This window comes from Photinus pyralis, unplaced genomic scaffold (genome assembly GCF_008802855.1).
Source record: "Photinus pyralis isolate 1611_PpyrPB1 unplaced genomic scaffold, Ppyr1.3 Ppyr1.4_LG10, whole genome shotgun sequence".
NCBI classification, from domain to species: domain Eukaryota; kingdom Metazoa; phylum Arthropoda; class Insecta; order Coleoptera; family Lampyridae; genus Photinus; species Photinus pyralis.
The window spans coordinates 5,224,327-5,331,678 of NW_022170250.1; the positions used below are offsets into that span (position 1 = coordinate 5,224,327).

General features: G+C 37.9%; 4 protein-coding genes, 2 long non-coding RNA genes and 1 pseudogene across 10 annotated transcripts; 4 read left to right on the forward strand and 3 right to left on the reverse strand.

Moving 5' to 3' along the window:
* Positions 1–4,359: 4,359 nt before the first annotated feature.
* LOC116162489 lies at positions 4,360–4,952 on the reverse strand. 2 transcript variants are annotated; one of them, XR_004143548.1, is made up of 3 exons: positions 4,934–4,952; positions 4,636–4,767; positions 4,360–4,585 (listed from the first exon to the last, which is right to left on the reverse strand). It is a non-coding gene; the product is annotated as an uncharacterized LOC116162489 (long non-coding RNA). The 2 variants fall into 2 exon arrangements; XR_004143547.1 differs by lacking the exon at positions 4,934–4,952 and adding an exon at positions 4,815–4,829.
* A 27,789-nt stretch (positions 4,953–32,741) lies between these two features.
* On the reverse strand, positions 32,742–34,130 carry LOC116162210 (vitellin-degrading protease-like). The gene is made up of 4 exons (XM_031475765.1): positions 33,619–34,130; positions 33,397–33,565; positions 32,947–33,346; positions 32,742–32,891 (listed from the first exon to the last, which is right to left on the reverse strand). Exons 1-4 carry the CDS (start codon positions 33,647–33,649, stop codon positions 32,742–32,744), a joined length of 750 nt encoding a protein of 249 aa, XP_031331625.1. The 5' UTR covers positions 33,650–34,130.
* Positions 34,131–43,472: 9,342 nt separating this feature from the next.
* LOC116161759 (ABC transporter G family member 23-like) lies at positions 43,473–69,998 on the forward strand. 2 transcript variants are annotated; one of them, XM_031475221.1, is made up of 10 exons: positions 43,473–43,755; positions 67,209–67,403; positions 67,451–67,610; positions 67,656–68,012; positions 68,058–68,684; positions 68,731–68,908; positions 69,023–69,138; positions 69,187–69,257; positions 69,309–69,574; positions 69,619–69,998. In XM_031475221.1, the coding sequence occupies exons 2-10, from the start codon at positions 67,222–67,224 to the stop codon at positions 69,918–69,920; spliced, it is 2,259 nt and encodes a 752-aa protein (XP_031331081.1). In that variant the 5' UTR covers positions 43,473–43,755; positions 67,209–67,221; the 3' UTR covers positions 69,921–69,998. The 2 variants fall into 2 exon arrangements, with proteins under 2 accessions (XP_031331081.1, XP_031331082.1); XM_031475222.1 differs by lacking the exon at positions 43,473–43,755 and having other exon boundaries at positions 67,257–67,396.
* Positions 69,999–75,112: 5,114 nt separating this feature from the next.
* On the forward strand, positions 75,113–84,282 carry LOC116160878 (ABC transporter G family member 20-like). 3 transcript variants are annotated; one of them, XM_031474022.1, is made up of 8 exons: positions 75,113–75,313; positions 75,370–75,532; positions 75,582–75,938; positions 82,674–83,150; positions 83,201–83,378; positions 83,426–83,541; positions 83,588–83,924; positions 83,972–84,282. In XM_031474022.1, the coding sequence occupies exons 1-8, from the start codon at positions 75,147–75,149 to the stop codon at positions 84,268–84,270; spliced, it is 2,094 nt and encodes a 697-aa protein (XP_031329882.1). In that variant the 5' UTR covers positions 75,113–75,146; the 3' UTR covers positions 84,271–84,282. The 3 variants fall into 3 exon arrangements, with proteins under 3 accessions (XP_031329882.1, XP_031329884.1, XP_031329883.1); XM_031474024.1 differs by having other exon boundaries at positions 75,176–75,317; positions 75,370–75,536; XM_031474023.1 differs by having other exon boundaries at positions 75,176–75,317.
* A 5,782-nt stretch (positions 84,283–90,064) lies between these two features.
* LOC116161932 lies at positions 90,065–91,239 on the forward strand (annotated as a pseudogene).
* Positions 91,240–92,532: 1,293 nt separating this feature from the next.
* Positions 92,533–93,632, reverse strand: LOC116162122 (RE1-silencing transcription factor B-like). Its single transcript, XM_031475655.1, has 2 exons — positions 93,534–93,632; positions 92,533–93,483 (listed from the first exon to the last, which is right to left on the reverse strand). The coding sequence occupies exon 2, from the start codon at positions 93,479–93,481 to the stop codon at positions 92,579–92,581; it is 903 nt and encodes a 300-aa protein (XP_031331515.1). The 5' UTR covers positions 93,482–93,483; positions 93,534–93,632; the 3' UTR covers positions 92,533–92,578.
* Positions 93,633–94,559: 927 nt separating this feature from the next.
* On the forward strand, positions 94,560–95,537 carry LOC116161815. The gene is made up of 2 exons (XR_004143431.1): positions 94,560–94,974; positions 95,023–95,537. It is a non-coding gene; the product is annotated as an uncharacterized LOC116161815 (long non-coding RNA).
* Positions 95,538–107,352: the final 11,815 nt, after the last annotated feature.

Genomic DNA, 107,352 nt, shown 5'->3' on the forward strand with positions numbered 1-107,352 from the left:
AGCGAATCGTAACTCATTCAACGCACATAGATTCTAAACCGAAGGGTTTTGATTAGCACAATCTCGCCCCCGCAAGATAGATAACTCGATCCTAATTTCGGGGTTTCGAGCCTACAGTTAAAAGTCGAAGATAATCACGGAATTAGGTGTCGTAGCTCAAATGATCAAGCATTACACCAAAAACGTAAACAATTACAAACAATAAAGGATAACGGTATCAAACATGTGATTCTGCATTAAGGTTAAATCAAGTCAATTTCAAAAACAAAGATTGAAACTCACAAAAATATAAAATGCTGCATACAAAACACAAATACGATGTAAAGAAAAGCAAAGATTACTACCTGCATTAAATAACATCAAACTACCACGATTGATTCTTTTTCAAGATCGCCATTAAAAACAAGATGCCAAACGAAACCAACATTCGTGCTCTCCAGATGGCAGAGGTAGCTTTTCCCCTCCTAAGAATTGCGTAGTTGCCAACTCTCAAACTTGTGTGCTTCGCCGTAAGTTATATACAGTATATACATGGTGGAACCTCTCAAACTGCTTTCTTTTTTAACTCGACACAACTTTTTCCATAATTGGAACACACATTGAACTTCTCGCACAACTTTGGCTAACTTGTTTCTAACACACTTATTATTTAAAAACTGCGTCTTCGACAAAACAAATAGGGCTATAGAAAGTCAATTCTATATTGACCTATATGTATATCACGTGTTATCTTACTAATTTAGTGAGACAGAGGCGGTTTATTTTATTTATATGGCGTCTGGATTTTAGGGTTAGTGGAATGGAACCAAAAATAGACAATGGCATTTACACCTTAATAGTGCTATCAGACAGCAACTCGCGCAAGAAATCTTGCTCGAGTATTCCCGCCTTTAGAAGTACTCGCGAAGCGCTTCGTCTGGTGAACGCACCCAATGAAACTTGGGATGTCTCATTTTCAAAGTTCAAACAAGCACCGATAGTGTATCACCGATCAAACGACAAGTACCGTTGGTGTATCTAGAGACACCGCTAGAAAAAACGTTACGCCATGATCACTGTGGTTACTGTTCAACAATGTTAAATTTCCATGTCGGCAATATAAAACAATGTTAATGGTGTGGTGAATTAGCTTCATTTTTTTATTTGACGTCACTTTCCTTTCTGTACCCATTGAGTTCAGTTCAATTTGTTCTAATTTTGTGTAAGATTTGAGCCATTGTCCATTTTCAAAAAGGTAATGTACCTACTCAGTTTTAATTGAAATTACTTATTGTCACAGAATAAGACCTTCACAGAACAGAAACATAAATGGCGCTAAATTGTCACTGATTACAGCGTTTCCCGTGGTTGTACGGAGAACTATTTATCGCAGACTCAAATATTTTTTTGCAAAACCTGTAATTTTGCTCGTTACAGGAAATATTTTTACCGTCAATTTTATACGTACACATGGTTTTACACATGTCAATTTTGACTTTTGAAAGATTTAAAATAGGAACAAGTTATGTGACCGTAAAAAGTGTTGTGTGGCGAATTGTAACGATAAAATATCAAAAAGGCATCGTTTCCCATATTTTGAAACAGATTGTTTTGTGCTCGAAACGCGAAGAGGGTTGAAATGTGCTGTTATTTCTCTCCTATTTATGCAAGGTATTGAATTTATAAATTACCAACGGTATAGGCGCAAAAGGGTGTAGACCAGGGTGTAGACTTCAGTTTTATATTTATATAGACGTAGATACTTATATTGTAATTCCTTTTAGATAATGAATAAAAAATACGTTTTAGATAATTCAACAACTTCCACCCTCGCTTCTCAAGTAACAAGTAAGCACCAGGATCAAGTTAAGTAACATTTGTTGTCAAAAACTTGTGTGACAATTTGCTGAAACGGTTTTATTACCTCTTGGAACAAAAAATTTAGTTTTAAAGATATTTTTTAACAAAAATATGTAGTCCAAACAGCAATTAAAACCAAATATTTCGTACGACAAATCGTTATGTAAGGATCTTTCTGCATAGTGTTAACATCTACAAAGCGTAAGTTCCACTCACTTCTGAGTTTTATATGTAATTTGTAAACATGTAATTTAAGTTCTCTGATGTGTTAAATAATGTAATGTGATTGTATCTAAATACACTTTTTTGCGCGATCGGTCATTTCTGACTATTTACCATGGGTGTTTCCATGACAGTACGTAGAATTTACCAGTTGCTATGATTACGACGACGCCAAAATTACTTACCGATCTAAAAACAGAACAGCAAAAATACTTACCGACGCCTTTTAAAAAATCAACAGTCTTACATTACAGTCATTTAATCTTTAATTATTGTTAGGTACATTAATCGTACAATTTGTGCTGTTGTTTCCTATAGCAAGACGCTCATAAAGTCATAAAGGATGTGCAAAGCTAGTAAACTACATCAGACACATGCACATTTTTATGGAATTATTAATTTCAATTTTGACATTTAAACTGGTTGCCTAGTGATGTACACCATGCCACTTTGATCATTTCGATTTATTCTGCTCGTTCATTTCTTAGTGCATAGTTATATTGGTTGGATAATTTTAATTTCGATCGCGCAAAAAATGTTATAAGCACGTCGAACGTTAAGGGTTACCGTTCTCAGACAATAATTGGAGTCGTCGCTTCGCTCCTCCTCCAAACAATTGTCTTCGAACGGTAAAAATCCCTTACCGTTCTCCATACTTAATATACTATAATTTAACAACTGTGTATTCTTTATCGATATTTATGAATTGGATCGAATTGGGGAAATTACTTCATGGCTGGTCACCAGATGGCGCTGCTCTGATTTTGATGCTTTAGTTCACAGTACACCCACCAGGGTCCGCCAAAATACCATACAAATTTGTAACATTGCTGTTTCTATTCTGAGAAGGCCGTATTCTGTGCATTTGTTGTCAAAAACTTGTGTGACAATTTGCTGAAACGGTTTTATTACCTCTTGGAACAAAAAATTTAGTTCTAAAGATATTTTTTAACAAAAATATGTAGTCCAAACAGCATTAAAACCAAATATTTCGTACGACAAATCGTTATGTAAGGATCTTTCTTCAAAGTGTTAACATCTACAAACCGTAAGTTCCACTCACTTCTGAGTTTTATAATATGTAATTTGTAAATATGTAATTTAAGTTCTCTGTGTTAAATAATGTAATGTGATTGTATCTAAATACAATTTAATTTAACAACTGTGTATTCTTTATCGATATTTATGATTTATATCGAATTTGGGAAATTACTTCATGACTTTAGAAGCTGGTCACCAGATGGCGCTACTCTGATTTCGATGCTTTAGTTCACAGTACACCCACCAGGCTCCGCCAAAATACCATACAAATTACAGTTAATTATTAATTACCGTTACCGGACCCCTTTTGAGGGCCCGGCTTGTTGGTCTCCTCTGACGAGGAGCCCAGGAAGGTTCTGTCTGAAAGTTCCATACAATTCCCACGAGTAGTGCGGAATGCGGTCTCACCTGGGCAGAGCCGCTTGCCCAGGGCTTGGCTGCCAGCCCCTTCCCAAAGGAAAAGAGCCACCACTCGGAGGTCGCCCGGTATCCGAGGGGCACCGTTATCGACACTGCGCCCCAGTGCCACGCAGTCCTCGGCACGGTCGCTAACACCTGGACTTGGGAGGTTGGTCCGCGGCGACGACCTTCGTCGCTACCAGTCTGGGTTTTAGCCCCGACGAGCCACTTATAATCGTCACTACCCACACCGATGCACGAGTCACGTACGATCATTCAAGTGTCTGTATGGGCTTTCCCCTATCCGCCACCCGGGGACGCGCCCGATGGGTGCCTAACCACACGGGCCAGGTCACCCTTAGAGGAAGGGATACTCTTTTGGTGGCGCGGTATCTTGGCATTTTAGGTTGATCTGTATGTTGACCAATTTTCCAAAAACATCACCATCAAGGGAACGAACGAATCCTTTGCCCATTTCCGTTTCTGAAGTTTTTCAAAATTTCCAAACAGACACGGGAGATCGGGACAGGAATAAAATGAACGGGGACGGTAGTCAGATTTTAAGCTTTGAGCGGATCGGGAAACTAAGCAAAAGCGGAAATAAGAATAGGGGGATACAAACGAGAGGATATTCAAAAATTCAGAATCGAAAAACAATTAATATTGGAGACCAACACAAAACCGAAACGTGGAGCAATAAGTGAAGTGAAAAGAGAAATGGGGGAGGCTTGACGGAAGGACACGAGATGGAACTCAGGGATGGAAACATGCAGAAAAGGCAACAAGAACTGATATCGGAAATTGGAAAGGGAAATGAACGGAAAACAGGATACGGAAACCAAGTCAGCTTTGCTTCACTCATTTCCTATAAATTATATTTAAGTCTCTGATGTTACAATTTATTGAAATATGCACACAGTTCAATTAATATCCTTCGACATTTTTTAAAGAGGATTTCCGTTACAATAATCAGTGTAACAAGAATAACAGTTGCCAATGTCTCGACCACGGTTTCTCATTTCATCGCAAGCTGAACTTATCAGTTCAGCGTCGCACTTTCTGATATATTTTGTCACCCCGCTCACTACGGAAGAAGTAAATAATAGAAAAAGCAGTTATTAACTTTTCATTTACCAGTTTCTGCAAATGCAAGGCACACCCTCACGTGATTCGAAGGTGGGTTTGTACATGTAACGTTACGAACTCCCGATCCACTTCGGCAATTAGTGTCGCCCTCTGAGCTGTCGCATACGTAACAGTTCAGTGCTGAAATGAAACGTTTAGAAATTTCTGAAAAGGAAGTGTATACTCACATGCATTGACAACATCACAACATGAACTAAAAAGAGAGTAGCCAATAGTGTTTTGATATACATGGTAAAAATATAACTTGCTACCTACTCACTTGACGCACATATTTATACCTACTTACCCCCCCTAAAAGTAGGTAATTAATTTGAATTATCAGATGGCGGGATGGCGCCTCGTTCAGGTGTGGCGAAACAGTATCGTTATCAAAGGAAATTTTCTTGAGTGGTTTGTTTACTGCCGAATTTGATTGAATAACATGTTTTTTGTTCACCAATTTTATTACGTCACTACAGTCATTTGAAAACGTCCCTACTACCTGCTTATTAAAATCACCGCCTTCGTTGAAGAAGTCCATTCAGTGGCTTGTTGCTGAAGCAGAAAAAGTTGGTACCTGCAAAATTCAAATGGAAAATCCTATTATAACGAATATGAAAGGTTGTTGACGTGGATGAATAGGAAAAATCTTTTTCAAAGATAGTCTTAAGTGGATCGTTAATGCTGCCATATACACTGTGTTTTTTTTAAGACGGGCCATACGATAATGTAAAGGCGTTGAGTTATTTAAAATGGGCCATAGGGAAAATTTACATTGCATCAATTCTTTCAGTCATAGCTTCCTCGCGAATCATCTCTGCCACAGTACTGTAGAAATTGTATCTAAATCAATAAATTTATTCAAATGAGATATATAAATGTATAAAATTACAATCTGTGCTCGAATTGTTTTCCACCGGCAATCAAACAATACCCGATACTCGACATTGAATAGCTCGCATACCACTCAGCTACTGTGCCCACTGTGGCGCAATTTAATTTCCCTATGGCCCATTTTAAATAACTCAACGCCTGTACATTGTCGTATGGCCCATCTTAATACTGCGATTAGTAAGTGGAACAGATTTTGCAGCAGACCTACTCTAAACTACGTGGCCGTATGAATAAAAGTAAGCAAATGCTTATACTTGCAAAATTCAAAGTAAATACCTACTCGTAACTGCCCCTTTATACTGGTCTGTTTAGCATGGTTTAGCAGCGCTGTACTGCGTCCTTTCCTTTTGCTTAGAAGGGTTCCTAAGTCGCCCAGTGCGAAGGAGCACTTACGAGTATTTACTTTAAATTTTGCAAGTATAAGCATTTGCTTACTTTTATTCATACGGCCCAATATCCGCAGCTAATTTCTGTGTGGGAAGCATGATTGTATGATATCTCCGAGGATATCTCTAACGTCCGACAGGATTCGAAAGTTTCTTGGAAAGTTTGACCGATTTTCGTGGTTAAGGTGGCGTTTTTGAGGTTCTTCTGGGCGAAGATTACCAAAAAAGACCCACTTTTCCTACAATCGATATCCAAAGTAGGCATTTGCGCTCCTATTTGACAACGCAAACGTCATATTTTTCGAGGAATGTCAATTTGTCGCTTATAAGCGACAAAATAAAAAAAAACCCTCGCTCTCCCAATTATAAACTATAATACAAATATGCATTGCTTAGAGTATCCAATGACAACGAGTAAATGACATCTTTTATGTGGCGCGGCAAATGTCTCTTTCAATCGACGCAATATATCATTTTATTTTTCATTTGCCTATTATATGTCAATTATATCTGTCATATGAGATATATAAAGCAGTCTATGACGCCCGAGGGCATAATGAGAGGGAATAATGAGATGACAATCCATTATGCCCTCTCATTATGCCCTCAAACTGCCTGTCAAATATATTGACGGAGTTATGTAATAAAAAAAGATGCTACTTGATTCGTATGAAGCACTAACAATAATCATTACATTTGTATATTGGAAATGCATTATTTGGAACGATGAAAAATAAAATGTTGTATGCACCTCAGGCATTACTGGATATTTAACCCTCGGACGACTTACAATCCCTCGGGCCAGAGGCCCTCGGTCTCTGTCGCCCTCGGCATAAATATCGCCTTAATGCCCTTGATACATAAATAACTATTGCGCTCTTAATATACAAATAGTTATTTTTTTATGAATTTTGAATAAGTATTTTGAATAAAAAGGTCGGTGTAAACTAAGTGCAAAGATGAAACTTATTCATTGAATTCGGTTTTAACTAAAAATTGTTGATTATTGAAACGTATTTACAAGTAAAAAGTCATAAGTCATCAAATGGGAATGCCTCATCATCGCTCAGATCTCCTGTTGCAGTCGAGAACTCGAGATATAAAAAAATATTTAGTTAAGATCATTAAAAATAAAACTCTGACAGTCATATTTATAAAATAAGCATGTACAATTGTAGTTACATATATACTCGGCTCCGATTTTTGCAGTGTTCTTGACAGTTAGAACACTGTAGGGTGCAGGGAAGGCTGTTTCGCAAGCACGAACACCTTATGGTCTCACAAGTTCACTTGCAGCCGCATTTCCCTAGGATTGTGAGCTCCTTTCATATTTACACCTATTTGGTCCAGTTGGGTTCCCAGCCCACTTTGCCTCGTGTCCATCCCCAAGTTGACGGATGTGGAGGGCATTCAGTAGGATAGAAGCAGTGCCCCCACAACACATGACCTGCTTGATTGGGGACAGGAACTGCAGTAATTTATTTTTAGTACAAAATAAATATTTTCCCACATTAGTAGTGGATTTCTCCTGTGCTTCGGGGTCATAGAGAACGGTAGTAAATTCTTCTAAAGTTTTAATTGTTTTTTTCTGTTATTCCTCTTTGTGAATTGGAGAGTTCAAGTAAAGCTGGTGTCACGTCCGGGCGTTTCATCCAAGTCATAAACGCCTTCTTGTTTCCAATAGAATTGAAGCAGGGCGTTGTGCCACAACCTGTGTAACAATGAAAGCCCCATAGGGCTTGTGAATTTTCTTCTTCTTCTTCTTCTAATGCAATCAAATGGGTCGCTATATATCGACGCTAGGGCCCAACACCTGACAGATATCCTTCTTTCAGTCCGAGTACTTAAAAAAAAACAAAATATATATGACCATCAGAACGTCAGTATCTCAAGAGTGGACGAGGATGTTCTGGGCTCCATGCTCCACCATATGTTTCGCATGGAGGATGATTCGCCCGTCCGCCTCTTCTTGCGTAACTTGTATCCCATCAAAAGGGAAAGCGTTCTCAATCGTAGGAAAATGCGGCTGCAAGTCAACTTGTGAGACCATGAGGTGCTCATGCTTACGAAACAGCCTTCCCTGCACCCTACAGAGTTCTAACTGCCAAGAACACTGCAAAAATAGCAGCCAAGTATATGTACTGCGTACATGCTTATTATAAACATGATTGTCAGCGTTTTATTTTTAATGATTTTAACTAAATATTTTTTATAGCTCGACTGCAACAGGAGATCTGAGCGATGATGAGGCATTTCCCTTTGATGACTGATGACTTTTTACTTGTAAATACGTTTCAATAATCAACAATTTTTAGTTAAAAACAGGATTCAATGAATAATAAAAATCAAAGTGCACGCTGTAGTTGATTTGTCAAATTACAAGGTCTTACATGGTCAATTGATGTGGTGTTAAATTAGACGTTCGAGGTCATCCAAGGTCAGTGACCTCAACTGCGGTATCCAATTGCATTTTCAATGTCACCTAAGGTCAATGGCAATTCTGGTGTCAAAATACCCACATAGCAGACCTATATACACTGCATATACCATGTACATTCCACGTGGGATACTGTATATCCATAGAATGTGGAAAAGTATGTCGCAAATGTCCGATGTATGTGCATGGGATATAAGTTTGGCAGACTTCACATAATACATAGTATATACGGTTTGGATGTCTTGATGTATATACATCAGACATGCTATGTATATTGGTATACTGACAACTGGATATACCATGAATATTCCTGTGATATGCAAAGATGTTCAGTAGGATATTCTATGTATATTGTATACATTCAGAATGGATGTTCTATAGAGATTCCTCTAACATTCGGGAAGTTTACTAGCATCTATACCTACATAAATAAATTCTTTTCACGGAGTGGAGCTTTTTGTTTATTAAGTCTCCTAGTATACAATGGAAAATAATTTGTTTTATTTAACACTGTAGTCTTGAGTCATTTTGATCGTGTTCTTGTTCAACACTATAATAGCGCGAGTTCATAACAAATAGGTTGCTAACATACCTGTCATTCTTGTCCTTATAATAATTCCCATCCAATCTTTACACCTCGCACTAATACATATTTGCAACACATAATCCCATGTATATACATAGCACATCCAAAATGTATATTTATAGAATATCCATACTGGACATAAAATACATATGTCTATAATGAATATACATAGTATATACATAAGATGTACAGGATATTCCCTGTACATTATGGATTTAAAATGTATATACTTTAGATATCGAATGCTATGTGGGTATAATCTCAAGAACATCCAAGGTCAATGACGTCATTGTTATGTAGTGTCCAATTCCATTTTCTCGGTTATTCAAGAACAATGAACCCATTTCTGTGGTGTCAGGTTATATTTTCAATGTCGAAGGGCGTAGTGTCTAATTACATTCTGGAGGTAATCCAAGGGCAATGACCTAATTTTTTGTTTTGCACCACTCGACCTCACAAGGGCATTGCTGGACTGCCGAATTTGGAGATTTCATTCCGACTATTTGGATAAGTATAAGTAACCGCCATTATTTAAATGAGTTGCAGTGAATCCGCTCGATTGAGTTGGGCCTTGTCTCAAAAGAAGCGCTCAAAATAACATTCTTACCTGGCACGCCTCTTGCGCCCTCCTTGTTCCCTGCGTCTCCACTCTCAGATATCGTCACGCCGGTAAAGCGTCGCGCGGGTAGCGTCTCGAAATTCGCCGACTTTTCCGCTTCGTCATGATTTTAGGCAGCTCCTCGCGCGTCGCGTTGCAAAATTGCAGAACGATCCGCTCGGACACCTCCCAATTCCGCGGGAACATGCCGCCGAGCCGATCCTCGAACTCGATCAGATGCCGTTTGAGCCACGCGTACCGCTTGTCGATCTTGTCGAGCCACGCGGTGTCCTCAGTTTCGTTAAGGAGATGCATGTACTCCTGCAATTGAAGATTGATGAACCACTTGAGCAGGTCGGGTTTCACTTTCGGCTCGAGCGCCGAGACCACAAGACAAGCGGACGCCAGCTGCTTATTGTGTATGAAACTTTTCGCGTTCGCACCGGAGAACGCCTCCTTGAAATCGCGAGTGATCTGCTGCGCCAAATCTTGGTGGATCGACTTGACCTGGTCACTTAGACTCTTGATTTGCGGAATGTCCGTGTAGTTTTCAAAGTGGGTCATCACTTCGCTTATTGCTTGTAGAGGTAGCGCTATTTCGCCGTACTGTCGTTTTTCTGTAAGCGATTTAAGCGTATCCACTCCCCCCACCAGTATATGAAGGTGCTTCAGTGTGGTAATCGCCAAAGTTAAATTTCGTTTCGCACAATCGAGCTGTTTGATATCGTGCGTGATTTCTCGTACCATCTCCTCAGACTTCTCCGCTCGTCCCTTTATGTCCTTGATTTGCACGAATAGCTCACTGATAACCCGCTGCGCCTCGTCGAGAGCCTGTCGGCCGTCCTGGCTGCCCTCGAACGACTGTGCTCATTTCGTCGTCGATCGCCTGAATCTTCTCCTCCATTCGACTGACAGTTTCTTCAATATTTGAGAGTGACTGCTCTGTCGGAAATAAGCTATTAATGTAGTCGATTGTGTTGAAAGTGGGCTGACCATGAGGATCGTTACTCGGTAGAATCTACAACGCAACAATCAATCAAAGTTCGTTGATGTCCACAGTTACTTCTTCAATGGTTGTTTGGACGTCGATTAGAAAATTAAAAAGCAAGTCATTTGCGTCGTCCAACGCGTTTTCATCGTCAATTATTGTTAAATCCTTTTAATAACAAATTTACCACCCAATTCCAGATACATCTCGATTTGGTTTTACCATCGAAGAAGTGCAAAACGAAGATAACGACAATAGTAGAAGGTGACGAGAATTCTCAGCAAGAAGCAACGAAAACGGCTCGAGAAAGTCGTCGAGAAGAAGAAGAGGAAGACAGGCGTAAGTCGTCGCGCGGGCAGCTCGTTGGGTTGCGATATATTTGCCTTCACCAGAAGTATCTGTGGTTAAAGTTTCAACAAAATATATTAATAAATAAGGAAGTTGACATTGCGCGCTCTGCGCATGCGCAGTTTAATTGTGAAGATTTTCCTTGGCTCTGGTGGTAGGGCTATACGCTACCGAATGCAAAAAGAACGAACTAAATATCTTGAAAACTGTAGGAGTAGTTAAGGCCTCGGACAGACCGGACTGACAGAGAAAGTGGCTGCAACAGCGCACCCAACTTCGTTGGAAAATGCGCTAGAAAGAGAGGGCGAAATCGGACGGTGACGAGCGGCCCTTTAAGATTAACAGTATCGCCGGATCAAAACGTAAACGTATATTTCTCGCTCGAGAGGCACAGAGGGACGATCCCAATGCCATCGGGTTCGAATCCTCGGGCTCGGATTCTGAGAGTAGCGACGAGTCCTTGAAAAAAGTGAAAGTAGATGAAGTACTGCTTGAGGCAGAGGTCGTGAACGGTACAAATGCTCCGATCGAAGATCAGGCAGGTAAGGCACCTTTAATGGTTCAGAAGAGGTGCCGCTTAAAGAAGCTAAGGTGGTGGAACGTAAGCCGGCAGCATTCGTGCCGGTCAATCGTTGGCGGTTATACAAAATGCAAGACTGAAACTGCCTATACTCGCAGAGGAACAGGAAATTATGGAGCAGATCAATCAGAACTGTTTCGTGGTGCTTGCGGGTGAAACTGGTAAGCATTTATTAAAGGGATAAGATAAACAATTTTTGCGTATTTTGTATGAAAATCCGTCTGTCTGTCGGAAGGTTTAGGATCTCAGCACTGAGACAATGTAGAAAATTGAAAAATTGAGGATGTAGCAGGATTGAAGAGTTGAGGGGACATTTGAATTTTCTATTTTATGGCTCTTGAGGCGAAGTGATTCCCTTTTGTAAAACGGTTGATACCATGTGAACACGAGCACAATTTATAACATGTAGAGCGCGAACTTCACTAATAATTACTTCAGCGTCGATGTGGGAACTGAACTTAAACACGCTTCTATTTAAGCAAACGGAAAGTTTCTAGAAAGTTCACGAGATCTCGAAAATTCCTGCATACCTGCCAAGTCTGCAAATCACATATCTTGCAAAGAACGCATTACGTCTTCTTTTGTTTCTTATCCTCGGTGACTTATCTTTTACGGCGCATCGATGGCGGCTGTTGGCGCCCCGGCCTCTGGGGTAGGTACTGACTATAATAGAAACAATCATTTCAAATTAAAGTTGATACTATTGTTCTGATTCGTTCTTCTGCATTTCGTATAAAAAGAGAGAGATAAAATTATGTTAGAAAAATACAATAAAATGAATTTCTTATGGGAATACGAGATGCAAGTAGGTAATCAATTTAAGGAGTCGTCCTTCAGTTTTTCTTTCATTATTTACTAAAATGAACAAAATACATGATATTCAAGCAATTTGTTTCCTAAATTTAGCAGTAAACAAACCTCTACAGAGGAGTCCCTTTGATAACGGTAGGTACTGTTTCGACCCACTTGAACCACGCGTATCTGATAATCTCTTTTTCTATTTCGGTGTCACAATGATGATTTTCTACGTTTTAAATAAATATGTGTAGGTATCAAATGATAAGGTACAAAGTCGTATTTTCACCATTTATATCAAAACACTAATGGCCACCCTCTTCGTGGTACATGCTGTGAACGCAGATGAGTACCTACTTTCTTACACCAACCTTTTTTAAGGTAACCCAAAACGCTCCAACATTTCCGCACTGACATGTTAATAATAATGGATTATTTTTTCTGAATTTCTGAAAAGAACCCCGGTAAACCTTTGAGGGATTTTCTGAACACATCTTCGGCAAGATTTGTGCTGTGTCAGCGAGAGAAGTTCATCTGACTTTTGACGGATAGTTGCTCCTTCCATGAAGGATGCAGAATATGATCGTTGGGATCAAAATAAGGACAGCATACAATCCTACTCAATTTCTGGTCCCCAGTCAGAAGCAGCCTGCAAATTTCATAAAAGCACTTCGCAATGATAGTTTCAAAGCCTCTCTTATAGATTACACTTATACCGATCAGGGACAAAAAAGACCTATTGTCCTTTACTTGGCAGGAAAGTTGTGTTTGCCACATCTATAAGGTGCTACGAGTATAAATTTGTGGCAAGGGAAGATGTGGTAAAACCTGAATTGTGCTGCAGCCACTAAGAGGCAGATTCTCGAATCATTTACCATCTTGGTAAACTACCAACAAGTAGCGAAGTCATTAGGTATTAGCCCTTCCGATATGGATATTGCTGTTATTGCTTTGGGAAATGTAAGTAAAATTGACGCTACCATCTAGATATAGATGGAGGTATGTCTCTTTTCCAATAACACACAGAAATTCATAAATCTTCGGAAGATTTTCTTGAATTTGGGTGTTGATGTGCGTAACGCGTTACCGGGTTGCGTATTGCCAATGTATTGTACAGCACAGAGCAGTCCTTTTCGGCAGTGCTCAATGCTTTGGCGATGGTATACGCAATAGGTAGTCTGCCAATCCATCCTTCGCTACAGATCACACTATAATGACGTTACCTACTTAATGTATACGCAGTATTTTGTAGTGGATGCGGTCGGCTCTCTATCGTTCATTGTACATAATGTACAACTTGTGTAGGCTGTCATGTCTCTTTAATAGTCAAATACGAACTGGTTTATTCACATTGAACATTGATACAATATGTACATAGACATTACAATACTTTAGTGTATGATTGGTTGCATACACCACATCTCCCTTATTTATAAAGAACATAATCATTTAGAGCAGGTGGTAGTCTAATTTGTCTTTTGCTTCTCTCGTCACTTGCACTTACACTTGGTTTAGAATGATCGCTATCCTTATTACTAATTACATTTTGATGTGAATCTAAATTGTCATCATCAAATTCATATACAAAATTTGAATAATACTTATCCTTATTTTCTACATTATTTGTGTGACATTGTCTAATATAAAATCTATTTCTAATTAACACCTTACCATCTAATGTCTGCACTTTGTAAGTTGTATTACTAGGTTTGTCTACTATTTTACCCTTTTCCATAGGCTTTTGGGTTTTAATTGATACCAAACGGCTGTGCCGATTTTAAAATCTTGTCTCGGTCTTACACCTTTACTATCATATTGCTTTTTGTTGTACGATTGAGAATTACTAATTTTCTGATTAAGTTTTGTGTTGTTAATTAATTTTGGATTTAACTTTGAATCAATTATTAACAAGTTGTCTCTGAGGTATCGGGACATTAAAATTTGAGATGGTGTATAACAATTGTAAACAGGAGTGTTACGGAAAGCTATAATAATGCTAGATAAATATCTTCATTATTTTCAGTTGATTTCTTAATTAATTTTTTTATTGTTTGAATGGTTCTCTCCGTTTGTACATTTGACTGTTGGTGATGCGGAGAGGATGTTATTGATAAAAAATTCCACTGTTTACTAAAATTTTGAAATTCAATGCCTGTGAATTGTTTTGCACTGTCGGAAACGACTATTTTTGGGATTCCATGTCTTGCAAAAATTGCTTTTAATTTGTTAATTATGTTACTAGATGTTAAGTTTTTATGAAGATTCGAGATTTCTGGAAATTTTGAGTAGTAGTCTACCACAATTAGATAAATTTTACCAGATACTTCATATAAGTCAATGCCCACTTTTTGCCATGGTTTTTTAATTATTTCGTGTGAAATCATCGGTTCTCTTTTATTTGAGTTCGTGGTTGAGTTTTTTCTGACAAATTTTCTATGAATCTACCAACATGCGTGATAAAACCTAGGAATCTTTGTATGTCTTTTTTATTTTTAGGTTGAGGCATATTTTTTATAGCATCAATTTTTTCTTCATCTATCATTATCCCTTCACTCGAGAATTTATACCCTAAGTATTTAATTTCCCCTACTCCAAATCTACCGCGAATTAAAAAATTGAACCAGTTATGAAATGAGGCAACCATGATTCAGCTATTAAATATCTGAGGTCGCAGCATGTTTTAAAATCGAAAAATAGTGAAGTATTACCTTTGTAGTAAATAAATTGTGCTGCCACATCGTGTCGAGTAGGTGGTACTATCTACTTACACAATTGGTTTGTGTATACTCTTAGGGCCGGTATTTCCATCTCGGGATAAAGTCAAGTATAAGATATCTTCCAGGTAAACCGACAGTTAGCGTCTGTTACAAAAGCGAAAAGCGGACTGTAATTTTGATTAATCTTTTAGTGATAAAATAATAAAAAAATGACTTACCCCCAAATATTTTGTCTCTATGATCTTTACACAAATTAAAGGATCGGAAAGAAAGGATTTGTGTGAAATTGACGTATACAAGTATCACAATAATTAATACAAAATGAAATTGAACTTGATGCAGTTGGCGTGTGTATCGTTGAACGAATATTCGGCAAGTGAGTTTTAAAACTGCACTCTGCGCTGCACCTAGAGATAATAAAATAGGCAAAGCGATAAAATAAATTTTAAATTTTATATTTAACAGCGTCACTTCGGGTATATCGAACCTTGTTTAAATATTATCGGCAGGATAAGTTCTAGATAAAGTTATTGGGTAGATTATCTGCAGTTATCAACATAACCCCAGGATATTGCGTCAAATTTCTAGTAAACTGGTGACGTTTTAAAAATTTGCGAAATTACCAACCGTACCTATACTAAATAGGAAGAAAGAAATTGAAGTATGTAAGTAGAAGTACGCAAATAGGTACATATACTATGTTTTCTTGAAGGATATAAGTAACCTATTTTACATTCCAAATGGATCAAGATTTTCTTGACTTATTCGAATCCGATGACGAAGAATTATTTGAGGTGATCTATCGTCGACCTAATATGATAAGACCTCGAAATTAGCAGTTCTTTTCATTGTACGCGGTGCATTTACATCACGATTTTAGTTCATGTTCAGAGTACTTATTCTGTAATTTACGTTTGACAAGTATATTACAAGTCACTGAATTTCTTTCAAAAACAAAAGCATTCGTTCAAATTGTCAGGTAGTATAAGCTATCTTTCTCTAAAGGGCCCCACACACCTCGTTCTTTCTCGACGTTTTTACCCGACGGGTAAGACGGTTCGGTTAAAACTGTTGCAAAACCGAGGTTTGTGGACTAAAACCGTCGGTTTTACCCGTCGTTCCAAAATATCAAGTTGTGCTTGATTTTTGTCGGTTTTCGTTCCATCGTTTCGGGTAAACACGAGGTGTGTGGGCTAAACACGACGGTTTTATCAGTGGTGGCACATGCACATTTTAATGCACATTTGAGATAATGACTGACTTAAGGCAAGTCAATAAGCAATTCCTCACGGAATTTATTGAGTTATGCAGAAGTATTCCGTGTCTCTGGAAAATCAAAAGTGCAGCCGAATACAGCGACCGAACAAACAAGTTAAAAAGTAATCGTAAACGATTTACATAAAGCGCATTTCCACTTGCATTCATTTCCCATTTGTAAGATGCAACTTCTGTAAAAATCGTAAAAATCCGGCCACAAATATGAAAGATAGCGTTGCACATGGGCAATCCATTGTTGACGTGCTACTTCAATTTCAGTTTATGAGAAAAATTTCATTTCAATGCTTTTCTAAATAAGAAAGTTGGAACTGCGCATGCGCAAACCTAAATTTTAAAACTAATGTTAGATTTTCCTTTGTTCCAAGCGTATCAAATTTCACTTAAATAGTTCCATAGATAAAAAAGTTGGCACGGCGCATGCGCAAAATAAAATTTTGAAACTGGCGCTAGATTTTCCTTTATTTCAAGTGCCTATGTATCACATTTCATTTAAATTCTTTCATAAATAAAAAAGTTGGCACTGCGCATGCGCAAAACCAAATTTTGAAATTGGCGTTTGATTTTCCTTTATTCGAAGTGCTTATGTATCAAATTTCGTTTAAATTCTTCCATAAATAAAAAAGTTGGCACTGTGCATGCGCAAAACCAAATTTTGAAATTGGCGTTTGATTTTCCTTTATCCCAAGTGCCTATGTATCAAATTTCGTTTAAATTCTTCCATAAATAAAAAAGTTGGCACTCCGCATGCGCAAAACCAAATTTTGAAATTGGCGTTTGATTTTCCTTTATCCCAAGTGCCTATGTATCAAATTTCGTTTAAATTCTTCCATAAATAAAAAAGTTGCCACTGCGCATGCGCAAAACCAAATTTTGAAATTGGCGGTTGATTTTCCTTTATTCCAAGTGCCTATGTACCAAATTTCGTTTAAACACTTTTATAAGTAACAAAGTTTGCAATTCGGTTTATAAATGGTCGATGTGCGAAAAGGGCACTGTGAATTTTGAATCGATTCGATTCAACTTTTGGCATTGCGTATTATATGGCTAAAGCTATGCCCATATTGAATTTCATGCAATTTAGTTCATAACTAACGGAGATGTAAAAGCGATCGAACATTTCTAAACAAAGTTATCGTTCACACGGACAGATAGATGGACAGACAGACAAAGGAACAGACGGACAGACCAACAGGCAGACGACAGATAGCAATGCAAAATTATAAACGATCTCTAGGGTGTAAAATTATGGAACATGTAAAAAACGGTTTTTTGTTTTTTTTACAATAACTTTTTTTGTAAGCGGTACAGAAAAAATTCCTTCCTTGGTACAAGACTCGACACCATAACGAACCAAATAGCGAAAAAAGTAGAACAATAGCTCTTAAGATAAAAAACTAGTAGCGTCGCAAAGTTAGCGGACGGACGGACGGACGGACGGACGGACGGACAAAGTGGCCACAATAGCGCATTTTTTTTTTATTTTTGTGGAAATGCGCTAAAAACCTTAAGGCAAGTAACGAATGATTTATATAAAGTAGAAGTTTGCATTAGTAATCTTACATTCAGAGGGTACTTTGACACGGGTAGTACAATTAATGTGGCCAATATAAATGTGATACGCAAAACCCAGTTGCCTTTGACACCGTGCAATAAGATGCTTAAAGGTTTTGGAAGCAATTTAGTGGTTCCAAAAGGAATAGTCGAAACAGATATTCTTATAAGTGGCATAAAAATTTGCAGTCAATTAATTGTGGTAGACACAGATATGGGTGATGTAGATGTCATTATAGGGCAGCCAGTAATAAATGACCCAAATGTAATGCTAATTGTAAAACCTGAATCGGTTACGTTAAAACAAAATAACGTTAATGTCCGAAAAACTATTCCAATAAATAAAATTGATGAATCGCTTATTAAACAGGGACAGCTCGCAAAAGAATGTTACAAAAAACTATTAGAACTAATAAATTCCAAAGACACGTGTTTCGCTAAGGGTAGTTCCGACTTGGGAACTATAAAGGGAGCCGAGTTTAAAATTAACTTGACCTCAAATCAACCCATTTTTTTATAAACCTTATAAATTGTCGGAGTTGGAAAAATTAAGAATGCGTGAAAATATTGAAGCAGGAATTATTCAAGAGTCAAGTTCCCAATACGCGAGTCCGGCAATTTTGGTAAAGAAACCAATGGGCGATTACCGAGTTTGCATAGATTATCGCAAACTAAATTCCATTACCGTTAAAGATCGATATCCTTTGCCAAACATAGAGGAGCTCATCAATAGATTAGGCGGAAATAAGTACTTTTCCAGCATAGATATGAAACAGGGCTATTATCAAATTCCACTTGCAAAAGACTCGGTACATAAAACGGCATTTGTGACACCCGACGGTCAATACGAATTCCTCCGTTTACCTTTTGGTTTATGTAACGCCCCTTCGGTATTTCAAAGATGGGTAAATAATGTCTTGGGCAAACTGCGCTACAAAGAAGTGGTAGTGTATTTAGACGATATATTAATTCCATCGGTCACTATCGAAGACGGCATGCAAAAATTGGAAAATATTCTAACGCTCTGCGAAACAAATAATTTGAAATTAAATTTAGAAAAGTGTTTCTTTTTTAAGACAAAATTGAATTTTTAGGTTACGAAATTAGTGAAAATGAAATACGACCGAGTACAAAAAAGGTTAAAGCTATACAAAATTTTAAGACTCCAACAAATGTGCATGAAATACGACAGTTTTTGGGTCTTAGCTCATACTTTCGAAAATTCATTAAAAATCACGCAGAGATCGTATCACCATTAACTAAATTGTTACGAAAGGGAGTATACCGTGGAGCTGGGGTAAAAATCAGGACGACGTAGTTAATGTAATTAAAACAAAATTATCGAGCGAACCTGTCTTAGCAATTTATAACCCCAAAGAAAGAAAAGAATTACATACAGATGCTAGTTCGAAAGGTATTGCGGGAATCTTTTTTCAGTTTTCAAACAATACTTTGAAACCAGTAGCGTACTACAGCAGGGCTACCACCGTGGACGAATCATTTTATCATTCTTTCGAGCTAGAAACGCTAGCGGTAGTAGAGTCAATTAAAAGATTTAGGATTTACTTACATGGGTCACTGCATTTTAAAGTTGTAACGGACTGTAACGCTGTCAGAAGTACATTTGTAAAAAAGGACTTAGTTCCCAGAATAGCGCGTTGGTGGTTGTCGATTCAGGATTATGATTTAGAAATCGAACACCGCGCGGGTTCTAAAATGAGTCACGTTGATGCTTTAAGTAGAAACACATTGCCTGAAAATGTCCTTAGGCTGGATATTAACGATTGGGTTTTGGCCGTACAAATGCAGGACGATCAAATTCGTGTCATACGTGAAAAATTGATGTCAAATAAGGCCGACAAAGAACTTAAATCTTTGTACGTTCTAAAAAATGACAGAGTGCACAGAAAAATACATACTTAATGGGGAATTGCGCGTAGTAATTCCAAAAGTATGTAGGTTCAACATAATGAGAAAGTACCACGATGAAATTGGACATGTTGGATTAAAAAAATGCGAGGCTTTAATTAAAAGCAAATTTTGGTTTGCGAAAATGACGAGATTCATAAAGAAATACGTAAATGCTTGCTTGGATTGTGCGTATAAACGCGGTAACTATGGGAGAAAAGAGGGATTTTTACACCCAATAAATAAACCAGGCGAACCTCTTTTCTCCTGGCACGTTGATCATCTAGGACCTTTTTGCAAAACCAGTCAAAATTTTGCATATATTTTTATGATTGTTGATTCATTTTCGAAATTTGTTTTTGCAAGACCAACGAAAACGACCACTTCCAGCGCGAAGCGATTCGCTGTTTGAAGGACATAATTTAGTATGTTTGGCTCGCCAAAGCGAATTATAGCTGATCACGGTAAAGCATTTAAAAGCAAAACGTTTAAAGAATTCTGCGACGAGATGAAAATCAGGTTAATATTAAATGCAGTGGCGTCACCACGTGCGAATGGGCAAGTCGAGCGTTATAATCGTACTCTTTTAAATGGTCTTAATACAAGTATTACTGACGAACGCGAGTGGTACGAAAAACTACCCAACGTAGTATGGGGGATAAATAACACAATAAATGAAAGCACAGGATACACACCACATGTTTTAATGTTTGGGTTTGACAAAGATCGACACGGAAATTTGGACGATGGCGAATTAATTATTCAAAATCGTAGCCAAATTTCTCAAAATGCTAAAAGAAAAATGGATACTCAGAGCGATAGAATGAAAAGGCACTTCGATAAACGTCGAAAGAAAAGTACGAAGTATTTGGTAGGTGATTTAGTATTGTGGTGTGGATCAAAAAAAGGTTCGAAAGAAGCTGAACGTAAAACAGGTGTAAAGTATGGTGGCCCTTATAAAATAACAAGGGTGTTTGGAAATGATCGATATCAAATAGCAGCGTTAAAAGGTATGAAAGGGTATCAACGATACACAGCGCTCGTGGCAGCAGATGCACTACGAAAATTCCAATCTGGTACTGCAATTGAATCAGAATCTTCAGATTCTGATGTCAACAGTACTGATGAATTAGTTGATTTATTAGAAGGTTAAAAATATGAGTGTAGTTAGTAATTTAAAGATTTTAATGTGTTACTTGAGTTATTTAGAGTGTAAAGAAAGGGGTACTGGATCACCGTCCCTAAAAAAAAAAAAAAAAGAAGATGGGACTGGATCACCGTCCCCAAAAACAAAAAAAAGAAGAAGATGGGACTGGATCACCGTCCCCAAAAACAAAAAAAAAACAAAAAAAAGAAGATGGAACTGGATCACCGTCCCCAAAATAAAAAAAAAAAAGAGAAAGTGTAGTTAGTTAGTATTTGGAAGATACTAATTATGTGTTTAGTTAGTGAAAGGGGTACTGGATCGCCGTCCCCAGGGGTACTGGATCGCCGTCCTCTAAAACAAAAAAAAAACAAAAAAAAAGATGGGACTGGATCACCGTCCCCAAAAACCAAAACAAAGCAAAAATGAAATACTAATACAAACAATTTATGTTTTCAGCCACAAAAGAAGAAACAAAGAATAGTTGGAAAAATTCGCGAGGACGCGAATAATGTAGGATGGCCGAGTATTACTAGTCTGGGCCCCCCTAATATAAATAAGTATAGTTAGTATAGGTAATAAATAGCAGTTAAGAAACTAGAATGTAAGTAGTTAACAAAGGACCTATTCTCGTCTAGGCATTTTATATTTTTCGTCAAGGGTAATTTAATTAGAATACTGACATAAGGGATTATTTTCTGTCTTTGTTTTAACTAAATGTTCTATGAAAGAAGGAACATAAAAACCCGTCTGGGTAGCAGGATCGGAAGGGTGTGTATAAAACTATAAGTTAGTCTTAATTGTAACCACGAGAGAGTTGGACCGATTTTGTAGATCATAATAAATTGATTGAAGTGAACTTATTCGTATATTATTCCATAAGTGTAACAAAATGTAATTTTTTATTTTGTGAATTTCTAGGATTTTGAAAAACGGAAAATTATAAGTAATAGTATGAACATATGCAGTATTTTTTCTCTAACAAAAACTTCTTTAGACTTTTGCTCTAAAATAATTAGGGGAGCTAGTATGGTGACTATAAAGAAATTACCATTGAAATCCCTGCGCTGCGTCATGCTAGGCACCACCCTGTATAAGACTGTATAAGGATTCACTAGCATAAAATACCCCCAGCCAACAATTCCATACATTAACAGTGATTGAATTAACGAGAAATACAAAACATGCATCTGTTGAGTGAGTACGATATATCGTAAGTGTTTAATTTTAGATAAAACTGCCCTTCTCTTCACTGGTTAACAGGCCCTAAAATGTCCGCTAGATCCATTTTTTTAACATATTCATGTTTAAAACACGCGAGCGCTGAAAGTAATGCACCTACATCTGAAAAAAAGATTATGCTCTATATTCAATGTGGAATATCGGCGTAAATAACGAAAATACAAAAAAAGTGCATACCATCTTTTTTATACAAAATGTTATTATCTTTCTTTTTTATATGAAACTTGACTTCCTAGAATGCACGGTTACCGAAATATCAGCGAAAAAGTGATTTGGAGTACCTTTTTTCCAAGATGGCGGCTCGAGCACTAAGAGTTTCGGTCCCGACTTTTAGTATGTTCGAATACAAGCCCTAATATACCTCTATACCAATTTTCAGCTTTCTTTCAATTATTTCCGCTATTCGTAAAAATTTGATCTAATTTGACTGTACTATTAATTGTGACACATGGGCCGTGGTGGTAACCTGCTGTTTGTTGTCATCTCCGCACGTTAGTCGTTTCATGCGATATGTGTTGGCTGGTAATTGTTCAACAATTACGTACGGTCCCTTGTATTTTCCCTGCAATTTGGTACTATGGCCAGTCGCAACGGTGGCTGCTCTCACTACTACAATTTCACCGATGTCGTAGACTTGACCCACATGACGCCGCTTGTTGTACTGCTGCCTATATTTTTCTTGTGCCTTCAGGATGTCCCTTCGAGCTCTCTGCTGCAGTGCCGTCACCTCATCGTCACCATTACGATTTACTTCTCCCTCTGCTGCAGCATTCCCAAGAGTTGGAATGTACATACCCGTACAGCAATTTGTACGGTGCCTGCCTGGTAGTTTTATTGATAGATGTGTTTAGGTCCCATTGAACCCTCTTGATACAAAGGTCCCACTGGCTTTCGCTGCTCATCTCAGCTTATATGACGGGTATCAGAGTGCGATTGACTCGTTCTACTATTCCATTTGCTTGGGGGTGTCGGGGTGAAGTAAACGTTAGTTTTATGCCTCTATCTTGGCAGAACTTCTTGAAGGAGGTGGAAGTGAAACATGTCCCTCGATCACACACGAGATGCCGGGGGTTACCGAACTTAAGAGTAAAGTCTTCCATACTTCTAATCACAGCATTCGCTTTCGTACTTTTAATTGGATACAGATTGACAAATCTAGTGAAGGCATCTACGATGACAAATAGGTGTTCGTTTCCTCTAGACGTCCTTACAAAAGGGCCAATGTTGTCGACATGTATTCGCTGAAAAGGTCCAGTTGGTGGTGGGATGGGATTTAATAATCCTGCCATTTTTCCTCCTGGTATTTTGTTGACTAAACACTCCACATAGCTAGAAATATGTCTTCTAGTATAACGACGTATTCGGGGAAACCAATGATTTTCAAGTATTCGGTTGACTGTTCGATCTACGGAGAAATGGCCCGCCAAGTCGTGATTCTTAACAACCATACTCTTGCGCATCGAGTTAGGAACCACAAACAGCTTCCGCCTCTCTCCATTCACTTCTCGATTAATTGTTAATTTTCCATTCAACAGTTCATAGTCGGCAACCTTGTCCTTTTCTTCCTTTGACCTCCTGGCCTGTGGTTTTTCCAATATCTCGATTATCCCTCGTAGTTTGTCATCTTTCCGCTGGATCATGGTAATCTGTACACTCTCCGAAAATGTTAACAGCACCCTCAGCCGCTTTTCATAAATTCCATCTTCAGTATCCGATGCTTCCTCAATTGGAGCTCGACTTAGCGCATCGACATGAGCCATCCGTTCACCCTTTCGAAATTCAAACTCATAATTGTACTCTTGGAGCAAGTTGAACCACCTGGCTACATGGGGTTGCACACTCTTCTTGCTGTTTAGATATATTATCGCTTGGCAATCTGTACTTAACAATCTTAAAGTTTATGCTGATTAGCAAAGATCTAAGTCTCTCTACACTCCAAATAATAGCTAAAAGTTCTAATCTAGAAGAATGATATCTACTCTCACTCTCGGTTGTCTTTTTAGACACACAATACACGAGTCGTTTCACACCGTTACTGTCCGCTTGTAACAGCATTCCCGCGATACCGATCGCGCTAGCGTCTGTATGTAATTCGGTTTTAGCATTCCGATTTTATAAATGCAACACCAGCTGGTTAGTTAATAGTTATTTACCTAACAAGTTCGGTAAGTTAATTTTCCCGCATGAGCACTTTGTTTGCAGCACGACCGTAGGGAGCGCTGCATTTAGTGCGAATGCGGGAATAGTATATTGAAAGACAAGTGTTACAATGCGACCTATTGTAATACGACTATCTTGTGGCACGAGTGGCGACGCGAAGCGTAGCCATGAGTGTCCGTAAGATAGGAGTATTACAATAAAGCATTGTAACACGCGTTTTTCATACTACTTTTTCTATTTCGGTGCTTTAATTTAATTAAAAAAATCATTATCAGAAACTATAGGGAACATTAGAACTAACATGTTTTATGTTGGGAACACTTTTTATGCCGTTAAGTTTTAGGTTGGCAGCGTAGTAAGACTGACATTTTGAAGTTCAAACATGGAAGTACCCAACGAAGAAGAACGGCTCGCGACAGTAATCACTTGGCTGCTACGCACATGCGCAGAACGGTATTTCTTTATTCACATTTCTAAATTTAAATTTAAAGTTTTGTGCATTAATGGGAAGGTGTAATACGCATGTGCGTAGCAGCCAAGTGATTACTGTCGCGAGACGAACGGGCAACGAAGTACCTACTTGTACTAACTAGTAACTGCCAACTTAAGAGATGAGTTACCAAAAAAAACGACTATAATCACTGTCTTTGTACAACTGTTTTCCGAAAACAGTTGTACAAAATCATCATTGTGACACCGAAATAGAAAAAATTCTTTCCGAAAGAGTTAGGTACAATATTTTTTGTAACGAATTGCGTAAAAAAAGGTCAAAATTAATAGTTTTTTTAAATCATGAGTTGGTAACACAATCATGTTTGGTTGGTAACATAATTTTGTAACTACCATTGCACTGGTCACATTTAAAACTTCCACATCTTTGGTTAATACATATTTTGCCTTTGCAATGAGTGCTACTACTGGTCACGGCATTGCATCGTTTGCACTGAATATCCTTGGAAGTCTTCAATGTTAACAAATATGCTTTGAAAAGAGTGCTCTTATTGGTCGCGTAAGTGTACTGATCGTATTTAATATTCCCAGAAGACATGTGTGAAGAAATGTGTTCTCAAATTTGATTTATCTTGAGCTGCGTAAATACACTCGTTACATTTAAAATCCTTGGAAGCTTTGTGTGTGTTAATATGTGCTTTCTCAAACTGCATATGCGAATAGTTGCAGAATATCACTGGTCACATTTTAAGACGTTTTAACAATAAATTTTACTTTTTCTTGAGTTCCAATTCTGAAAAATAATTTGATTGCGTTATGATTTCTTGTTTATATATTTACGTAAAACTTAGTGTACGTCTGTTTCCGATTAATCGCACTAAATACCCTCAACCAACGGTTTAATTGATTTTACAGCAGATGACAGTTAACCATGACATGACGTTCGTTGACTTCAATAAGTACTACCAACCGAAGAACGCGCATAACCCCTTCTCTCCAGCGGAAACTAAAAAACACCGCGATGCGGGAAAGTCGTTTTCCCGTGCATCGAGGATGCTTGGAAACATTATCTTTCCATTCAATGAGTACAAAAACACTCTTTCAGTTTTTGAAAAGCTCCGCGACACTTATCATCAAACTTAAATTCAATGCCCGATTTTGTCAGTTCAATTAATGGTCTCGCGATCATTGCGTATCTTGTCACAAAACGCCCAAAGAACCCGGTCAACCCAAGAAAGCGTCGAACTTCATGCACGTTTCTTGGTTGCGGAAATTCCTCGACAGCACGCACCTTTCGCACCTTAGTCCGTTTTCGCAAATCAAATATCCCAAGTATTCGATTTGTTTTTTTCCCGAACTCACACTTATTTATATTTAATGTTAAACCCGCGCTTCGAAAACTAACCGAGTACGTTTTAACAGTTCGTCCCAATCTCTGGCGGGAATGATCACGTCGTCCAAATAGCAGCAGCACACCTTGTTTTTCAGCGGCCCTAGAACAACATTCATTAGTCGCACGAACTCATATGGAGCATTGGTTAGTCTAAAAATCATTCGACGAAATTCCCCCGTGGTGTCTGAAGTTATAAATGCAGTTTTCCTGGCAGCTTCTTCGGTTAGAGGGACTTGCAAGTATCCATTTGCAAGATCTAGGCTCGCAAAAATTTTATTCCCGGACAAATACTGGAACTGCTCGTCCAAACTTGGAATTGGATAATTTGATTTTATAGTCTGCGCATTCAACTTACGGTAATCGACCACCAATCTCGGATCTCCGTTCTTTTTTCGGACTAAAAGCACGGGCGAAGCATAAGGGCTTGTTGTTTCAGCAACCAACCCGCACATCTTCAGTTCATCCACTAATTTTTTGATGGTCTGTCTGTCTTCTTCATTCACTTTGTAGTGGTTGCACCTAACAGGTACGTTGGTATCTACGATATCCATAGTCGTGACTGTAGTACACCCTAACTCATCCAATGTAAGGGCAAAACAATTCCTAAATTGCATTACCAATTCGTAAAGATCGTTTCGCTGATCTACGGATATTTCTGGATCGACATTCAGCATGTCCTGGGTGATTGGCAGCTTACGAATTAATCGATGGTCTCTAATGTTACTACTCGGAATAATCTGCCCCCGCTTACAATGTATTTCTTTATCGCGGGCGTTATAGACCCTGAATATTTGCGCCTTTTTCCCCTCCGTTGTGGCACAACAAAACCCCACGGTTTTTCTCGCATATGGTGCTATGATATCTTCCATTGAGATCTTTAGGTTCGCCCTAGTAATACTTCTCACATCTAAATCCTTGAACGGCTCTGCAAACGCATATCCAAAAACAAATCGGTTGCCCTTCTTCACATACGCAATATGGTTTTGTTCACTAAAGTTTCTTCCGATGAGTAAATCAGTATGTTGGGCAGTATATGGGACAACATACAATTCCACTGCTTCTGCGCTGACATTATCGATGGTGATCTTTGCTTGAATTTTTCCTATCCAGTACAGTACTGGCTTGTCATTCCCAAATCCGTATAACGGCTGCACCTCGTCTATTACGTTCAAATTAAATTTTCGGACTACCCCTTGCTTCACCGTACATAGGTACCGAACTACCGGTATCAATGAACCCATTCACCACAATGTTGTCATTCAATACGATGCACCTTAGTAAGTTTTTCACCTGCATCCTTTGTCACGTCGGTACTTCGCTGCATATTCTTACTTATTACATTCACCCTTTTCCTGATAGTATTGTCTCGCTGAGAGCTTCGACCACCCACGTCGTTTTGTTGAGGACGAGAACGTGTATCTCGTTGTTTTCCCCTGTTGGGGCAACTGCTCGAATAATGACCAGGCTGCTGACACCCGAAGCAAACTAATTTTTCCCGTCTACATTGACTAGCTATATGCCCGCTCAATCCACAAGTGAAGCATCCCTTCGAAGTGCTCCGAACGTTACCACTGGCTCTTACTCGATACGACTCCAGCTCGTCTGGTCTAGTACCTTTCACACGTTCCATCACCAAAATATCTTTCAACAGGCTATCTAAGTCAAAATAGTGCTTTACACTAAGGTTTGATGCGATCGATTTTGAATATAATCCGCTCAGAACTTCCTCCTTAATCTCCGTCAACTGTAGCTGCAGTTTGTTACATAACCCAACCTTTATCATAAAAGTATGACATTACACTTTCCGTTCTTTGCTGCTTTCTAGTACGCATGCGGTCCCATCTCTCCGCTAAACCTTCAGTAACCACAAATCTTTGCTTGAATTGCAATTTAAATTCATCCCAAGTACGAATTAATTCAATTTTTGCCTCGAACCAATGAATTGCAGCCCCCTTTAAATGTGCTCGCGCCGTCTCCACAGTGTAATTATCTGGCCAGTTGTTTAACTTAGCACTTGTCTCAACTGCAAGTAACCATCGCTCTGCATTGGGGATATCGCGGTCACCATCAAAGGAGCTGATAACTCTTGATATATCCGGAATTACATGTACACTTGCAGCTGTATTTGCGATCGGTAGTCCCTGATTTGAGTCTGCATTTTGCGGTGTAAAACGTTCAATAATTTGGACGAACAATTCGTCACGTCGACGATTTTCGTTTATGAACATATCCATCATTCTTTGCATGCAAAATATATCAGAATTTGACATACCTGGTGGGCTAGGTTCCTTATCCATTTCGCACCCCTCTAAACTGCCTTCTGAAATGTTCGGCATTTTCTGTCCCTATGCTGACTAGCTTCGCTGGTTTGATGTGAAGCTGAATGCCCGATTTTCTTTCCTTTTAACAGTCGAAAAAATCTTAAAACGTTAATGTCACGCGCGAGACCGGAAAAAATACCACGCGGAGTCATAAGTAACAGGTTATACCGGCGTCAGGATTCACAATCCCACTTCTGAAGTGTAAACATAAAACAAAATGAACATGAATAACACAAACACATTCGTTGGACCTTTTGTTCAATCTTTAAAATAGCAACAGGTAAAAGTTAAACATATCACTGGAGACTCCCGTCGCCATTGTCCCCCACAGAATACCGCCTTCTTGGCTGTTCCTGTCAGCTGTGGTTGTGTCTCGTCTTACGCTATATCTCTGTGTTGCCAACACATGTTTTTTTGTTCAAATACCTAGCCCTTCTGCTCTCGCTCTGCAGTCGAAATCGCAAGTAAAATCTTTGACGTTCATTTGTCAATATTCTTATAATTCTTTGACGTGGTGAATTTAAAGGATACATAGGGGAATTTGCTTTATTTACAAAAAACTGTTTGTTACACGTTGCACGGATGTGTACCTATGTAGAACCTCGACTTCCGTGAAATAGGGCATGCAATGCTAGGCCGGTGTATTTAGGTTAGGGTGACTCGTAACATCGCGAATGTGTATGCTTTGTTGTATGAAACTCATGTTTTAGTTGATAGAGAATCAATAAAAAAGCCTTGGTTTGAACAATACGTATATTAAATACAAAACACAAAACCATCCTCCATGACGCTACATCCGTATATGCTTATTCCTTTGAGGGCGCCACCTTCTCACACGTGCTTGGCGTGCTCTGAAAGGTTGCCATTCCTCAGGCGCACAAAACATTAACTAAAAGTACATAATATAATACAACTCATATCTTCCTACCGTGAGAGGGAGCTCGGACGCTAGAATAGAAAGGTACTCTAGAGCTAAGGCACAAAAGGATCCAAGGGCCCTGGACCCTCCAACTTTAGGGACGAAGTGCTGTAACCAAGGCCGTCCTGCCCATTGGCGGCGACCCATCTCTTAACCATCTTCAGTTTTGTGTCGTTACGTGACCGATGTCAGGGGAGTGTTACGAAGCACAGGTAGTAGTTCCGGAAGTCTGGGGTTTATACTGTGATGTACCCATGTCGACAGCTCCCGCGCTAACGAAAGCGGGAAAAACACGAACTCAGAACACCGGTGTAGTAACACAAACCTCACACTCGACAATGGCCGGAACCCCTACGTTGTGGAAAGCCAGGTTGCACTCACTCGTACCCATACTAATTATCGGAAAGGCGGAACGCAAATAATACACTTAATTGAATTTGAAACACAAATAAAGTTTATTAAAGAACTGATCAAAAATGTAAAAATGAATCAAAAGACCGAAAGACATCCTACAAATTTAGACAGAATACATTTAAAGCCAAAAAGTGCCAGGTTCCCCTAGAACTCGTCGGACAAAAGAACCGTGCTAAAGAAAATTCCGACTCACTGTTCACAGAGGTGAAATCTAGAGGGAAAATCTGGAGAATGAGAGGTAACATTGGATAACGCTAAACACATTTTACAACACAGCTACAATAGTGTTATACAAAGAATAATCCAAGTAACTCTTGAATTGGACCGATCGATGGAAATCTGACGTTAATACAACACAAACTTGATAAGTTAAAGGCTGGCCATCACAAGTAGATTTAAAAAGCACCTTCAATCTTTTCTCATGTGTGAAAGAATACATTCCGAAGTCTCTTACATAAAGTGCATAAAATAAACATCGTTAATTAGCCAGACCTCCTCCAATCTAGCAGGTATCTAAGATCCTTGATACGGTAACCTTAGACTAAAGTTGTCGTTCGAGATACATGCCGCTAAGTATCTTTATCACTCCGGCATATACCTCTGCAAGGGCGAAAAGGTTAATTACACTCAAAAAAGGCTGATTCGTACACAAAGAATTGAAGTCGCTAATCAATCCAAATGGGTTCAAAACAAACAAATGAAAATTGATAGCTGGCCAACTTCAACAAATAAAAATAGGAACCACTTTTACATTGAAAGCAAATTACACCAAATTCAAGAATCACTTTACCCTGCATCACAAATAGCTGAAGGCAACATAAACTACAATATAAATCCATTACAACTAAGTACATTACCTTTCTGTTATACGGAGCAGCACCCTTGATCACCCAAAGCAAAGTGAACTCAAAGACAAAAATGAACCTGTGTGAACCCTAAAAAGCTAACTCGGCAAAAACTAAATCTATCCTCTATTTCCTCCCTATACAGACTACTATTCATATAATTGCTGACATCGAAGAATGAATACATTGTTGAATAATGAACCTATTGTTTTTCATGGGAATGCTATTGAATTGTGGCTCGGTATCTGGCAACGGTAGCTTGAACTGTGTCTCAATATACGGTAACGGAACTTCTTGTTTGAAATTTGAAAGCAGACATCTCAATACCAATGTCATTATGTGGAAACTGAGCATAATTGAGGGCTCCACGAGCACACTGTGTATTGTCATAACTGCCTATTGTTACGTCACAACGAATAGATCAGACATGTTTTTACGAACTTCACACCACTCTATTCGGTATATAATGATCAAGCGAAGACGCTGGCCCAAACCTAACGAATAACCAGGTTCACCACCCAATGACTAACTAAAAAGTGAGTTGCCTTCTAGCCGCGATTAAAGGGAAGTACATGACATGTTGTGACGAATACTCTACGCATACTGTTCAAACGTACCCTGCTACTTGAATTCATTGATTAATTAATGCAGTGTTACATGTTCTGCTTGGGTGGTTGATGTCTTAATTTGCTTGTGATTAGCATAGTTTGGGTTTCATTCAAGGCCAAGGTTTTTTCTCAAGTCGCGCTCTTTTTCTCCTTGGTAGTCGGCTTTTGCGAGAGTGCGGCACCTCTAGGTTTTGCTTGCTTTGCTTTTAATGTACCACATCCAAATTCCCGGGTTTTCAGAATAAGTTTATAATAAATAAACTCGCAGACATTACAGCGTTTTATTTGAGTGTTCCTGTCCGACTGGGTCCCGAGTCATTGTATTAGCTTCGTGTAACGTAAGGGGGCTCTACCTTAGACGATCCAATCACGTGCCATTCTTTTGTTTGAAATTTGAGCGGGAACCGTGTTTTGATACTGGGATTGCAACGTTGCCACTTTGCCGTGAAATCTGTCATCTTAACTTCGAGCCTGGGGTGGGTTAAGATCAGTACAAATGTATGTAACTTGAATGCAGATTGTAACCCTTTACTTATGTACTTACTGAACTCAATCACTTGTACCTCTTAATGTGTAAGCTTTGTTGGTATTGGCAATCATGTTTCATTGTCGGTAGGGCTGTATCTGTGCTGTACATACTTGCATGGGTACATATTTGTGTATTGTGCTTTTTAGTCACTCTCGATAATTTCATTGCATTTCATCATATTTGCTTATTTGGGACTGTGAGTAATCAAGAGGGCATCGATTTATTCAAGTTTATACGGGTTTTGGTGAACCTAACAGTAACATTTTCACTCGTTCCGAAACACAACAACTTTAGCCCACGTCTACAGGCACCCCACTGGGCCTGGGTAATCCTCCCGCTCTGCGAGGTATATTTAATATCTCTTAGTTTTATCTGATGTATGTGTTGTAATACCTGGGGAATGGCTCGATTCCATTTTGGTTACTCATAACGTGTTTGTAGTATTTACCCCGGTTTCGAAAGGGCTCAAAAGTGCGGTACATTGTATGTTAGCTGTAGGCTTTGTTTATTATAGGACTACTCCGAATTAGGTTTTCCTGCAGTTTTCCTAATTCATAAGGTAAATGCTAGAGTAGTATAGAACCACTTAAGACCATCTGTAGGGGCGCCGTATTGGTATTGGTATTAGCTTCAATATAATCTTAACCAGCTATTGCGTTTGGTGTCCCTTACCCATAAAACGCCCTCAGTGCCTGCTGAGAACCCAGTTATTACACAACGTAGGTGTCCTACATGACGATCACGATCTTAGTGCACTGGGAGTGGCCCCCGAGTGACAGATTCTCGCGCTCGCGGGAAACTTAAGCGAGAATATTCAAATAGGCAGCCATGTTAGTTTGGCATTCCCGCTACTACAGAATATGGTCAAATATTCCGGTGTGACTTGAAGTTGGCATTAGCCCGCCAAGATAGTAGGAGGCTAAGATCATTACAAGCATATCTCTACTTTTATATTATCATTTGAATATTGTTGCTGCTTAATAAAACAATGAACAAAAAATGCAGAAAAATGATTTATTTACTACTAAGCCATGCATCTATCAATATGTGACCGTATAGACACGTCAGAAATCTTTGTGTAAACTCCAGGAAGTCGAGGTCTCGCGCATCCGTAGCCCCACGATACTATTCCACTTAGAGCATTGTTGTACGCCAGAGGACCTCCAGAATCGCCCTAAATTCACTATCATTACACGACCTGCTCTAAACGCTACCGACTAAGAGATTACCTGACAAGAATCTCGCCCGCCCTGGGGATAACCAAAGCAGATCATGTGCGATGTAAACTTACGCGCACCGTACGCACTCGTACACGTGGCGTCGCTGAGATGGATGAGCTTCACCTCCTTGAGGCTATTCGACGAGGTGCCTCCTTCGTACATTGCTCCCCACCCGGTCACGATCCCGTACGCGCCCACCGGAACCTCTTGGTAAAGCGGCTGGAGCGGAATCGGCTGGGCTCTCGCGTTGAATTCTATTGGGTACGACAACGACAGCACCGCAACGTCATTGTCGATCAGCGTCGGGTTGTAATTGCTATGCTCGCACACCGACTGCACCGGTATCACCTGGCCACCGTAACCTCTATAGCTAGTGCCTGCCCGCACACTGAAGGCTTGGGCGTATTGCCTAAAAACTCCAATCAAGCGCCTCCACTTGTTAACTCACGATAAACATACCCGTTTGTGCAATGCGCGGCTGTTACGGCCTTAGTCGCCTTAATAATGGAGGCTCCGCACGAGTGGGTGCCATAATTCTGCAAGGAAAGCTGATACGGCCTGGCTTCAATAGTCGTATCGTATCCGCCGACGATCCTTCCATCCGAATCCGGCAAGACGGCAGCTTTGGCTAAATTTCAGCACAAATAACAAAACGGCCACCAATTTACGCGTCTAACTTACCGATGGCGATGACCAAGACGAGGCGCAGCATTTTCAGGTATGATCAGGCGCTCCACCTCGCCGCCACTCTTATATGGTTGTCCCAAACTGGCACAGTTTTTGGGGTTTTCTCCACGGATAGAGCGCACTTCACTTGATTTTTCTTTCGTCATCTTCAAGTGTCGCCTTTATCTTCTTGAGCTACTGGCCTACAAAAAATTGTGTCGCAACTTTTTTGATGGACTATTTGCTCCTGAGTTAGGCAAAGACCAAAAGGTTCTTCTGTGACGCATTGCCATTTTACCCACTTAGGAACAAAACGTAGAATTGCATAAGTTTCCACTAATCGCTCAAATAGTCTACGCTCTAAGTAATTTTCCCTTATTTCTTTAAATATCTCGATTGATACCATAGGAATAAACGTCAGTTTAGAAATGAATGTCCCTCCTTTATATTAAAAGTTTTGTGCGGAATCTAACTGCCAATAAATCCAGTGCAGGGCAATCTGCAATTTTGTCAAAGAAAAACGCAACAGATACGCCACTGGACATATTCTGGCAATTCTTCATAATTCAAATTGTACCGGGCGACCCAATAAGACTGTTCCTCGGCCATTTCTCGGGAACCATTCGTCGTATGACTTATTAGGGGTAAAAAAATTATTGGGTAAATCGGTCATGAAGAATCGCTGGAAATATTTGCAAGTTCTAAAAATGACCACCAGAGGGCGTAACTGTCATCTTAAATTTTAAGATTCCATTTTCTTTAAATTTCCCATAATAAACTAAACATTCTTTTTTCACTTTTTAAAGAGAACCAGTTTATCTATCATTTTCGTAAAAATAAAAACTCACTTATTTCAAAAACAACGACGGTGTGGGGCGGTCAAATGTTTTTGCAATAACCTGCTTTAACTTCTTAACCGTTTGACCGATTTTAACAGATTTGGTATCGTTGAAAAGAGCATTCCTTGGGCAACAAAGTATAGTCAATTTAGTTGAATCCTTCTCCACCAGGGGTGGACACAATGATCCAAATTCCAAAATCCTAAAAAAATTAAATGGAATGATATGAGTTTTTCTTTATGAAAAAGTAGCCAAATAACATCCAAAGAGGCCAGTGAAAACCATTTTTCAAAATCTCGTTCCTAACCTCAAATATAGGGAAAATGAGATTAATTAATTAATTAATAAAAATGCTTAAATTGTATCTTATTTGACGTATTTTCGGTATTTGTCGATGGCGCGAAAGATTGTTTGGAAAAGGACCCTAGACTTTTGGAAAATTAAACAAATGAAACACGATGCATTATAAAATAATAATAGCCGTAATTTGTAAATGATTCTGCTGTGTTTACATTCAGAAAGTGCAGTTTTTTGAATTTGTAATCTTTTCTAAAATTTCGATTTCTAGCCAACAAGCATTTAATATGCTGGCGGCGGTGGTTCGTGGTCGGTTCTGATAACCCAAATAGAAGCTGTGGGCAGCGATGGTCGCATTTTGAAAATACTCAAAATATATCGCCAGCTTCTTGGTTAAATCGGCATTTTAGAAAAGATTACAAATTCAAAAAACCGCACTTTCTGAATGTAAACACAGCAGAATCATTTACAAATTACGGCTGCTATTACTTTATAATGCATCGTGTTTCATTTGTTTAATTTTCCAAGGCCTACCTAAAAGTGTAGGGTGCTTTTCTTTCGCGCCATCGACAAATCCCGGAAATACGTAAAAAGTAAATTTAAGATACATTTCTATTAATCAATTAATCTCATTTTCCCAATATTTGAGGTTATAGGAACGAGATTTTGAAAAACGGTTTTCACTGGCCTCCTTGGATGTTATTTGGCTACTTTTTCATAAATAAAAAGTTATATCATTTCATTTGATTTTTTTGATTTTTTTAGGATTTTGGGTCATGTGTCAAAACTAGTCCCCTGGCGGAGAAGGATTCAACTAAATTAACTATATTTTGGTTGATTCACATTGCCCAAGGAATGCTCTTTTCAACCATACCAAATTTGTTAAAGTCGGTCAAACAGTTAAGAGGTTAAAGCAGGTTATTGCAAAAACCATTGAACGCTCCACACCATATTTGTTTTTGAAATAAATGAGTTTTTGTTTTTACGAAAATGATAGATAGATAACTGATTCTCTTTAAAACTGTAAAAAAAATTTTTTTAGTTCATTATGCGAAATTGAAAGAAAATGCAATTTTAAAATTTAATATGGCAGTTACGCCTTCTGTTGGTCATTTTTAGAACTTGAAAATATTTTCCAGCGAATCTTCATGACCGATTTACCCAATAATTTTTTTTACCCCTAAGTCATGACGAACGGTTCTCGAGATATGGCCGAGGAACAGTCTTATTGGGCCACCCGGTACAAGGGCGAAGTTTTGTTGGGGTTTTCGAGGCAAACTAAAAGGAGTAAGTCTTCAGGGCTACTGGGTATGGTTGACACCAAACCGATTTCAGAACTGACAGGGCATGTGAATAAGAACCATTTCGTCTGATGTGGTAGGAAGCGATTTAGTGAGTTTTTTAAATGGATGTGTCTCCTCTCTTCAAAAATGTTGCCTAACCCAGTAAACCTCGCAAGAACCTTCAAACGTTTTTTATTGAGATCCTTCGAGATTACTTTGTCGGGCTCTGTTACACAACAGCTTTACTTTTCCGCGTCTCCCGCTTGACCTTATAACGTGAGGTTAGTTCGGCGCTGTAAAACTCAAACCCCGCCGCATAAACGGCCAGCTAGCTCAGATTCTTAATTAAAAGAAGGGCTCGAGATGAGAATCTTCCACAGCGGTTTGTTCGTTTGGGCATATAACATAAGTTTTTGATCTTTGGTAGTCACTAGAAATGATTAGTTGAGCGCCACCCAATTTTGCACAAATTCTGACCTCTCCTGTATAGAAATTGGGAAAACACAAGAGAGCCAAATAATAAATTCACTACGAGCAATTCTGATTTATTAATCCTGGCAAAAACGGTGCAGGATCGGCAAATAAAATGTATCTTCAATACGACAATAACAAATACTTTAAATGACAAAAATAATCCCCAAATAAATTCATGAACACTTCCCTAATAATTACGTTACCAGACCCCTACAACAATGATCGAGCAAAAATGTAGTTAAAATTTCAATGATTCAAAGATTGAATTAAGTTAACCCGAATAACAACTCATATAGGCAACACTGGGTACAAGTAAATTAAAAATCTTACCTTGAATAACACATACGCTGTCTTCTCCGAAAAAGAGCTCTCCTTCGAAGTTCCAGTTCTGTAACACAAAAACAAACCCCAAGCTACAACGCTCGGAACGATTATATGAGCCGGAAGGGCCAAAAATAGCTTACTCGTAGCCGGCTCGTTTACCCATACGTTAAATACAGGTGCGTTGCTCTTGAAGAGAGTCACGACCTCAAACACTTGATGCGAACAAAATACAAAGCTCCGATCATAAATCGTCGGAAGGTTACACTAGATTAACGGTATTGAAGCAAATAAAAAAAAGGTTGTGTAAAAGATCGTATCTTCCGAAAATTCCACCATCAGCTGGTCGCTCCCGGTATCGTTTAGGTGTTAGCGCTTATCTACTCGGTGGTACGCCGGATAGCTGCCGGCAATCAACAGGTGTTCGTACTCCGGAATATTCGCAAGATGCAAATTCATTTACCTACAAGGATTCGTCTGTACAAGGATTGACCTACTACATGGATTGACCGGTACAAGAATTCGTCTACTACATGGATTGATCGGTACAAGAATTCATCTACTACATGGATTGATCGGTACAAGAATTCATCTACTACATGGACCCCCTAAAAGTAATGAAGATGTACAACTCCCTTAACGAGATTTTTAATAACATACCTGAAATCGTCAGGAGGGTAATGAAAAATACTTAAATCAATGAAATATGGAAATTATCCAAGAGGTTGTGAATATGTAGGTAGGGCGATGAACTTCCACCAGATATAGCCTCACAACGGAGAAAACGGCTTCTGAGTTACTCTACTCGACAACGCCAATAAACAGGTAAAATTGCCAGAGATTTTACGTGAATGATGGCAAATATTACCCACTGGTTTTAGAAGAATTCACAATGCCACGCTCTACAAGTACAACCTCGTTGGCTTTAAAACGGAAATGAAGTGAAAAAATTACGCGATTCTGCGCGAGGAAAGAAGCACGCGTACAAGTGACGCCATCTCACCTATATCCTGCCTAACGTAGCAAGCGGTAATTTTGAAATTTGAATATAAATAAACTAAACTGTTACAACCTTGAAAGGTTCCACCCTGTATATACAACTTACGACGATACATACATTTTTGAGAGTTGGCAACCATGCAATTTTTAGATGAATATTTCTTGTGCTTCAGCAATCATCAATGTTAAACATTAAACCAATTGAAGCGTATTTATGATCACAATTGCGTTATCCATAACCATAATAGAATTTACAGCTAAATTTCGGATAAGCTGCTTCTCTAACCAGTTTTCTATCCAAACTCATTAGATATTTAGGGATTCTAAAAAAATGTTTACATCAATTACCAGTAGTAAGGTTGGGCGCAGTTTTACATCTAAAAACATTTTAAGCGGATTACATGCCTTATAATATCGTAAATCCAAGCTATAAGCGTCTTTAAAAATCGAGTTTATATAAAACTGGAGCCGGAAAACGTAAAATAAGGCAAATACAAGAAGCAAAGTGTAAACTATTAACGTGAAGCCGTGACAATCACAGGTGATACTGTCAAAACAGTATAATTTAATTATAGCACGGGGTGTACCGCGTCGTTTTGGAGGCTTTCTATTGACCAGTTTGGAATTTAGCTCCAATATGGCGACCGGAACCAACGACCAATCAAAAACGAAATACCCTGTTATCGCCACTGTCTCTATAAAGTCACTGTACAACCTACAAGAAAAACGCCCTGAAAAATAAAGTTTTACGTATATGTATTAGACCCCATTCCACCTAAATGCGCATTTTCCCTACTGTGTAGTTTATATACAGTGTCGGTACGGTTGAATTAACTTGAATTTACGTGAATTATTTTGAATTAACGTGAATTAATTTGAATTAACATGAATTAATTTGAATTAAGGTGAAATAATTTGAATTAATGTGAATCAATTTCACTTAAACTGAATTCATTTGAATTAGCGTGAATTAATTAGAACTAACGAGAATTAATGTGACTTCACGTGAATTAATCTGAATTAACGTGAAATAATTTAAATTAATGTGAATCAATTTGAGTTAACACGAATTAATTTGAATTAGCGTGAATCAATTTGAATTTACCTGAATTAATTAGAACAAAGGAGAATTAATGTGAACTAACTTGAATTAACGTGAAATAATTTGAATGAATGTGCATCAATTTGAGTTAAAGTAAATTAATTTCAATTAGCGTGAATTATTTTGAAATAACGTGAAATGATTTGAATTAATGTGAATCAATTTCACTTAAACTGGATTAATTTGAATTAGCGTGAATTAATTAGTACTAACGAGAATTAATGTGACTTCACGTGAATTAATCTGAATTAACGTGAAATAATTTAAATTAATGTGAATCAATTTGAGTTAACACGAATTAATTTGAATTAGCGTGAATCAATTTGAATTTACCTGAATTAATTAGAACAAAGGAGAATTAATGTGAACTAACTTGAATTAACGTGAAATAATTTGAATGAATGTGCATCAATTTGAGTTAAAGTAAATTAATTTCAATTAGCGTGAATTATTTTGAAATAACGTGAAATGATTTGAATTAATGTGAATCAATTTCACTTAAACTGGATTAATTTGAATTAGCGTGAATTAATTAGTACTAACGAGAATTAATGTGACTTCACGTGAATTAATCTGAATTAACGTGAAATAATTTAAATTAATGTGAATCAATTTGAGTTAACACGAATTAATTTGAATTAGCGTGAATTAATTTGAATTAACGTGAAATAATTTGAATTAACGTGATTAAATTTGAGTTAAAGTAAAATAATTTCAATTAGCGTGAAATAATTTGAATTAATGTGAATCAATTTGAGTTGAAGTGAATTAATTTGAATTAGTGTGAAATAATTTGAAGTCAATTTGAGTTAAAGTGAATTAATTTCAATTAGCGTGAATTAACTTGAATTAACGCGAATTAACATGAATTTACGTAATTATGTTGAATTAAAGTGAATTAATCTGAATGTACCTGAATTATTTTGAATTAATTCGAATTTAAATTTTTGCTGTACACTGTTATGGTGACACCCTGTATTTAGATCGAGTATGTATAATTTCAGTTAGAATTTGTGAAGGCCAGTCCTCCCTCCAGGAAATAACTTCCCACTTGGGCGGGGCCAACCAATGTTAAATTTGTTCTAATAATTTATACGGTTTATTTTGAGCATGTGATAATCCACCCTTACGGTTAGGCAACACACCTTTACATCTAAAACAAAAATATGATATGCTCTGTATATAACCAATCGACCGTTTTGCGCAGATGCCGAATATTGGGGGATTTTCGTAACGAAGCCAGGGGAGAATGAAGAAGATGGCGACGGGGTCGACGGAAGGCATCACACGTTCCCGGTTTTCTTCTTGATTTTTTAGTTTGTGGTGTTTTGAAGGTGTAATTACAGGTAGTAACCATTTTATTCTTTCTTGTATGTACTTACTCTTAATCATTGAATTTCTTGTCACAATTTGATATTATTAACATTTTTCTGATTTTGCATAAACTGCGATATCTAAATATGGCGTACTCCATACTATTGTTTTTGAGTACAATCGTGTTTGTTAAACTATACAGGTGATTATGCCATTATTTTGTTTAATTAAGTATTTATTTCTGTATTCACGAGGAGTTAATTATCAGTGCGATGTTGCTCTGTTCGATTGACCCGTAACTATTCCGTGAGGGAAGTACCTAGTACAGTTTGATTGTTCGCTGTATCTGTTACTTTCTGATTCGTGGCGCGCTGCAGTGCTTGTGCGTTAGCTATACGAAGGGGGGCTCTCTTAGATGTTTCCATGTTGTGTGTGCGAGTGGTTCATTCTGTCTTCATGGAGTAGGTACCTAATACAGTTCGACCGTTCGCTGTATCTGTCGCCTACTCGTCTCGTGCGGATTGCCATTCTTAGCATCTTAGCAATGCGAGTAGGGGCCCTCTCATTCACATTTCCACTATTTAAAATATGTTCTATTTGAGCGATAATCGATTCGACATGAATACTTGCTATTGGCATTCTCACATGTACTTTTCGTGTTAAATAAAATTATGTTAACTGGAGGCTGGAGTAGAGCCACACCATTTACATGTTTCCTATGTACATGCAATTTATTATTTGACGAGTTGTCTTATCTCAATTAATCGTACAGGTATTTTGATGTTTTTTTGCACTGAATTGATTTATCATGTTTTCCACTGCATTTATGATGTCTTGTCTTAGACCATATAGTACATGGACTGCTAATTGTAACTAAAATATGGTCAAGGACATCGCCTGGGTATGTGAGTTTCAGGGTAAACGAGTCTGTCCGAAATTGTCCGATGGGACACGATTTGAGACTGTCAACCTATAAATTAACAAATGTCAATTAATTAATCGTCTAGATATGGCAAAAACAGCAAACCTGTTCTTATTTGTGGACGTACAGAAGACAATCAAGAGTATTTAAAGCTTCCCGTACTACGCGGTTACCATAAAAGCTACTCTTTACGCAATCCAAGTGGTGTTCATACGACTTTATTTTACCCTGAGATTCACATACCCACGACTACAGTGCCCTCTATCCGTGACCACCCATTTTGTATTGAAAGCATAGGGGTAATAGCAGTCCATGTACTATATGGTCTAAGTGTCTTGTGCATTTTGTTTTTATGAACTTGTTTAATTGCATGATTTGATTATCTCATTTTTATCATACAATTTGAGATGTTTTATTTATGTGTATTTTCTCTTGCATTTTATTGCTGTAGGTGATTTATTTAATGTATTTGTGCGGCCTATGCCAGGGTTTTTGTCCCGTAGAAGGTTTCCCTGGCATGGTCTTGTTGTGTGCGTAATATATTTATTTGTTCTTGTCATTTCTTACGCACAAAAGTTCTGTCTTTTATTTAATTCCCTTCCCGATTATGTCTCACGTCCCAACACATAAAAGAACCGATTACACAACGTAGGAGTTCATTCGTGCCATCCCTATCGAGCCGACTACCATCCAAATTCAAAAGTGCCGCGAAACGTCCATCGTTTCGGCTTGAAAGGTAGGTGGCTATGCTTGTAGATTTTTTTGCCAGAGTATAGGTATAGGTAACGTTTTCAGGGTCGGTTTGATGGACCCGTAGGAGCATTACAAGCAAGATCCAGTTTTACAATTAAATTTATCATGACGTAACATGACCGCAGCAATAATTATCTGCCATGGATTACTATGTACGTATAAATTGTTCATAAAGTATAATTTTACAACCCAGAATTATGTGACGACGCTGCTGATTGTGTATTTTTTTTTCAAACCAGTCCGGGGGGGGGGGGACTAATTTTATCTTTCATTGTATTCTAATTAAAGATCTCAACGAAAGGAACCGTTTTCTACAAACTACTGTCCTTTCTGTCGTCTTATCAAAGTAAGGGGTGGAGAGGGACGGGAAGGAGAGTAGAACTAGTTTTATCTTTCATGGTAGTCTAATGAAAGGTCTCAACGAAAGGAATTAATTTCTACCAACCATAGCTCTCCTCCGCGACCTCTTATCGTGTTCGGGTATATTCCCTTATACCTCAAGAACGGATTGTCGGAAGAAAGTACTCACAAAGGGCGATTGATACGTCTGCTAGAAATATATCCATTGGTGATGTCAAAACAAAAGTTATTTCGTTAAAAAAATGCGCTTATCTGCACAAGAGTTGTGCACAATTTATACTTGTTTTTTTTTTATATAGCAGCACTAACGATAAGCTTCGAGCACTAATACGTAGCACTAATTACTGTCGACACATTTTTGTCAAATTATTTCATGTGGGTGGGGCCAACTTCACATGAGTAAAATCCACCGGATAATCGCTGACAGTCGCCAGACAAGTATTCAAAAACAAATGACACCCATCATATAATTGAGATTATAGTGACGCGCCAATACGAATACGAAATGTAACTTATTGTGGATTTCAGTTGTCTCATCAGCTTCAAACGCCCATCTCGTTTTTTTGACATATTTCGGTTGTCGGCAGTAGCGTTGTCTATGACCCTTGTATCCGCATCGAAAGCATTTTATCTCATTAACATTAGTTACGATCGCTACGAAACGTGCTCTTTAGAAAACGTCCTTAGATATATGAACATTAATTCGGCAATGTTACCGAAATTACGCATTTTTGGCGCGTCTTGTACTTTACTGTCCTGTAGTGTACTTAGATCAATTCGATCCAATTTGCTCGCAAGCTTTTGATGAACATAACCCGCATATTATGTATTGCATGATGAGCTATTGAAAATTTCCCAAATATTTTCGCGTGTGGAAATGACTCTTGAGTCTGGTACCCAATTTTCACACCAAGTGCAGGGGAATCGCACATTCTGAAAGGAGCCTTCAGTCAGTGATCTCAAATGTAATTTATTCTAATAACTTCACAGGTGGTGACACGTTCTTCAATTAACTCATGACGTGACCTTCATCTACGCACAAATTTACCTCGATCTCACGCGAAGTGCACCTTGCACACGATGTCACAATTAACACCAGCCCGCAATTAAAAAAAAGAACTTCGCTTACGTCCAAATTCTAGAGGTCTGCGTACTCCGTTTCCAAAGTCTCTCGATTAGCATTAGTAGTCGACCGCAAACTTGTTTATGCTAACCAATTATTTATTTTAATTATAGATATTTAAACGAAAAATGCGCCAGTTATGCAAAGTTTTGTGATATTGAAAAAATTTAAACATTCACCTTGGTTTCGGCAAAGTATTAGACAGAATTTTGTGCGAGATCAGTTGTGTGCCTCTCATCGCGCTGTTTCCTTCGGATGAGTTGCTATTGATTTGTGAAATAATTCAGGAGTATCGATTGTGACAGAAACCTTGAGTGAGTTTTTTGTCAGAACACTTTAACCGTAATTTTGTGACAAGTTGCAAGGTAAGCTCCCTTAATAATTTCTTTTTGAAGATGCTCACTCTAATGGAATTACTTGCACAATATTAAGGGTAGTCTAGGTTTAAGGCACAATTTCTTTAAATTAAAATAATGGTCCTAAAATAGTGACCTGAAAAAATCACGATGAACGTTATTGGGTCCAGCGTTTTTAGAGATTTTAATGAATTTAATCTACTTAGTCATGAAAACAATGACGAGGCAAGGTTTTTGTTATTTTGCTAGCAGTTTGAATGTTGAAAATTGGCGATCTAAAACTTAAACACGCAATTTTTGACCAGGGAAGATAGGAGCCAATAAAGAAAAGATGGCGTTGGCAGATCGAAGAGTTTCAGTTATTGCAAAGGAAGAGTTTTGAAAAATTGGCACGAAGATTTGGGGATGAGTGAAGGTGATCATTTAATCAGCTGATCATTTCCGCGTATTCACAACTTAATTGGCTTTTACGCAGCGATAACGAACTTCTTATCGCAATGACCGGGGATAAAGTTTTACAATAATACAACGCATTTATTTTTAGACGTCTCTAACCTTTTGATACGTAATTTCTGAACAATAAGGTAAACAAAATACAAGGCGATTATGTAAACAAATTTTAACATCTAATTATTCTGATACCAAACGATATTGATTTCGAATTCAAATGCTATGATTAAAAAATACCCTAATCTAACAATGATACTTACAGTAAATTGTTGTTGGCTTACATTAAAAAAACTGCTGGGTGTCGCACTCACTCTGAATTCCCTGCGAATTTTTCTATGAGTTTGCAATACAAAAAAATCCACATGGAAATGTAAATCATAAAACTGTAGAAAATACTAAGATAACCGCAGAAGACAACGGAACTATAATCGTTAAATGAATCTCGAGCAAAAGTTGTAATGACAATTCGATTGTATCGAAAACCAGTATGTAATCAAACGTTATATCAAGGACTCGCCGAAAATTTAAAAAATGTTACAGGTCGTAGCAGCCTTTTCGAACTTAAGAAGAGTGCTTGATGTGATCAACAAACAACAACGCGGTTTAGTGAATAGTGCGCCACATAAAATATTGCGAAAAACGTCTGACATTCGGGATAAGAATCAATAATTCCATTTACGTTAACTAACCAAAATCAAAATTTTGAGTCGACCACGGATTGCTCGTACGGGGTGACCCAATAAGATTTCCTCGGCCATATCTCGAGAACCGTTCGTCATATGACTTAGGGGTAAAAAAATTATTGGGTAAATCGGTGATGAAGAATCGCTGGAAAATGTTTTCAAGTTCTAAAATTGACCAACAGAGGGCGTAACTAACTGCCATCTTAAATTTTAAAATTGCATTTTCTTTAAATTTCGCATAATAAAGTAAACATTTTTTTCACATTTTTAAAGAGAACCAGTTTATCTATCATTTTCATAAAAAGCAAAACTCTGTTATTTCAAAAACAAAGATGGCGTGGGGCGTTCAATTGTTTTTGCAACAACCTGCTTTAACTTCTTAACCGTTTGACCGATTGTAACAAATTTGGTGTCGTTGAAAAGAGCATTCCTTGGGCAATGAGAATCAACCATCTAAATTGAACCGTAGATGTGTTTTGTACTTGATTTAATTTATGGTGTTTTCTACTTACATTTATGAGGACTCTTGTTTCTCTTGTTGAGTGGCTCGACACCTGGTTTTTATTGTACGATTTATATTTGCATTTTGCTGTAGTTGATTTCTTATTGTATTTGTGTAGGTTGTGCCAGGTTTTTTGCCCATAAAAGGTTTTCCTGATATCGCCTTGTGTGCGTAATAAATTTATTTGTACTTATCTTTTCTTACGCACAAAATTCTGGATTTTATTCAATATACTCAATATACTCCCTCCTCCCAACATATAAAAGGTCTGTCAGTATACACAACGAAGAACACATTCGTAACCGCTCCTAGCCAGCTGCGTCCAAGATTCAAAAGTGCCGTAAAATGTCTGTTGCCAACCGTAAGTATGTGGTAAATCACGATTGCAGTGCCGTAGGGGCGCCATTTCACCGTAACGTTGAGAGGGTCTAGCGCTATGCGATGCAAGCCTCTGGTATATTACGTGAAAGTTTTGATTGCTAGTGTATGTACCGGGTGACCCAATAAGACTGTTCTTCGGCCATATCTCGGGAACCGTTCGTCGTATGACTTAGGGGTAAAAAAATTATTGGGTAAATCGGTTATGAAGAATAGCTGGAAAATATTTTCAAGTTCTAAAAATGACCACCAGAGGGCGTAACTGCCATCCGATTTTAACAAATTTGGTATGGTTGAAAAAACATTCCTTGGGCAATGAGAATCAGCCAAAATATAGTTAATTTAGTTGAATCCTTCTCCGCCAGGGGACTAGTTTTGACCCAAAATCCTAAAAAAATAAAAAAAAATCCAATGGAATAATATAACTTTTTCTTTATAAAGAGGTCAGTGAAGTTTTCAAAATCTGGTTCCTAACCTCAAATATTGGGAAAATGAGATTAATTAATTAATTAAAAATGCTTAAATTGTATCTTAAATTTACTTTTAACATATTTCCGTCGATGGCGCGAAAGAAAAGCACCCTACACTTCTAGGTAGGCCTTGTAAAATTAAACAAATGAAACACGATTAATTATAAAATAATAACAGCCGTAATTTGTAAATTATTCTGCTGTGTTTACATTCAGAAAGTGCAGTTTTTTGAATTTGTAATCTTTTCTGAAATGCCGATTTAACCAAGAAGCATTTAATATACTGGCGATATATTTTGAGTATTTAACCAAGAAGCATTTAATATACTGGCGATATATTTTGAGTATTTTCAAAATGCGACCATCGCTGACCACATCTTCTATTTGCGTTATCCGAATCGACCACGAACCATCGCCGCCAGCATATTAAATCGTGCTTGGTTAGAAATCGGCATTTAGAAAAGATTACAAATTCAAAAAACTGCACTTTCTGAATGTAAACACAGCAAAATAATTTACAAATTACGGCTGTTATTATTTTATAATACATCTTGTTTCATTTGTTTAATTTTCCAAGGCCTACCTAGAAGTGTAAGGTGCTTTTCTTTCGCGCAATCGACGGAAATATGTTAAAAGTAAATTTAGGATACAATTTAAGCATTTTTATTAATTAATTAATTAATCTCAGTTTCCCAATATTTGAGGTTAGGAACGAGATTTTGAAAAACGGTTTTCACTGGCCTCTTTGGACATTATTGGGTTACTTTTTCATAAAGAAAGCTTCCTTTTGATTTTTTTGATTTTTTTAGGATTTTGGGTCATAGTGTCAAAACTAGCTCCCTGGCGGAGAAGGATTCAACTAAATTAACTATATTTTGCTTGTTGCCCAACGATACAAAATTTTTCGGTCAAACGGTTAAGCAGTTAAAGCAGGTTATTGCAAAAACAATTGAACGCTCCACGCCATCTTTGTTTTTAAAGAACTTAGTTTTTGTTTTTACGAAAATGATGGATAAACTGGTTCTCTTTAAAAATGTGCAAAAAGAATGTTTAGTTTATTAGGCGAAATTTAAAGAAAATGCAATTTTAAAATTTAAGATGAGAGTTACGCCCTCTGGTGGTCATTTTTAGAACTTTTAGAAAATATTTTTCAGTAATTCAAGAGAATACACCAAGAAGCTTGACCAAAAAGCTCAATTTAACGTTACCGTTTCCTTTTTAAAACGTTCTTTCCTTCCGCTCTCCGAGCCAATTACTGTACGTGCGTCTTCGCTGGTACCTGTGTTTACTTACGGCGAAACAAACAACTACGTATTTACAACTTAATTGGCTTTTACGCAGCGATAACGAAGCCAATGCCTATTTAAAAACTATAGCGTTTTCTGGAATTGATGGTTTCCCTATGGCACAATTTAGTACCTCAAAGGGATGGTCTCTTAAAACTGGACGACAAAAAACCAAACCTGGATCTCCGGAAAGAATATTTCTTTTTATTAAAGAGCTCCTAGCGAGTTTATAATTTTGCGGTGTCTGTCCGTCCGTCCGTCCGTTAGCACGATAACTCATAAACGAATGGACCGATTATGATGAAATTTTGCAGATGGATTCTTTATCAAATTTGTAGATCGGAGTTCGTGAATTGGCTATGTAGACCAAAAATTAAAGTAGGCCCTTTTGACATCACCGTTAGTTATGAACCGAATTGCATGAAATTAAATATGCGCATAGCTTTAGCCATATAAAATGCAATTCCAAAAGTTGAGCCTAGTCGATCAGCATTCACAGTGCCCTTTGCGCATCTCGACCATTTACAGACCGAATTGCAAACTTTCTTATTTATGAAGGAATTTAAATGAAATTTGATACATAGCCACTTGGAATAAAATCAAATTTAACGCCAGTTTCAAAATTTCGTTTTGCGCATGCGCAGTCCCAACTTTCTTATTTATGGAGGGATTTAAATGAAATTTCATACATATACACTTTCAATAAAAGAAAACTAACATCAGGTTTAAAATTTGGTTTTCCACATGCTATATTTGTTTTATTTATTTATTTTTAATAATTAAATCACTGTAATATATAACTCTGGAATGTCAATGTTTAAATTTAAATATTAATTTTTAGTAAGTCGTAGTCAGAGAAAGAATTAATCACAAAACAGGCTTCTACCGAAAACAACGGAACTATAATCATTAAATGAATCTCATGCAAATTCGATTGTATCAAAAACCAGTATGTAATCAAACGTTATATTAAAGAGTCGGCGAAAATAAAAAAAATTACCTTTTGAACTACAGATCGCAGCGGCCTTTTCGAGCTCAAGAAGAGCGCTTCCTGTCAATCTGCAAAAGAGAACAACTCAAAAAAATATCTAAAATGTTTGTTATATAATATCCCTTGACGTTTCGATAATTGTAATTCACAATTCTAAGAATAAATCACTATTATTATTATTATTTAAAAAAAGGGGTAGTGAATAGTGTGGTACGTAAAATATTGCGAAAGCAATTCTTATGCTATTTTGACATTAAATTCAAGAAAACTACTTTACGATGCATACACAACTAAATTTCTATACAACAGCAATTCAATCTAATTCCATCTCCAAATGTTTTCTCCTAAATTTTCTAAAAACTTTCGAAATTTCCGTTGCACTTTTTAAATTTCCACATTTTCATCAACTACAAAATTATCATATATAATACCATAAGTAGTCGAAGTATTGTCGAATATTTTTGAGGTGCTGTCACGAATGCTAGTTACGCTGATTAATACCACGAGCGCTTGCGCGAGTGGTATTAAAAAGCGTAACTAGCATGAGTGGAGCAGCAGCTCAAAAATAATCTACAAATACTTCGACTACGAATGGTATTCGGAGGACTATTCAATGAATCAAAAGAAAAATTAAGCATAATTACCCACGCGAATGTATTTCCATGACAACAATAAACGTCAAAATAAATTATGGAAGTTGCTTTTCATTTTGCTATTGATTCTATTCGAACTTTTGTGCTCCAAGCTAATTCGTTATGAGTGATTAAATTAAAAGATGTGGTGATAAGTCGGTTGTCGAAATTGATTAATAAACTAAGAAGAATGTTCCAGTTAATACGACAAAATTTCGCGTCATTTCACTGGTGGAAGTTTGACAAATGTCATTGAATAATCGCATTGAATTGTCGCTGAAATACCACACGTGAAATTATCGCTGAAATACCACACGTGCAATTATCACTATAATTCGTTCCCATTGGCGCAGCAATTTGAAATCGAGACATTTCACTGGTTGAAATGTGACAAATGTTAGATGAATTGAATAGTCACAAAAATATGCACACATACTAAGATCTTCTCCAAAATTATTTTGAAGTCATTTCTTATACTCGTACATCGAGATACCAAACGCCTCAAACATTCCCAAAGATTTCGGTATAACGTTTCCGATATTCCGCGTGAATTTTGGACATTTTCATTCTCTGTGCGCATTTTTAAAATAACGTTCCAACATTCCAAACAATAAATTAAAAAAACTAAAATTTTACAATACATTCGAGAATTGCAAAAGTAGCTTCAAAATCTCCGGAATTTTTAAAACTTTTTTCAAATTTCCCACGCTTTACAAAATTTCGTACATCACATTTTTAAAATATCCCAAAATGTTTCCAAATATTCCAAAAGGCTTCTAACACATACTGCAATAGATAAGTTGCGCGTTAAGTTTCAAGTTTCTGCTACATGACAGGGCTGATTATCAACATACCCAAAACATGCGAAATTTCCAATTATTCCACTTACAGACCCTTACAATTCGTACGGGATCTTCGAAGCTCTTCAAGAGACAGATTTTAAATGCTCGCTTATTAGAGGCTTCAAAGGTCACTAAAAGTCTGATGGAGGCCACTGAAAAGAAAACGTTTGGTCACCCATGACTCTTGCTATAGACTTTTAAAGATTAATAATAAAGCTTCATAAACAATACATTTTGAAATTTTAAAATTTTGAAAATTTTAAGTTTAGAATTTTGAAATTTCAAATTTGAAGTTTTGAAACTGAAATGTTGGAATTTGGAAATTTTGCAATTTTGTAATTTTGAATTTTTTTCGTCTTAGTACGTAAATGTTTACGCTATTTCTCTACAGGATGTTACTCATTCGGGGGCTAGAGTTGCGTATTTCAAGATTGTTGAATCATTACCATATGACACTGTGATGATACCAAATAATGTAGAGTTATCAGGTTCTTCTTTTTTGCTCCATTCCGTTTTTACTGCACGTAATCGATTGCTGACGACGCAAAATAGCGCACAATTATCGCCTATTTACGGTCACTCCGTTCCAGAAGAAGTCGGCCAATTTTCCCGTTTGAAAAGTGGTATTTTCATTGAAATTACGGTATTTAAAGGTTAATGTTTTTCTCATATTTGAATACACTCGAGAGGAGAATTTCTTTTTGCGTTTGTGTTTTTAGTTGTTGAAGGTGAAAAAGAATTTAGAGAGCGTGCTCATAGTTCATACTTAATGTCGTTTATATGTCACATTTTTGTATCTTAATTTACTAAAATATGTTGTGTAGCAGCATTGAATAAAAATTAAGGTAGGAGTCAAAAGGGAGTGTGAAGATTTTCACACTCAGTTTTGGTGCGTGCGGTAGGTCAGTATAGAGAATTTGAAAGCATGAAAAAAAACTGGAGCAAATTATCTGTTTAAAAGAAATTCAGAGTAAATCCCCAGTCGACTGACCGACTGAACAGCCAAAGTGAATACGTATATAAGCGCTACTACAAAAAAGCGTTAAAAATTATTGATGTTTGAAATTGCGAGATAGATACACTTTTGTTTGGATTCTGTATCCCACTTTTTCTACTGATCTTTTTAAACTAATTAAAATGTACTAGTTTTAATGTAAATTATTCTTGTAGTAGAGTTCCTTTACCTAGTTCTTTGTTTCGCCGTTACAGGCCATCCGAGTCTTATTACAATAGTTCTTTGTTTCGCCGGCTGAGGTCGTGCAGAGTTTTCTTAATTTCTTTTCGACAGTAAAAATCCAATATATGGCGTCCGTGAGGAATCAAAAGGTTGAAACTCGCAAGTCACAAAAATTTTACTTTAGCAGCATCAGAAAGCTGAGAAAAAATCACTAAGGCTTTGTTAAAATTATTTTTTTAATCTTTGAAAATAAGTGAACGACGGCGCATTCTCGAAAATGACCTTTTCGGTTTTTTAATCATACCTTCGCTATTTGTAGAGCGAAACTTGGAATGGGAAAATTACTCAGCATAAAAGTCCGCATAACTTTGTTCATTTAATAAGCGACTTTATCTCTCTTACGGCTTACGAGATCGCCTTAATGAAAATGAAAAGGACTGGCCCTGTATTATTTTGAAAATAATGCGGCAAATTTTGGATATGTTGCCTTAAAATTTCCACAAAACTTTGTTGAGTATAATGTGCAGAACATTTTTGAAATGATTATTAAATTTTTTGAATGTTTTGACAGATTTACAAAGTTTCGGAGCCGTAAATTGCAAATCTCAAAGGGTACCTAAATAACCTGCAGCGGCGTATAGTTGAATAAAAAAATTTAGATAAAGGTCGCTCGGCACACCTTCAGCTGGGCAATTGTAAACACTACATATTTAAGTAGGTCTGACTGTCGGACTGATACATATATACATACAATATAGTAAACATAAAAATGTTTAACTATGTTAATTTAAGGCTCCCATGAAAGTGAATAATAAACAATTTATCATGTCAGAACCATTGACGCAGCACAATTCTAAAAATTAATATAAAACTAAACCGAATTGCCTTGACGAAATATTATTTATTACCACCAAAATTATACTGGCAAAAATTCATCTTCTAATAGAATAATTTATTACACGCGCAAATTACTGGTTCCTCTATTTTTTTAACCTTGGTATTGTACCTATAGATACCTTTTTTTTTCAGCAATTAATTGTGTCTAATTTTTAATTCTTCAATTTACTAAACACAGAAATGAGGCGGAACGGTGTCGATTGTACGCGGTAGGTACGTCAGGCGGCCTTGCTACTAGTATCGTAATTTGGTGGCTGACGAAATACCGTTCTAATTAAATTCTAATGCGATAATCGATGCCCCAGTTTGATCTGTGGAAATGAGACAATTATGTGACGAGTACTTCTGATATTGATTCAAGTTTTTGAATATAAAGTTCAAGTGCTCCAAAATTTCGTACGCGACCTGGTTTATAGTTTTCAAGCTTGTGCCCTGAAATACCTACTAAGTAGCTCCCCCAGCCAATAGGTAACCAGTTAAAAAGTAATCGTAAACGATTTACAAAAAGCGCATTTCCACTTGCATTCATCTCCCATTTGTAAGATGCAACTTCTGTTAAAATCGTAAAAATCCGGCCGCAAATATGAAAGATAGCGTTGCAAATGTGCAATCCATTTTTGACGTGCTACTTCAACTTCTGTTTATTCCTTTATTCCAAGTGCTTATGTATCAAATTTCATTCAAATACGTTTATAAATAAAAAAGTCGAGATGCGAAAAGGGCACCTGTGAATTTTGAATCCATTCGACTCAACTTTTGGCATTGCGTATTATATGGCTAAAGCTATGCCGATATTGAATTTCATGCAATTCAGTTCATAACTAACGGAGATGTATTTATAAGCGATCGGACATTTCTAAACAAAGTTATCGTTCACACGGACAGATAGAGGGACCGACAGACAAAGGAACAGACGGACAGACCAACAGACAGACGACAGACAGCAATACAAAATTATAAACGATATCTAGGATCGTTAATAAACGACAAGAGTGTAAAATTATGGAACATGTAAAAAACGGTTTTTTGGTTTTTTTACAACAACTTTTTTAGTAATAAACGCAGAAAAAATTCCTTGGTGCAAGCCTCGACACCATAGCATACCAAATAGCGAAAAAAGTAGAACAATAGCTCTTAAGATGAAGAACTAGTAGCGTCTCAACGAACGAGCGGACGGACGGACGGACGGACTAAGTTGCCACAATAGCGCATTTTTTTTACTTTTGTGGAAATGCGTTAAAAAGTGTAGTTGAGACAGTACGAATTTGAGTTTTAATATATAAAAGTAAGTTAGTCACAATGCCATACGAATGGTCGATTGTTTTTCATCACCATGTATATAACGGGCGATCAAAAATGAGTTGCTATCGAGACGCCTTTGGAAGTTCAAATTAAGGACGATTTCTCTTGTAAACATAAATTCCAAAAGTGACTCGACAGCAACTCATTTTTGATCGCATAGTATAAGGGGCCTATTCTGTAACGCGTAACGATGTCGTTACACAGCGGATATCGTTCGCAAAACGACTTTCTCTATTCAGTATGTCATATTCATATAACAGAGTGGTACGAAAGATCAAGTCGTTACCATTACGATATCGTTTGTTAACAACAATGAATAAAGAATACCAGGAAGGAGAACATCAACAATTTACGTGAGACCGCGATGCCTTTAGACTTAGATCATTCTAAGGCTTTAGACCCCTAAGTTAGTGTTAAAATCGTGTGAAGTTAGAAACGAAGAAAGACGCAAGTGCAAAGGTAGCGAGCAGATGGTCGCCATTTGTAAAGCGAGACAATTTTGGCGCTAAAATATCGCGTAAAATAAAAAAGCGTGTGGTGCTGTGATGATCTTAGCCTCCTACTATCTTGGTGGTTAACGCCAACTTCAAGTCATACGGGAATATTGGACCACATTCGGTAGTAGCGGGAATGCCAAACTAACATGGCTGCCTATTTGAATATTCTCGCTTACATTTCCCGCGAGAATCTGTCACTCTGGGGCCACTCCGAGTGCACTAAGATCGTGATCGTCATGTAGGACACCTATGTTGTGTAATAACTGGGTTCTCAGCAGGCACTGAGGGCGTTTTATGGGTAAGGAACACCAAAAGTGATAGTTGATTAAGTTTATATTGCAGCTAATACCAAAACGGTGCCCCTGCAGAGGGTCTTAAGTGGTTCTATACTACTCCGGCATTTACCTTATGAATTAGGAAAACTGCAGGAAAACCTAATTCGGAGTAGTCCTATAATGAACAACATCCAATGTACAGCACTTTTGAGCCCTCTCGAAACCGGGGTAACTACTACAAACACGCTATGAGTAACCAAAATGGGATCGAGCCATTCCCCAGGTATTACAACACATACATCGGACAAAACTAAAAAATGTCAAATATACCTCGCCGGGCGGGGGGAAGTACCCAAGACCAGTGGATTCCCTGTAGTCAAGGGCTAAAGTTGTTGGGTTCGGAACGAGTGAAAATGTTAGTGTTAGGTTCACCAAGGCCGTATAAACTTGAATAGCTCGATCCCCTCTAAACAAGCACACTTCCCTCTTGATTACTCACAGTCCCAAATAAATAAATATAATGAAATGCAATGGAACAATCGAGAGTGACTAAAAAGCACAATACACAAATTAAATATGTACACATGCAAGTATGTAAAGCACAGATACAGCCCTACCGACAATGAAACATGATTGCCAATACCAACAAAGGTTACACATTAAAGGTACAACCCACACAACACACAGACGTACATTAAACGTACATTGTATGTACATATGTGGACCTTATGTACCAACATAGTACGTACGCATATACACAGAATCTGTACAATGGACGTCCATTGTAAGTCCGAATGTCAACGATATGGACCGTTTAAGTACGTACACACCGTACGTCCTATGAACCTACATAATGTAGGTCCTATGGACGTCCATTCAAGGTACAATAGTTATATGCACCATTCGTCTTACTGTATTAGATTAACAAATCAAACAGCTACGTCAAAAATAATCTCTATTCAAAATCTAAACGTCCAAGATATAAAACGATGTAACAAAAAATTCATTTCCTTTCCTTTGCTCTTTTAAGCCATTTTGAAATTGCTTTCTCAAAAATGTCTTGGGAACTGTTTTTGAATAGTAGCATCCCAGCTTCTAAAAAGAAAAATGGTATTAATGAGATCTTATTTGCACCAATTAATTACATACCTATTACAAGTTTATTTAATGTTAATTTGTTATATATGTTGACAATATATATATCTGTCAGTTGTGTTCGACAATTTTATATTTATTTACGAGTATTATTGAACATTTTATTCTTTTAAGAAGACTTTTAGTGCCAAGAAAACGTTCTACAATATATTCCGTCTCAACAGAAGTTCTTCCACATGGTTTTGCTCTTCTTTATTACAAAAAGCAGGTAATGTCATCTATGTTAAAATTAAAATGTCAACAAGCTCATCAATTTTAAATGAAAGCTGTACAAATAATCAAGACTCGATTTATACTCAACTATCTCAAAGTGAAGCCAATATAACTACCACTTTTGTAGTATGCAGTCACTGTCCTCCAGGAACAAAAAAATATAAAGGAATCCGAGGACTCCGAGCACATTATAGACATGCACATAACCAATTTTTGTCTGAGTTGATGCAACAACCATCTCAAGAAAATGACCTCGATGCTTTTTCAGTTAAATTAGGAACGTACAAGCAAACTGTTCGAGTGTTGAAACGGATCCCTCAAGGTGCTCGTCACGTAGTCGCAGAAAAATTACATTGTTTTTTGAATGCATGCATCTTGAAAAATGACAAAAAATCTTGGGAAGATTTGATGACTTTCTCCTACATCGCTCTTCAGGTCCCAAAACGTACAACAAAGTTGAAGTCTCTGACCTCATTAGTTAAAAAAAATGTCACGTCTTTCAATGAAAGTACTGTAACAGCAACAATTATACCAAATAAGTCTAATATCGTTAAACGCGTGGAAGCCAAAGTTGCAGATGGTGATGTAAAAGGAGCTGTGAAACTACTTTCATCAACCGATTCACTTGCTAAACACGATGCAACCACCATTCAACAACTTCAAGATAAACATCCAGCTCCATCACGAAATCTTACTTTTCCTATGCCACCTTCCTCAGCTGAAACGTGCCTGATAGTGTCCGAAGAAGACGTTTCTAAAGCTATTAGATCATTTCCAAATGGATCAGCATCAGGAATTGATGGTTTAGCACCACAGGTTTTAAAGGATTTGATATCTTACGGAAATGGCGAATCCGGAAGGAAATTATTGTGTACTATAACAGAGCTATGCAATTTAATATTACGAGGAGATGTCAATGAATATATTCTGCCAATTCTCCACGGTGCCTCTTTGTGCGCGATAAATAAGAAAGGTGGAGGAATTCGTCCAATAGCTGTAGGAAATACACTTCGTCGTCTGTCAGCCAAGCTCGCATGTAAAGCAGTTCAGCAAAGAATTGGAGAATACTTTCGGCCTACACAGTTGGGGTTTGGCACAAAAGGAGGTTGCGAAGCTGCCGTTCACACTGTAAGAACGTTTCTAAAATCAAATCAACATACAAACAAAGTGCTTTTGAAAATTGATTTTAAGAACGCATTTAATTCGGTAGAACGCGACACAATGTTAGCTGCTATACAAGCTAAGACTTCGGAGCTATATCATTACCTCTGGCAGTGCTACGCTACTCCATCAAAACTATTTTTTGGGCCTGAAGTAATTAACAGTCAAGTTGGCTGTCAACAGGGTGATCCAATAGGACCCATGGCTTTTTCATTATCGATTCATCCCATTATAAACTCACTAATTTCAGAACTTAATGTTTGGTATCTTGATGATGGGACCTTAGCCGGAGATTCAGCATCAGTTCTTTCTGACTTTGCCCAGATAATTCATGAATCTAGAAAGATAGGACTTGAAATCAATCCTTCAAAATGTGAATTACATTTTATGTCTGATACCGACGAAGAAGTTTTAAAGAGGTTTCAATTATTATCTCCAGGAATCCGAAGTATCACGAAAGACAATCTTACACTATTAGGAGCCCCATTGACATCGGAAGCAGCAATGTGCTGTTTAAACACTAAACTAGCGGAAATGAAGATTTTGTTTGCCCGGTTACCTAGCTTGAATAGCTATCATATTGCTTTCTATCTACTGAGACACTGCTTTGCTATACCAAGATTAACATATCTTCTACGCACTACCCCGACGTGGAATTTTGAGGAAATCCTGCACTCTTTTGATACGGAAATCAGATCAACTCTAGAAACTTTACTAAACACAACTTTATCAGAGCAAAAATGGATTTTAGTGTATAATAGTATAGATTATTATTATGTAAAAAGTATCAAGTTACTTGTGTCTTGATGTTGTCATAATAATGTAATGACTTGCAGAAATAAATTATATTTAATTACAATACTTACAAGTAATACATGGTGTCAGGTAGCCAGTGAACCTGCGTAGTGAAGGCGTATAGGTATATGAATAGTAATTTTCAAGCTTGATTTTAGTCTGGGATTTTGCTTGATCTTGATAAAAAGTGCCGCTTATAGTGCCAAAATGGAAAACTATTTCAAACCACCCGACCCTCTTGTCTTAGATGGAAATATATCTGAGAATTGGAAGAGGTTTTCTCAGAAGTTTACGTTGTTTTCAAAGGCAACAAACCTAGACAGTAAAGATGAGGATGTGCAGATCGCATGTTTTTTGTCGTTAATTGGAGATGACGGACTGGATTTGTTTAATAGTTTTACGTTTGAGGCAGGCAAAGAAAAGATCCTAGCGGAAATCCAGAAGAAATTTGATGATCAGTGTGCGCCACAGCGAAATGTCATATTTGAAAGGGCAAAATTTAACACAATATGTCAAAAGGAGGGACAATCGTTTGATAGTTTTTTGACGGAACTTAGGAAAGCTGTCAAAACTACCGGATATAAAGATCAGGATGAAATGATTCGTGATAGAATTGTTATAGGATTGAGAGAGACGTCTAGTAAGGAGAGATTAATGCAAGTAGCTGACCTTACGTTAACAAAAGCAATTAATTTCTGTAGAGCGACAGAAACGAGCAAAGATCAAGTGAAAATCCTAGATAATGAAACTAAAGTAGATGCTGTACGAGCCACTACTACTTTAGGTAATCAGAAGAAAACGTGTAAAATGTGTGGATACTGGCACAAATTTCCCAATAGGTGTTCAGCTATAGGAAAAACATGTGCCAAATGTCAAGGCCGTGATCATTTCGCCAAAGTGTGTTCTAGTACGAGTGGAAAAAGGGATCCTGATCCTCCCACAAGTAAGAAATATAAGAAGAGAGTACATAATGTGTTGAAGGAAATTGAATGAAAGATGAGCATAAAAATTCTTTCAATAATTTATTATATTTGCTCACTAGCGCTCCTGTGTTGTGCTATTTTAATTCACAATATCCAATCGAAATTGAAACTGATGCATCTAAAGATGGGCTGGGAGCCTGTCTATTGCAACAAGGTAGGCCAATAGCGTTTGCGTCTCGCAGCTTGACAAAAACTGAGCAAGCTTACGCTCAAATTGAAAAAGAGACTCTGGCTATTCTTTTTGCTGTAAAAAAATTTCATTATTTCATTTATGGCATGCCCACAAAAATACATAGTGATCATAAACCGTTAGAGGCAATATTTAAAAAAGACCTTCAGTCAGCATCACCGAGAATTTTAAGAATGCGATTGAAATTACTGAAATATGATCTTAACATACAATATAGGCCAGGAAAATATATGTATATCTCTGACGCTTTGTCTCGTGCATTTTTGAGACAAACATCACCCCGGACAGACAATGACATAGAGTTTGCGGTACACTCAGTTATCCGAACCCTACCTATGTCCAAAGACAGAATTCAACAATTTGCTAATGAAACAATGAAAGATAGACAACTAAGTCAAGTTCTTTACTTTATTAACAATAGTTGGCCTGATCAAAAATGTAAAATTCCAGATAATATCAGAGTCTATCATAAACTTAAGGAAAAATTGTTTGTGTTTGAAAATTTGTTATTCTTAGAAAATAAGTTAGTAGTTCCGCGTAAGCTAAGGTTAGAGATGATCAAATTACTGCATGAAGGCCATTTAGGTATGGAAAAAACAAAATCTCAAGCCAGAAAAGTTTTTTACTGGCCTGGAATTACAACAGATATTGAGACATATATTAAAAGTTGTAAAATATGTGAGAAATTTGCCAGAAAAAACCCTAAACAAAATATATCACATCCAATCCCTGAAAGACCATGGGAACGTGTAGGTTCAGATATTTTTACTTATGCTAATCAAAGCTATTGTGTGTTGTTTGACGCATACTCAAACTGGTTAGAAGTTTTACCTATTAAGAATAAATGTGCCGAGTCTGTAATTTGTGAACTTAAAACAGTTTTTGCAAGGTTTGGTTCCCCTGATATACTTCTTACTGATAATGTGCCGTATAACAGTGAGAAATTCTTGGAATTTGCAAAAGATTGGAATTTTACTCTTGTTACACGTAGTCCAGAATATCCACGTTCAAACGGATTAGCAGAAAAAGCAGTATCGATTGCTAAGAATCTGCTTAAAAAATCTTTAGAGGAAGGCAAAGGCGAATTAAGTTGCGCTTTGTTGAACTATCGCAATTCATCATTAAAAGGGATGGGATATTCTCCATCACAGCTCTTAAATAGCAGGAATTGTAAGACTAAAGTTCCAATCACTTGTGATTTACGACAGCCTAAGTTGTGCGAAAGTGTTACTCAAAAAATGCTTAAGAAGCGAGAGCTCAATGAAAACTATTTCAATAGAACAGCTAAAACGTTAAAACCACTTAATGAAGGTAGTGATGTGACTGTGTTAAATCACAAACGCAAAATTTGGGAACCCGCCAAAATTGAAAGAATGCATGAGAATCCACGATCATATGTGTTACAGGATTATAAGGGCAACACTATACGAAGAAATCGCGTAGATATAAGACCGTCACAAAACGCATTTAAAGTGACTGACACATCATTTGAACCTGAATCTTGTTCAGGCACTGAATCTTCTGATAGTGATGTCCATGTTGTACCTAAGCCTGAAATTTGTAAACATAGTCCCTCATTTGTACCATCAGAGACAAATACAAAATTAACTACTCGTTCAGGCAGAACTATAAAACAACCAGAAAGGCTAAACTTGTGAGGGAAGATGTATAGTAGTATAGATTATTATTATGTAAAAAGTATCAAGTTACTTGTGTCTTGATGTTGTCATAATAATGTAATGACTTGCAGAAATAAATTATATTTAATTACAATACTTACAAGTAATACATTTAGCATCCCTACCTGTCAATGTCGGTGGATTAGGAGTGAGGAAAGCAAGTGATTTAGCAATACCAGCTTTTTTGGCTTCAGTAAATAGCGTTTACGACCTTATTTGTGACATGTTACATAAATCTATAACAGTTAAGGTTGATATTCCTTTTTACGATGAAGCGCTGAACTTCTGGAAAACATTACAGCAAAGTTCCAATAGTTTTAATAAAGAAGAACTAAAAATACCATCTATACCTTCCGTTCAAAGAAATTGGGACTTGATCAACGTTGAACGTGTAGTAAGATCTATGACACTGACAAGTGAACTCGATATCGCGAGATATAAAGCTTCGGCGGTTCCAGAATCTAACATATGGTTAAATACACTTCCCTCTAAAACCATTGGATTGTTATTGGACAACAATACGTTTCGTATTTCCATCAGCTTACGCCTTGGAACAAACATTTGCGTTCCTCATACTTGCATTTGTGGTACGCAAGTAGACAGCAGTGGAATACACGGACTATCTTGCTCGATGAGCGCAGGTCGACATTCTCGACACTCATCTTTGAATGAAATAATACATCGTTCACTTGCATCGGCAAAATACCCTGCTATGTTGGAACCTGTAGGCCTAAGACGTGACGACAATAAACGTCCTGATGGAATGACCCTTGTGCCTTGGACCAAAGGACAAATGCTAGTTTGGGATGCCACATGCACCGACAGTCTAGCACCATCCCATGTTAATTTATCAAGTAAAACGGGTGGTGCAGTAGCTGAATCTGCGGCAGGTATAAAAATAAGGAAATATTGTTCAATTATAGAACAGAACCATATTTTTATACCTTTCGCAGTAGAGACTTTGGGACCTTGGTGCAGAGAGGCTCGTAATTTTGTGGAGTGTTTAGGAAAACGTATTGCCAGTATTACTGGAGAACCTCGAGCTACTAGTTTTAAATATATTTAAAACAAAAAATCAGTATTGCTATACAACGTGGCAATGCGGCAAGTATAATGGGGACGCTTCCAACTGCGATCCCCATGGAAGAAATTTATTATTTGTTATGAATATTTAAAAATTTTTAACTTTGTAATTAATAAACAAGTGTATAATTATATCAAAAAAACTCAAAAATTTGTTAAATGGATTTTTGGTTCGCTTTCCCAGATAACTAAACTCACTAGCCAGTTTGTTGGTTATTAGTCTCCCTAATGTTCTGGCTACGAAACTATATTCCTCGATACCACCTAGTCTCGACAGCTCATGAACCTACAACACACATAAATCATTAAAAAAGCGCAATCATTATAATGTACCGTTTTTTTTTAAACAAATCTCCGTTTGCTGCCATTTCAATCTCAAATTCGGCTAGTTATCGTCAAAGTCACTGTCGTCTGAAAATACAGAATAATCAAAATCGTCACAATCGGGTCCTAAATCCGAAGAATTGCTATCTTCACTACAAAACATGTCCACATCGTGAACCTCTGAAATGGACTTTGTAGTACTTTCGACTGTGCCCTGTGTTGCATTATTACAAATGTCACGACGACTTTCCAGTTGAGCGTTACGATAAATTGTTCGGTACCTTTTTACTCGTTTCATATTTAATTACTTACCTATTCACTAAAATTTTAATTACCTTTGTAGAGCAGTGGTACACACACACACACACCCTCTCTCACACCCTCACAGGCAAAATGCTCGATGAATACTGAGGCAAAACTCCACCTGCAAAACATAACCAATAATATAAGTAAATCCTACATTTAGAAACTTACCGTGATAAATAATAAAAACCTATTATATAACTATTAGAATTCTATTTCATGTATATATCTATATATACGCTGTAACGCAATTTTAAAAAGAAAAGGAAACGTAATCCCACATCAAATGAATGTTAACCGCATAAGTTAGCCATATTGAAAAAAATGTCGTTGCACTGCGCAGCCGCGTGTAAATTTATTCCGGAATTTGAACATACGTCCAATGGACGTCATTTGTAAGTACCTTATGGACAACTTGTTAATAATTCCATAAAAGGGAATAGTTGGACGTCCAGTGTACGTACACTTTTATTACATGGACGTCGTAACCTAAACTGGATCAAATATGGACGTCCATTGGAAGAGCTGTGTTGTGTGGGAAGTGGTTGAATTCAGTAAGTACATAAATAAAAGGTTACAATCTGCATACAAGTTACACACATTATAGATTAATTGAATAAAGCAAATACCTCACCTGATATAAAAAAAGCAAAAGCACACAGCAATGATTAAGGTATCACAAAATATTTCAAGACAAGCCGTACTTTACACTTCAGCCGGTTCCGAGACAAAGACCATGAACACACATGTTAAATCCTATTTATTTGACCAACCCAAGCCACGCGGTAATTTGATCGGCTAATACCCCTAAACCACCCCAAAATCGCCCATTCCCTGCATTTCCCGCATTTCTAAGAAAAAAAGTGGACCGCAGGTGTTGAAATTGTAAACACATGTCTGTCTTCCAAGAAATTCCATCCGTCTCATCTTCGCTCTCTTTCCCTTTTCTGTAATCCCACCAGATTTCTGTTGGTAGTGTGTGTAACCTACATGATGTATAGGGTGCTTCGTATCGACAATCATATTCGCAGGACGTTGTTAAGGTTGGGGCATCTCATTGCTTTATATAAAATAGTGCGAACTTGTGTTACCACGATTATTTGACACACGGGCAGCGGAGCGAACAGTTTTACCCTGTATGAGTCATCACCGAGGGCAGAAAAAAATTGCGCTGCGCTGTAATTCAACGTAGAATAGCTGTACCGGGTTGGTGATCTAGATTATTCATCAATCCATCATATTGGGAAGCATCGGATGCGGAATAGCTGATTTAGATGATTTTGGGGAATTGCACCATTCCACCCAAGCTAAAGATCCTATACTTACCAAATTCATAGCAGTATAGTTGGTTGCCTATCTCACAAGATTCAGTTGATTCAGAGATTTGACGCCCTTCAACTTCTGAAATCTGTTTCTGCATTTCGAAATATATTTGCTATACGAGTATTGACAATTATTACTTTTCCGTTTTCAAGGGAAGTTATAGCTAGCTAAGACTGAACTGATTCCATGAACAGCTACGGTTGTTACCGACTCAATGCTTTTGTAGTTTACGATCGATAAGAACATTTTTGCTTTCGTTTTGCCTTAGTAGTTTCTATTGCTTTTGTTGTTGTAACTTCAAATGCTTTCGTGGTAATGGGTCAACCCATAGGTTTGTTGTCAGATGTAATATGGTTGATTGTAAATAGTAAAAGTGTAATTCCATTTGGGAAAATATTGTTATGTGACTTGTAGTGTGCTTAACCTCCAGGTTCTACACTAACTTCACACTATAAGAACACGGAAATAAGGTCAACCCGGCAACGTCTAAAAATGGCCACCCGAATGACTATTTCCTCCAAAACTGAACAAGATCCCGCTTAAATTTGAAAAGTGGCACGTGATCAAGCATCTAAGGCAGGGCTATGACCTGAAGCACAGTAGGGAAGGAACGTAAAATAAAACACTGAAATTGTGACAAGTTTGTTTAATAATGATCGTAATTATTATAATTGTAAAAGCTCGGAAATTTAAGTCGAAATAAATTACATTGCAAAAATAAACTTCGAAAATGGTAGCTCACCGAATAAAGATAGATATAGGCTGGGAAAAAAGAACTCACCAATAAAAACCAGCCGCCAAATTTATATTAAATTGTGTAGTAAAATTAATTGTTTGTAATGATGTGAATGCGTAACATAAAATTATAACATCACAAAAAGTAGCAGGTATACTTCAAGAGGTAACATTTAGGTTGAAAACAAGTTTTGGGAATTATGGGTCAGGTAAGCAGGTACCAAGATTCTGGGAAAGGGTGAAATACACAGGATGTGACCCATCTTTGGTGCAATAAAGTCCTTTTTTTTAAAAGCAAGATGGAAAATTACATTGCCTTGTAGGCAAATTTAACAAAAAAATAAGATATGTAGAAATTATGAATCGTAACTCATTTATCGCACATGGACTCTAAACTGAAGAGCTTTGATTAGCGTAATCCCGCTCCTGCAAGATAGGTAACCCGCCCCTGGTTTCGGGGTTTTGAGCCTACAGTTGAATGTCGAAGATAATCACGGAATTAGGTGTCGTAGCTCAATTTTGACTACAGTTTTTTACCACCCCCGTGACTGCTTCATTCACGGAGAAAATTGTTAGTTACAAACAAGTCAGTACGTGTACATCAAACGAATCGGTAATTTCCACATATTAAAATATAATGATGAAAACTTATATGAATGTTACTTCAGGGACAATGCAAAGTAATCAACATCAATAAACATCAATTAAGCAAGCATTACACCTAAAACGTAAACAATTACAAACAATAGCATAACGGTATCACATATGTGATTGTGCATTGCGGTTAAACCAAGTAAATTTTAAAAACAAAAAAATATAAAATGCGGCATACAACACACAAATACGATATAAAGAAATGCAAAAATTACTACCTGCATTAAATAACACAAAATATCAACAAACATTTATGGAGCGATGAAATGCCAAACGTCACTCCCGTTTGTGCTTTATAGATGGCGCAGGCAGCTTTTCCCCACCTAGAAATTGTATGGTTGACAACTCTCAAAAATGTATGTATCGCCGTAAGTTGTATATACAGGGTGGAACCTCTCAGACTTGAATTTCTTTATGTTCTTATTATTATTATCTTCTTTATTCTTCGGCTCGCTCGACATTGGTGTGAAAAAAAATGTAGTGTTTGTTTGACAGTTGCTAAACGTCGTTTGCCACCGTGGACGTAGAGAGGCGAGTCTAATGTAGGACCCGAACTCGCCTTCGGCTCCCTCGGCATTGGTGTGCAACAAAATGTAGTGTTTGTTTGACAGTTGCTAAACGTCGTCTGCCACCGTGGACGTAGAGAGGCTAGTCTAAGGGAGGGCCCGAGCTATGCCGAACTCGCCGTCGGCTCGTTTGGCTTTGGTGTGCAAAAAAATGTAGTGTGGTGTAGCGCAACTCTACGTATTAACGAGAAAATTGGTGTTAAACCTCGACAATATACTTAGGTCGTATGCTGCTAATTCTTATTGGCGTTAAAAAGCATCCTCGATGATTTTTACAACCGCAAAGCCCAAGTGAATGCTCTAAAAAGACAATGTCGTGAAAACAAAGTTCCATTCTAGGACACCCCTTTGTTTATCTTGAAATTGACTCCTCCATCAGTTTGACGTTTAGTTTTTTTTTTAAATGGCGGAAAATCCTCATTTTAAGGAAAATACGTCTTTTCGTGGCGACAAAAGGCTTCCAACACATGCGGATGGAAAGTTTAGAAGGTTTTAGACCCCCCCCCCCCACGGACGTGCCCGCGCCCTATTTAACTCAAAATCGACAAAAAAAAACGCTTTACTGATGACGTCATCGGGGCATAATTTAAATGTTTTTTTTTTGCAAATTTAAGGGCGAAGGAGTGAACAGATCCAATTTTGGAGCATATGAATGTCACCTCAACTTTTGAGGGAGAACTCGATTCCGTCGAGGAACTTGACGGATCGCAAAACTCCGTGCAACCTCCAAGCTGTTTCTATTATTATATTTATATTTTCTGTAGTAACCTTAAAACAAATGCCGTCTTCGCAATCGTCGCCCCTGATTGTTTTGGTGTATTTTGACATTTTGGTAAGATGGAAAAGCATCAGCCAAGATCCAAAAACTTTACTAAGTATACTCCGTTCAATAGGTAGTTATTGTCCTGGCAGGTAGCAATGGAATTTTGTTTTTATGTTTAATAAAATTAAAACTCCCTATCAGAATCAGCTGTGAAGTAGAGGAGTGTCTAATTTGACTATTTAAGTGTGTATTTGATCGTTGGTAAACATCGTTGGCATACGTTTCCGCGTGTCCTCTACTTCTTATCTTCAAACTAATTGGCTTACGCAGAGATAACAAACTTCTTATCGCAACGACCGGATGTAAATAAGATATCTTTAACAAAACGTTATTTCTAAAAGGCCCTAATCTTTCCAAATGAACAATAAAATAAAATCAAAACAAAATTAAACAACAAATAGTTTTTAAACAAAGTCACATTGACTTCAAAGGGTACTCACGATTATTAAGGGCTTTATTGTGTAGAAGGGCACCATGAATGGTGAATATCCTGGCATTCTAGTAGTAGTTTTGATTAAATACTTCGATAGTGCAGGTAGTTGTAGATCTGTGTGGAACTCGTAATTACCATATTTTCTTTCTCGTAGCGTGTTGATCTTTTAATGGCTTTCGGAAGTCGCTGGCTTCAGTGCGTCGGAGATAGCAGGAAGGAATGATGTTTTATTTGTGAAATAAATATCTGACATAAAATTACTAGTTGTGAGATCATCGCCCACGTTTGTAAGAACGCAATTCAGAATCTCCGTGCGTGTATTTCTCAAAGAACAGCCTTTCAGGGGGTACCTCGAGTCTGATTTGCTCTTTAAGAAAATCGTTTACTTAATTACTAGACGTCATCTTAAAGAAATCGGTAATTAATTAACAAAGAATAGGTAAGGACGATTCCGGGGGGATTTTTGAATTAATTCGATTTTGGGATAGAGAGCGGCAGCCGTGCAGATCAAAGTATAGTTATTTTTCCGATACAATCTTTTACCATACATACTGTAGGTAGTAAAAAGGAATGGCTAATCTTTTAAAAAAGTAGTTCAATTCATGATGGCGTAGGTGTAAACAGGTTAAAGTCGGTTCACTAACGGAACACTTCTCGTAGGAATCCAACAACGATGCCATACAGCGCCGGCAGTCTCGAAATGCGACGGCAACAGCTGATCTCCCAAAGATCAACCGTGGAGATGAGAAAAGGACACGCCGTCAGCGTTCGAAGGGCCTACAAGCGTTACGGAACGAAGCGAAGTCCGATCGTGATACTTGAAAATCTTAACATGACTGTACCTAAAGGTACTATGTAAGTACGAATTACGATCTCGCCCAACAAATTAGGCAATTTTGCAGATACGGCCTGCTCGGGTCGAGCGGTTGCGGTAAGACGACGTTGCTGAGCTGCATCATAGGTCGGAAGAAGTTCAACTCGGGCGAACTGTGGGTTCTGGGCGGTTCGCCCGGCTCCAAAGGTAGCGGTCTGCCCGGACCGAGGATTGGGTACATGCCTCAGGTGGGTTTCCAGCCGACGCGATCAGTCTAAACGCCAGTGTTTCAGGAGATAGCTTTGTACAACGAATTTACCATTCGGGAGACCATGAAGTACTTCGGCTGGATCGCCAAAATGTCGACGGAGGACGTGGAGGATAGATTGTGTTTTCTAACGAATCTTCTGATGTTGCCCGATATCGATAGGAAAGTGAAAAATTTGAGCGGCGGTCAGCAACGTCGGGTGTCGTTCGCGACCGTTTTGCTGCACGAACCCGAACTGCTGATCTTGGACGAGCCGACGGTGGGGTTAGATCCGCTGCTACGCGAGACGATTTGGAATCATCTCACCGAAATCACAAAGGATCGCAGCACCACTGTGATTCTAACGACTCACTACATCGAGGAAACCCGACAAGCGGGCCTGGTAGGTCGGACATTACCGGGCACGGTCTTAAGTGTTCGTTTTCAGATCGGGTTGATGCGCAGCGGGTATATCATGGCAGAAGAGTCGCCCGCCAGTATCCTATCACGTTTCGAGACAGACACATTGGAAGATGCGTTTTTGAAGTTGAGCATCATGCAAAATATGGGCAGACGGAAAAGGTCGATAGCGGCGCGCGCTGTTGCCAGTGCGGTTGTGCTGCCCTCTGGTATAGTCAATCAAGCACTGGACGTCGACGACGATCACCACCACGAAATATCGGCCGAATTCGGTGACGGTCTGACCACGAGTAAAACTGGTCGGCGGTTCTCCTTGGTCGCGCAGGAAGCGATACCTCAGCTGCCGCAGGAGCCAGTTCACAAAGCCGAACTGGGCGACTACCTTCTCCACTTAGAGCCCAGGCACATGAAGGCGTTAATTTGGAAGAACTTTCTGTGGATCCTCCGAAACTGGCCAATAATGCTGACCGTAATCGCCCTGCCCGTTACGCAGTTTGCCATATTCTATTTGGCGGTGGGTCACACCCCCACCAACCTTAATATAGCCATAGTCGACTACGAGAGTGGCGATCGCGACTGCCACCCTCTAAGTTGCAATGGAACCAGATTAGGCTGTAATTATCTGGAATATTTGAAAAAAAAGAAGATTCACCTGGTACGTGAAACGTTACGCTTGTCAGTCAGTCGCGCAATGCTTACAGATACGATACGAAACCGAGGGGGATGCTATCGATGCTGTCAATCGGGGAGAAACTTACGCGTCGGTGATAGTTAAGGAAAATTACACCACCGCTCTCAAAGCGCGCATCAGCAATGGGAGGCGCTCCGACGAATGGGATATGTTTCACTCTACCATAGACGTTTACCGGGATGCATCTGGTAAGACTATTCGGTGGTCATCCATTCGACCAACGTTGCAATAATTATTAAGTGTACCTCAATATGTTGTCGACAAGTGGAAGTGATCATGAACCAATCTACTTTTTTTTTTAGTAAAAGACATCTCAACATTCCTTCGATTCTACTTCTACGACAGCTTCATGACTTTTATAGCCGATTACATGGATTCGTGCGAACTGAACAGGAATGCACTTAAACTGCCCTTACAGGTAAACACTCGACTAGCGCATAATGCCAACGGACAGATCTATTTTTAGTGGAACGCCCCTGTCTACGGAACCGTAGAGACGGATTTTACCGAATTTGCGACGCCAGGAGTGCTAATTACGTAACGTGACGGATTGGCGTCTTAGGCGTTTCGCTCAAGTTAGTTTTTTAGGATTGCATTTTTCCTGGCGGCCGCGTTAACAGCTGTCGCGATGTTGGTGGAACGTAACGAAGGCATACTTGAAAGGTCCCTTGTTATGGGGGTCAGTCCGGTGGAGGTGCTCACGTCGCATGTCGTAAGCGAGTTTGTGCTGATGATGATACAAATTGTGGCGGTAACGTGCTGCGGACTGTTCATATTTCGCATGAAAGTAATGGGCTCGCTGGTGCTGTTCATTATCCTACTATCACTTTCAGGGTTTTGCGGCATGTGGTTTGGTACGTATTTTTCTCTTATAACGTTTGAGTAATGTTCGCTTTAGGTTTTGCCCTTTCATCGATGTGCGATAACGAGACGAGTGCCGCCTACATTTTACTAGGCAGCTTTTTTCCATTGATCCTGTTATGTGGTGTAATTTGGCCAATAGAAGGAATGGTGCACGGACTTCAGCTGGTTGCGCAGGTATTACCGCTCACTCAACCGGTCGAGGGCTTGAGAAGTATTATGCAGAGAGGGTGGAGCATGCGAAAACCTCCCGTCTATCACGGTTACATCACCATTTCAATGTGGACGTTATTGTTTATTATTTTTAGTGTAGTTTTAATTAAATATAAAAGAGGGTAGAAGTATTTTTTGTAGTACAAATCTGTTGTGGGTCCCAAGAAGTATATTTTTGCAAAGAAAATATAATCGTTAGCCTTCTTTGTCTACGCCTACCTTACGTGCTTCAGTTTTTCCCCATTTCTCAACCACGTGTTCTGTCCACAATCTTCATGTTTCATTCACATTCACTTCACTCCCCCAAAAAGTTTTCATGTATCCTTCACGCCATCTTCACAATAGCTTTCACTCCGCTTTCGTAATTTATTTACCCCCTCATCACGCTATTTTTTGCCATTTCCTCATGCCAACTTCGTGCCTTTTAAAGGCTTATTTGACTCCTACGTTCTTCACACCTTTATCGCCCCTTCTTCGTAATTTCTACACCGTCTTTTCACGTCGTCTTCATATCTTCTTCACACCCGTTTTTCACATCATCTGTGGTTCTTGAACTCGGTCGCGCTTCCTTTAATCCCTCTTCATGATTTCATTAAATCCACTCGCTACACTATTCATATCCAGTGTGGCGTCATCCCTCACATCCTCCGCATCTTTTAATGACGCTTTAACCACGTCTTTTTCATATTTCTTTACGACATCTTTAAACCACCCTGAATGAAATTAACCATAATTGGTTTATTTATCGTGAATCTGAGGGCGATGGTGATCTATAATGAAGTGTACACGGATGCATTTAACATCTTAACCTGGCGCTCCATTCCTAGAAACCGTAACTTCTGGACATACCTATTTATTTTCCAGGAGATCGAAATAGAGTGTAGAATGAACTGTTTTAATTTGGTGATCCGTATTTAAGCCGCTCATAGTAAAAACAAGATACAGCGCATATAATTTTATATTTTGTAACCGTTCCCGCGGAGATATTTACATTACTTTTGCAGCCGAAGGCTCTCGTTATTTGGGAGATGGCAAATTAATATTTTATGATCTTCAGTTCCCTTTATGAATTAGTCGCAGAACTTATGTATGTTCGCAATGATAAAAGCGGCAGTTAAACTTGTTAGTCGAAACGTATACGGGACCTCCGCGAAATTTTTCTCAAAAATTCATAGACAGCAACTTGCGTGAGAAAACTTGCCGAAAACTTCTCGCCTTTATACCAGACAGCAACTTGTCTAAGAAGTCTATTCCCCCCTTGAAGAAGAAACATCAAGACCGATTTTGGACCAAAAAGTCATTAAAGAAGAGTTACTAGAAAAGCTACTAGCAAAGTCACTAGAAAAGTCACTAAAAAGTCACTAGAAAAATCAGTAGAAAAGTCAGTAGATAAAGTCAATAGAAAAGTCGCTAGAAGTCACTAGAAAATTCATTAGAAAAGCCATTAGAAAAGTCAGTAGAAAAGTCACTAGAAAAGTCACTAAAAAAGTAACTAGAAATGTCAACAGAAAAGTCAGTAGATAAAGTCAGTAGAAAAGTCAGTAGAAAAGTCACCAGAAAAGTCACTAGAAAAGTCACTAGAAACGCACTAGAAAAATCACTAGAAAAGTGACTAGAAACGTCACCAGAAAAGTCACTAGAAAAATCACTAGAAAAGTCACCAGAAAAGTCACTAGAAAAGTCCCTAAAAAATTCACTAGAAAAGTCAGTAAATAAAGTCAGTAGAAAAGTCACTAAAAAAGTGACTAGAAAAGTCAAAAGAAAAGTCACTAGAAAAGTCACCAGAAAGGTCACTAGAAAAATCACTAGAAAAGTCACCAGAAAAGTCACTAGAAGTTCCCTAAAAGAGTCACTAGAAAAGTCACTACAAGAGTCACTAGAAAAGTCACTAGAAAAGTAACTAAAAATGTCACTAGGAAAAGTGCAATGGGAAGGATGAAACAGAAAAAGTGAATTGCAACAGCATGAGTGCAGAAGAGAAAATGCAGCAGGAAGAATTCTGCAGAAAGATTGCAGTAGGAAGAATGCAATAACAAGAGTGCAGCAGGAAGAGTGCAGGAAGAATAGTGCAACATGAAGATCACTAGAAAAGTCACTAGAAACGTCCCTAGAAAAGTCCCTAAAAAAAGTCACTAAAAAAGTAACTTAAAAAATCACTAGAAAAGTCAGTATATACAGTCAGTAGAAAAGTGAGTAGAAAAGTTAGTAGAAAAGTCACTAGAAAAGTTGCTAGAAAAGTCACCAGAACAGTCACTAGAAAAATCACTAGAAAAGTCACTACAAAAGTCACTAGAAAAGTCACTAGAAAAGTCACTAGAAAAGTCACTAGAAAAGTCACTAGAAAAGTCACTAGAAAAGTCACTAGAAAAGTCACTAGAAAAGTAACTAAAAATGTCACTAGAAAAGTCACTAGGACAGTCAACATATAAAGTCAGTAGAGAACTCACTAGGAAAGTCACTAGAAGAGTCACTAGAAAAGTTATTAGAAAAGTCACTAGAAAAGTCACAAAAAAGTCACTAAAAAGTGACTAGAAAACTCACTAAAAAGGCACTAGAAAAGTGACTACAAAAAGCACTAGAAGAGTCACTAGACAAGTCACTAGAAAAGTCACTACAAAAGTCACTAGTAAAGTCACTAGAAAAGTCATTAGAAAAGTCACTAGAAGACAAGAAATATCACTAAAAAGCCAATAGAACAATCACTAGAAAAATCACTAGAAAAATCACTAGAATTACTAGAAAAATCACCACAAAAATACCTACCGACTACGTTTGCAACTCTGCTGTCGTGGTCGTACGCGTCAGAGTGCGCGTGTGTGTGCGTGCAGAAAAAGGGAAAGTGAAGCAAGGTGAATGCAACAGCATGAGTGCAGCAGGAAGAATTCTGCAAAAAGATTGCAGTAGGAAAAGTGCAATAAGAAGAGTGCAGCAGAAAAGGTGCAGCAGGAAGAGTGCAGAAGGAAGTGTGCAAAATGAAGATCACTAGAAAAGTCACTAGAAAGTTCCTAGAAAAGTCACTACAAAAGTCACTAGAAAAGTCACTAGAACAATTACTAGAAAAGTCCCTAGAAAAGTCACTACAAAAGTCACTAGAAAAGTCACTAGAAAAGTCAGTAGATAAAGTCGGTAGGAAAGTCACTAGAAAAGTCACTAAAAAAGTCACTAGAAAGGCACTAGAAAAGTCACTAGAAAAGTGCCTAGAAAAGTCACTAGAAAAGTCACTAGAGAAGTCACTAAAAAAGTGGCTAGAAAAGTCAAAAGAACAGTCACTAGAAAAGTCACCAGAAAGGCACTAGAAAAGTCACTAGAAACGTCACTAGAAAAATCACTACAAAACTCACTAGAAAAGTCATTAGAAAAGTCACTAGAAAAGTCAGTAGATAAAGTCAGTAGAAAGGTCACTAGACATGTCGCTAGAAAAGTCACTAAAAAAGTCAATAGAAAAGTTACTAGAAAAGTCACTAGAAAGGCACTAGAAAAGTCACTAGAAATGTCGCTAGAAAAGTCACTAGAAAAATCTCTATATTTCCTGACTTTAGTTGTTATGATTAGTTAGCGACATCTAGTGATCGACAATGTACTTAGTTTGTAAAGCAGCGTTTACACGCTGTATAAATAAAGTAACGGGTACAGAGTTCAGCAGGAAGGGTGCAGTAAGGAGAGTGTAGCAGGAGAGTGCAGCAGGAAGAGTACAACCAACAGGAAGATTGCAGTGGGAAGGACATAGTGTGTACAGTGCACCAGGAAGGTTGTCGGAAGAAAAGTGCACCAGGAAGGGTGTAGCAAAAAGAGTGGAGCAGGAAGATTGCAACAGGAAGAGTGCAATAGGGAGGGTTCGGCAGAAAGAGTGGAGCAGGGCAATCTTCCTGCTCCACTCTATTTCCCTGCTGCAGTAGGATGAGCGCAGCGGAAAAAAAGTACAGGGGGTAGAGCGCAGCGGAAAGAATGCTGCTGGAAGAGTGCAGCAGGAAGCGTCCAGTAATAAGAGTGCAGCATGAACAGTGCAACAGGAAGGGTAGAGCAGGAATAGTGTAACAGGAAGAGTGCAGCGGGAAGAATGCAATAAGAAGAGTGCAACACTATGGGTGACGTATAAGAAGGGTTCAACAGGAAGACTGCCGTAAGAAGAGTGTAGTAAGACGAATTCAGCAGGAAGGGTACAGTAAGGAGAGTGTAGCAGGAGAGTGCAGCAGGAAGGATACAGCAGGAAGAGTGCGCAGAAAAATTGCGTTAGGGAGAGTGGGGCGTGAAAAGTGACCCTAACCCATCCCTTGCGTCGAAATGTTTTATAAATTCTGAAGAAACGGCACAAGCCGAAAAAATCATAGACCACGTGACCGAAGCTCGCCAACATCTCGCAACCTGATTAATTCAATTTATCTGTCACTGGAACAGTTTTTGAAAGTGCTCCTCGCCTAGTTCCTTAATGCAACGAGAACATCGTCGTTGGGTTTTTTTCTGCGACGGGTACGCCTTCACCAGGTCGATGGTGAAACAAATTGTTTTGTTGTCTATTTCGGAGAGAAATATTCAAGGAGCGGTACCTATACTGGATAGCGATCCAAGATGATTCGTTAATTTCCGCATGGTGTCCATTTGTTCATTTTCTTGGGCACAAGATCTATGCTATGCCTAGATCCATCATGGTTTGAAAGTACTTCCGGGTGGCCACCGAGTTTTCCGGCGGTTTGCTTGTTTGTGGTGCGGATGTGATGTCTCGTGGAGTGTGTGCATTCTTTAAATAGTTCCTCCGCAATTTCTACCACTATTACTTCCTGGATGGGGATGTCGTGCTGGAATGCGTCTACTGCGCATGGGCTCGTACTATGTATGGTGTCGGCGAGTTCGGCTGCCTCCCCCAGGGTGGCTTTTGCTTTATCACCAGGATGGCTTGGACATTGCGCGGCAGTCTGTTGTTCCATATAGGGCACGGACGATACTGCGAATCGGAACGGAGGTGTCGTAGGAACTGCGACGGCTTGCGGTCCCCTAGTTCTTCGCGTTCGAGTAACCGTCTACTCCACTTCTCGTGGGTGGCGCGCTATGCCTCTTGATGAGTTCTGATTCCATTCCCCAGAATTGCTTTTGACTAGTTTTGAACTTTACTCAAGAATTGACGTTTGTAGGGAATTAAATTATACATGCAAAGATACTGATCTCTACCTTGGAAAAATCGTGTGAAAAGAATGTTTGTGTGCTAATTCGATTGCGAAATTCAAATCTAATGTTTACAACGTATTTTTGTCTTTTTAAATGCCGTATTCATAATATAGTTTCGCAAATTCACCTTGCCTCAATTTTGCAAACAAGCCCGAATAGGAATGTCAGTAGTTCCATTTATAATCTTGTGTGATGACGAGTCAGGAATTGAACGTTATACGTTCGAACAGCAACACCTTCTCCGACAAAAGGATCAGTTTCGCCGTGAAGTTTCGAAAGGCCTACAAGAGTTACGTAACCAAGAGCGATGCCAACATCGTGCTTCGGAACCTCAACATGACCGTTCCGAGAGGGACAATGTAGGTAAGGCGGTTTCTCTCGCCGTTGCATTCTGACGCGTTGCCATATCGAGCAGATATGGACTGGTCGGCGCCCAAGGTTGCGGAAAGACCACGGTCCTCTACCTGATTATCGGGCGGAAGAGTCTCGACTCGGGCGAACTGTGGGTGCTGAACGACACCGGCCGAAATGTCACGCACGTTACCAAAACCAAGCCCAGAATCGGATTCATGCCCCAAGTAAGTCGCGTGACCATCGGGCGGCAAATTCGAAACCTTCCACTTGCAGGAAACGGCGCTGTACTGCGAGTTTACCATAATGGAGTTCATGCGCTATTTTGGCACGCTTACCGGATTACCTTCCGAACAGATTCGCTCGCAGATCAACTTCCTGGCCGACCTGCTTATCTTGCCAAGCGTCAATTCCAAAATTAAGCACTTGGATTATAGCGAAAAGAAGCGAGTCTCGTTTGGGTTGGCGCTGCTTCGCGAGCCCGAGCTACTGGTACTGGATGAGGCGACCTTTGGGTTGGACACCCTGTATAAGGAAATCATTTGGAAGCACCTTGTGTACCTTACGAGAAAGTTTAATGCGACCGTTATCATAACCAGTAGCGGTATCGATGAACTCCACAATGCGGATATCGTAAGTTATTCCTGAATATTAAAACACGGGCCTCCTCGGTGCGCCATATTCTGTTCTACTCTCAAAACTGATCTTTTTAATGGCAAAATAAACAATTTGTGTGCTGGATTGTCATCAGCGAATAACTAAAGACGAAGTAATTTATTAATAATAAATTTGTTGTCAAAATGCATTAATCTTATGAATGTATAATGAATCTTAATATGCACATGGATCTGAAACTGAACCTGAAACTGAGTATGAAACCTGAAATGTGCCTGCCACTGAAACTGAACCTGAAACCGAACCTGAAACTGAACCTGACCCTGACACTGAAGTTGAACCTGAACCTGAAACCGAACCTGAAACTGAACCTGAAACAAACTGAACCTGAAACTGAACCTGAAACCGAACCTGAAACAGAACCTGAACTAGAAACTGACACTGTAACTGAAACCGAACCTGAAACTGAACTAGAAACTGAACCACTGAACCAGAAACTGAAATTGAAACTGAACCTGAAACTAAACCTGATACTGAACCTGAACTAGAAACTGAAGCGGAAACTGACCCTGAACCTGAACCTGAAACCGAACCTGAAACTGAACCTGAAACAAACTGAACCCGAAACTGAACCTGAAACCAAACCTGAATCCGAACCTGAACTAGAAACTGAAACTCTAACTGAAACCGAACCTGAAACTGAACTAGAAACTGAACCACTGAACCTGAAACTAAAGTTGAAACTGAACCTGAAACTAAACGTGAAAATGAACCTGAAACTGAACTAGAAACTGAACCGGAAACTGACCCTGAACCTGAAACCGAACCTGAAACTGAACCTGAAACAAACTGAACCTGAAACCGAACCTGAAACTGAACTAGAAACTGAACCTGAAACAAACTGAACCTGAAACTGAACCTGAAACCAAACCTGAATCCGAACCTGAACGAGAAACTGAAACTGTAACTGAAACCGAACCTGAAACTGAACCACTGAACCTGAAACTAAAGTTGAAACTGAACCTGAAACTGAACTAGAAACTGAACCGGAAACTGAACTAGAAACTGAACCTGAAACAAACTGAACCTAAAACCGAACCTGAACCCGAACCTGAACTAGAAACTGAAACTGTAACTGAAACCGGACCAGAAACTGAACCACTGAACCTGAAACTGAAGTTGAAACTGAACCTGAAACTAAACCTGAAACTGAACCTGAAACTGAACTAGAAACTGAACCAGAAACTGACCTTGAACCTGAAACCGAACATGAAACTGAACTAGAAACTGAACCTGAAACAAACTGAACCTGAAACTGAACCTGAAACTGAACCTGAAACTGAACCTGAAACTGAACCTGAAACTGAACCTGAAACCGAACCTGAACTAGAAACTGAAACTGTAAATGAAACCAAACCTGAAACTGAACTTGAAACTGAACTAGAAACTGAACTAGAAACTGAACCACTGAACCTGAAACAAACTGAAGTTGAAACTGAACCTGAAACTAAACCTGAAACTGAACCTGAAACTGAACTAGAAACTGAACCGGAAACTGACCCTGAAACTGAACCTGAAACTGCACCCGAAATGGAACCTGAAACTGCACCCGAAACTGACCCCGAAACTGAACCCGAGACTGAACTCAAAACTGAACCTGACACTGCAACTAAACCTGAAACTGAATCGAACCAGAACGGTATCGTTTTTGTTTCTCAGTTTTGATCAATTCGTTCGGTCCCATCTTCTTTGGTTTATTTAGTCCTCCGCTTTCTCATGCAAAGGTTACAAAGATTCCGATGATTCCTAGTGGATTCCGAGGTCTCCAAATTCTCGAATCACTATATTTTAAAGTATTGTCCATCTAGAGGTCCTGGTGGGCGTGAGTTTACGGGGTTTCTTGATGGGTCGAGATTTTTAACTGTTACAGTCCTGATCCGGTGAGTTCTTGAGTTTTGGAGTAGGTAACTAAACTTTTGATTTCTAAATTCTTGAGCTCTCCAGGTCTTGGCCTGTTGTAGTTTGGAGTGCGTGAAGTTTTCGTGCCTTGACCTCTAGAGATGTACCTAAGATCTCGAATTCTCGAGTTGTAGAAATTGTAACCCCTCAGGACCTCTTTTAAGGGCGAGATTTAGCACCCTGAAGGCCTTGAAGTTCCTTAGAATCCTTGAAGATCTGGAAATTCTTGAAATACTTGAAATCCTTGAAACGCTTGAAACCGTTGAAACCCTTGAAATCCTTGAATCCTTTAAAACCCTTGAATCCCATGAAACCCTTAATACAATTGAAACCGTTGAAACCCTGGAAAAACCCTTAAAGCCCTTGGAACCTTAATACCCTTAAAACAATTGACACCGTTGAAACCTTGGAAACCCTTGAAACCTTTAAAACAATAAATTGAAACCCTTGAAACACTTAACAACCATAAAACCCATGAAAACCTCCAAGTTGTCAAAATTTTTCACATCTTTGCAATTCAAGGAATCCTTGAAATTCTTTAAAACCCCTGAGGGATTTCAACGATTTCAGGGAATCCGATTATTTTAAGGGATTCGAAGTTTTTTAGAATTTCGTCATTTCCATGTTCAAGAAAACGATAATTACATGTATTGGAGGGTCGAGGTCTTGATATCCTTTAAATCCTAGGAATTTCTGAAATCCTGGGAATATTCAAAATCCTCGGAATATTTAAAGTCGTTTAAATCTTTAAAATCCTTGAAACCCCTGAAACCCTTGATACGCTTGAAATCCTTGAAATCCTTAAAATCTCTGAAATCCAAGAAATACTTGAAATCCTTGAAATACTCGACATTTTTGAAATCCTTAAAACAATTTGAAACCCTCGAAACTCTTAAAACAATTGAAATCGTTGAAAGTCTACAAATCCTGGAAACCCTTGGAGCCCTTGAGACCCATAAACTTGAAACCCTTGAAACACTTAGGGATTTTTAGGATTTCAAGGATTCCAACGATTTCAAGGATTTCAGGCATTTCCAAGATTTCAAGTATTTCTAGGATTTCAAGAATTTCAAGGATTTCAAGCGTATCGAGGGTTTCAAGGATATCAAGGGTTTCAAGGTTTTCCAGGGTTTCAAGGGCTATAAGGATTACAAGGATTTCGGGGATTTTAAGGATTTCAATGATTTTAATGATTTCAAGGATTTCAAAGAATTCAAGGATTTCAAACATTTCAAGGATTTAAAGAATTTCAAGAATTTCAAAGAGTTCAGGGATTTCAAGGATCTTAAGACCTTGACACTTTAGAAAATTTAATGGATTTCAAGTGTAAAAGATTTCAAGGATTTCGAAGATTACTCGGATTTTTCGGATTTTGTGGTTTCCATGATTTCCAGTATATTGAAGAACAGGGATTCCAGTGGACATTCGAAAGATTCTGAAGATTCCAAATATTTTAAGAAATTCGAGAACTTCGGAGATATCGTTGGTTTCTCGAATTTCAAAGATTTTGAAAATTTCAACAATTTCAAGGATATCCAGGATTTCAAGGAATCCTATGATTTTAAGGGATAAGAAAGTTTTCCGAATTTCGCCATTTCCATGTTAAAAAAACGAAAATTCCAGGTATTCGAGGGTCGAGGTCTTGATATCCTTAAAATCCTTGAAATACTAAAAATTTTTGAAATCCTTGAAACGCTTGAAACCCTTAATACATTTGAAATCGTTGAAAGCCTTCAAATCCTGGAAACCCTTGGAACCCTTGAGACCCATAAACTTGAAACTCTTGAAACACTTAACAACCATAAAACCCATGGAAACCACCAAGTTGTCAAAATTCTTCACATGGAATTCAAGGAATCTTTGAAATCCTTGAAATTCTTGAAACCCGATCCTTACAACAGGGGTTTTTAGGATTTCATGGATTCCAACGATTTCAAGGATTTCAAGCATTTCCAAGATTTCAAGGATTTCAAGCGTATCAAGGGTTTCAAGGATATCAAGGATTTCAAAGATTTCAAGAATTTCAAGGATTTCAAGAATTTCGGGTTCAGGGATTTCGAGGATCTTAAGACCTCGACACACTCGAATTCAAGGAATCTTTGAAATTCTTGAAACCCAATCCTTAAAACCCCTGGGATTTTAAAGATTTTAAGGATTTGAAGCATTTCAAGTATTTCAAGGAGTTCAGGGATTTCGAGGATCTTAAGGCTGGGATCCTTCAATGTATTCTTTACATATGATTTTCAAATTAGGCCAGCTCCTAAACGAATTCATCAATCGCGAAGATTTTTTAGAACGTGTAAGATACATATTGAACTTAGGTCTGGGTATACATTAAAACTGAACTATTTACTTCAAACTTGCAAAAAATAAATAAATAATTTTGCGTGTCGCGTAAACTCGACTTTGTGAGGCTATAAAGTGTTTATTTCTAATAATTTAGTAATGTAATAGGTATCCACACCTAAGTTGGGGTCTTCTTCAATGATAACCGAAGAAATCATCTAAATTAATGCATTCGTTTGTTAATCAAAATTTATTTAACACGATTTAGTATATCTATTTTGTAACGGCCAAACGTTAACTAAAATTGATTTTGCTATTTTTTACCAGAGGCATCACTTACTCTACGTACGTAAGGTTGAAAATGGAACAATTTTTACGTCTCTTTCCCCGCTCCCGTTTTGCCGGGAAGCTAATTCTTATACTCCAGCCTTAAGACCAGGACACCTTAGAACATTTCATGGATTTTAAGGGTAAAAGGAATTCGAGATTCGAGATTTTCGGAGATACCGTTGGTTTCTTGGATTTCTAGGATTTTGAAAATTTCGACAATTTCAAGGACTTCGAGGATTTCAATGCCTGAAATCTTTGAAATCTTTGAAAACCTTGAAATCCTTCAAATTCTTGAAATTTTGAAAATTCTGGAAATCCTTAAAATTCCCGAAATCCTCGAAATTCTTGACATCCTTGAAATGCTTGAAGTCCTTCAAATCCTTCGAACCTTCAAATTCTTGGAATTTTAGATAATCCTGGAAATTCTTCACATCCATGAAATCTACGAAAGCCTTGAAACCATTGAATCCCTTAAAATCCTGGAAACCCTTGAAACCTTTGAAACCCTTGAAACTCTTATACCCTTGAAACCCTTAAAAGCCGTGAAACCCGTAATGCCCTTAAAATACTAGAAATGCTTGACATCCATAAAGAACATGAAATCCTCAAAGTTGTCAAAATCCTTCACATCTTTGGAATTCAATGAATCTTTAAAATCCTTCTAATTCTTGTAATTTTGAAAATTCTGGAAATCCTTGAAATTCTCGAAATCGTCGGAATTCTTAACATCCCTGAAATCTATGAAATCCTTGAAACCCTTGATACGTTTGAAATCCTGGAAATCTTTAATATCCTTGAAATCTTTGAAATTCTGGAAATCCTCGAAATCCTTGAAATCCTTAAAATACTTGAAATCCTTCAAATCCTTCAAATTCTTAAAATTTTGATAATCCTGGAAATTCTCGAAATTTTTGACATCTATGGAATCTATGAAATTTTTGAAACTATTGAAACCCTTAAAACCCTTGAAACCCTTGAAATCCTGGAAACCCTTGAAACTTTTGAACACTTGAAACCCTTAAAACCCTTGAAGCTCTTGAAATACTAGAAACACTTGACACCCATAAAGCGCATGAAATCCTCCAAGTTGTCAAAATCCTTCACATCTTTGAAATTCAATGAATCTTTAAAATCCTTGAAATTCTTGAAACCCAATCCTTCAAACCTTTGAAACCCATGAAATCCTTCAAATTCTCCGAAATACTCAAAATCCTTGAAAACTTTGATTCTCAATCATTGAAACCCATAAAACCCAAATTATCGGAATCCTTTACATCGAAATACATGCAACCCGAAATCCTTAAACTCAATCCTTAAAACCCAATCCTTGAAACCCATGAAATCCTCAAAATCCTGAAAATCCTGGGAAATTGGAATATTTCAAATCCTTCAAATTCTTGACATCCTTAAAATGTTTGAAACCTATAAAATCCTGAAAGTCGTCGAAATCCCCGAAATCCTTGAAATTTTCGAAATTTCTATAATTTGGGAAATCAAAGAAACCAGCGATACCACCGAAGTTCTCGAATTTCTTAAAATATTTGCAATCCTAGAATCTTTCGAATAACTGGAATCCTTGTTTTTAAAAATACTTGAAATCATTGAAATGACGAAATCCATGAAACCCTTGACACGCTTGAAACCGTTAAAACCCTCGAGACCATTAAAACCCTTGAAATATTTGAAATTCTTGAAACAAATGGAATCCTCCAAGTCGTCGAAATCCTTCACATCATTGTTTTCGATTTAATCTGCTTTTGCTAGATTCCTAATATCTCATCTTATCTTAAGGATTTTTTTAATACTTCGCTTCTTCGTTGTTATGATTTTTTTTGTTTTTTTATTTTGTCGACTACTTCGGGGGTTCGATTTAAAATCGATCAAACTCCATTTTCCTCCACAACTTCCTTGGATTGGTTCATATAAATATCAGCATGTTTTACGTGTCTTTTTTCTACCCACATATCCATATAATTTAAAACACTTCTACCTCTCTGTCACAGCGGTTATTAGAAATGGCAACACGGTCGAAGTCGCTCTTAATACACCCTGCGTTTAATTCTAAACGGACACCGTTTATAGTTCTTATATCTAAACATATGTTTGTTCATGTTTAATATGAAGCGGTGTATGTGTCAATTTCTCTATTAATAATAGAGTATCAAACGCAATTTTCAGATCGGCATCATGCGGAAAGGTCTGTTGGTAGCGGAAGGCTCACCGGAAACACTTCTGTCGCGATTCGAAGTGGAGACTCTGGAATGTACATTCGCAAAGCTGAGCACCCAGCAGGATAATCGCGGTGTCTCAAATACGAGGGCCCACTTCAACAACTTCGGACTCGAGACGGACTACGTCGCCAGATACATTGTCGGCGATTATTTGACTGATAAGAACAGGGGGCACATCAAAGTGCTCGTATGGAAGAACTTCCTGTGGTTCATACGCTACTGGCTAACGAACCTCTCCCTGATCGCGATCCCCCTCATCCAGTGCGCCATACTCTTCATCTGTTACGGCCGGCCGCCGACTGACCTGGACGTTGCCGTCGTTAACTACGAATCGAGTCAGCGAGACTGCAAGCCCATCTCGTGCGAAAACCCCCACGTGGCTTGCAATTACGTGAGCTACGTCGCGGATCACTTCATCAATCTGGTAAGCGTGCAAAAACCCGAGCGACTTTGCTAAAGTGTTCGAGCGCCTAGGTCGACTACCAATCGGAAACCGAGGCGTTAGCGTCGGTAATATCGGGACGCCACTACGCCTCGGTTGTCCTCCGCGAGAACTACACCGCAGCTCTAAAATCGCGGATGAACTCCTGGCAGGACGCCGACAACTGGGACATCTTCCATTCGATAATCGACGTCACGTGCGACTTTAGCAGTTCGTATTAATCGCAAATGAGTTTAACACCTACGTCTAATTTTTAGAGGCCAACATTGGAACGTTCCTAAAGTTGCACTTTCACAAGGGCTTCCGCCAATTCATGAAGGAGTACATGGCCGCGTGCCAACGCAACAGGAACGATGTCTCGCTACCCTTTCAGGTGAGTGCCGCGAGTTGATGCTGGAATGTAACTTGATCGTTTACAGTGGAAAAATGACGTCTACGATATCATGAATCTTGGCATGACTCAGTATTCCTCACCAGGGATTCTGCTAACGACAATATTCCTGCTTCCGGTCGGGCTGACCGCGTTCTCGCTCATGTCGGAGAAGAGGGAGGGTGTTCTAGATCGCACTTTGAACGCCGGCGTTCGCCTGAAGGAGATACTCATCTCTCACCTTATTTCAAATGTGGTCATCATGGTTTTGCTCTCCTTGACCATTACGGGCACCACGATCTATCTCCTGAACTTGACGGTAAACGGACCGATCGTTCTTGTCGGTGCCCTGGTACTACTGACGGGATTTTGCGGAATATGCGCCGGTGAGTGTCGATCGCGAGATCGCTTGAGTTGATGATTTTCTGTGCAGGTTACCTCCTGTCACTGACGTGCAAGTCGGAATCGTCCGCGATTTTGATTCCGCTCGCGTCTTACGTACCGTGCGTTTGCATGAGTGCCATACTGTGGCCGATCCAGGGAATGGTCTCGGCGTTACGTCCGCTTGCGTACGCACTTCCACTCACGGTGCCAGTTGAAGCCTTGAGAAGTATTATGGAGGGAGGCTGGGGGTTGACGAACACGATGGTGTGTTTGGGATTCGTTACAATAATCTTGTGGATTATAGTTTTTGTTGCTATTTGTTATTTCTTAGTTAGGCAAAAAGATTAAACTATTATATTGATAAAAGTCAACTCCATACTACAGAAAAGGCAAATAGAGACACCGCAGTTTGCAGTACATGACGATAATGAGCCTCCCAATTATCATGAAATTAATGAAAATGAATAGAGGACACCTTAATAATGCGTTTTGAATTAAAAAATTTGCGGAAGAAGCCCTAAATTTTCCACAACCTTAACTAGAAGTTCACTTTATTTTCGGGAAATGGTGATTTTATATTTCGTCATTCTTAAGTTGGCGAAACTGAATAATTTTATTTGACAGCTTTCTTTATTTTGATTTTCTTTTATCACAGCCGTCTATAATTACAAGCCATGCACTAGTTTTTTTTCACTAATTTCGTTATTATCCCCTGTATCATCCCAGCGGCAAAAGTTACCTGCACTTTTCCAGCGACAAATACACTAGTGGTTTTTTCACTATTCATTTTCGATCCAATTATCGCATTATCCTTTCCCATATGACTAGTTTGACGTCTGTCAATAATTGATTAGTTTGGTGAATTTCTTGTTCGTTAAATTGTCCTGCCGAATTACACTCGAGGTTTGTATTTAAACCGAGTAAATTTGGGTTGTTGCAACTCAAATCTGTTTCCTTTTAGCAATTGAACTCGAAACGAAAAACTGTCAACCTAAAAATGCTCCACCTGCGGTGTCGCATTTATATTAGTTGACAGTTTTTCTCGTCTAATTGCTAGGCAGATTTTCATTACCTAAACAACCCAAATTTACTCGGTAAAATACAAACCTCTTGTGCAATTATAAGTGATAAAAGTGAAGTACTTCGATTACTAATTTTCCATACCGACAGACGTTTGTGGCTAAAGATGAGATGTCCGATTTCAAAGTTCAAACTATGAGTACCATTGGCGTAAATAGAGACACAGTTTGAAAATACGTTAACCTTTAAAAACAAAGCAGACACTTTGCAACCCAATTGCAACCTTTTAGCGGGTACATGACCATAATAATCCTCCCAGGTATGATCATAAAATTAATGAAAATGGATAGAGGGCAGCTTAATAATGCATTTTGAATAAAAAAAAACTTGCGGAAGAAGCCCTAAATTTTCCACAATCTTAATTAAAAGTTCACTTCATTCTCTGGAAATCTGGTGTTTTTATATTTCGTCATTCTTAAGTTGGCGAAACTGAAAAATTTTATTTGACAGCTAAAGTTTTCTTTAATTCATTTCATTTATATAGATGACAGCTAATTTTTGTAGGAGGTTATGTGAACTTCTTCATCCTTGGAGTATCGTTCTGAGTCTTCATCTACTAAATTGAAATATGCTGGGTTTAACGTTGTAATGATCTTAGCCTCCTACTATCTTGGCGGTCTAACGCCAACTACAAGTCAAGCCGGGATGCGTATACTATCGCCAAAGCATTGAGCACTGCAGAAAATGGACCGCTCAGTGCTGTACAATACATTGGCAATCCGCCGGGATATTTGACCATATTCTGTAGTAGCGGGGACGCCAAACTAACATGGCTGCCTATTTGAATATTCTCGCTTAAGTTTTCCGCGAGAATCTGTCACTCGGGGGCCACTCCGAGTGCACTAAGATCGTGATCGTCATGTAGGACACCTACGTTGTGTAATAACTGGGTTCTCAGCAGGCACTGAGGGCGTTTTATGGGTAAGGAACACCAAAAAGCAATAGCTGATTAAGATTATATTGAAGCTAATACCAATACCAATACGACGCCCCTGCAGAGGGTCTTAAGTGATTCTATACTACTCTGCATTTCCCTTACGAATTAGGAAAACTGCAGGAAAACCTAATTCGGAGTAGTCCTATAATGAACAAAGCCTACAGCTAACATCTAATGTACAGCACTTTTGAGCCCTCTCGAAACCGGGGTAAATACTACATACACGCTATGAGTAACCAAAATGGAATCGAGCCATTCCCCAGGTATTACAACACATACATCAGACAAAACTAAGAGATATTAAATATGCCTCGCCGGACGGTAGGATTACCCAGGCCCAGTGGGGTGCCTGTAGACGTGGGCTAAAGTTGTTGGGTTTCGGAACGAGTGAAAATGTTAGTGTTAGGTTCACCAAGGCCCGTATAAACTTGAATAACTCGATCCCCTCTAAACAAGCACACTTCCCTCTTGATTACTCACAGCCCCAAATAAGCAAATATAATGAAATGCAATGCAATAATCGAGAGTGACTAAAAAGCACAATACACAAATATGTACACATGCAAGTATGTACAGCACAGGATACAGCCCTACCGCCAATGAGACATGATTGCCAATACCTACCAACAAAGGTTACACATTAGAGGTACAAGTGAATGAATCCAGTAAGTACATAAGTAAAGGGTTACAATCTGCATTCAAGTTACACACATTTATAGATTAATGGAATAAAACAAATACCTCACCTGATATAAATAGCAAAAGCACACAGCAATGATTAAGGTATAACAACATATTTCAAGGCAAGCCGTACTTTACACTTAAGCCAAGAAAAAGACCATGAACACACAATCATGTTAAATCGTATTTATTGACTACCCCAAGCGACTCTGTAACTTGATCCTCGAGATATTCTCAAAATCCTTGAAATCCTCGAAATTCGTGAAATCCTTGAATTCTTGTAAATCCTTAAAACCCTCGAAATCCTCGAAATACTTGAAATCGTAGAAATCCTCCAAATCCTTGAAATCCTTGACTTTGTTGAAAGCCTCAAAATTCTCGAAATCCTCAAAATCCTCGAAATGCCCGAAATCCTCTAAATCCTTTAAGTAATTGAAAACCTTTGAAATCCTCGAAATCGTGGAAATCCCTCGCAAACTCTTCAAAATTCTTGAAATCCTCAAAATTCTCAAACTATAAATCCTAGAAATTTTCAAAATCCTTCAAGTCCTCGAAATTCCCGAAATCATCGAAATCCATGAAAAATCCTCGAATTCTTCGAAATTCTCAAAATGCCCGAAATCCTACAAATACTCTAAATCCTTCAAATCCTTGAAATTGTTCCTTCAAATCCTTGAAATACTTGAAATCGTAGAAATCCTCAAAATCCTCGAAATCCTTGAAATCCTCGAAATTCTTGAAAGCCTCGAAATCCTCGAATTACTCGAAACCCTCGAAATTTTCAAAATCCTTGAAATCCTTGAAATTCCGAAAGTTTTTAAATTTCTTGAACTTTATGAAATCGAAATTGAAATCCTTGAAATCCTTGAAATTCCTAAAAACCTTGAAATTCGGAAAATTTTTGAATTTCTTTAACTCTTTTAAATCCTTGAAATTGTCCTTGGAATCCTTGAAACCCTCGAAATCTTTGAAATCCTCGAAACCTTCGAAATCCTCGAAATTCTTGAAATCCCTAAAATCCTTGAAATTCCGTAAATTTTTGAATTTCTTGAACTCTGTGAAATCCTTGAAATTGTCCTTGGAAACCTTGAAACCCTTGAAATCTTTGAAATCCTCGAAATCTTCGAAGTCCTCGAAACCCTTGAAATCCTTGAAATTTTTGAGATTGTTCCTTGAAATCCTTGAAATCCTCGAAATCCTTGATATTCTTGAATTTCTTGAAAGCCTCAAAATTCTCGAAATCCATGAAAAATCCTCGAATTCTTCACAATCCTCGAAATTCACAAAATGCCCCAAATCCTCCAAATACTCTAAATCCTTTAAATCCATGAAATTCTTCCTTGAAATCCTCGAAATCCTTGAACTACTCGAAATCCTTGAACTACTCAAAATCCTTGAAATCCTCGAAATCTTCCTAAATACTCGAAACCCTTGAAATACTTGAAATTTGTGAAATCCTTGAAATTCTTCAAATCTTTCAAATCCTTGAAATCTTTGACATCTGCGAAATTTTCGAAGTCTAAATACTCGAAACCCTTGAAATTATTGAAATCCTTGAAATCTTTCAAATCCTTGAAACTCGGAAAATTTTTGAATATCTTGAATTCTTTAAAGTCCTTAAAGGTCCCCGAAAACCTTGAAAATCTTGGAAATCCTCGAAATTCTCGAAATCCTTGAAACCCTCAAAATTCTTGAAAGCCCAAAAATCCTCGAATTACTCAAAATCCTTGAAATTTTCAAAATCCTTGAAATCTTCGAAATCGAAATTCTCCAAATCTTCGAAGTCCTCGGAATCCTTGAAATTCGGAATATTTTTGAATTTCTTAAGCTCTTTGAAATCCTTGAAATTGTCCTTGAAATCTTTGACATTTTTGAAATTCTTGAAATCCTTCAAATCTTTCAAATCCTTGAAATTCAGAAAATTTTTGAATATCTTGTACTTTTTGAAATCCTTGAAATTGTCCTTGAAATCCTTCAAATTTTCCAAATCTTCGAAGTCCTCTAAATACTCGAAACCCTTGAAATCCTTGAAATTTTTGAAATTCTTGAAATCCTTCAAATCTTTCAAATCATTGAAGTTCGGAAAATTTTTGAATGTCTTGAACTCTATGAAATCCTTGAAATTGTCCTTGAAATCTTTGAAATCTTCGAAATACTCGAAACCCTTGAAATTATTGAAATTTTTGAAACCCTTGAAATACTTGAAATCCTTAAAATCCTCGAAATGATGGAAAACCTTAAAATTCTTGAAATTCTTGGGAACCTTGAAATCCTTGAAATCCTCGAAAGCGTCGGAATCCTCAAAATCCGCGAATAACTCAAAATTTTCAAAATCCTTGAAATCTTCGAAATTTTTGCAATCGAAAAAATCCTTGAAAACAGGGATTTGATCTTTGAAATCTTTAAAATCCTCGAAACACTTCAAATCCTTGAAATCTTTGAAATGGTGGAAATCCTCGAAAGCGTTGGAATCCTCAACATTCTCGAATTACTCAAAATTCTCAAAATCCTTGAAATCTTCGAAATTCCCGAAATCCTTGAAATTCTTGAAATCTTTGAAATGGTGTAAATCCTTGAAAACGTACAAATCCTCGAAATCTAGAAAGCGTCAGAATCCCCGAAATTTTCGAACTACTCAAAATCCTCAAAATTCTCACGATCCTTAAAATCTTCAAAATTTTTGAAATCCTTGAAATCCTTGAAATACGAAATATGTGATCCATTTGCTTTCGATTTGTTGGAGCTGCCATTGCATATAACAACGTCACAAAGATTTCGAACGAAAATTTAAACACCAATCAAATGGGACTCTAAATTTACGAGGCAACGGAACCAAAACTATATACATAAAAATTAACACGTCTGATGAAAGCTATCTGGTGGTCGAGAATATACTGGAATACGGTTCTGGTAAAGTCACTAAATATAGAAAGTACCGCAATCCATTGGGCTCGTGTGTTAGAGAAAGAACGCTTGATTTTTGCCCAAAAATGGCGGAAGTTACCAGATTCTAGTAACTTTAATGTTAGGGATTGTTCCACTAGTTTGGAGATATCTGTATATATTTTTATAAAACATGACAGTACTATGAAGTTATGTTATAAAAAATGACAGCTATTCAGATTTTATTTGTCAATTTTTTTAAGTTGGCAGCAAATTTGCCCAAAAATGGCGGATGATTGCGGTACTTTCTATATCTAGTGACTTTAGGTTCTGGTATCAATTAATCTCGGAAATGAATTTCTGGTCGGTTAGTGAGCTCTGGCATACGAATTCACGCTTTTATATGGACCAGGACGAGCACAAACAAGTGGGAAAATATAATTTCAAGGGACCATAACAAGCGACATCTAACGTAGGAATCTTATTGCAGGGATTTACAAATAACATGTTTACTTTTCAAAGTTTTCTTGCAACCTTTGGCAAACAAGCGTACGTATGTATCCGACTTGACAGTGACAGATTGATTTTTATCTCCCGTCAAAATTTTCGGTGCACTTCACAGAGGCATAAAAAATGATTTGCAGCTGCTGCCGCCTTCAAAAGCATCCGTGCGGCAGAACGAATTCGCTCGAACCTCTCAAAGTGGCTGTTACCGGGGCGGCGGGTCAGGTTGCGTACTCGCTGCTCTACATCATCTGCAAGGGGGACGTTTTTGGTTCCGATCAACCGATCCACTTACACTTAATAGACACGCCGGCGAAGGTGGATGTTGTAAATGGCGTAGCGATGGAGTTGGCCGATTGCAACTTTGGCCTGTTGAAAAAGACGGTCGCCACTTCCAGTCTGGACGATGGATTCAAAAACGTTTCGGTCGCATTTTTGGTCGGTGGCAGTCCGCGCGCTGCGGGTATGAGTCGATTCGATTTACTCGAGAGGAACGTTCCCATTTTTATGGAACAAGGCGAAGCTTTGGACAAATTCGCCCGGAAAGACGTTAAGGTTTTAGTTGTTGCCAATCCGGCGAACACGAACGCATTTATTTGTGCTCGGCACGCGCCGTCGATACCGGTCGAGAATTTTACGGCACTAACCAGGCTCGATCAGAAGAGGGCGCACGCGCTGATTGCGAAACGTGCCGGCGTCTCTGTCTCTAGTGTACGTAATGTCATTATTTGGGGCAATCACTCCTCCACTTTGGTCCCGGATGCGACCCATGCCAAAGTGGAACTTAACGGCGAAATGGTCTCGGCGGCGGTCGCCGTGAAAGACGAAACCTGGCTGAAGGGCGAGTTTATTGATCTGGTGCAGAGAAGAGGGGAGGCCGTGATATCGGCGCGCGGTTCGTCGTCGGCCGTTTCGGCGGCAGATGCAGCCGCCGACCACATGCGTAAGTGGGTTATGGGCACGGACCCTTGCGAGTACGTTTCCATGGGGGTTATTAGCGACGGAAGTTATACGGCCCCCAAGGACGTGGTCTTCTCCTTTCCGGTCACGGTGAGAAACGGAAAGTGGGGAATCGTAAACGGGCTCGATCTGGATGACTCATATCTCAATATGATCGCCGAAAGTGGAGAAGAGTTAGAAGACGAGCGGGAGGCTGCCCTGTCGGTACTGCGAGGGTGCAATGTCAATTGCAAGTTGATGTGCGGGGACGATTGTGACTAGAAATAAAGTGTTTGCACGGATAGTAAGGGAATTTTTCTATTTTCCATTCAACTCCTGGCTCTACGCCAAATTCACTGAAATGAAATCAACACAGCAACGTTTAAAAATGGCCACCGGAAAGGCTATAGAATTAAACCGCAAAACTCAAAGTCAAGGGTTAAAACCTATGATACAAGACTCTGTGCTCAAAGGTTCAAGATAAAATTTCCTTATTACAACTAAAACTCAAGGCTCTGGTCGGGAAATTCATGACTCAATACTCAAAACCAATCATCAAGGCTTAATAGACTTTAGACTCAAAATTCAACGTTTAGAACCCAAGATTAAAGAGTCAATTCTAAAAAAGTAACACTCAAAAATTAATTCTCAAAGGTCAAGACTGATAGCTCAAGAATCAACACTCAAGACTTTTACGTTTTTTACATTTATGGCCCAGCTTTTACTATCCAAGACTCAATGGTCAAGGCTGAAAGACTAATATTTAATCCTCAAGGCCTAACGTTTCCTAAGAGTCAATACTCGAGATACTGTTTTCAAGGCTCAAAACCCAAGACTGGCGATTCAAAAATAAATACTTAAGGTTTAAAACACAAGACTCAAAGCTGGTTACACCCAATACTCAAAAAAGGTTCGAATCTCATGGTTAAAAGATTCACAATTCAAAGCTCAATGCATAAGAATTAAACCTCACAACTCAAGACTCATGTCCTAAGACCCATGACACAACACACTTTGTGCTCAAAGTTCAAGGCTCTAGACGAGATTTTCTATTCAAGACTCATATTAGTCAAGGTCGACTCAAATCTAAAAACTAAAGACCCAAAACAACACTCAATACCCAAGATACAACACTTATAAGGCGCAGGATTTAAGACTGATGGAGACTCATGATTCAATATGAAGGCTCAGGAGCTAAAACTCAAAGCTCAACAGAGAGGACTCATAATCATTAAGGCTTTTTTTACGATTCAAGACTCAAAATTCTAAAAAACAGGTTCAAGACTCACTGTTAGATCCAAAGTTCGACACTCAAGTCCCATTACAGAAAGCTCAGCTCAAGACCCAAGACAAGATTTTCTGTACAAAACTACTGATTACCTAAGGTGTTAAATTAATAAAACTCAAATCTCAATGATCCAAAGACTAGTTCGCGGCTCATTCCTCAATATGCAATACTTTAAAGCTCCAGATTCAAGGTTCAGTACTAAAGGCCCAAAAGTCAACACTCAAGATATTGTATAAACTTTATTACATAATTACTTACACTAGTTATATAAGTATTACATTTGTGTATTAAGAGTAGATGTCTTCAAATATGTGTCTTAATCACAAATGTCACATTTAAAATCTTTAGATTTGTGTTTTAAATTTTCCTTTTCTATAGGTGGCTTCACATTTAAAATCTTTGTGTATTAAGACATGTTTTCTCAAATTGCCTTTTCTCTTTGTGGCATAATCACAACTGTCACATTTAAAATATTTGAATTCATTGTGTTTTACGATGTGTAGCTTCAAGAGGTCTTTTCTATATGTGGCATAATCACAAATTTCACATTTAAAATCTTTAGATCGATTGTGTATTAAGACATGTTTACTCAAATTACCTTTAGTATATGTGGCATAATCACACAAGTCACATTTAAAATCCCTAGATCGCTTATGCATTATGAGATGATTTTTCAAATTTCCTTTTCTATTTGTGGCATAATCACAAATGTCACATTTTAAATATTTGGATTGATTGTGTTTTAAGGTATGTAGTTTCAAATGGTACCTTCTATTTGTGGCATAATCACAAAGTTCACATTTGAAATCTTTAGATTGATTGTGTATTAAGACATGTTTACTCAAATTACCTTTAGTATATGTGGCATAATCACACAAGTCACATTTAAAATCTATAGATCGATTATGTATTACGACATGTTTCCTCAAATTACCTTTACTACAGGAGGTATAGTCACACATGTCACAATTAAAGACGTTAGCAGTTTCGTGAGTCAAAAGGTGTCTCTTAAAATTTTGTTCACTACCTGCCACGTAATCACAAACTTTACATTTAAATTGTGCAGTCTGAGATTTAATATTTGACAAATAATGTTGTTGTTGCTGCATTCCGTCGCTACTGGGTGTAGTATTCTGTTCTCCTTTTACAGTTACCAAAAACTCATTACTTAAAACCATGTTTCTCTCTAGGGACAAATTTATTTCTTCTTCTTGTTCTGGTTTAATTTTCAAAATATGGTCATCCATGACTATCGGTAAGAACTATTTTAAGTTATACGGCCACACAACATTGGGTTACCTGGACGAATGTAATGCCTTGAAAATAAATCACTAATAACACAACATAACTATCCTAGTTTTGCATGCTTCTCGATTTAGTTTTGAACATAACCTAAATTCTATACGTTAGATACCGAGAGGCCATTATGGTTCGATGGAAATAAAACCTAAGACCATACAGTAAATGGTAATGGACTGTTATTACTTTATTAGCCCTAGCCATATGCAACTGACAATTCGCTTAATTAGACATTTGCCCTTCAATGTTGGCCGCTAATTCCGAATGAACACAATTTCAATCATGCTATTTGAATTTCAAGTCATTGTTGATTTTACTTTCTCTTTTCTCTCTGCGAAAGCTAATTAGTTTCAAGATAAGCACGTGTCAGGGGCCGTTGTAGGTATTATGTTACAAAACGTTTTGCCAGCTGTAGAGTTTTGTAGAAGAAAGTGAGTTGGGTGCTCTAACAGATTTTTATCACGCCCCCGTCCAATGGGCTAAGTCAGATTTTTACTCTGCCTGGCTTTGCGCCGATCTCGCTTTATGAAATAATTCCCGAGAAGAGTGCGATTTTTGGCTTCTGGTCCATGAGACGCAATGGGACCGTAGTGGTTAGCGCGATGGTGGGGCGTGGTTTCCCGTCCAGATTCACTTCGCGGTAACCGAAGCGACGTTTTGCATCACGTAACGCTTCGTATAGTCCATTTGTTATTACTTTCCCGATATGTGATTACCCCCACCAAATGCAGCTTTAACTTTTTTTTGCCTCACGTCGTCTATTTAAAAATAAACAATTCTCTCAAACAAATTGTTGACGTGCAGAAGTAGAATGAACAAAATAACGCTACGGGTAAGCGATTCTAGGTCGTATCGCTTACGTTAATGAATGTTAATTGAAGTAAATTTCGCTTGCATCCAGTTTTTGTTTACAGAAATGCTGTTTACGTCTACCTCCACGTCAACAATAACGCGTTGCAGTTTGTTTGAGAGAATTGTTTATGTTTAAATAAACAACGTGAGGTAAAAAAAGTTAACGCTGCATTTAGTGGGGTGCGATCCCGATATTAACAAAATGGGTCGAAATCTCGACGCGGTAGGGGCCACGGTATCGGTGAGGAAGAAACCTACTTGCGCGGCACTCGCGTTTTCGCGGCAATTCGATCGCCCCAACTGGTCTGGGTTTCGTGACGTTGTTGGTATCATCTGAGCCGGTGATCTTCATTCCTCCTTTGCGTGTCCTAAGTGTTTGCAGAACGCGCACCTCAGTTTGTCATAGGCGTGCTGAGGATGGGCTGCTTTTCCACGTCAACACACCAAAACAAAAAACAGGACCAACTTTATTGACCACTCTGTACTTCCGGTAGCATAATTAAGCATTTTAGGTTATGTTCAAAACTTCCAATCTTTACTAAAATCAAGCTAAGGCTGTGCTAGTAGTGATTCATTCACCTTTGTGAAGGTAACCCAACGTTTGTGACTATATAACTTAAAATAGTTCTTCTTGTAGATAGTCATGGATGATGTTATTGTTAAAATAGAACCAGAACAAGAAGATGAACTAAATTTGTCGCTCGAAAGAAACATTGTTGTCAGTAATGAGTTTTTGGGAACTGTACAAGAACAGAATACTACACCCAGTGCAGAACATTGTAGCGACCAGTGCAATGGCGACGAAATGCAGCAACAAGAATGTTGGTCAAATATTAATTCTCAGGCTGCAGAATTTAAATGTGTAGTTTGTGATTACGTGGCAGGTAACGAACGGAATTTTAAAAGGCACCGTTTCATTCACGAAACTGCTAACGTATTTAAATGTCACAATTGTGATTATGCCACAAATAGAAAATGCAATTTGAGCAATCATGTCATAATGCACAATCGGTCTAAAGAGTTTAAATGTGAACTCTGTGATTATGCCTCACATAGAGAACACAATTTGAAAATACACACCGTAAAACACGCTCAATCCAAATTTTTTAAATGTGACATTTGTGGTTATGCCACATATCGAAAAGACAATTTGCAACAGCATATCTTAAAACACGATAAATCTAAATTGTTTAAATGTGACATTTGTGACTATACCACTTATAGTAAAGGCAATTTGCAAATTCACGTCGTAATACACAATCGATCTAAGGATTTTAAATGTGACTTTTGCGATTATGCCACACACGCCAAATGCAATTTGAGTAAACACGCCTTATCGCACAATCGATCAAAAGATTTTAAATGTGAAAATTGTGATTATTCCACATATAGAAAGGACCTTTTAAAACAGCATATTGTAAAACACGATCAATCCAAGTGTTTTAAATGCGGCACTTGTGATTTTGCCACAAATAGAAAAGGAAATTTGAAAAATCATGTTAACTTTAAACATAAATCGGTCTAAATAGTTCAAATGAGAACTATGTCACATAATTTAAAAGCCATTTGGATTAATATACAAATGAATTTATAAAACTAGTGTGGTAATAAAGTTTGTACAATCCGCAGCATTTCTTATTTTATTATGCACCCTTTGACCCCAAAAAACAATACAGTAACCAAATTTTGGTGTAAACAGCCCCATTTGTGAGACTACCCTGTACATTGTAGTGTACTTAACCCCGTTCTACGCTAACTTCACACTACAAGAACATGGAAATAAAGTCAACCCGGAAACGTTTAAAAATGGCCACCCGAATGACTATTCCCTCCAAAACAAGATCCCGCTTAAATTTGAAAAGTGGCACGTGATCAAACATCTAAGGCAGGACGCCCTTTCGTTAGTTGTAGACAACGCTTTGATCTGAAGCACAGTAGGGAAGGAACGTTAAATAAAACACTGAAATTGTGAAAAGTTTGTTTAATAATGATCGCAATTATTATTGATTGTAAAAGCTCGGAAATTTAAGTCCAAAATAAATTACATTGCAAAAATGGTAGTTCACCGAATCAAAATTGAAATAGGCTGGGAAAAAAAGAACTTACCAATAAAAAAACCAGCCGTCAAATTAATATCAAATTGTGTTGTAAAATTAATTGTTTGTAATGATGTGAATGCGTAACATAAAATTATAACATCACAAAAAGTAGCAGGTAAACTTCAAGAGGTAACATAATTATAAAAAATAGAATAACGGTATTAAACATGTCATTCTACATTGCGGTTAAATCAAGTAAATTTCAAGATCAAAGATAATAATACAGCATACAAAACACAAATACGATATAAAGAAATGCAAAAATTACTACCTGCATTAAATAACACAAAGTAACAACAAACATTTATGGAGCGACGCGTTCACGACCGCCATTCAAGACAAGATGCCAAACGTACCCCACGTTCGTGCTTTCTAGATGACGCAGCAGCTTTTCCCCACCTAGAAATTGCATGGTTGCCAACTCTCAAAAATGTGGGCATCGTCGTAAGTTGTATATACATGGTGAAATTTCTCAACTTCTAAATCCAATTAAAATCGCGTTTATACCTATGTGTTCTAAGCAACTATAAAATGAAGCCCATTAAAAAGCTCCCTTCACATGGCTGTAACTTTTGTTTCCTTGGTTATCGGATCGACAAACCATTATAAATATTTACTGTTACATAATTAATAATTGTAATTGCTGTAATGTTTGTGGTGCATGGAACATTTTTGTTTGTTTTTGTTTACAGGATCAACAAGCCACCCTGTAAGCTATGTTTTCGATCTTACCTTCGGGAAGGTCAACTGGGCTAGCCGGAAAGAATTATTTAATTAGTTAAGAATTATAATAAATAATAGATAGGCAACCATAGTTGCACCCGCTGGTCTGAATTGGGATGACCGATTGCGGAGACACCGCCGACTGTAACTAAAAGGTCGAAGCTGGTATGTTACGAGTTGTAAGTTGCCGACTCTGGTAGCGAACAAATGAATTATGTGTTTTAGTTTGATAATAATAATCAAGAAGCACATGTATTTATAAGAATAAGTTTTATTGAACACAGTGTACCTGAATGCGAAAACATCTACGTTAAGTGGTTAGGCAACACATGATACACTCTAAACATCACGATTAAGATTTGGCTACTTTTTCAGAAAGAAAAAGTCATCATTCCACACGATTTTTTTTTATTTTTTTAGGATTTTGGATCAGTGTTAAAACTAGCTCCCTGGCGGAGAAGGATTCAACTAAATTAACTATATTTTGGTTGATTCTTGTCACCCAAAGAATGCTTTTTCAACCATACCAAATTTGTTAAAATCGGTCAAACGGTTAAGAAGTTAAAGCAGGTTATTGCCAAAGCAATTGAACGCCCCACACCATCTTTGTTTTTAAAATAACTGAGTTTTTGTTTTTACAAAAATGATAGATAGGTTCTCTTTAAAAATGTGAAAAAAGAATGTTTAGTTTATTATGCGAAATTTAAAGAAAATGCAATTTTTAAATTTAAGATGGCAGTTACGCCCTCTGTTGGTCATTTTTAGAACTTGAAAATATTTTCCAGTTAATCTTCATGACCGATTTACCCAATAAGTTTTTTTCCTCCTAAGTCATATGACGAATGGTTCTCGAGATATGGCCGAGGAACAGTCTTATTGGGTCACCCGGTACGAACACTACAGGAATCGGACCTAAATGAAATATCGGTTCCGGTCCTGTTTATATTTAAGCGAAAATAATTATAACGGTTCCGGTCTGGTTTCGATTCTAAAAAGAAATAACCGATCGGTTCTGCGAACAGTTTTTTTTACACTGAGAAACAATGGGTTATTGAAATGACTTCAGCTGTGTGTAGCGTAGTGCAAGTAAAGTGATTCTTGAATTTGGGCGTTATTTTCTTTCAATGTAAAGGTTATTCCTATTTTAATTTTTTTGAGATTGGCCAGTTAGTAATTTTCATTTGTTTGCTTTAACTCATTTGGATTGATTAGTGAATTCAATTCTTTGCGTACGAATCGGCCTTCTTTTGAGTGTAATTAACCTTATCGCCCTTGCAAGAGGTATATGCCGAAGTGATAAACATACCTAGCGGCATTTATCTTGAACTACAACTTTAGTTTAAGGTTACCGTATCTAGGACCTTCAGATACATACCGAATTGGAGGATATCCGGATCCGGATAATTAACGATGCATTTTGTATGTACTTTATGTAAGAGACCAGAAGAATGTATTCTTTTACACAGGGGAAAGGATTGAAGGTGCTTTTAAGCTACTTGTGATAGCCATTCTTTAACTTACTTATCAAGTTTTGTATTGGATTAACGTCAGATTTCATTTATTCAAATTCAAGGGTTACTTATTACTCGGATTATTATTAGTCTTTGTATATTGTAGATGTGATTTGATTCATTTTACACTTTTGATCAGTTATTCAATCAACTTTATTTTTGCGTTCCACCTTTCCGATAATTAGCATGGGTACTCGTACCCGTACCTTTTTCCTATCTTCTTCTGCAGGAAAAACTGAAAAATCACCACATTAGTAAACCACGCTCGGGGATGTCGCCCGGATGTCACCGACCCCACATCATGTAGCCCCGCCCCTAAAGAGTTGGTAATCATGCGGCTTGGTAGGTACAAGTATACTCCTCATCTTTCTACAAGCGATCTTCTACGGGGTCTCATTTGCTGCCATCCAGCTAGCCTGCCGGCCAAAGTGAGATTAAAAGCCACCGTTTTAGAAATAAATTTGGAAAAAATGCGTTAAAAAGAGATAATTACAGAAAAAGTTAAATCACTGTTTGCTGCTAAACAATGGCCTAGGTCCTAGACGGTCCTAAAATTGTCGTCTAACTTCAGATTCAAATTCAATATGGCCATAGCTTTCACCATTATAATAATCAATGCCAAAATTGAGTCGAGTCGATTCAAAATTCACAGCGCCCTTTTCGCATCTCGACTAATTATAAACCGAATTGTAAACTTTTTTATGGAAGCATTTAAATGAAATTTGATACATAGCCACTTGAAACAAAGGAAAATCTAACGTTAGTTTCAAAATTTAGGTTTGCGCATGCGCAGTGTCAACTTTCTTATTTATGAAAGCATTGAAATGAAATTCTTCTTATAAACTGAAATTGAAGTAGGACTTCAAAATGGATTGCACATAACGCTATCTTTCATATTTGTGGCCGGATTTTTACGATTTTAATAAAAGTTACATCTGACAAATGAGAAATGAATGCATAAGTGGAAATGCGCTTTTTGTAAATCGTTTACAATTACTTTTTTAACTTGTTGTCTTTAGTACTGAGTTGGCGGGGTTTCAGCTAAGGCTGCTCTACCAACCTAACCCACTACACATTTACAAATATACCCATGCCCGTACCCGGATTTGAACCTGGGACCCTTAGTATCGTATTCCAGCTTCTACTCAACTGCGACACACGGGCCGGCTTAAGAATGATGTTATTGTTTGTAAAAACATCCAATCACATGTCTTAACAACACTGTTAGCTGACAACATAGTTAAGTATGCTGTATGGCTTTATAATACGGGCCGCGATAATCATTTTGAAATTAACAATTTTGTGGTTTTCCCTGCATTTCTTACCCGAGCGAAAATTTTGATTTTACCGTTTTAAGTTTTAAAGTTTAAAAAGAGCACATGCTCAAAAATAAGTTAAAACCAACAACTTTTTTTAAATGAAAATACATTTTTATTTTCCTTTTGGAATTTTACATAGTGTTTCATGTACAGCGTGTCCCATTTTCGACACTTTTATAGGAGTTATGGGCTCTTTTTGGGTCAAACTTGCAATGGTAAAATCAAAATTTGCACATTTTTGCTTCAGAGATTCGGAGATAAATCAAACAATTTTCAATTTCAGAATGACCGTATATATTCTTAGTAAAAACAGAAACAAAACAAACATTCTTGAAAATTATTGATAAATAATCTGCCGTTTTCAAAATAAATAATTATACAGTACTATCGGGTAAAAAAAGTGATTCGATCTAACTTAATTTTATTTAAATGGCATACCCTGTATATTTCAATCTAAAATGGCATAATAAATTCTGTTTTTTTGAATATGACACTGAAAAAATTCAATATCGATTCAAAAAGGTTCAAAAAAGATTTCTTAAAAAATTCAAAAATTCGTTTGTAGTAATTTCTAATTTTTTCAGTGTCGGAAAAAAGAGCGATAGTTCGTAGAAAACAGTTCCTTTTGTTGAGACCTTTAATTAGAATACCATGAATGTGTAAAACGTGTGGTTGCCCCCTCCTCGCCTTTCCCATTTTCAAAAGTTTTACTTGCCACTAAAGGCATGCGCATGTAAAATGGTATTAAGACTCTAAAGTCACTAAATATAGAAAGTACCGCAATCCATTGGGCTCGTGTGTTAGAGAGAGAACGCATGATTTTTGCCCAAAAATGGCGGAAGTTACCAGATTCTAGTAACTTTAATGTTAGGGATTGTTCCACCTGTTTGGAGATATCTGTATATATTTTTATAAAACATGACAGTACTATGAAGTTAGGTTATAAAAATGACAGCTATTCAGATTTTATTTGTCAATTTTTTTAAGTTGGCAGCAAATTTGCCCAAAAATGGCGGATGATTGCGGTACTTTCTATATCTAGTGACTTTATAAGACTCTTTAGTGTGACGTCAAATTTGTGCGGGAAATTCGAAATGCTGGACTTGGCTGTTTTACTGTCGAAGATATTGACCCCTATCGCCTCATACCTTAAGTATCACTTTTAAATAAGCATATCGACCCTCTTATATCGAAACACTGATTACTTAACTTTATAGGCAAGTAAACGACCAAGTCTAGCAATTGGGAAGATGTAAACACAAGAACAAAGTCATCATGATCATTCCGTATTGCCAACCGTAAAGTGTAACTATGGTAGACATGAGATGCCCCAACCTTAGCAACGTTCTGTGAATATGATTGTCGATACGAAGCATCCTATACATCATGTTAGTTACACAAGCTGCCAACCGACATCTGGTGGGATTACAGAAAAGGGAAGAGAGCGAAGATGAGACGGATGGAATTTCTTGGAAGACCACATGTGTTTACCATTTCAAACACCTGCAGTTCAGTTTTTCCTAGAAATGCATGAAATGCAGGGAATGGGCGATTTTCGGGTGGTTTTTAGGGGTGTTAGCAGATCAAATTACAGCGTGGCTTGGGGTAGCGAATAAATACGATTTAACATTTGTGTTCATGGTCCTTTTCTTGTAACCGGCTTAAGTGTAAAGTACGGCTTATCTTGAAATATTTTGTTATACCTTAATCATTACTGTGTGCTTTTGCTTTTTTATCAGGTGATGTATTTGCTTTATTCAATTAATCTATAAATGTGTTTAACTTGAATGCAGATTGTAAACCCTTTACTTATGTACTTACTGAATTGAATCGGTAGGCTACGATTGAATTCAATCACTTGTACCTCTAATGTGTAATCTTTGTTGGTATTGGTAATCATGTTTCATTGTCGATAGGGCTGTATCACAAACTTATAAAGGCTGTATCTGTGCTGGACATATTTGCATGGGTACATATTTGTGTATCGTGCTTTTTAGTTACTCTCGATTATTGCATTGCATTTTATTATAATTGTTTATTTGAGCTGTGAGTAATCAAGAGGGAAGTGTGGTTGTTTAGAGGGGATCGAGTTATTCAAGTTTATACGGACCTTGGTGAACCTAACACTAACATTTTCACTCGTTCCGAAACCCAACAACTTTAGCTCATGTCTACAGGCACCCCACTGGGCCTGGGTAATCCTACCGCCTGGCGAGGCATATTTAATATCTCATAGTTTTGTCTGATGTATGTGTTGTAATACCTGGGGAATGGCTCGATTCCATTTTGGTTACTCATAGGGTGTATGTAGTATTTACCCCCGTTTCGAGAGGGCTGAAAAGTGCGATACATTAGATGTTAGCTGTAGGCTTTGTTCATTATAGGACTACTCCCAATTAGGTTTTCCTGCAGTTTTCCTAATTCGTAAGGTAAATGCCGGAGTAGTATAGAACCACTTAAGACCCTCTGCAGGGGCGCCGTATTGGTATTGGTATTAGCTTCAATATAATCTTAATCAGCTATTGCTTTTGGTGTTCCTTACCCATAAAACGCCCTCAGTGCCTGCTTAGAACTCATTACAGACATATCTTTAATTTTTAATTATAACGCAATTAATGGATTTTATTTAACGATTATTGCTCTGTTTTAGAGTTAAGTAATCAGTGTTTCGATATAAGAGGGTCGGCATGCTTATTGACTGCGCATAAGGTCAGTACAAGCCCGTAAAGAGGCCCTATTTAAAATTGATACTTAAGGTATGGGGCGATAGGGGTCAATATTTCCGACAGTAAAACAAATAAGTCCTGCAATTCGAATTTCGCGGGCTATTATGACGTAACCACTAATAAACTCTATTGGTTGTCGCATGTTAAAAGTTTAGGACCATTCCCGTAAAAGTAGTTCAACACGGCAAAAGCGGTTCCTGACTTACGGAGAACAAGCAAAACAATAGCAGCAGCGCTAAAACACGCAAAAAAGTACAATCGTTGCCGATCTACCTTGCAATTGCATTGCTGGTTACTGGTTAGATTGTAGAGCACATGTGGTCTGGTAAGAACAAGATGCAAGTTGTCTTCCGTGTTGAAGAATTGAAGAAACAACTCACACCGGAGAGCCTTTATAATTTCAATTTCTAGATATCAAAATTAAAACCTCTTTCCTAATTTTTACGCCTTTTGTTTTGTCATATTTCTTGGAATTAAGCGAATTATCTTTTACACATTGTATAGAAAGTGTCATATTTCATAGTAGATTAGATTATGTACACTTGCAGTTGAGTGTTGACCATTGCAGTAGATGTCGTAAATTGCTCCATTGCTAAAACCAAATAAGTACGTTGGGCGTTTGTTGAACTGTATTTCGATTGAAATTGTATTTATGTCTTAGACAAGGAAAGAGAGGGGACCCGTAATACCGCATCCACGGCACAGAGTTGTATATAAGTAAATAGAGAGGCAGTACATACGACCTGCGCGTGGAAAAATAACTCCTACTACAGTGGCCGACTTTTAATCATATATATAAGAGAAGTATATGGATAAACGAGTGGACACGCCTATCGCCAACGTTAGTGGATGGAAATATACTTCTGTCATTAGTTGGGAACTAGGCGCTAATGCGCTTGCCTGTTATTATGTAGTGTTATTTACCAAGCATTTACTCCAGTTTGACATAACGGATTGAGGTTAAATTGTTTGTTTTGTTTATGAGTTATTGAACTTTTGTTTAATTTTAATAGTAAAGAAGCCTTTCGTAGTTATATAAATCAGTATACGTAAGTGATACACAATAATTGTAAAGGAATACCTAATGTTTGGCAATTTTAGTGTGTTCATTACTTAGAAATAAAGAAATGCAGGTACTTGTGGGAAAGTGGATTCTTCGGTTTCATGGCACAAGTAAGTTACAATGCAATTATCTGCAATCAATTCATTTATGCCATACTTGTTATTAGATTCCCAAGTGAAAAAAGCAACAAGAATCGGTGACTGCAAGCATGTGAACTATCGGAATTCGATGATGTAAAAACAAGGTTGTGTTCTCGTCATTTTAACCGCTATGACTGCATTGATTTGGATGCACGCAAGCATGATGGGGGCACGAAGTTATATGGGGGTCACTTAACACCTAAAAGATTTCCAACTCGACAATGTTAATTTTATTTTAAAATCAGTAAATGTCTTTAATTTAATTGTGTTTCTTTGAACATTGGTAATGTATCACTTTATATTATAGCTGATGCGAACTTATCCAATTTCAAGTTATATTCAAGATATAATCCCTATAGGTATATTATTTCAATTGCAATTTAAGTTTCTAAATCGTTACAAAGTTTGCCTTCGAAGTTGAAGGGTGTAACCGTAAACAAACTCCGCTGAGGAAGCTCGAAAGTTCTCCGTGAAAATGCTACAGTTTCCAAGCAGAACGATACGGAGTACCTTGAACCAGAACGCACTGGGTGGCACGTGAGCGCTGATTTGAGTTGGCAGTGAAATCATTCAAGTAGGCCATTGACTGCAGGTCCCGAATCCTTGTGTGCCGAAAACAATGTTGAGGGCACAAAAAAGGGAAGATTCAAATTGTCGTCGCTGATCGGTGAAGATGCTAGTAGGGGAATCGAAGCGATATAGTCAACAGGTAAGAAACGCTTCGGCGGCGATTGGTCTTGGGAGGGTGGGCCTCGGCCAGCTAGTATACTTATCTAAAGACATCACAGGATCAGACAATAGTGATAGGAGTCGGCAGGTGGAATGGGGCCAATGTGGTGAATATGAACCTGCATGAAGCGAATAGAAGTCTGGGTGAAGTTTCCGAATGGTGCGTGGTTGTGTTTACATATGGTAATTGCACACAATAATGGTTTAATAAAATTTTAACCCTATTTTCGAGTTATAGGTTATGAAATTTGAAATTGGCGCTACTTAAAAGTAGGCGGAGAGAAGTAAATATTTACTTGGGGAGTTTGCGCATAAATACAGAGTTCAGGACTAAGGAATAGGGCAGCTCTCTTTTATGGCGAACAATTTGCACATTGCAATCATAGGCGGTTATCCATATACTTCTCTTATATATATGCTTTTAATGGCGGAGCCGTTGGGACTCATGCGCAGTGCGTGAAAGGGAATCTGCACGATTTTTGGGTGCATTCAGTTACATAATCACAAAACAAAACACCACTAACTTTTCAGATGCTTCAGCTAATAAACAGACGCTTTGGAGCAATAATTTAAGCATGCTCATTACATTATACTCTTTACCGCCATTTCAATGTTTAGTAGGCGACGATCTGTACATAAATAAAGGATATTTTAAAATGCTCCTAGAAAAGTGCAAGAAAAGATCAAATATATGGGTGGAAGGAAAACTCTTCCAAGCAATTGTTGAAACTTGGTTTTCGATACAAGAAAGTGTCGGGACAAACGTAGGTTGGTAATGGAAAGAAGTGACATTGTAGTATGGCATCTCGTTATTTAAGAAGATTAAAAGAAAATGAACAACCTGAATCCTGAATGTGACAAGAAACCCGTTATATACTTGGACGAAACCTATATTCACCCATCGTACGGAGTGAGTAAATGCTAACAATCAGATGAAGTATCGGAAGTTTATAATAGGGCTGGTCAGATGTACATCGTAGTATGCTGGTAGTCCTTCTAGTTTTGTAGAGGATGTCGCACAGTAAATTGGGGGATTATTACGATGATATGAATCATACCAACTTTATGCAGTGGTTAGAGAAGCAGCTTATACCAAATGTACCTTATTAGTGTTCAAATAAATAAGCCACCAACAATGAATAATCGTAAGGAAGTGATACGTTCTTGGTTAGAAGCAAATAACATTCCTACGAGAAATGAATTTATTGACAATGTACAATTTATTGTGAACACCGGCAGTTCCGATGATGATTAGTGGTCAAGTGACGATAATGAATGAAAAAAAGTTAAAAGTTGTGTGTTAATTTAGTCAATGTGAGTGTTATTAATTTCAATGTGATTGTTTCAATAACTGTCCATATTTATTTACACAGCAGAAGTGCATCAGAATTGTAAATTGTGTTGAACATGAACATCTAACAATCTTAAATGTGTTTACGTTTTGTAGAAATAAAATTATTAATTTTACTGTTTCCCCTTGAAGTAATGCAACTCATATCGCGTGGCCCACTTATTTATATTTAGTAGAGTCAAATTTTGCATGAGAATGTAAAGTCTAAATTTCCAACGTCCTCGGACACGCCCTGTCAGGAACCTTCTGAGCGTGGTGCCACTGTACATACCCTCTGCCGATGCTCCATTTTTGAGATATTTGAGTTATTGGCATTTGAGTTTGTCGACTTTGTGGCTACCCGTATTCAAACTGTGTTTTCGGCATTGCACACCTGAAATTTTGTCCCGCACCAAAATAAAATTTCAACTTATTTTATTCTTTCATTGCTTATTTTTATACTCACTGAGTGCATAAATAGATCTTTAAACTCGATCGCACGACAAATATACGATTTCCTTTATACCAGAATCTCAAAAAATCTTTTCTCGATTCTGATGTTGTAAGCCCCTGACCAGCTTTGCATTGTAGTCCACTGTATTATAAGTTCTTAACGATTGTAATGTTTCTTATTTATTCAAGACACAGTGTTAACAACATCATTCACCACACATTGAATTTCTTTTCAATTTTTGTTGCAATGAGAAACCATATTATTCTCAAGCCGAACCTGCTTTAAGGATCATTTAATTTGAAGCCGGTTCTGTTGTCGATTACTGCGCACACTCACCAACGGCCTGCGCAAGGTTCAATTGGAGTCAATTTTTCGCTACAAGACTGTCTCTCTATTTACTTATATACAACTCTGTGATCCACGGCATGCGTGAATTTGACGCGAATTTCGAGACGACCGCCATATTTTCGGTGGCACTCAAAGCGCGGTGGCAGTGTGAATTTTTTGACATTTCTTCATTATTGATAAAGTTTGCGTGTGCAAAAGTGTGTGATATAAACGTGGTAAATTGTTCTGCGTACAACTGTAAAAGTTGCAGTGGTCGTTTTCCAGCAGGAATATCATTTCATAGGCAAGATAAAAAACGGCACGTTGTCTGGTTTGGCTAAATTTAATTAAATCTTTATGGTAGTTAATAAAACACTTTTAAGGTCTTCATTTTCATAATCTTACAATTGTCCTATATTTTTGTGCATCAATAAAATACTGCTTTATACTTCTTTTCATTGATAATTTCTCAATTACAGTAAGCAAGTGATATAACCTGCAAGCGATATTCCAGTGACGGCGTGACTATCTAGTTACATGACGTAA

Excerpts from the sequence above, each read along its gene's own strand:
- LOC116162210 (XM_031475765.1), bottom strand. The coding sequence starts at position 33,649 with ATGCTGCGCCTCGTCTTGGTCATCGCCATCG. Across the intron at positions 33,347-33,396 it reads GCCGCGCATTGCACAAACGG|GCAATACGCCCAAGCCTTCA; the intron begins GTATGTTTATCG and ends TGGAGTTTTTAG. Across the intron at positions 32,892-32,946 it reads GCGGGCGAGATTCTTGTCAG|GGCGATTCTGGAGGTCCTCT; the intron begins GTAATCTCTTAG and ends TAGTGAATTTAG.
- LOC116161759 (XM_031475221.1), top strand. The coding sequence starts at position 67,222 with ATGCCATACAGCGCCGGCAGTCTCGAAATGCGACGGCAACAGCTGATC. Across the intron at positions 67,611-67,655 it reads GGATTGGGTACATGCCTCAG|GAGATAGCTTTGTACAACGA; the intron begins GTGGGTTTCCAG and ends CCAGTGTTTCAG. Across the intron at positions 68,909-69,022 it reads CGTTTACCGGGATGCATCTG|TAAAAGACATCTCAACATTC; the intron begins GTAAGACTATTC and ends TTTTTTTTTTAG.
- LOC116160878 (XM_031474022.1), top strand. The coding sequence starts at position 75,147 with ATGACGAGTCAGGAATTGAACGTTATACGTTCGAACAGCAACACCTTC. Across the intron at positions 75,314-75,369 it reads ACCGTTCCGAGAGGGACAAT|ATATGGACTGGTCGGCGCCC; the intron begins GTAGGTAAGGCG and ends CATATCGAGCAG. Across the intron at positions 83,925-83,971 it reads ATTTTGCGGAATATGCGCCG|GTTACCTCCTGTCACTGACG; the intron begins GTGAGTGTCGAT and ends TTTTCTGTGCAG.
- LOC116162122 (XM_031475655.1), bottom strand. The coding sequence starts at position 93,481 with ATGGATGACCATATTTTGAAAATTAAACCAGAACAAGAAGAAGAAATA.